General features: G+C 43.3%; 2 protein-coding genes across 3 annotated transcripts; both read right to left on the bottom strand.

Annotated features, from left to right (window-relative positions):
• Positions 1-328: 328 nt before the first annotated feature.
• On the bottom strand, positions 329-103,548 carry LOC147136227 (cyclic AMP receptor 1). Of its 2 annotated transcripts, none has more exons than XM_086052243.1 (13): positions 103,412-103,548; positions 98,355-98,407; positions 96,752-96,806; positions 94,936-94,992; positions 94,772-94,832; positions 83,877-83,964; positions 67,299-67,388; positions 66,817-66,855; positions 53,468-53,546; positions 44,651-44,698; positions 32,970-33,052; positions 12,679-12,826; positions 329-3,848 (listed from the first exon to the last, which is right to left on the bottom strand). In XM_086052243.1, exons 1-13 carry the CDS (start codon positions 103,415-103,417, stop codon positions 3,687-3,689), a joined length of 969 nt encoding a protein of 322 aa, XP_085908369.1. In that variant the 5' UTR covers positions 103,418-103,548; the 3' UTR covers positions 329-3,686. The 2 variants fall into 2 exon arrangements, with proteins under 2 accessions (XP_085908369.1, XP_085908368.1); XM_086052242.1 differs by lacking the exon at positions 103,412-103,548 and adding an exon at positions 103,194-103,384.
• Positions 103,549-108,371: 4,823 nt separating this feature from the next.
• On the bottom strand, positions 108,372-110,161 carry mid1ip1a (MID1 interacting protein 1a). Its single transcript, XM_086052412.1, has one exon. The coding sequence runs from the start codon at positions 109,654-109,656 to the stop codon at positions 109,162-109,164; it is 495 nt and encodes a 164-aa protein (XP_085908538.1). The 5' UTR covers positions 109,657-110,161; the 3' UTR covers positions 108,372-109,161.
• Between the last annotated feature and the right edge of the window lie 11,735 nt (positions 110,162-121,896).

Below are 121,896 nucleotides of genomic sequence, written 5' to 3'. Positions count from 1 at the left end.
TTTACAGTAATCAAACCGGTAAACAGTAAACGCTAATGTACTGCACTTAAACAGGCTTGCTTAGCTGAAAGCTTCATTCTAAAATGTCCCATTTTAGTTCATGTCTAAATTTCATACATTTTATTTGTATTTCATTCAGTGATCCTTTTGTGTACCACTAGAGGGAGCCCGCATACGACGAGTGGTACTCACGCTACACTTTTTCGAATCACTGGTATAATGAGTTACATTTATGCTCGCAAAATCGCACGGTTTGGCACACTTTGTACAGCCAGAGGCGTTGAGGAATGGCGGCGTGCGAATGAAAAAAAACACACTGAGGCGCACCTTTGTTATGAAACGTCTCTGCTGCTCGTTTATTTGACGGAGTGCAAGTCAAGTCAAGCCAGCGACGGTGCCAAAATAAAAAAAGGATACGAGTCAGTGTGTGTATTGGAGTAAGATGGTGGCCAAGCTGCGTTAAAGTGCAAACTCAGTCGCGCCGCAGTGTCACTGACACCCGGCGGGAAAGTTCAACAGCTCAAGGGGTTGAAAGGGGGTCAAGTGTCGGGTCATTAGTTCAACTCGTCAGGAAGAGGCGAGTGACAGCGGTCACTTCACGCCGGCAGCTGCCTTAAAAAAACAACAACAACAAAATGGAGGCTGAATTTAAATGATTATGCTGCCAATCACAGCTCGCCACCACTGACACAGGCCGTGAGATGATGGAATAGCAGAGGCTGTTGCTAGGCAGCGCTCACCACGTGCCATCATTTACCTTTTTGTTTGGACACGGACACCGTCGTGGGGGGAAGAAAAAAAAAAAAAAAGGATATTTCTGTTTTTTAAGTTGTTCATAAGGCTAAGCAGCAAGACGACCATCTTCTTCACAGGCAAATACAAAAATAGAATGTACATTTGACCATACAACGTGTTTATAAATACAGTATAACAAAGACAAATAGCATTTTCTTACAAGAAAAAATACGAAACATTTTCAAGAAATCTATCATCGTTGCCCAAAGGGTAAAACACATCTTCAAGTTGTGTTTGCTTTTTGAATTCATTCCAAAAAAAACCCTCGAACCTTGGGGAGCTGAGTTAAAAGAGTTTCATGTTTTACGGCGTGTCATCAGCTGATGAAGCGCCCACATGCAATGACGAAACCTCAACTTCCTTACAATCTAGCATCACTCATCTGTCTAGTATCTGTGGTTCAAATTTAGAAGAAATTGAAGAAAACGTTTAGGACGAGCTGGTTTTAAGGACCCTTGGGAAATGAACCTAGAATGTCTGCTTCAAATCAAAATGGCAGACTTCCTGTGTGTTTTTGGGCACGGTGTCTCGAGACTTTTTGTGTGGTTCTTCTAATCGTAACAGACATGACTACTTCATTTGATTTTGCTGAATGAAATTGTCCTCTAACCAAAACAGCACAATTAAAAATGGTGTTGACTCTGCAAGGGGGAAAAAATATAACATACTCAACTCAACTGTACAAATACACATTCGACTTTTGACCGAAACCCCCCCGCACAAACACTTTGGAGAGACACGGTTTCCACTGGACATCACATTGTTCTGTGTAAAAGTAAGCACAGGTTAAAAACACGTGTCCACTTTATGACATCTTAACTTCTCGTCTGTATAATAATGACAAGATGTTCATTCGCGTATGCTGACACCTCGGATAATGACTGTTATGTTTTCGACCAATCATCGTCAATAAATTTCGCCGGGCCGACATGACTGGAGGCTAAATTATCCATTAACCTTTGAATTATGCTGATGTCCACGTCCTTTGGCTTCTTTGACATTATAAGCTTCATAGAAATGTTAGCCATCGTTACGTTACGTTGATAAAGTGGCGTACACACATACCGATAATAGCGATATATTTGAGCGACTCCCTCCTCCTTCCCATTAAATTGACCAAAGGCCAGATTGGGGTGTGTCATTCAACCACATTAAAATGTTAACATAAATAAACATTTAGCCTAGCATCTTCTAGTACTTCTACTACAAGTGTTTTTCTTCTTGTTCTTTGTATTTTTTTTCCCCTCAGTGTGAATGCCCTGCAGCACCATGCTGCCTCTCCAGGTCAGTCTTGGTACTGCGACAAACTCGCCAATTTCTTTTCCACATCATGTGTTGGGGTCTGTCACTTTTTAAATCAATTGGTGAAGATAATACAAAATCAGTATGAAGAAACATTTGGAAAGACTAGTAAATCAGATCATAAAGGGAAAGACTTGGATGGAAGAAACACATTTATAGTGGCAGTCAACCCAAACATATTTTTGTCAAGAATATGTTCAATGCAAGCCCACTAGTTGAAACAAGGCAGTCTGATGAATATTGCATTTGTGGAATAAGAGTTAATCCACACGTTTTTAGCCATCTCTGCGGGCAGCCATTTTGTCATTTCTGTCAACTGAAAATGACATTACAACTGCACAGCTGACCTGTTCTCTGAATGTGAGCCGTGATTGGTCGTTACCTGAGCCCTGAGCAGTTGTGATGTCATTTTCAGTCGAAAGAAGTGACAAAATGGCCGCCCCCTGAGATGGCTAAAAAGGGTTGGATTTTGCTGCTTAACTCATATTCCACAAACGCAATATTAATCAGAATGCCGTGTTTCAACTAGTGGGCCTGCTGGGAACATATTCTTGAAAAAAATGCGTATGATTTGATTTGTCCCTTAAGAATATTTGGAGAAAGTGAAAACAGAACGGCAAAGAAGGAGGATGGGAAAAATCAGTTTGTGTGTACTCCGCTTGAGATAACTGAATGCGCTACTTAACTGCAACCAGCAGACGGGCAGTTTATTCACTTTAAAGTCGAGGTCAGAGTATTCAGAGGTTAAAAAAAAAGACTAACTGTTTGGGAATTTTCCTCATAGTTAATCAAAGACATTTAGTCAAATTGCTCATATCCACAGTGGTTGGAAAAAAAAAATACCTTCAACTTTTTTTTTTTTTTTTTTTTTAAATCAACATGAAATGGACATGCGTATTTTTGAAGACAAAAAGGCAGAAACAAATACTGTCCAAGGCAGGAGACGTGAATGCTTATTTCCCGCTGTGCACCAGGCTCATGTATAAATAAGCGAGCAAGTCATGGTGCTCCAGAATGTGTGAATTATGCGTGCCTGTGCCAGCGAGCGGCACGCGTCAACGTTTTAAAAAGACCTGCTTTTCCACCTCCTCTCCGGCAGAGAGGTGAAAAGGTAATTGCACCTTGTTATGATTGCCTTGCAAGGTTTTTTTCCTTCGCTTTTTTTCTTCCTCCCCCATCTTGGTGGTATGCCAAAAGTGCGGATTGAGGGAGTCCTGGGGGCAGTGATGAGGAATGTTTTAAGACCTCGGGGATGCGGCGGAAGCCTTTTTAACACCGCAAGGAGCTTTTTTTTTTTTTTTGTCCCGAGGTTGTGGTATTGGAGGCGGCCCTGCTCAGTATGTGTGTGCGCGCGTCTTTAGGATATTAAATAGTAAAGGATGGGGATTAATAATGGAACCTGACAGCTCATCTCCGGCTTCTATCTGCCTGACTTTCCCCCAATCTTGCCTTCCATTCTCTGCCTACCTCCTTTGCCTCCCTCTCCTTTCTAATCCACCGCATTTCTCTTTGTCAGGAAGCTGCCCTCCTCCTCCTCCTTTTCCTCCTCCTCCTCCTCCTGCCGCCGATCCTCGCCGCCTTTGTCTCCCTCAGGGCCCTCGGTCTTTCAGGGTCATGTTAGGCGCGTAGAAGATCGTGTTGGCGTCCTCGTCGTCGCTCAGCTCGGCCAAGTCGGCTTGGGTATAGCGCACGGTCCCGGCGTGGTACTCGCCGATCCGCGTCCTGTCGCACAGCCGCGACTGCAGAGCCAGCTGAGACACACACAAAATTCACAATCAGCGGAGACCGCGGGACCTGATATCTTCATATCTGACTGCGCTTTTTTACTGGCCTAAGGTGGTCGATTTTCCACTGAAAAAAAGTACAGCGTACAAAACCACGACGGAGTCGAAAGGAGATGCGCTAATGGACAACAAAGTTGACGAACGAGAGTCCCCTTAAGATCGAAAACCAAAAAAAAAACTACGGTAAGCAGAGAATAAGGGCACCGTGAAAAGCTCAGTTTTTTTCAGCAAAAGGGAGATTTCGGAGTCTCCAACTTGGCGCTCCGACAATTCAGAATCTACAAAACTGCATCGCTCCATAGACGATATGTCGTGCAAACTTTTTGTTTCTGGCATTTCAAAAATGTTGACATGAGCGGCTAAGTTCCCCTGCCATGCTGGGAGCGCTGCGCGTGCCATTTTTTGCCTGCCTTTCAGACGTGCAATCTAAAGACGCAAACTCAGCCATCATGTTTCGCCTGTGGCAATTTTGCTCCTTTGACAGACTCAATCGCAGGTGCGTGCGCCTAGTAGATCAGATTCCACATCTTTTTGCAGAGACCAATCTAGTTTTTGTCCATTTTTGGACGTGCAAACCTTTAATAAATCTATAATTAGCTATTTGGGGTTTTAGTAAATCAAGCCCAAGGGCGGTATTTTCACAAATTCTCCTCGACTCGCTGTCCTCATTTTACGATAGCGATGCATAACGGCGGGTTTGAAGTCAATTTGATGGCTTCCGATGTCTTATGAGGTGTAATGACGCCAGTGACCACAGTGTGACGGACACCCGAGAATACGTGTAGAATAAGTGTCCACACCGCTTGTGTTGAAAACATTTGTCACTGACGCATTGATGTCACCATACATCTAATTATTTTAATAGAGCAAGCTGCAATTGCTGTGTAAACGCGCCCTTCAAATGCAGTGTGAAAAGGGCTCTTGATATCTAACGGTTTGAATAGATCCACTTGAATGTTTCCCACAGTCATAGCCAGCCACAAGATCAAAATTTGGACACACACACACTCACACAGGTGCAGAGATACAAAAATTGTGCATTGATCCTAAGCGACTTAATTTTCATTAAAACGGTAGTAATAGATTTCTTTTTTAATTTTTTCCATCAACAGTAAAACGCCTTGTTAATGCTACTTCATTGTAAACATAGGCCCACAAATACTGTTGACGCCACGCGCCACCTAGTCGCTGGTTGCGTCACCCACTAAACTCCTCCCTTAAAATAGAAGCCCGCCCACCCCTCCCGTCCCCCATAAGAAAACGGGTAGCAACTGTAATTACAGCGACTGTTCACACGCGGACATTCAAGACTGACCTGGTGAGCTCATTTCAACACCGCTGCTAACCAAAACAGCAGGACCTATTGAGGACCACGTCTCTCTGATGAAATAAAGTGTGGAATATGAAACGTTCCCTGGCTCTTTACAATTAGCGTAACGGTAAACTCTGACATGCCTCCATGTTTGTACTCTGCCATCTATTTTGTTCCGCACGTCTTTCTCAGTTCTCGGCATTTCGCTCTTGCAATGAATGTGTTCATAAATTGTATTTTTGTCCCTGACACTAGGGTCTTCTATTCAATAGGCGAGGTAGTTTTTCAACAAGACTAGCTTTACACTCAGTGAATAAACCCTGATGGACATCTGTAAAAATCTTTTTAAATTCTATTTCATGGTATGTGTGTGTGCGTATGTACGTAGGTGTGTGTGTGGGTGTGTGTGTGTGTGTGTGTGTGTGTGTGTGTGAGAAAGGGCTGATTGTCAGTTACTCTTTGCCACAAATTTAACAACAGGACGTCATCCTATAGCTACACAGACAATTTGAGTCAGGCGCTTTCCTTAATGGCCCCAATTTGTGAAGTCCGCTAATGGGAGGCTATGTTTCAGTCAGCGTTGATTTGTTTGACTAAATGGAAAATGTGCTCTGAACTCAGTGGCAGGCCCTGTGAAATTAACAATGACAGCGGGTCTTATTTTAAATGCATTTTTTCATTTATCGTATTAAAAGAGAGTTTATGTTTTGTCCGCCATTTGTTGTTGTTTTTTTTTTTTTCCAACAATATCTTTTTTATTGATTTGTATTTTAACCCAGAACAAACTTCACTCTACTGATTGGAATAAAAACATACAACACAGAAAGAGCTGAAATTAAAAATAAAAGAAGATAATAATGACAATAGGTACCAAAATAAATAAAAATAGAAAGAAAATAAGTCACACTTCACAGTTTGTTATAAATCAACATTGTTTGAGGTACAGTGGTGCCTCTACTTACGAACGTCTCTTCATACGAAATTTTCAAGTTAAGAAACGCCTCAACAGGAAAATATTGCCTCTTGTTACAAAATAAATGTCGAGATACGAAAGGTAAAAATAGAGTATGGGCTGGCACTCGCAGCTCCGGAGTTTCCTGAACGCAACATACTCATAGCTGCTCTGCCATTGGCTAGCCTAGCATTTTCCTGGCATCCCATTGGCTAAGAGGGACCTCTACCGTATGTGTCTATGTGTGTAGATAGGTAGATAGAGAGATATGTCTATGCAGCGTCCTCGTCTTTCGCCCCTCGGGCCATGAGGTGTTCCGATAGTTTTACGTGAATTAGAAACGAGGAGAAGAAAAAAAGGAGAAAATCGTTTTTCAAAGAACATGACCGTAATGTATCGACAGTCGCCACGTTATTAAATCAGTTCTTTACAAAACGCCAGGCAAAAAACACTTCTGAGAGGGAACATCAACTAAAGAGGGCAAAAAGCGATGAGGACAGCAATTAAAGGGCAAACGACCATAATTTTTTTCATCTTTATTCTATGTTTTTTACATTATGCGCAACTCTCATTTATTGTGCAATAATCTAATGGTAACATGTATTTGTTACATGTTTTCATGAATTTCTATGCTTTATAAAACATTTATGTCTGAATATTGGGGGGCTTGGAACGGATTAAGGCATTTACATGGAAAACGCGTCTCTACTTACAAAATTTTCTACATAAGAAATTTGTTCCAGAACCAATTAATTTCGTAAATAGAGGTACCACTGCAATCCATAAACGGTGTCCATATGTCTTCATATTTGTTGTTTGTTTAGTGGTAAAGTTAGTCGAAGATATTAAAAATTCACTTTTGGTGCAGATCCAGGTAAAGTTACTCCACCAATTTCTTTGAGCCCATATGACAAAACAGAACAAGGACCATCCATGCCAACAACAGATGCTAACAAACAATAAGGATTCTCTCCATTTTTTCTTCCAACGCAAACATTTGGGCCTTGGCTCTGTGCTATTCTAGTTAGTCACTGTGGGACTACTCTGAGACGTGACGTACTGTTTTGTTCTTTCATCTTATTTAGGGGACTCCTGCCTGAAATGCTGTCCTATTATTAGAGCTTGAGCAAGCAGTGCCAAGCCCTCTTGAAATGACTCCTTGTTATTATTACACCAAAGAGATTGCCTGTTAAAGGCTTTTTCCCCATTCTCAAAACTGGTGGAAACTGAGATATTTCATAGGACGCAACACCCCCAGCCCAAATGTCACTCAGTACCGCCCCCCTCCAGCAAGTTGTAAAAAACAAAATCACCAGTTTCATTAATAGATATGAAACAACAGGGCCCATAAAAAAAAAACAACTAAATCCTGTGAAACCCACCTAAAGTCACCCATTTAGAGTTAAAGGGGACCGTTCACTACATATAGAGCATTTTGTTGAAAAAACTTAAATGTTGTTATTATATATAGAGCTATACACTAGTTGCCACAAAGTCAATATCTAATTAGACACTAAGATGACTTTGTAAGATGTTTATTGATTTAATGTTGTAGCTCCACAGTTGCTTCAAAGAATTCGAACGCACTTAACAATTCAGAACCACCTGCCCAGCACTTGTTTTATCAGAGCACCAGTTCTTGTTTAGATGACTGGTGCATTAACAAAACCATGACGCCGATGGGCGATGTAGTGAAGCTGAACTTTGTGAGCAAGTCACTTCTCTGCTCACTCAAACTAAACAAAAAGTTGTTGAAATAAGTAGCTGTTACGACTCCTTCGACGGAAAAGTGGAAAGGAGACATAAACGCGCCAATCAAAAGAGAGCGTGGACATGCAGTACCTCGGTTTGGAGGTCACGGTTTGGTTCACTTTGGGTACGGTCAGGGAACACGATGAAACCAGAAAACGGCTTATCTTTTGTGAAAACAGGAAGACGTTTAAATGAAACGAGAGTAAATGCTTGCAAAAAAAATCTCAATGCATAAATGACTCAAATAAAAAAATGAATAAATACATAATGAATCAAGTTATATAACAGCTTAAATATTTTCTTTTTAACAAAGCGTGACACCAGTAGTTGGCCTTGTTAGGAACTACAACGGTAACAGTCTGAATTATTACGCAATAAAAACACCTATGGCATGTGTTATTGCTTTGGCTCCATCTGAAGAGCCCGGGAGACGACGTTTAAATGCCACTGGAAGTTGCAAATGCGCTGTGCTAGTTTTTTTCATGTTGCATCACGATGTCCACATTCACATGATGCCATTTCAAATGAGTTAACGAGCTTGACGTACTGCCAAAAGCATATCGCTCGGCCTATCGTCCACTTGCCAGAGGCTGAGCTACCCTTTATTTGTGTCTGGGGTCCATGTGCGGCTAGTGCGCTAGGCAGTTACACTTCCTGTACCTTAGCTAGTTTGTTCTGCGTGGGAACTCGGTAGGTGACTTTACTTTATTGAAAAAAAAAAAAAAAAAAGACTCATTTAAGTGCCGTTACCTTGCTAGTAAGATTTGGGAGTTGTAGAAAGCAATAAAGAGACACAACAAAGCGCAGAGAAGGTTCCAGTTCAGTCCAGGTTTTTGCTTTGAAAACATCACATCAGACTCGTGCATTGTTTGGCTGACATTCACACCATCAGATAAGGGCCTAATTACAAATAACCCTCTGATCTCGCGCACATCAGTGACATTTTTTATTTTGGTGCTTCGTGACCAGAGAAAACAGAGAAGGCATTTTATTCCTTCCGGGAACAGTCATGGTCCGAACAGCCGCAAACACGTGGTCTACATTTGGAAGGCAACGACGGGGCCAAGAAGACGGCTTGTGGCTGACGGTGAACCCTCGAGTGTTTCGCAATGACGTTAGTCAGCCGTGAAATGACCCAAAAGGTTGTTGCAATCGGGGCTCCCACGCTGCTCATAAATGAAAGACACTTGAGTCGTCGTTTGGTGTGGACGAAAACAAAGAGGAAGCGCCCGCAGCCAAATGTTATAAGCGGAGGTGGTGGTTGTACAATCTGCTGTTAGAACAACAGCCCCAGAGAAATATTCTTCATTTGCATACTTTCCCACATCGTAATTATACCAATTGCTTACCACATTTTGAAATCTGCATTGATTAGAACCTGAGGGAGAAATGCTGTGGGGTTGTCAAATCAACGACTTTGCCGCTACCAAGGATAGGTCGCTTTCAGAAGACGTTACCACAAGGCCTTTGTTTCCATCAAGCAGCACAGTTTATTAAGTACCGTCGGCCATTGTCAAGCAAGCCAAATTATACGACCCTTATGGGTGAGTTGGTCAGAACTTGGGTGCTTCCTATCAGTTCACCTGTCAATGTCTTACTAACTCAAGGGGAGCTACACCATTTATATATATTTCATCCACAAGAAAACTCATATTTCAGACAATTAAAAGTAAATATAAAAATATTTACAAACGAAATCATTAAAGACATTTACAAAAAAAAAATTAAAGAAATCAAAATGATCTTGAGTAGTCAAGGTCTAATGTTTGCAGTTAGCCAGTTTGAAAGAATGTGAAGGTGTCTGGAAAGGCGCGTGAAGGCTGAATATAGGCGGCAGAGCAAGAGCGAGGAAGGCAGAAAGAGAGCTAGAGAGAGAGAGAGCCAGCGGCTGCTACGAGGGCTGAGAGTGTGCGGCGTGTGTGCGTGCATGTGTGTGTGGAGGGGGGGGAGGTTGAGCTGGCGATGAGGTGTCTGATGAAAGCGCAGATTCGTTGCGCCGAGGAAGGAATGTTTTGACGCTCTCAGAAGCACCCACCCCCGCCGTCACCACCTCCCTGTCGCCCGCATACCCCCCCAGCAGCCCCCCCCCCCTCCCGCTCGCCGCCGCCAATCTCGCACCTGATGTGAGGGGGGCTGCTGGGAGTCGCATGCCAAGATGAATAACAACCGGCTGTTAGTCACGAACGCACACGGAGCCTGTCTGACTGGCACTGGCGCGTGTGTGCGTGCGGGTCGGCGCGCCGTCGCCGATTTCCGTACCCTCGTTCCCTGACACAAACATAATTTTCTCCGTGATTTACGGAGGCGCCGTGATTCCATTTCACTTGTGTTGTCTTCTTTCCCTTGCGCCCCCGCTCGCCACGCCGAAACATTGACATTTGCGTTGAAGGTCATACCACACATTCCTCTCTTCCAGTTTGTGCTCATGGCCGCTTATCAGCCTGGCTGGCGATACTGACTGGGTGACAATGCGAGTGCGTGCGCGTGTGTGAGCGCGTGTTTGTGCGCGCTCAAAACGAAGACAAGAGACTACTTTATCCCCCGCCTCTCGTGGTTCGATATTAGCGCTGGCTCATATCCGCAAATACTGTCAATGTTGCTAGATTGAGACAAATCAGTGGGGAGCAGTATTGATCGCGGTGTTTATTGAAGTGCCGCAGACGACGGTTCAAATGCGCCAACATCCTCCGTCAAAACACGGTCGCCTAAAAAGTGGGAAAAAGTGAGGCCGGTGAATTTTTTTTTTTTTTTTTTTAATAACACAAACTCAGAGTGACAATACAATCTACAACCAAGTGGATAGTGTAGCTTTCTTTTGTTGCAGTGGAAAACTACTAAAATGGTACCGCTTCGGTAGCGGTGTGAAACTTCGAAAACCACGCCACATATTGATATTGATATTTTTTTTTTCCATGAAAATATATAACACTCTTCTGAATACTATTAATATTTTTTTTCGCAGAAAAAAAAAGACTTTTACAGGGGGGATCTGAATTTTTGCCAAAAAACAACTACCTAAAATTTCTCAAAAAAAGGTGACTTTCTTGAAGGAAAAAAAATTCAATTTTTTTCTCTTCAAACAAACAAACAAACAAACAAACAACAACAAAAAACGATCTCATAAACGTAGCAAAGTGGAGGCTGCAGAATCTGAGACTGCAGCAAGCATCCAGAGTCAACAGCAACAAGATAAGCTCATGTTAATGTGTGTTTCCATCCATCCATTTTCTATACTGCTGGACCGGACTTTTTCGCCAGTCAATCACAGAGCACATAGGGATAGCAAATGATTTACAGTCACATTCACACCATCCCTGAGTAGGAATTGAACCCACGCTGCTTGCACTGATGTCTGGTGCGTAACGGTGACTCATCACTGACCTAGCATGTGTGATTATTTTTGTCTTTTCCAGCCGTGCAACCGACAAATCTGCTCGTCCAATGAGAGTACAGCAGCTGTATATGTCACTAAGGGTGGTAATTGTAGAGATATTTTGCCAGCAATACTGATAATATCACGACAAAGCTATTGTGTGATAGTAACTAATAGAATTAACTCAAGCTAATACGTCCAATTACTGTACATATGTTTGCAAATACAACACCAACAACAGCAATATATTAGCCAAAAGAAAGAAGAAAATGTTTTGTTTTGTATCATCATATGCTTCTATGTTTATTGTCCAAGCAGAGTTAAACAGTGTGTAGTAAATACATAATAAAAGACAACTTCATTGGTCGTTTAGATGAGCCCGCAATGAGAGTTGATTGAGGACAATACAGGGGATTCTTGGTTTATAACCGCGCACACACACACACACCGCAATTTAAGGTAATGAATGGCGCTCGATGAACTAGTTTGTGCAATTGTATAAGTATAAGGCACCATGTGGCACAAGAGGGAACACTCAGTCACTGTCGTTCTTACTGTTTTTCCATCCCATCCATCCATCCATCATTCCATCCATCCATCCTCTTCTGCCTATCTGCAATCCATGCAAAGGTTATTAACAAAATTGGTGAAAAAAGCTTGGCCAACCCAAACTGGAAACAAATCCGACATACATCTAGGCAATGCGGACAAACTCTGAAACAGGTCATACAGGGACCCAAGGGCCTACATCAAGGGGTCCTATAACCCGTAATCTCAACTACAGGACTCCCTGAGATCTATGTCTGAATGCCCTTCCAAGTCCACAAAGCACATGCAAACTGACTGGGGAGAACTCCCACGCACCCGCCAGAAGCCTGCTGAGGGAATAGAACTAGTTTCCTGTTCCACAGCCAGGGCAAAAACCACACTGCTCCTCCTGAACCTGAAAGTCAACTTCCCAATTAACCCTCCTTTCCAGAGCCTCAGAATAGACCTTGCCAAGGATGCTGCGGAACGTGACGCCCTTAATAGACTCAACATACTTATTTGGGTTGCTTCAATGAAAACCAAGGACCCCCTGGACTGAGATTTGCGTCACATTAAAAGGAACAAATATGGCATGAAATGTGATTTGGAAGAAAATGTATATTTGAAACTTGGTATTGATACTGTAACACAAGAGAAAACAACACAATATCACAATATTGATATTTTGCCCAACCCCTACCACATCATCTTGGCCTACTTGGTAACCCCGATTTGGTAATCCCGGCTACAAAGGTACTTGGTAGTGGAGCAGGGGAACATAAATTGAGGACGAACAGCGCATTCTCGGATTGGTTCGTAGTGATGCATTTCGGCACGTTTTAATGGTTCTGTGCATCAAAACAAAATTGTTGACACATACCTGCATGCCAGTGGGGCTCAGTAGGCTCCACCAATCCCGATCCAGACCAAAGACAAAGGCATTGGCTAAGCCATGCAGTGGGGCAGACAGCACGTGCAACAGGGTGAGGGAGAACGATGGCTCCAGTGGGTAGAGAGCATTATGGAGCCTGGCGGAACAGAGCGGGGCAATGTTTTATTTAAAAGAAATCAAATTGGAGAAGAATTACCATTGCCATATACCCTAGGTTCACCACATTTTGACGTGCCTTGGTTGAGGCAAACTGAAAAAAATAGCACAGCAATAACGTAAGCTAACAATAGACTTTGGTCATTTTGAGACGTGTGCCGTAAATAAGAATTGCGGAGCAACTCAGCAGACAGATACCTCAGTTGTCGCAGGAAAAACAATCACAAAAGCCAAGACCGCTGCAGCAAAAACAAGACAGTGGAGTCTTATACTGAAGCGCCCAGCGCAACGGCCCGGCTACAGGCTGGGCTAACATTAGCATGTGTTTATTTTTGTCTTTTCCAACCATCCATCCTGAAATGTGAAGGTAAGGACGGAGCCCATGAAAACAGACGTGGGTAAAAAAAAAAGGATGGGAAAAGGCAGCGAGCGTGAGGTTGACAGATCAACTGGAAGGAAGCGCGAAGACGACGACAAGTGAGTGACAGAGCGAGAAGGAAGGGTGAAAACGAGAGGTAATGAGAGCGAGCGTCGCGGGCGGCAAAATAGGGGGAGGGAGGAGTGGAGAGCCGGAGGAAAACGGGGGAGGGCGAAAAGGAGCGAGGCGAGCTTTATATCAGCGTTTAAGAGCCCATTAGGCAGCGCGAGACGTCTGGGCTGACACATTCTTGGCTGCCGCTTCGACAGCACGCAGCACTTTAAAAGGGCGGCGAGAAGCCAAGAGGCGTAAAAGTGCCGGAGCGCTCCGTTCCTTCTCCTAGCCGCCGTTTCCCGCTCGTCCCGTCAACATTTTCATCGTCCTCTCCACATTTGGTGACATACGCATGCCCCATCGTCACGCTTCTATCGTCAATTTGGGAGTGTCCTCATTGACACGCGATTCGACCTGCTCAAGGTTGCGTTGCCTCGTTGGGAACAAAGTCGAAGGATGCCGGCCAGCAATTGACCCTGGATTAACCCCATATTAGTCCTCCTCGCAGGGTTCGTGTGTCCCTAATGTTTTTTTTATTGATCTATTAGCCGGGGAATCAATGTGCACAGCGCTCACGGTGATTTCGGTGTGAGCGGGGCGAAAATAAGTGGCCGCCGCAGTTGACCTCGACACTCGGAAAGTCATCCCGGGGCTACTTGTATGCCGCCCGGAAGGAACACACCAGCTTGGTCATCGGTGGGAAAACAACAGAAGTTGTAATTATGAGACGCTTCATCATTGACACTATTTATTCGTATTTGCGTTATGCTCTCAAGTGGTAACCAAAATACAGCGAACTCCCATTTATCGCCCAGAATACATTCCATACCCGCTCGCTATAGGTGGAAATCCACAATACAAAGACACCATATTCATCTTTTGTCTCATGGTTTTAGTATGTTCATCCACTTTAGATAGATTTATTAAATCATAGATTGTAAACATATTTGAACATACAATAAAATATCACGCATTAAATGCTTACATTGTGTTCCAAATTAGTATGCAAATTGTTTTTCTCAGATATTTATATGTCTATGTCATCACCTGTTAGTGGATAATTTAAATGTTTTTAAACAAACATCCCAATGATAGCATTTATTTCAATGATAAGAATGTGTATTACGGGGTAGAAATACTATCTGTATTGCAATGTCTGCGAACATGCATGACCCTTTAAAAAGTGGAGCTTGGTGTACTGGCGACGCTGTGTGAGTGTCTGAGCGTGAGCTGTGGGAGACAGCAGCTCATTTGTGAGTGTGCTGATTGTGTTTTATGTGTTTTACAGTTTGCTCTCCAGGCGCTCAAGAATTTGTCTGAAAAATACATCGGTGACTGTGGATCTCAATTCTGACCTGTTTTCTGAAGCTGAGCCGTGATTGGTCGTTTGTCGACAGAAGTGACAAATTGGTTTGAGATGGCTTAAAAGAGGTGGATTTTGCTGCTTAACTCCTATTCCACAAACGCAATATTAATCAGAATGCCGCGTTTCAACTAGTGGGCCTGCTGGGAACATATTCTTGAAAAATATGTTTGGGTTGATTTCCGCTTTAAAATGCAAAAAAAAAATGTAAATATCTCAAAAACCCGATGTGCTCGAAAAAAGTAAAGAAATCAACGTCAACAATACGGTCAGGGATACATAAAGCCGTCTCTGATGAAAAATTGCCGTTGATCAGTTTAATCAAGGAAAAGTTTCAGTATTTTAACCGGGGGACAGCGCGAGCAGCAAGGAAACTGCGGAATAAAACTTTGCAGCATCCAGAGCGACGGCAACTGAGGAGGATGAATCCATCAGATTAAAGACAAAGAACTTTTAATAGACAAGGAAAACTGCAAAAAGCGTAAACACAAATCGGAATGAGACATGCTAAAAAAACAACAACAACGGAGGAGAACGATTGTCTCTTGTATTTCATCCAAGAAAGTGGAAACTGCGGAGAATAATGCTGCAACCTCCTCCTGCGTTTATTTTCCTCATTTCCAGCTGTTTATCCGCACTTATTCCAATGACGAATCTGCTTGAATATCAAGCCATGAGCAGTGATTTGGTGAAACTGCAAAAACGATGCCGCTTTGAACATATCTGTCAAAAGAAGACGTCAAACAAAACAAGGGAGGGAAACGAGGACGTCCCGTAATTCTGCAAGAGGACACTGCAGCATCCAGAGATGAGCCATGTTAATGTGCATCCTCAAATGTTAACATTTTAAATCTGCTCAATCATTGAGTGACCAGGAGTGGCTTACGTCACCCGAGAAAGATCGGAACCCGGCTGACCACAGGATGCGGTCAAGAAATAGTAACAGGTAGTATGTGCTGCTGACATTTGAAACATGTCACCCCATGGGGTCCTCGCTTTACGACGAATGCGGGGCAATGAACCGGTAAATAAAAGAGCCTCTGAACAGGCCAATTGAGAATAAATGTCACCATTAGTCACATCTTTTATTCCGGGTTAGCGGTATTTGCTCATTGTTGAGTTTTGTCGTTTTTGACTAGAACCCCACACCCCTCCCAAAAAAAAAACTCGACAGAAGTGCAGGTGAACAGGCGCAGAAGATGATTATGTAGATTTCTTCGCAAATCTGCTTATAATCCCCTCTTATCCTCTTTTGCGGCAGAAGGTTGGAAGGTTTATTTTCTATTAATCTGTCGCCACTTACCTTCCAAAATACCTTTGGAAAAAGTTGTGACGGGGAGAAGAGAGAATACCTCCCGCCCACCGCAGGGTTGGCAACAGGTTGAGAATCGGCCTAGCGAGATGCGTCCGACCTGCCAACCCGAGGGCGGCCGTGTCAAGTCTTAAGGGTCTTAACGCGGCGGCTAATGAAAGCGGCGGCGGCCTGGCTGCGAGCGGAGCAGCGGCGCCGCGTGTTTTCTGGGTTAGCCTTAACCGCCGTATCTCAAGAGGAGCGGCGCAGCTGCTGCCCACATTCATTTCACTTCCCATTAAAGGTGAAATAAATCAGCAGTCCCCACACAACCTCTGCAGGACGAACACACACACACGCGCGCGCGCACACACACACACACAGAAAGGTCTCCGCGTGTGAGAGGGTCACATGCGTCGAGGATGTCAGGTGGAGAGCAAAAAGGCGGTGGATGTGCATTTATGTGTGCGCTTCTCTGAAGAGCACAGCGGTGAGAGAAAACTAGCGTGTGTGTGTGTGCGCGCGTGTGAGGCGGCTATTTCTGGCATCTCATTTTTTTCCCCCCTCCTGCTGCCGCAAAGAAACACGATCGGCGTCCGGGAAACGAGAGCTGGCAGCAAGCAATCATCTGCCTGCCACACACACACACGCACCCAAGGACACGCACGCACGTACATGCACACACACACAAACGAGCGCAGCGCCGAGCAACATGCACCATGGCAACGGAACAGCCGCAATTAGAGGCAAAGAGCCTTTCCCCTCCATCGAGGGAGAGCGAAATGAAAGGAAGAAAGAGCGGGCGAGCGAGATAGACGGAGAGAGAGCGAGAGGGGCGGGTGGCGGCGGCGGTGGGGGTTGTAAAGACGAGTGTCAGAGAAACGGCGCTGCACAGGAAGAAGGGGGGCGAAGTGGTGGTGGCGGTGGCGGTGGTGGGGGGGGGGGGTAGGTGGTGGAAGAGGAAGAACACGAGAGGTGAGAATGTGCAAGAGCGAGGCCGCGAAAGGGGAACGGGGGCCCTCGAGAGAGAGATGGCGCTGAGCGGCCCCTGGGGGGAGGTGAAAGCACGGAGCGAGGCCGAGGCGACAAGAAAAAGAAGGAGGCAGCGAGGGAGGAGCGATATCAAAAAAGACAGATTGCGAGACACGAGCGAGACAAACCGGGAGATTACGGGGCGAAACGCGATAGAGGGAGGGAGGCGCGTTTGTGTGTGACAGTGCGAGTGTGTGCGCTGGTTTCTCCCGTGAGCGCCGCGCTAATGAAAGATGAATGAGGGAGGCAGTGGTGGGAAGCGTGTCTGCGGGCGATGCCAGGCGAGGCTGATGCGTGCAGAAATGTGTGTCAAAGAGCGTGTGTGCGAGCGCGCAGCCAAGCGTGCCTCACACTTGGCTGGCAGGTGTCGGACAACGAGGACGGCGTCGCACGCGCCGGAGCTCGCTCGCTCGCTCGCTCGCCTGAGAGCCATCGCCACTTTTTAATCGCACGCCGGCGGACAGGAAGTCAAATTAACGGCGTCTCCAAGGCTGGTGAAGAAGTGCTTCATCGATCATGTTAGCCTCGAGCCCGCTCGCCCGATTCCGCGCAAAATCCTGACAAAGTTGTAAAGGGTACCGAAAAAAATGAGTCGTACGATAACGTCACATTGGGAATTGCCGGGAACAGAATCGGAACATAACAGCGTTACAATAGATTTGGATTTGTCTTTTGACTTCTGTTTTTGAATGTAATCAGTTTTAATACGTTTTTAGAGAAGGTTAGTTTGCATTAGTTTCAGTTTTAGTTTTAGTTTTATATATAAATAGAGTATTTGTTGAGTGCAAGATTTTTAAAAAATGTCACAGTAAGTATCAAGTGAGAAAGTAAACTACAATTGTGAAACAATCGCTTGACCTTCCTTCTTCGGTACGGCTGAACAGTAATAGCAAAATAAATACGTTTAAAATAAAGCGAGCTCATGCATGACACGGACAAAGACAAAAACTAAGGAAAAAAAAAAAATCACATTTTTAACTCATTCACTGCCAAATTTATTTGACTTATCACTGTCCAGCCATTCAACCCCAGGAATTAAAAAAAAAAAATTTCAAACCTTAGGGAAAAAGAGGGTCTGAAAATGTCTGGCAGTGAATGAGTTACATTTTATTTTGTTCATAATATTTTTTTTCAGTTTTTGTTTTAGTTATTTCATTAGTTTCCGTTACCTATAATAACCGTGGAACGTAAGCCTTACGACTACGACGTCCAACTTGTGATACAATTTTCCATGCGTTAGTACAATCACGCCAAATGTGAACCCAAGTCTACTTGGATTTTCAAAACCTGTCAATGGTACCAAAAATCAAATTTTCTGGAGTAAAATAACGTACGACTAGGGCAACCCATTCCCGACACTCTTTCAGAGCGAAGCAAATCTGAAGCTGGGTCTATTGGATTTTCTAACTTTTGTACAGACGCAGAGGGAAGTGAAAAGAACAAGTGTGTGTGTTTGCGTGTGCGTGTGTAGTCAAGCGTGCCTCGCACTTGGCTGGCAGGTTCCGGACAACAACGAGGACGTCGCTCGTTTGACAGCCATCGCCACTTGCAGGCTGGCTCACAGGAAGTCAAATGAAGCTACGGTGCCTCGAAGGCCGCTCAAGAAACGCCTCATCGATCATGTCAGTCTCTCGACTGCCCATCGTGCTAAATCCCGCCCACTCGTTGGCTTTCCTTCCAGCCCAAATTGACGCCATGCCAGTCCAACAAACAATCCATCCGCTGTCAAAGCTCACTCATCTATGCTTGTCCCCACTGCACGTTTCCACCAAAATATACATTTTGCTTCATTTTATCCTGCCTTTCCAGAAATAAAGGCTGCCCCACTTCTGACACCATTTTTCACACAGAAGTACCCTCAAACTGGGTTTGCAAACAGTGGAGAGACTGATGAAAAAACTGAGCTGTAAAACTATTAAACATTGGTTGAGAGAAAACTGTCCAGATGAGAATGTGAAGCGTACACCTTTTGATAAAGGAATCCTACTTCCGACACCATTTTTCATCGCAAATTCAAAGCAAATTTGAACCCGGGTCTATTGCGATTTCAAAAGCCGCAACGGCCCAGAAGGAAATGAAGCGGAGTTTGTGTGTGTGTGTGTGTGTGTGTGGGGGTAATCAAGCGTGCCTCGCACTTAGCTGGCAGGTGTCGGACAACGAGGACGGCGTCACACATATTGGAGGTCACTCGTCTGAGAGCGACCGCCGCCTTTTAAACGCACGCTGGCTCGCGGGAAGTCAAATCGACGGCGTCTCCGAGGCCACTCACGCTCGCTTATTGAAGAAGCGCTTCATCGATCATGTCAGCCCCTCGCCTGCCCATCAGATTCCGTGCAAAATCCCACCCCACTGGGCCGCTTCCCTCCTTCTCACAAAATATCAGTCCAACCATCTTTCAAGTCATTGCTTTGCGGATGCATCAAATGCTCCTTTTCCATCAAGTTTGCTTCATTTTCAGATGCATTTCCAGAGATGAATGCCGCCCAACTTTAGACACAATAGAACACAGGGAAATACCCTCAAGCTGAATTTGAAGCTGGGTCAATTGGGTTTTCGGAGGATGTAATTGCATTAAAAAAAAAAGTATGACATCACTATTATTATATCACTTATTGAAGAGGCGTTTCATCGATCATGTCCGTGTCTCATCTGCCTGTCATATTCCTTGCAAAATCTCAGCCTTCCGATGGCTTTTCCCATATTGCTCTGCCAGTCGGAACAGCTTTTCAGTCAACACTTTGCAGATTGCTTCCAATGGCCTATTTTCACCGAGCAGGGCAGTTTCCTCAAATGAAAGCCGCCAAATGCATCACGACTAAGACAATCCACTTCTGACACCATTTGTGTCAGAGTAGTACAAGAATTTCAACCCCGGTCCATTGGTTTTTCCAAAGTTGTAGAGGGTACAAGGAAAATTATCCATGCACTATTGATGACAGAGAATTGTCTTAAGTGTAAGTGACTAAGAATCCCACTATGGGGTTTTTAAGTTGTACAGGTTACTCAAAAAAATCTATCCACAGTATACCACTTCTGTTCAAGAACAGAAAGAACACAAAAATGCTCAATTTTCCCAAAATGTAGTCAAGTGCCAACATCGAACCTCACATTTGGCTGGAAGGTGTCAGACACTTTGGCTTGCCTGTCCATTAGATTCCGCACCAAATACCTCTAGGCTGTTTATCTCTTCCAATATCCCGCACTGCCAAGACCGACCGACCGACTGTCTTTCCAGTCATGGCTTTGCAGATGTATGGAATGTTCCGTTTCCACCATGCAGCAAAGAGTGCTTCATTATAATCTGCAGTTCAAAAACTGCATTCTTTATGACTAAGCCATCTCACTTCTGATACAATTTTCCAAAGTACACTCACACCAAAATTAAAACCAGGTGACCAGTGAACCTAGTTCATTACAGGTGATATTCAAGCCCCTTCCGACTATACATGAAAATTTGTGATTTATACCATATAATTAAAAAAATATATAGTTTTACCCCGACCACATGCTTAAAACACATCTAACGCTATTGAAACACATCTTTTTGAACCTATTGTAAACATATTTCAACATGGAAAAAAAAGCAAAAGTGAAAAACGTTTGAATTTTTGAAAACAAACTCAGGTAAGGTGTCAATAGCGAGTCAGAGACTCGGTAGACTGGTAGGTGTCGGACAACGAGGACGCCGTCTCGCTTTCTGGAGGTCGTTTGAGATCGATCGCTGCTTTTTAATTGCAGACAGAAAATCAAGCCGACGAGACCGCTGCAAACATTTTGAAGGATGCGCTCACTCGTTCAAGCGCTTCATAGATGTCAGATTCCTTGCAAAAGCCCACCCTTCTCCGAAATCCCTTCCAATATCCCACCCTGCCAGTCAGACCGTCTTTCCCGTTATCATTTTGTGGCTGCATCTAATGCATCATTTCCACCATGGAGTGCAATTCGCTTTGTATTATTCTGCATTTCCGGAAACGCACACCTCTAAGGATTCCCACTTCTGACCAGAAATGTCCGTGCTACAACAAAGCCATCTCATTTCTGACACCGTTCTTCAAGGAGTAGGTTCTCGAATGGAATTTGAATCTGGGTCTATTGGATTTTGTAGTTGTGAAGGGTACCAATGAATCCACTTCTTAGTTCAGCATTGGTTGACAGAGAATGGTCACTTCGGATCAGAAATGCATTCGGACCAAAACAAAAACCATGGCATGATAAAAACACAGTGGATTTCTAGTCATAGTGGATTCATTCATTTTTGGCCCAAGATCAGCTCTCAATTGCATTTCAAATAAGACCTTGACCTGTGTGCTCTGTGTGCTAAAAAAGGTAGCAAAAGAAAAACAATGAATCCTATAGAATAACCAGTCCCTAGCATACTTCTGTACACCTTTCCATGGGGTATGGTCATGAAAGATTGGAGAAAAAAAAAAGAAACACTGCAGTCAGTAGAGATACATCATTATGTTAAGGAAGAATTCAAAACATTTGAGCGGTTCTCAGTGGTTTCGTCTGACGCAGCTATTGCCATGCCGCTTGCTAGACACAGATCAGTCGAGATGCGGGTTTAGCGTTACAAATTGTACCGTGGCGAGCTGAAACAGGACAGCGTGTTTGTGGCGTCAAACATCCGCTGAGCCGCCAATGGGAGCCCACTCGCCTGAGAGCCTCCTTCCGGAGAGTTGAAAGCGGCCAAAACAGTCATCCTGACCCTGATTGCACTTCCTCTTCTCCTCGGCTGACTCGCTTCTCTTTTTTTCCCCCCTCTTTCACTCCAGACGAATCATACGGTTCAAAATGCCAAAAAAGGCCCTTGTGCTGGCCACAAGGCTGCTTTCACGAGACAATTCGAACCCTCTAAATGAAAGGGACTTTTCCGCTCCAACACATGACAACTCTTGACTCCTGGGTGAGGTCGGTGTGTGCGCTTTCCGGATTTCTGCAGCTCCCTCGAAACATGACCGCATTTACGGCTATTTACTGAACAGCATCAAGATGCTGTAATGTTCAGAGGGTAAAATGATTCACCGGTTTTCGATTAACGAGGCATAAAATGATCTGTGGTCAAGGTGAACAACAAGTGGAATCTTAAAGGTCGCACATTGTGCCATTGCTCCTAAGTAATGACCAGGAAATACGGTAAATTCTACAATTAGCGCAGGTACACCAAAATTGGGCAACAGATGATTGGAAAAACTGGGCCTGGTCTGATGAGTGTGGACCATGCCAGAACTACAATTGTGTGCCCTGAATTCATTATGAAATAGTAACTACAGTTTAAGTCTTTTTTTAAAATGGATTGTGCATAATGAATAACCGTTTTTTGTTCATTCATACGCAAGAAAATTAATAGACACCTACAGACAAAGAAAGACAAGAAAACTGTTCAGACTGCTGCAAAGAGGCCTGAAGCAACAGAATTTCTGGCCAATACCGGTTGTGTCCTACATGTACATAATAACAATCCCCCGCATTGTCTGGGAAGACTTTTCTTCCCAAGATAAACATCAAAGCCTGTCTAATTCTAAAAACATGAAAGAAATTCAGACTTTAGTGGCAAACGCGAAAGCCTTGTCGTTGAAAACTTGGCAATCATGATTGCGGGACAATATTAAAGACACAATAAAACGAGAGAGGAAAGACAGATTTTACAATATGATTTTAACAACTTTTAATGGCTAACAGTTCAGGGTCATTTTGGGGGGTTATCTTTGGCTCCTCGGTCCACGACAGCGACATAAGAATTTGTGCCTAAGTCTGAATACGCCGTGAGCATTAAGTCGTAAAGTGATAATTACAGTAAATATTTTCATGGAAAACACTTCAAGGCCATAAATATTAAATAGCAAGTAGGGTGGTAACTGAGCATTCCTTCTTGTACCGTGTAACAACATACTCTTATGCCACAAACTACTTCAATGTGTGCTGCTCGTAACCTCAAATCCCCATATGTTGGGGCCCATTGTACATCGAGGCCCCCCTGCACAGGTTTTTCAACCCAGCAGACCAATGGTAAAATCTAAATTGGGGATATGACGCATCAGAGTCAAAGATCCTAGGACTTGGCTTGCTAAGTGCATGTTTTCCAACCCATTAGAATCGAATTGAGGGGCCTCGGGGTTCCTTAGCTCGTGGTGTCAGAAGTGGGACGATTTAAATCAGGGCTATACAACTCCGGTCCTCGAGGGCAAGGTATCCTGGATGTTTTATATGTTTCCCTGCTCCAACACACCCAATTCAAATGATCAGAATCATTATCCAGCTTCTGCAGAGCTTGCTGATGAGCTGCCCATTTGAATCAGGTGTGTTGGAGCAGGGAGACATAAAACATGCCGGTTTCCGGCACTTCGGGACCGGAATCGCCCACCCGGGCTTTAAATGGTGGGCTTAAGAGTGTCAAAGACAGGTAACTAGCTCTCAACAAAGAGACACCCAGGTTCCTCCAACACCAATTGTCCGGTGAAACCCCAGCAAATTAGTTCATGGCATTCACGTAGCCACTTCAACGTGTGTCCAGTCGATAGCACGGGCTGGGCACTTGAGTGTTTGTGAGCGTGAGTTTAGCCTTGCGCACGTCGTGCCACAATATGTGTGCGAGCGAGAGAAAAAGAGCGAAAAAGAGAGAGAGAGGGAGGGAGGTAGAGCAGATGATAGAGTAGGCTTTAGCGATTCCCCGGAGTGTGAGGCAGCGTTTACGGCACTCTCAGAGCAGCCAGAGTGATGAATATTTAAAGACGCGCCTGAAAGCGCGGTGGGGTGGTGGTGCTAGTGGGGGTGGGGGGTATATAGCGGACAGTGTGTGTGCGTGTGTGCTTGCATCTCACACAAAAATAAAGTGGCCACGAGCATGTGACAGAGGCTATCTTGTCTCTGCTTGTGCCTGCATGCATACACCATGCGCATGTATAGAGCATACATATAGCATGTTTACGGCCTTCGCTGTATATGGTGCATTTGCGACGTACTAATTATCGTCACGTGTCGCCAAGTTCTTATATACTCGTTTTCGCATTCTGCAATGCATGTGCGGTTGTGCGTCCGGACTGGGCATGGACAACCCCCCCCACCCCCACCACCCCTCCCCTCCACCGCCTGCCCCAGCCGCCTCCCCCCAGGTCCCCCGCGTGCTCTTCGCTCAGCCCTGCAGGCCAGCTCGGTCTCGCTAAATGGGGATGAATAGCGGAGCGTTGCCGCCGCGCAACGGGAGACGAATGGCTACAGGGCTCTCGTCTCTGGTTACACACCAACCGCTACCCGGCGCGCTACAACAAACGCACACACTCCACACAGGCTGCCAATAAAAAGGAAATCTTTGTCATTATCTAGGAAATGTTTTATGTTGATTGTGTCAATTTAGGAACGTTTTTTTTTTGTTCTTCGTTCTTTAATTGTCTGAAAATTTGATAGAAACACATGGCCCATACTGTGATGATGTCAATATATCCCACAGAGCATCTTATAGCGATATACACTATAGGTACCAAAATGAAATCTTTCAGGTGTGAACATATTCAAGCCAGCTATCCAACCAACATCAAACTAAAAAATGAAGAAGTGAAAACCTAAAAGCCGTCATGCGCCATTTAGGCAAAAAGAGAGCCAAGCCTGCCAGCAGGCTACTTGGTAAAGCTCATCAAATGGAAGAGTTCAATTGCAGAAACTACCAGAGGTGGGCACTTGACCCTTTTTTGCCCGTCCGGCCGCGACCCTCCACCCTTAACCTGGGTACCCTTCCGGCCACGACCCCCCGGTCAAATTCATAAACATTGTCGGCCCCCGCCCCATTCCGACCTCCGCCCCCCCCAAAAAAACGTGCACGATGCCCCCGCTGGAGAGATGCTAACGGAAGAGGTTTATTTAAAGACAATTTGCTGGCTAACTTCCTCTTCAAACACGCTGTGAACACGCTTCAAACGACATGACTACTTTAAAACTCTAAAAAGAAGCCTTTCACCCGCCTCGCGAGCACGTCACATGCATGAGGGCCGATTAGTGGGCCGGACTAAAATCCACTTCCGGCCATGCTTAGTCCAGCCATTTTTTCAAATTTGTCACCCCCCACCCCTCCGCCCCAAAAATGGGCATCCGGCCGGGCCGGAGGGTCCGACCGGTCCGGCCCAGGGACGGACTGCCCAGCTCTGGAAACTACCATGCGCCATACACATTTTGGTGCAGTTACCATCTCCGTTCAATACGTATTAACGTCCTCACAAACTCGTCACTCGCCACGTAGGCACTCAAAAGTGGCTGCGCCCATTGTTACTTGTTAAGTCGCTGCTAAAGTAGCTTCAATTGTACTTGAAAGCGATTGGAAAATGTGATAATTGCGTGAAACAGTCCAAGAAAGATGATGTTATGAAACTAAGTGGTCGTGAACAAGCACATAGCAAACGCTCCCGTCGTCACTTCAAAGAGCGTGTTTGTTGGTATTCCTCTCTGCCAACGACAAAGTCACAAGTCAAGAGGGAATAAAAGTCTGGACCCTTTTTACGAAAATCACCGAAATAAATGATAATCAAACTTTGACAACAGGTTTAGGGGGGAAAAAGCTTTACAATGTAGCATTGCCTAACTGTCTAGGATATCTAATTCTGATTGGGGATATTTTGTTCAAATTTCCAAGTAGAAGTAGCTTGATGTTAAAAGACAACCACTTTGAGACAACTTTTCAAACATTTCTGACTAAACACCTTTGTGGTATAAATGAAAAACCAAAACAACTGTTTTTCGTATTCAACTGTCAGCCGCTCTATTGACACACAGTAAATCATTGATAATTACTATTTGGGAATAGTGCAGTTGAAGGCAAAACAAGAGAAGACAATTTTTTTTTCTGTTTATACTTTTCAATGCATAACCATTTTTGTTCATTCATACATAGTCAAACTATTAGAAACAATCAGACAAAGACAGAAAAGAAAACTCAGAGAGAGGGACTGAAAAGAGGGCCTGAAGCAACAGAAATGTGACAACAATCCCATGTTTGTCTGGGTAATTGTTACGAAACATGAAGAAAATTCGGATTTACTGGCATCCTCCACATCCTCAACGTTAAAAAGTAGAGCTTGCTAATTATGATGGTAGACCAAAGCGGCACGGCAAAGCGACATACGATGACAGATTTGACAAAACAATGATACTGACTTCTAATATTTTATTGCAAAAATCTTGACTTTAGTTAGACCCTAGCGTTTAGGAATCATAATTATCGATCAGCGTCATCAATGTCTGAAGGAAGATGGAATTGTTTTCTAACAAAGAAAACTGTCAAAGCCAAGCCTAATCTTTGCAAAACCTGCAGGAAATTCTAACTTTAGTAGCGCCTCCTCGAGCATTGTAGATGAAAATACTGCAGATTTTAACACACACACACTGAATACTGGGCTAAATTTGAGGATAACGATTTATGGGAGGGGACTCCTGCTTATTTGTTGAAATATCGTTGTGTGTGGTACGCGCGCTGGTCATCTACAGCAAGTATAGCGCAGACTATTAGAGAAAACAGATTTTTCCCCCCTTGCCATGTGGGATCTTTCACATTAAAAACAATTGTTAAGTTATAAAAAAATAAAAGATCGGTTGTGTGTAGGCAAATTGCGTCGCAGAAAATCTGCAACATACTTAAAAAAGTTCAATACATTTTTGTCGTTGTTCTATCACACACAGTCAAATGAAAATAAACACACAGAGAAAGAAAGATAAGTCGAGACATTTCTGCATCTGAGACGCTCGCTCGTTTCACCGACAACGTTATAGGGTGTAAAATATGAAACGCACGCCAAGCCGCACAAGTTATTCTGAGAGGCGGAAGGAAGGCAGCGTCGGAAAGGGGGAGCAGCGGGGAGGAAAGAGAGAAAGAACACATCCTGGGATGCAAAATACAGCGCGATAAGCGTTAATGTATCCCGACCACCGCTACCACCACCTCCCTCCCCCGCCAACACTCTTCCTCCACTTTCTCTCCTGTTAGGCTCTCTTCCTTTCTTCCTCCCTCCATCCTTCCTTCCACCCCTCCTCCTCCTCCTCCCCCTCTGCCGCCGCGGCGTTCTCTTTGAGGGATGAATAATAACTGCTGCTCTGAGATTTCCTTCCTCGTTTTTCAAAGCGCCGCGCGGAGATGGGGAAGGTCTGCCTGGCCCTGGCGTGTGCACACACACAAGGCGAAGCACACGCACACACACGGCAAAGCACAGACGCACGTACGCGCTGTCTTGTTCTCTCTGCTCGCCTGGAGCAGGGAAATCAGATCTCCTCCAAAGAGCGGCGGGGTGGTGAGGGGATGAAAGGGGGGTTCGGGCCTTGTAGGGAGCCCATACAAAATTCCCCTGCTAGCACATGTGGGCTGACACACACACACACACACACACACACACACATATATACATAAAGGGGGAAAAAAACACATACTTAACATAAAGGGACAACGAGGAGGGCGCCGGATGCGTCCCGCGGCAACAGGGTGAACTCAAGGTTATGCAGACACATCGGCAGTTCAAGCCCCCCCGCCGCCAGGACCAATCCGTCGGCTCGGAGGCGCCCCGCGGAAAGGAGCGTAACCTCAATCGCTCACAGGCAACTAGAGCGCTTGCCTCGTGCCTTGCCTTTTGCGGAAAAGTAAAGCGGGAGGGAAAAAAAAATTAAATAAAAAATTGGGGAAGCGTTTTCTTTCTGAGCACTAGCTGCCTTGCCAAAGTGCTTAACCTAGCTCACCACAGTATGGTTTTGAACAACAAACCCCAATCTGCCGTGCATTTCCATTGCGGGGATGTGGATAAATTACAGGCATGTGAATAGCGTGACATGAAAGGAGCGTAACCCGAGTCTGAACTCGACAAAGAAGAGGAATTGTGAACGGATAACAACTACAGTGGCACGTAGCAGACCTCCGCCAAGGCTCAACAATCCCAAACCAGACCATCCGGATAAAGTTAGTTTCAAGAAGAAGTCTACCCAAACATACTTTTTTCAAGAATATGTTCTATATATGAATATGAATATGTTGTCAGGCTCACTAGTTGGAACAAGGCGTTCTGATTAATATTGCGTTTGTGGAATATGAGTTAAGCAGCAAAATCCACCCATTTTTAGCCATCTCGGTAGGCGGCCATTTTGTCACTTTTGTCACCTGAAGATGACATCGAAGTCACTCATGGCTCAGATAACGAGCAATCATGGCTCAGCTTCACAAAACAGGTGACCGTGATTGGTCTTTACCTGACCCCTGAGCAACTTTGATGTCATTTTCAGTCGACAGAAGTGACAAAATGGCCGCATCCCCTACGGTGGATAAAAACGGGTGCATTTGCTATTTTCCATGAACACAATACTAAACAGAATGTCCTGTTTCAACTAGTGGGCCTGCATAGAATATATTCTTGAAAAAAAATATTTGGTTTGACTTCCCATTTAAACATACGGATGATTAGAATACTAGATTTGCGCAACACGCGGCAATGTGAGCTATTGCTTGGCACATCTGCCTCAAAGTTCAGAGGGTTCGAATTCCTGCTCTGGTTTTATGTGGCGTTTTCTCCAGCTGTTTGCGACACTAACATGGATGTTAGGTTAAGTGACTCGAAATTGTCCATTGGTGCAATTGTTATATGTGCCTTGCCACTGACTGGCAGCCAAAAACAAAATTGATCAAAACCAAGAAAAAAGGCACAAAGCACATTATCACTGCCACTGTCATCACTCTATAACAAAATATACTTTGTGTGTGTCAGGTTTTCGTGGAGGAGAACCCAAACACAGGAGGCAAAATGGTGTGCAATATAAAGTATTTAATTCAAAACAAAAAGGCAAACAAGGTGCTAGGATACTACCAAACCAAAAAATGTTGAAGTCCAAAAAACCCAACAAGGACCAAAACAAACTAAACTAGGACTAGGACTAGGACGGGACTTGACTTTGACAAGAAAAGACAAACGAACCAACAAATACCGAAAGAAAGCGGGCAACTAAATACAGACAAGTTGACGATACGAGGAACACCTGGACAAGACACAGAGGGTAGGAGGAAGCTGGTTGGCTAACGCAAGGGAGCAAGCACAGGTGGACTCAATAACTTAACGAGAGACAGACAAAGGAACACAAGGAAAAACATGAAACTACAGCCAAAAACCAAACTCAAAACACAGACCATAACAGTGAGTTGTTTTCCGTTTGTGTTTCAGAAAAATGTAAGAATAACCTCACAGAACTTGGAGATACAAGTTTTATCGTGAGACACCCGACCAACGATCAATCACAGCTCACCTGTTTTCTGGAGCTGAGCCTTGATTGGTCATTATCTGAACCCTGAGCAGTTGTGGTGTCTTTTCAGTCGACAGAAGTAGCAAAATGGCTGCCCCCTGAGATGGCTGAAAATGGGTGGATTTTGCTGCGTAACTCATATTCCACAAACACAATATTAATCAGAACGCCGTGTTTGGACAAGTGAGCCTGCATAGAACATATTCTTGACTTCCCCTTTAAAGGTTATAAGGTAAATAGTTAAGGATTTTTCAAGACCACTAGACTAGATCAATTCCTGCACTAAACAGCAGCGGGATCTCATCTCCACATTCAGAACTAAAACAAGAGCAAACTGTAGTAAGATGACCATTTTAAACCAATTATTTGAGATCAATAATGTGATATGTTTATAAATCGGACCTTAAGTGGAAGAAACCGCTGTCATCTTTGGTTTGCTTTGGTTTTGTGTTTTTTTTTTAGTTTCATGTTTTGCTCAGTGTTTCTGTGTCTGTCTCGTCAGGATTATTGTGTCCACCTGTGTGCCTTCCACTCCCTACTGTCAGCCAATCAGCTCCCTCCTACCTGGTGTGACTTGTCCAGGTGTGGCAACCACAGTGATTTGAAGAAAATTTGTTACTATTTTAGTCGTAAATGATTGGAATAATAATACTTTATTTTTATCTTTGCATTGGAGGAAAGCCTTTGAAAGACGTTGACCTTCTTGGCCGACATCGCCGTGGCGACGCAGAGCCGCAGCGTATCTACAAAAGTTCTACAGTATATAAAGCAATTAGTAGTAGTTTTACCTATTTTTCAACACCCTCCCTTGTCGCTCTGCCCTTCTCCGGCCTTTATTTTTTTTGTTTTAATTACATATTTGTGGGCCGTGTCAAATGTCATTTTTGGTGTATGCCATGGGCGGGCCACAATTTGGACATCCCTGTTCTATGCACTCACACTAGTCTGAATACGGCATTTTGATTAATATTGCATTTGTAGAATAGGAATTAAGCAGAAAAATCCACCGTTTTTATCCATCTCAAGGGGCTGCTAGTTTCCCCTTGTACTGCCAGTTGCTGTCAAATGAAGACGACATCGCGGTGCCTAAGGGCTCAGTGTGTGAACGTCATATGACCGAACCCAGAAAAGAGGTGAGCCGTGGCAGTCACAACCTGAGCCCTTAGGCACTGTGATGTCATTTTCAGTCAACAGCAAGTGGCCTTTAAAATAATTAGCTGTGTGATGATGCCAGTGTCCGGGCCAACGACAATCCCTTTCAACAAAACGGGGAATGCACAGAGGTGGTAAACACTCTGTGGTTGGCGATGTTCCGCCTATCTTAAACCTGCGTTACCACACCAAAAGCGGCCAAATTCACAGGCCGTGTTCAAACCCAACCCCCCACAAAAGACAGCGAGCCGGGAAAAAGCCGGCTTCGACAGAGTGCGAAAGGGGGCTCTTGTTATTTTTGTACCTCTTCGCAGCGCTTGACAATGGAAACCAAATATAAAAAGTGTACCCTGTCAAATGAAACCAAAGTGTGAAGCTTGGTGGAATAGGGCCTTTTGCGAGATGCGGTGAAATAACACGCGCCCCCTCGTCCGGGAGGAGCACTCACTCGTCAAGCGGCGACGTGCCACCGGAATCGGCGGCGAGGTTTCCGAGGAGAGGGCTTATTTATGCAAACAGGCGTACAGGCGCGCACAGTAGGAATCTAGACAAGCCTTGTAAACAAACACACACCCACACTAAAAAGCACACAGGGGAGGCGATGTGAGAAGCAGACTGTGAAAACTGGAGTCGGCATGCCCGGGCAGCACACACACAAACACAGGGAGAGAGAGAGAGAGAGAGCGAGGAAGAGAGAGAAAGGGAGAGCACGGCCGAGGAGGAAAAGTAGGAGCGCTTTCCCATTTCAATTCGCAACAGCTGGTGTCGAATTAACACATTTACCAGTGTGCATTTGGAACAGATTAAAATTGCTTGTGTGGCGTGTGACTGTCTGCACATTTTATGTGTGTGTGGCAGCAGATGAGGGCCAAAACAAGAGTGTGTTTGTGTGTGGGAGTGCCTGCGTATTAACAGGACGGATCAGGCCGAGAGAAATGGCAGAGAGAGGGGGAGAGAGGGAGCGCTCTAGCCGACAGCTTTAGCTGCTGCCCTGGGCCGTCTCTCTAAGCCCTGTTTAGGAGGCTTTGGAGCTCAGATAGAAATAATCCCCCACTCAGACACACACACATACACACACACACGCGGGATAGAAAAGCCGTGCGCGTTGGCGGGCGAGCACGCACGCACGCACGCACTCACGTCAAGCCAGACAAACAAGTGCGCACACATGGCAACAAGCGGCGACAGCACATTTGCCTTGACACGAAACCAAGCGGCCGCCTACGCACGCCAGCGGGGAGGAACAAAAAAAACCACACACACACACACACACACACACACACACACACACACACGCACACGCACACGCACACGCTGAGGCTGTCTCCCGTGCGTTCGCTTCCACGCGGCAGCATCGGCACGGCACCGTGACAAACACTTTACACACTCCAGCCCCTCAGCTGAAGGCAGGGAGGAGGATGGAGGGAGGATATGAGCCAGGGGGAGGCAAGTAAATAGGAGGGGGAAGAGGGGGGGGGGGCAGGAGGGGAGGCTAACAAATTAATAGGAGCTGGGGATATATACAGCCGGCGCAGCCGAGCGGCGGGAGGAGGCGGAAGACGACAACGAGAGAGCAATTCATTCCCGTTTTATCCCCCCGTGCGCTCTCGGGAGAAAGGCAGAGAGCGGAGCGTGTTTGCTCAAGACAGGCGGAGAGAGAACGAGAGGGAGGGAGGGAGGGAGGGAGGGAGGGTTGGGGGGGGGGGGTGAGAGCGGGAGAGGGGGTGGTGAGCCGCTTTGTGTGATGAAGGAGAGGGAAAAGAGGAGACGGAAAATCGCAAATTAGGGGAAGGAGCGGCGACAAAAGACGCTTGGAAACGAGGGAGAGCGGAAGGGAAAGTGACATTTACGGAGGAAAGGAGGGGGCGGGATCATCTCCGTTAGTTGACAGCCGGGGCATGACAGTTGGGGGCGGGGGGGTGGGATGGAGGAATGGACAGAGAGGTTAAGGAGGGGGGATGGGAAGGATGGGGTGGGGCTTTGGGGGGCGAGCGGCATTGGAGGAAAGCCTTTGAGAGACTTTGACCCTGTAATTGACCTGCGTCTCTGCCGACATTGCCGTGGCGACAAGCAGAGCCGCCGCAGCTAATCACTTAGTAACCCTGACCTGTCAATCACGCCAGCGGCTCTACGTGTGGAAAGAGGGCGGGTAGGAACGTGGGGAGGGGGGGGGGGCTGCTGGCGGAAAACATGGCGGACGTGAGGGGGGTGGGCAAAGAAGTAATAACAGGGCCGAGGTTATCATTTACCGGACCACCCGCCCCCTTAGGCCGACCCTCGCCTGACAAAGCTCCGACTTTAGAAAAAGCCAATAAAATGCTCCGTGTGGTCGACGCACACACACGCGCGCATACACACACGCACGCACACGCATATGCACGCACCAAATCTTGCTTGGCTGCTACACGGAGAGCGGGGCTTCTAAGAGCTGCTGATAAGCCAGAGCGAGAGAGGAGGCGGCGGAAAGATACGAGTGACGCCAATATGCAAATACAACAAGACTTGCGGGTGAAGGTCTACACGTGCTCGTATGTGTGTATGTGTGTGTGTGAATGCCTTACCTGTTGATGAGTGGGAAGATAGAAACCAGCAGGTAAACAGACGGATACCACTTTAGTGGCTTGATCTCCTCGGCCAGGGAAACCTGCAGGAAAGAGAATCATGTTTAGCACCCGTGAAACTGCTTTTTCCCAGCTTGTTGTTCCGTGTCGAAGGTTCCGACACAGAATGGGGGACTGAAGTCGACCAGCAGGGCCTCTTTCTCCTAGCTGGACATACCCACAACAGCTCACTGGGGAGGTGACAGGGAGTCTTTTTAACCAGATGCCCGACGCGCCTTATCGGGCTCCTCTCGATGCAGAGGAACAGCAGCTGTACTCGTAGCCCCTGTTGGATAACCGAGCAATGGACACCCTACGGAGGAAATACATTCCGGCTGCCCGTGTCTGTGATCTCGTTCTGTCACTCAGAACCCACAGGTCAGGCTCGTAGAGTAGATCGGCCGGTAAACCGAGAGCTTTGCCTTTCTCCTCAATTCCTTCTTCGCAAAGTTTGCATCACTGTGTTTGCTGCACCAATCCACAAGTCAATCTCCCACTCATTTCTTCTCTCCGTCATGAAGATACTTTTAACATTTCTATTTGGGGCAGGATTTAATTCCCAGAGTGGGATTCCCTTAAACAGGAACCCACCACTTCAGTCATCAATCCAGAGGCAGCGTGCCTGACGCCGATTAGATGTTGCAAAAGGTATGTCAGCCCAGACGGCCCCATAAGATCCAGAGCCCTTAGGAAATCCCGGCAGAGCTCATCTATCCCCATGATCCAGCCGCGAGGAGGATCTTCTTCACCATTTCAACTTCAGAGCTAGGACAGCCTACCTTAGACTCCCCATTGGAAGACGGATCTGTGGAAGTGAGGTCTATCAAGTATTGTACCCAACAACCCACAAAGTCCAGTCTTGGGGTCAGCAAGCCATTTTGTTACATCTTGATGGTACGCCTCTTCCTCATCCTGGGACGTTAAATGGCAGACCAGAATTTCCTGTAAGCCGTTGGAAAGTTGTTCTCTATGGCCTCATCGAAATCCTCCAACACTAAAGTTTTTTCCTAAGCAACTGCCAAAGCTACATACCACTTGGCCTGCTTCTGGGATACCCGAAGGCCTGATAAGGATTACTTCTTCACTTGGACGGCTGTCACTGACAGGCACCTAAGATCCAATACAGCTGTAGTAGGCCCCCTCAACAATTGAGGCACGGAACGTGACTATTGGGACTCAATTTTTCCCACCTCAGCATCGACTTTGCCAGACTTTTCCAGCAAATCTGCCAACACACCACCAGGTAGCGATCAGTGGACACCTCCGCCCGTCTCTTCACCCGAGTGTGAAAGACTTGCAGCCGCCAGTCCGATGACACGATCGCAAAGTCGATCGTCGAGCTGCGTCCTATGGTGTTCTCAAAGTGTGCAGACCCTTATGCTTACTGCTCTGATGCCATTTTGAAGCTTTTTCCTTGGCTGCTGTTTTGTGTGAAAGGTACTGACATTGAATGGCCTTGAAGTTGACCAACAACTTTGCATTCTTCAATGATAGTTACACTCCTTTGTTTTGAATATTTTTTTTTCCTGTGTTGGTATTCTACATGAAAGGTACCAACACGTAATGGGTGTGTAACTTGTGTGAAACGCAATCCGAGCATTCACATTTACTGATAGTCCCGGTGTCACTATTCTGGGTGAAAGGTACGGCCATGGAGATTAAAGTCAACCTGCAAATTTGTCATCCTCTGAGGTCATTTTAGAGGTGTTAACAGAGGTGGAATGACGGCTGTTTGTATGGTACCAGCGGAAAACCTGGATTAGGCTGTGAAGTTCTCACTGAATGAGAACAAACATTTTTTTCTGCGTTCTTGTTCCGTGTGAGAGGTAATAACCTTGAATGGGGAGTTAAAAATCGACCTGCAACATACCCGGGTTGCGAGGTAGTATCAGACGCGGAAAAGAGGTGAGAGATCACTAATGTGAAAGGGAGAACTGGGATTGGGGTAATAAGCAGAGGTTGGCGTCAATCCTTTAGTCCTTGTGAGTTTTCGTCTATATTTCAGGCCCGTCCGAGTCAACCAATCGGCGTCGAGAACGGACTTACCGATACTATGTCACTCGCAGGTGCCGCACTCCTGATGTGCAGCCAAATAAAGAAAAAAATTAAAAAGTGTTGTATTCCTTTTGATCCCACAGACGCAATGACATGTGCCCCATACTGTTTTTATTCCACTGATCTGCTCGCTATACTGTCTGTTGTTTTTATTTGATATTTTTTCTTTGTTTAGCGGCGTGTCTGCTTGTGCGGCGCCCGCGAGCGACGTGAGAACTCGTCGCCGAATGGCCGTCGCAGACGAGGGACGGACTGGGACCACGTGGATCGGCCGGAAATACGGACGGGAACTTAGTGACGGATAGACGATGCCCACCTCCGGTAATAAGTTTAACATCCAAGCTTTACTTCTACCGCCCGTTGGTGCTCGATTTTCCCATGTTTCTGTTCCGTGGATAAGGCACTGACAAAGACTGGGGGACTGAAGTCAACCCACCAATTTCCCGGCTTTCTGTCTGTAGCAGTTTGAAGTATTTGCGACGCTGAGGTGAACGCCATCTAATTATCTGATTACGAGATGCCGCTTTGGTGCATAAACGCACACGCAGACATGTCCTGCTTTGGTGGGTGCTGTGTGAAAGGCACAAGATGAGAAATGTGCTTTGCGCTTCTGTTGCGACCCTGATATGGCAGTTTTGCAGAACCTCTGTGAAAGGGGATATACTGACCAACAGAGGCGGAGAAGGAAAGCCATTGTTTGGTATTTTCCAAACACAAACACACAAAGGCACACAGGCGTCAGCGGCGGCGTGTTTCACAGGCGCAGTGGTGCGCTGAGGCAAACAACAAAGGCCAATTAAAATCTAATAAAATATTAACGTGCTGATAATATGCAATATCCACACAGTTATGGGGAGAAGCGGCGCGTCCAATTAAAGCCAATTGGAAAGGGATGAATTCAATATCTGGTGGACAAGCGGGCAGACGGGCAGGGAAAGGCGGGCAGGGGTGGGGGAGGTGCGACGGCAGCGGAATCGAGGAGGCGAGTGCAGCGCCTGGCGGTGGAGGGCTTTTACAAGCTGTTATCTAATTCCCGGGAGAGGAGGACTCGTGCGTCCGGAAAGAGGCTGAGAAGCGAGGCCCCCGGATCGATTTTCTGCGCTCTGCTCGTCAAAACCTCCCCCCCTCCCCCCCTGCGCTCCCTCCCTTCCCTCCTCCTCTTCCCCGCAGGCTGAGGTGCAGCAGTCAAGCCGGAGCAAAGCCTCCCTCCCTCCCTCCCTTCCTTCTTCTCCTCGCAAACACGCAGCCAGTGGCAGGAGGCAGGCCCACGAGCTCTGGCCTCTACCCCTGGATGCTGGAAATTAATTAGTCACCAGAAAGACTCTGGGGGGTAGGGGGTGGGGGGGCGTGCGAGCGCCGACGCAGGCCTTCCAAACAATCCAAATGAAAATCACAAGATCCCCACAGTGGCGTTTTATCTCTGCTTGGCGGCAAGTATTTAAAGCCAAGTTTCCATAGAGCAACGTATGTGTGTTTTCGGCAATGACTGGAAGACCCCCACTGGGGGCCAACGCGAAGCTTAGGCCTATTCGCGCTGAGATTTGACATCATCGCCAGGCATACACGCAAGCGCGCGCACGCTTCGGCAGGAATGTCTCATCTTCCGTCTGAAAGGGCAAACCACGAGGCTGACGGATTCGACGTGATGGAGGACATTGCGGGAATGTCAGCACCAGTGAGCCTCCACAGGACTTGGGGGAAGGAGGGGGGGGGGAGGGGAATCCAGAAACGGCTCTTAAAAAGACAGCGCAGCCAGAAGGGTGATATAAAATTTTAGGTGAGATGTAGTTACAAGCATTTGAGGAATTCTGGTGCGCTTACAGACAGGATGTAGAACAGTGAAATGGAGGAGGAGGAGAGGTAAGAGGGAGGCGAAGGAGTGCGGCTAAAGAGCCTCGTGTTTTTAATCAAAGTCCCTCCGTAGCGTGGACCGCCGCACGTTTGAAGAAGCGGAGGGGAACGAAAGAGCAATTATGCGAGGCGGGCACAGCGGTCCCGACATTAATGACACATGCAAGACTGCAGACGGGAACATGGGCGGCCCATCTGTTTTGCTAGCCTCCCGTGTCAGGGACGCAACATCAGGCTAGGTCAAATATTTTCCCAAACATTTTAAAATAAAATATTCACATTCAAATACGGACTTTCGGATGCTTTTGAAACATTAAAAAACATCCTATTGAAAATGCATTCGCAGTCAGTCATCTGCACACCAAAACAACAGGTGGCGTTAGTTAGAGATAGACCAATATACTTTTTTCAGGGCCGATACCGATTATTGGTTGTCAAGGATACCGATACCGATTATTGGAGCCGATATTCATTTTCAGTAAAAAGGAAAATATTGGCATCAAAATCTAAAGAAAAATGTGCTCTTAAATTTGTTGCAACGTCTTTAAGCATGTTTATTGAACAATGTTTTAGGTTTGCACAATGTTGATATTTTTTTTAATGATCATTTCAAGACATTTTTGACAATACATCTATGTTATAAAATTCTAACAAAATGTTCAGGGAGCACCCGGGGTTGTCAGCATGTCTTAAAAAGGATAAATGAAAACTTAAACAATAGCGCCATGTAATTTTCTACAATAAATGAAAATTTCAAAATTTCAAAATGACAGAAATGTTAAACTTTCACATAGCTTTGTTTTGATTTCCACAGATTTAAATGGATTTATTATCGGACAGCAGAGTTTTAAAAAAGGCCGATGCCGATATTCGTCAAAAAGCCAAATATCGGTGCCGATAATCGGCCCGGCCGATAATCGGTCTGGCCGATAATCGGTCTATCCCTAGCGCTAGTACCCTTCAACATGACGTTAGCCAGAATGCTGAAGAAAGCCATTTCTAGAAAAAGGCACAATAAACCCAGTGGAAAGCAATCACAGAATCAATTGCGTGGACCTTTGCCAAATACATGGTTCCCATTTATAAATTGCAAAGGCAGGAGTCTAATACATGTTGGAATGGAAACTTTGCACCCAAGCTAAGTGCTTCCAAGCTGCAACTATTTTGCCAAGGGTTGCCTTGCACCTGTGCAACTCTAAATGAGAAAAGACTGTGAGAATGCTTGTGGGTTTGCAGCACTTCAGTCATAGTTTGACTATTCATTTGAAGAACTTTTTTTTTTTTTTTAATTTAAAAGTTTCATTTGTTAAAAAAAAAAAAAAAAAAATCAATTATTTCTGTGGAAAATGGTGCGAGTTAATGTTACGCCCTAGCGACCCGCTAAAAATTCCAACATAATGTTGGGGGAAAAAGCTTTTAGAGCTTGGAATCAGGAGAAATAATATAAAGGGAAAAAATAAAACAAAAAGCAAAACTTGTTTCGAATGACGTCATTGTCATTTGCTTTCTCTGAAACCGTAGGGGATAAAAACTGTATAAAATCAGAAATCTGATTTTTGTGAAAAACATGACCACAGATTAATTGCAAATTGCTCCCTACAGACATCTGGACACATATAGTAACAATGTTTTGTAGATGTTTTTTTCCCCCTTATTAGTAATTGTAATAATTTGCCTGTGTTCTAATTTAGTTCAAAATATATTCCACCTCCTTGCAATCTGGCAGAAAGTTATGCAGACGCTCTAATTTCTTCTCTCAGACTATTTTCGCAGCTGCGCTTTCCAAGGTCGAGTTTCAATGTCAAACATGTCCGACAACAGGGACAAAAGGGACTCTGGCGGGAAAACGACAACAACAACGGCGAGAAAATGGAAATTGGCCAAGCGCAAGCGCGGAAACAATAAAGCGACACAGCTGAGCGAGCACTAATGCTGATTATATACTAGCTGCAGGGCTGATGCCCATAAAAGATGTGTGTTGTCAAAAGCACTCATCCTGTGCAAGCGGCCCGCAGAGACAAAGCGGGTCTGATTTTTAAACGGACCTGTTCAGACCAGACGTAACGCGCCTCACCAAGGAGCTCTTCACAAGCATGGTAGCACTCAGATATTGACATTGGCTTCCAGCTCTTTGTGATGCTAAAAATCTAACACATTGACCTAAGGCTGGCTCATTAATCAATTCTATAGGCTAATTTCAGTTTGTTTGTCAGGATGATTATTTTCTTTCAGCTTTTTTCAGGGAATTCCAAAGCAAAAAGCATCTCTTCGCTCACTTGCACTGCTTATACAAACAACAGGGCTGCAAAGAGAGGAGGAAAGGGGCTAGTTTCCAAAACAAAGTTAGCGTTGAAAGTTTTGCCATTTGGTCTCTATAGTTAGCCAATTTTCTGAGTCCTGTAGTTATTATTTAAAAAAAAAAAAAAAAAAAAAACTAGCAAAAAAGACTAGCGATTTTAATACCTGCTAAGAAGACAACAACATGCAATTTCACAACATGAAGGAACTCTGGGGAATTATATATTTCAATGGCCTGCTTAGATCACGTGTAGGTGCACTTGTAGTTAAGAGGACCGTCATTAGCACAGGCAGCTTGATTGGCTTATTGCACAATGAACTAGCGAGTTGTTGAAATGGGCTGTTGCTGGGCTATTGATATAAAAAGTTTCAAAAAGCGTATCGTTGGATACAGTGCGCGCCAAACCGTGACCAATGTATCCAAAAAAACGATACATATCAATATATTTTTGCACCATAGTACACAGGTAATATAAAAATACTCACATGCATATATTCTTTATCTTGTGTGAACAGGTATCAAGGATTTTATCAGCTGTACGGGAAACATTTGAAGAAAAAAAAAAAAAAATCACATAAATGAATGACGTTTCAAAATATTCATGCTGAGTTGAATTTCCAAGTATGGTGAAATGCAGTTTGCGTGTGGACGAAAGGCCACATTGCACAGAAAAACGTGTTCTTTAAAAGAACACATTTGACGGGCCGCAGAGCACGGCGTACGGGCGTGGTGACGTGGTTACATTTGCGTTGCCGCTCCGGGCCAAGACAGCGCGGATCACGGAGCAAACTCTCGGCGACGATAATGAGCGCAACAAACAAGAGCAAGGACGCCTGTTTGCTCAGCCAGCTTTTCCGCAACCCGACGGGACTATGCTGTTGTGTGTGTGTGTGTGTGTGTGTGTGTGTGTGTGTGTGACTTATATACTAAATGCTGGATAGCCCATCGCTGACCAGTTCTGCGGCATGTGTGTGTGGGTGTGTGTGTGGGTGTGTGTTCCTGTGCATTCAAGCGCGACCTCCAACAAATCAGTCAAGACACACACAGATGTGTCGCGGCCGCGTGACTGACGGCCCAGATAACTGCCGACACTTGTTATGTACGTCATCGCTCTCCCGACACGCACACACAAAAGAGAGGGAGGGGGACGGCAGCCAGGCTGACTCAGAGAAACAGAAAGACGGAGGAAGACGTGTTGACGTGAACGGAAATCGCCAGAGACAGAGGTGCGCCCAGCCGGAATCGCTTTCTGTCGTTTACACTTGCTGGTATACGCACACGCACTCGCGCGCGCTCACACACGAGAGGCCTGCCTGCCTGCCTGCCTGCCGCCTTGGCAAGTGCAATCGGCGAGGCTGTTGTTGTTGTTTTAAAGCGTCGCAGCGCGTGCATAAATTCTCATCAATATTCATGCGCATGAACCTGGCGCGCTGGTTTATTCATGCCGGGTTGCGCGTACAAGAGTGACAGAGGCGGAGGGAGAGAGCGAGGGGGGGAGGAAAAAAAAAAGAGAAAGCATTGGATGGGGGGGTTAGGTTGTATGTGTGTTTGGTGAAGGGGGGGGGGGCGGCTTAAGAGACAAAAACCACCATCGACTTATTTGCACTCTGCCCAGGCGTGTGTGCTGTTGACACACATTGACACACACACAAGCGCATCAACCCCCCCAACCCCCCACCCTGCCCCAACACCCACACAGCAGGGTTACGTCAGTTCAGCATGCAGTAATTACAACTGCCACTTAGGGGCAGCATTTACATAACCTTAACCCTAACCTGCCCTCCACACCTTAACCCCGCGGGCAGGCCGCGAGGGTGCAGCCATTCAAGAGAAATGAGGGAGGAGGCAGAGCGAGCGAGTGCGACAGGCATTTGTGTTGCGCTAACCATGCGAGGGAGCGTTGGCGTTAACATTTTAATAATGGGGCCTGATTACGTTGAGAGGCGAGAGGAGATGTGATGGTAATTAGCAAACACGGCAACGACCAACACATTCCAATGCGGGAGGTTTTTTTCCAAAAGGAAATAATGGAACGATGGAACCTTGATTCACGAACGCCCCCGTTCAAGAGCGTTGGTTTATGAACAAAAGACAAATAATGCTTCTGTTCGCAAACAGTCTTGGCATCCGTTCTGGCTCACATTGTGGAAGTCGCTTGGTCACATTTGGCATACGATGTACATTGATTCCTGGCGATATGAGTTTAATTTGTTCCTTGACCATGCTCTTTCCCAATTGAAATAAACGCAAACGCCATTATTCCGTTCTAGTCTTCCCCCCCAAAAATCGGTAACGTGTTTTTCAATGAGAAAAATCGCACCCTGTAATAGTTTATAAACAGCAATGCAATATAATACAGAAATGACATAAATAACTACAATTAAAAAGAATGAAACCAAGTTTGTCAAACTTTCTCCCTCACTGGGCTGCTCATTGTGGTATGCACGCCCTGGCCACCTAGGGGCAGTATACGACAGCCATAGAGATTTACTGTACCGGAGTCTCAGCTCCTCTCTCGGCTTCTCGGTGTGGCAGCAATAGTCGTCCTTCCTGGAGGATAAATGATATCTTCCTGTAATCATAGTTATATGGCCTGTGTACGTGTGTTGCTGCACCATTTGTGTTCCGATATCCATTGCTTAAAGGGTAAGAACACCACGACATGGATGCTAATTGTTAGCATATAGTTTCCCCGTTTTTTGTCAGCATTCAGGTAGTTGAGGCTATGTGGTTGTTTTATGTTTAGTGTGAGTGTGGCAAATTGCTGCTTGTTTTTAAGTGAGTTCAGTCACCTGCCACCATACAGAATTCTCATCTCAATTTTGCGGTTAAAAGTTAAGGCAAGGAAAAAATAATAATGGTCAATCAAGCTCTTGTATCTCAAAAACATTAAGTCGGGCCAGTCATATATCACTGTGTCTTTTTGTTTTCTTTGCTCTAAATCAGCGCTCAGTATGTCTCCCAAGAAAGTTAAAAGTGCAAGTGATTGTGCCGTTAGGCAGCCCTGGAAAGTGTCACGGTTCTGTCGGCGAGGTGAGCTCTCGCTGGCGGGGCTGGACGCGTGCCGCCAGGTACTGTTTTTACTGAATTGTTTCTTTTGAAGCTCTGTAAATGCTCTGCTTTGTGCCAGACTTGGTGGATAAAATAACGTTACCAATTATGTGTCACATGGGGCAGTACAAAAGCCTGCAATTTTTTCCACAACCCATTGACATCATCGCAGTCATACAAACGGCCTTGGCTTACTTAGGGACCGGGGAACTTATTTTAATTACGTTAAAGGGCTAAGTGATGCGTGCTATTCACAACTGTTAATGCGTTCAACTGGAGTGCAACATTGCATTTTATTCTATAAAAATAGCTATTCTAGATAATGATTGCTATTCTAGATAATGATTGCCTTGTTTCTCAATAGATTCCTGGAAAATGATTGAGTAACAGCTGTAATAACCAAACTCCACAATTTATCTGCTTTTTTTCTTAAAACAATGCCGGGAAGTGGGATGTTGCCAAAACTGTCTGTACTTCCTTACAAATGAACGGCATCAGCGTCAGTTGTGACATGCAACATGCTTGTTGTATAGTGACCATTGCATTCAACACAACAGGGCAGGAGAAATGAGTGTGCGGCAAAAAATGATCCAAAAAAATGATCCCTTCCGATGCTACCTTTGAAGGGGAACAATCATATTGGTTGACTTCACCCCCTCCATTCCATTTGGGTGTAGTTTATACAGAATGGCAACTAGAGCTGTCAAAATTAATCGATTTGAACTATTTTAATAATAGAGTAATCCTTTAGTGTATTTAATAACGTAAAATTGTCCAAATCCTGTGATTTCAGCCTCTCAACAGTAATTATTCATAGATTTTTGTAGTTCTTCATGAAAAGAGACTGATTATTTGGGGATATATTCAGAATAAGATATTTGCAAACATCTGCTTTTACTTTGGAAAACAATTTCCGAACAAGGAACTGAATCAGTTTCAAAAAGGTTGGTGAGTACAACATCAACCCCTCTCGTGTGATACTATTGTGTAGTTGTTGTTTTTTTTTTTTAATCACTAAAAAATACCAAACAAACAACAATACTTGTTTAATATAGAGTAGATGGGGAGAATGGTTTTGTAATACACTTTCACGCAAAATACAATTTTATCTAATTATACAATGGAATAATCGATAGAATAATCTATTCTAAAAATATTCTGTAGTGACAGCCCTTATGGCAACACAAACAAAAGGCAGAAAAATGTTGGCTTTTACAAGTAATGAGGAAGGTGCTTCTGTTAAAACTCTGATATCTCAGACAGAAAGAGAAAATTCATGGTCGACTTCGCTCCCCCATTACGCGTTGGTGCAGTTTATGCAGATAAGCCAAACAGAAAGAAGGGAAATGACCACTTTTACAAGCAGTGTAGAATGTGGTTTGGCTACAACTCTGATACTACCTCAGAACCTGAACATTTTGCTCTGACTTTTTCCCCTATTCCGTGTCAGTGCCGTCTATAGTGGCAGGGAAAATTGACAAATGCTGGCTTGCACAACCAAAGTGTGTCCAGAATGAATCCTTTACATGTAACTCGCCATGCTCCCCAGCCCTGTTGCTATTTCAGTAAGGTCAAAGAGATGCTTCTGACAACTTCTACCAGCTACCTGCAAAGCTGGAAAATTGCCAGCCTGATGTCGGCCTCCCATTTCGCTTCGGTTTTGATCGTACAAAGAGGAGCTTCTGTTCCAGCTCTGATACTATCTCCAAAGTGGAAAACCGGCAGTTTGAGTTCGTGCCCTCATTCGTTGTTGGTGCCGTTTAGACACAAAAGCGACCAAACTTTGACATTTCAGACGGAAAAACGAAATTCGGGGTTAACTATGTCCCCCCCTTTATGTGTTGGTGCATAAATTAGGAAAGAAATGAGAAATTAGGGATAATATCGGCTTTCACAGGCAGCGTGAAAAGTGGTTCTGTTACTTCTCACCTTTGTGGCTGAAAAATTGCAGAGATGACTTGGTCCACTCGTTCCGTGTCCGTACCAATTATAAATAATAGCGGCATGGAAAATTGACAGGCGAATGCTGGCTTTTACAGGCACAATAAAACGTTAAGAATTAATCCTTTACATGATGTTGCCTGCCATTCTCCCCCGCACCCTCTTGCTATTTCAGTAAGGTCAAAGCGAGGCCCCGACAACCTCCGATTTAAAGGCACGTTTATGTGCACATCCGCATTCATATACATGCAAAAGCACACGCGCAGTAGGCGAGTCAAGAGGTCAAATCACTCCCTGCTGCTTTTTGAAACCAGCTCAGCGTGACGGCAGGAACTAATCCCGCGCACGCTCTGATCCTCACGTTCGCTGTGTGTGTACGTGTGTGTGCGTGCGCGTGTGTGTGTGTGTGTCGGGGGAAGTGGCGGTCAGACGGGTCATTCATTACCTTTCGCCTCTCTCGCTCCGGGTTGAACGTTCCCAGCCACGACTGCATCTGTGCAGGGAGGACACAAAATGGAGGAGAGGTTTCATTTGGACGGTCACCCCCAAAAAACTGCGTGCTTCCGTTACGGCTCATTTGACGGCAGAAGATTCATGGATCAACTTCACCCGCCTTGCCCCCTCTCCCTCCAACCCCATATTAAGTATTGGTGTTTTTTATAAAGAACAGCGACATAGGGGGGGAAAAAAAAAATCTGAAAATGGTGGCTACACAGTGTGAAAAGGGCTTATGTTACGGCTCGGATACTTGCTGACTAGGCGAAAAGATTGGATACAAAATGGAGGAGAGGTTTCATTTGGGCATTCTAAAAACATTTCGCAACCCCAATTCCATGTTGGTTCCACTTCCACATAACAGAAACAAAATTGTCATTTTTAAAAGTAGTGTGAAAGGGACATCCATTATAGATCTTTTTGGACACTCCAAAACACTTAGTCGCCCAGTTCCATATGGGTGTCGTTTATACAGAAATACGACAGTGTATAAGGAGCTTCTGTTACAGCTAAAAAAAGTTTTTAAAAAAATAAAAAAATTGCTGGGTGACTTAATTCCCTTATTCCGTGTTGGTGCTGTTTATACAAGACCGTGACTTGAAACAGGAAAAAAAAAATGCTTTTGCAGGCTGTGTGAAAGGGACACAACGGTCCAAGGACAATAATTTTTTGGTTGGACTTCACCTCCACATTTGGTATCTGTTGTTTTTAGATAACACATACAGACAAAAGGCAGAGAAATGCCTACTTTCACATGTGAAAGGGGCTCCACGAAAATTCCCAAAATTGCAGGGTGGACTTTGTCCCTCCATTCTGTGTCGGTGCCATTGAATGCAGAACAGCGACATTTGGAAAAAGGTGGCCTTTAATGGCAGTGGGACCACTGCATTCATGCGGGAAGGACACATGATGGAGAACAGCTTTGATTTGGACATTCCTTTGTCCACGTGCTCCGTGTTAGTGAAGAAGTCATGCGAAAACCGTTGCATTGACAGTATCAGTGCCGCTTGCATAGAACGGCAACACGAAACAAAAGGAAAACTGTGTGAAAGGGGCTCCCGTGATATCACGTCCGAAGACAGATCATTTCTGGATTAACTCGAGAGACTTCCACTATGATAAAGGCGGAAAATTCTCAGGTTGAGGTTGTGTTGTGCTGTTTTTATAGAACAGCAACACAACTGGGCCTAAAATTGGTGTCAATGCAAAATCCTTCACTCATTAACTCATTCGTGAATAGGACGGATGGAAGCACTTCCCACTCTGCCAGCATCAAGACATGAAGTGGGAAATGATCAGCATCCGTGCACACGACGTGACACCAAGAAAAAGGGAATCTTTGAAGATGTATTAAAGAGAGCGAGAGGGGGGTGGGATTTGAAGTGAACACGGCAGACGGCTTCCTCCGGAGAGAATATGGGAATACTTTTCTTTTTGTCTCCTCTCTGGGGGGAATGCAGGGAAATGTCAACACACGCACGTGCACGCCCAAACACATGAGTGGGATTTGTAAGGGTAGGATGGAGGCGGCGGTGGGGGAGGAAAGTCAGAAGTTTTACGTAACACAAGACATCGGAGGCAAATCTTCGAGGGCGGGGTGGGGGTGGGGGGGGGTTAGTGTGACACACGTGCACAAACACACATAGCCACACACACATGCACAAAAGAAAGCAGGAACGATGCGCACGGCTCCTTCGTTCAGCTATTTATTAACTTCATGTTGCCATGGTTTCCGGGCGCCCTGACCGTCATTGCAAATGCGAGCGCGACCACGCCGTGTTTGCGCAGCGGCCCCCTCCGCCGTCCACGCCGAGCGCCGCTATCCATCAGAATCAACAAACGCCGCCGCCGCCAAGTCTCCAACGCGCCTGCCTGACCTTTGCCGCAATTTCTCTTAAGCCACGCCACGGCGAGGCGAGCACATCAGCAGATTAAGTGTCGAGATGTGATGGAGGGAAGGAACGGGCACGGACAAATCACATCCGTAAACACTTCAAATGCGCTATAGGACCACCCTGTCGGGCGTGATAATGGCTCCCTTCTGATAATGGCTCCCTTGCTTTTTTCTGTCCCAGTTTTTTTGCAGCTTTAAAATTGCATGGCAACCTAAGGCGCTAATTTGACAGAGACTTTTTTCTTTTAATTTTCACATAGCAACATCCCTTTTCATTAGAACCTGTAAAAAGGTCTGAAAATTGTGTAATAAAATTGTGTAAGTATATGTACGCCTGCCCAGTAATTGCCACATTAAGTTCACAGCATTAACACGACTTTAGTACACAACATTAGTTCACTACGTTAGTACACAGTATTCATATGCTACTCAGCTCTAGCTGTTATGAAATGTACTATATAAATAAAATTGTATTGTATTAAAGAGGATGTCAACCAAAACATAGTTTTTTCAAGAATATGTTCTATGCAAGCCTACTGGTTGAAACAAGGCATTCTGATAAATATTGCGTTTGTGGAATATGAGTTAGTCCACCCGCTTTTAGCCATCTCCGGGGGCGGCCATTTTGTCATTTCTGTCGACTGAAAATGACATCACAACTGCTCAGGGCTCAGGTAATGCCCCATCACGGCTGACCTGTTTTCTGAAGCTGAGCCGTGATTTGTCGTTACCTGAGTCCTGAGCAGTTGTGATGTCATTTTCAGTCGACAGAAGTGAGAAAATGGCCACCCTGTGAGATGGCAAAAAAGGGGTGGATTTTGCCGCGTAACTCATATTGCACAAACGCAATACTAATCAGAATGCCTTGTTTCAACATATTTTTGATTTGATTGATTTTTTAACGATGTAAAGAACTTTGGTTTACTTTTGCATACTATATACTTTTGTATAAAAGCACTATAAAGCACAATAAAATCCATGTCCAAAACATTAGTACACAATGTCAAAACAGCATTAGTACACAACATTAATATATGGCATTAGCCCAAGATATTAGTTCATGACGTCAGTTCACGTTAGTTCACGACATAAGTTCACATTGTTAGTTCACAAATGCAAAAATGTGTGGAGGTGTTATAATATGTATGCCCAGCCTTATAAAAGAAACAATTAGCACATGCATACTAATTGCTTATCCTCTCGTACAGAACCTTCTTTTGCATATCCTTAGTTGTGATTAAGTATGTAATAGATGAATAAAGATTTGAGTAAATAATACAACTCTGCTGGACGCAGTCTCATAAATGTGAAAAGTGCTCAAGAAGAAAAGGTTAAAAAACCATCACCGTTTTCAAATGTCCTATTTGGGCCAAAAACATCGTCATGTACACAAACAACAAAAACATTTTTTAATCAGTTAAAAAATATTTCTTCAAGCCACAGTGACTCAAACATTCAAAGGATGTCAGTGCCAAAGATTAATTTGTTGATCCTTGATCCACAAAAATAAATTGGGTAATCTTGAAAACTATCTAACCAATCAAGAAAATAATAAACAAAACCAACAATACAGGCGTGACATGATATTCTTAGCGCAATGTTACATAGACATTTTCCAGCTCATTTTTTGCCATGTTGGCTTTTGATTGTAAAAATAGAGAGGAAAATAGGAAAGGAAGGGATGAGCGACTAGAGTCGGCCCACTCTTAATAGTGATAGAGGCTCAGCCACCGTAACGGCCTGATAAAAAGTTAATTTCAAATGTAACCAGACAAACTCTTTCACGGTGTGTTAGTCAGAAATGTCTGCGACACAAACTGAGCAGAGAAGTGTGCAAAAAATAGAAATCAGATGCTACAATGCTTTATTTGTGTTTCAGTCAGTTGTTGTCGTGTTAAGGGCTGGATACTGTACATTAGGTCGAAGATTGATTGCGATCTGACCAGAAGGAAGCCAATCACACTAAAGTTAGACGGACTGCCGAGACATGCTGTTCCACTTATGCCGCTGTAATATCTGCTGCCGACTGTCACATTAAAAGATGTTTCATCTGTCTGCGGATTCGGAATGCGAAAGCTAAAAACAACCAAAACTTAAGAACAAAGCAACATGCTTCCCTTATCACGCGTTACCAATTAATCACGAATCCGATCATCGTACAACTGATCACAAGCTGCTAACCTCGCCTTGTTTTCTACTGCACACAATTGCGCGACACTGTACAATGCTTCACAACAATAGTTTGCGATATTTCCCAGGACGCAATGCGAGGACACCAAGTTCATGAGGTTAGTTCACGACTTGGTTCAAGAAGGTAGCTCGCAACATTAGTCGGTTTTATAATGTTCGCTCATACGCTAGTGCATGACATTAGCAAGCTCACCAATGCTAATCACGACATTAGTTCACAATGTTAGTCAGTTCACGAGATTAGTTCACAACATTCGTTCAGGACGTTGGTTCTCAATGTAAGCAAATATGAGTACAGTGTGCGCTTAACTTACATGAGATAGGACATACCCGCCATACCCCTGAATGGATCAAACGTTCAGAAAATGGTTGGATGAATGGATGTGTGACTCAGATGAGTGGTTGCGCAAAGTGGGGGTCAAACGAGATAAATTAACACCCCAAAAACAAATCTCAAAGGCTTTTAGTTTGGACATGGCCGAGGAACACACAGACGGAGGAATCATAAATTACATTCAATTTAGTTCTCAAGCTGCACACAGCCCTTGAGTGTTTATTTCTTTAAAGCCACGGCGTCGACACGGGCTTGGAAGACTAATGAGCAACGCGGTAATTATCTCCCGCAATCTCGCTCCCTCGCTATGTGAAAACGTCTCCGTCCAGCCTGCGCCGTCGCCGCCTCCCCTCCTCCCGCCCTCCCCCGCTCGCTCCTTGTCTCTCCGTCGAGCGAGGCGCCACCTACCTTCCCCGCTTTCAAAGCTTTTTGAGATTCTTTCAAGTGAGACAGCCTGCAGCGGAGGGGGAGATAAAGGCGCAGCTCTTCATAAATGTGATAGAGGATGCAAAACGGCAGAGTGAAGGGCGAGACAGGTGGAGCGAGACGGGAAAAGCGCAGTGGGGGAAATGACGGGGTAGAGAGACGCGGGAGGGCAAGACAGGTGAATAATGTGAAATGGTGGCGTTTTTTTTTTTTATGTGCCATGTGGCTATATTGAGGTATTCTCTTTGACACGCTGGTGACAAAGAGGGTGCAAGTGTCCTGCAAAATACGTATATCGCAATCACTCGGTCAACTCAGTCTACGACATCGCACACAATGTTAGCTCACGAGATCAACTCACAGTGTGAGCTCACAACGTTAACACTGGACGATACTTCTGAATGTTAGTTCATGGCTTGAGTTCACGACTGTATCATTATTGTAGCATTATTACACGTTAGTTCAAGTTGGCAGAGGTGGGCATTTTACTGAAGTTTGCTGGTCCGTCATTCGTCATCCGTCACCCATCAGCGGCCAGGATACCCCTCCGTGATTTTTTTTGTGATGAGCTGAATTGTAATCGTCTATCCGCCAGTCCGTCCGCCAGCTTGTCCGTCAGAAGTCCGTTGGTCTGTCAGTCAACACCTTCCGTCTTTCATCAGTCCGTCATTTTTAAAAGGTATGCCGTCATTCGTCAATTGTCAGCAAAACGGGCATCCGTCAGTGACGGACCGGAATACCCACCTCTCCATGTCAATCAATCTTAGTTCATGCAATTTCAGTACGTAATTATGTTAGCTCATGAGGGTAGTAGTATGCAATGTGAAGGTTAATATGCAACAGCAAAATGCAATGGAAATACACATCAGAAGTTGTTGGCGCATACTCTACATTAGTCCATGTTAGTAGTATGCAACGTTAGTACGCAATATAAATACACGATTAAAAATAAACAATATTAGTATGGGACGCTATTGTGCTGAATGTACTCGGTATCTGAGTACACACTTCTAAGACATAACTTGAATACTACAACTAACGACGTGAGAGAATTGAAATCGATACAGGTTAAAAAAATGTTTAATGGGCAAAAAAAAAATTTTTGATTCACACTCACACCGAGTGCTCACCGAACGCTCAACATTCAAGACAGCTTTTTGTTGCTTGAACCTAGCTTTCAATTCTCAATAAAAGAAATCGAAAACATTCAAAACTGAAGTGCACCACTGGGCTTTGTGCACAGTGCTGTCATATCGTGGGAATGTCAGCTATGCAGACCTTGTGGAATGCCGCCTCCGGGCTTTTCGACTGCGCCCTCACAATGGAAAACAACACGGCCTCTCTGTGAGCCAGAGGGGAGAGCGATCAAATCAAACAGCCTGCTTCGCCCAAAGAGCAATACTATTTATCGAATAAAGACAATAGGCAAAACGTCACATTAGAGGAGTGCGTGAGTGAACAATAGGATGGAATAAAGGGATTTGGATTGTTCACTCTCAACTGCGCATCAATGAATGAAGAAAATCTAAAGGAATCTCAAAGACTTTCAGCGTGCATTCGTGCTGCCAATCCATACCTGTCAACCCCGGGCTGTGCTGAATCTTACAAAAGTTGTCATTTGCCCGTACATTTCTCTATATAATCTTACACAGTATCTATATTTAATCTTACGCAGTATTTATCGCTCAGCGTGAGGGATGGGGGAAACGGAACAGATATTTCTATATTGAATGTTACAGTGTTTATCGCTCAACGGGGGGGCTGAGCGGGGGACTGTACTCGTGAAAGTACTCGGCCGAAGATTGCAGTCGGAATCGCTAACGGACGCTCCGGATTAGAGCCGAAATGGGCAAGACGAGATCGGTCTAACAAAAACCGAGTTTTTAATTATTTTTTTTCCCCGTACAAAAATTGTTATACGGCGTACACAATTTGAAATGATCAAAAAAACGTATAAAATACGGGGAAAACGTACAAGTTGACAGGTATGCCAATCATTTACAGCTCTAGCTGTATATGTCAATCTCACGTGTGTTTTACTGTTGAAACGTCATAGTCAAATGCCACAAGATGTACAATTTCTTCTGGAAAAATATGCCTCAAAAGTCAAACAAATTTTGGAGGTCAACCCACTGCCACATGAAATTTCAACAAAACTCTTGAGACTGGCTCAACTAGCATTAAAAGTCATCTACTAATGTTTTCTCATGACTCATGTCATCTCCTAATGTCTTCAACCAATGTCTAATATTGCAAACATGAAGTTGTGAACCAACGTCATGAACTAACGTTGGGAAAAACAGTACGGCGAGCCATCGTTGCATGCCAACGTCACCTACTCACATCACGTACTTATTACATTACAAACTAATGCTGTGGATTAATGTCGCCAACCAAAATCCTGAACCAGCATTGTGAACAAACACTGTGAAAGCGCCTATATGCGATAAATATGAGCAGTACAATACTTAAAAACTGTGTTTACCTTGGGCCGCCAAATGACTACAGCGTTGGGCTGAGCCTGCAAGGTCACACAGCCAAAGTGTGCAGTTATGAACAAGGCGGCTAGTAGCTGCAAAATCCAGTGTGAATTGCAGGACACATTGACCATCCACACATCAAACAAATGTTGCAATAATATGTGTCAAATCGGCGCCAAGCGAGACTGTCGGTGCTTGCAGCTCAGAGACACTCAGCATCGGGGCGCTCTTGCCCGATAAAGCCTGGGAAAGCTCGTGAGTCCCCAATTCGATGCCGAATTCAATTCATTTTGTGAAGCGGAGGGAAATCTAAACCTCTCGGAAACAGTGACCATTCTATGAACAAAAACAAACTGTGAGAGAACGCTATTCACACACACACCAGAATGAGCGAGGACAGGCAGGGCTTTTGACGTGGGTGATTTTGATTAGCCAAATTGGCACTTCGCCAGCATGGCTAATGTGGGAAATATTCATATTGACACACCCTGTTTCAATTTGCCACTGGCGAGATGGCGAGCTGTCGTGCGAACAATGAACAATGCCGCATCTGCAACTGGCGTGTTGTCACACATCGCAATAATCTACCAACAATTTTTGCTGGTTTTCATGTTTTTTTAAAATATCCATAACAATCAGTGTTACAAGTGTAACACGTTAGCATTCAGTGATTTCTGTAACAAAAATATGGACGATCTATGATATTTGACAGCTTTGGTTTTATCATACAGTTGTTAACTACTTTATCTTTTTACACTGGCGGTTAAAGAGGAAGTCAACCCAAAAATGCTGTGCCTCCGCCGCGCCTGCGCGGCTGCTATGTGTGACATTAATTACATTCTCAACACAGATTGGCTGTCGGCAACGCAATGCCATAAAAAGTTCACATCAGCAAACCAAGGCGAAATGGGCACAAAATTTTCGTTACAAACGCTTCATCTGCGCTACACGGCACGCAACCACAACCGTGCCAACTGCTTGGACTCTATATGGAAACGTTTTGCCGGAAAAGCTGCGCTTGCCTTCGGTCTGACTGCAGCATTGGACTAAAAGAAATGTAAAAATTGGCTCATTTCCATTCAAGCTTGCATGGAAGTGCATAAAAACCAAGGTCATGAAAAAAAATGGAATTTAAAAATAAGACTGTGTGGCTAAGGTTCATTGCCAAGTTCTGCGAAGGCTGCAAGCTTCGACAGAGTCGGGTGTTGAAAGCCTGCGGGCAGGTCAGACAAACCTGTTGGAGGAGGCAACAAAGGCAAATTATCCAAAATGTCAGTTATTTATAGACGCACTTCCGGACGTCGACCCGGCTGAGCCCTCGCATTTGCACCTGTTCAGTCAGACATACTTCCAGTCACGTGGTCTCATCTTCACCGTTGATTTGCTGCCTCTTCAAAAGGTCACAAAGCATACGGATGCGGCCTAATGACCGCACACACTCACCCGGTTATTGGCCACACAGATGATCCTGGCGTAGCAGCAGGTCATCAGCAGGATGAGCATGAACAGAGGTACGTACCATCTGCAATGTGACATCAGAGAGGAAAAACATGAGAGAGCAATTCTAAGCACAAATAAAACTCCATTTAACCCGCAAAATTTGCTGGATTGTTACATCACATTTTTTTCATCAAATAGCCCTCTGAGGACAAATAAACCCTGATGGGTCCCGACCCCTGCTGTAATCCACAACATCCATCGAGCCACGTATTTGAAATAAGCGCATGAATGCGTGTGGTCTCTGCATAATGTTTTCCTGGGTTAAGCAGCACCCTGCCTGAGTCTTCTCAGCTGTCTCGGTGCAGAGAAAAATGCTTGCTTGGTCTGAACTTTCCATCCTCCAATCGTTCACTGCGGTTCACTGTGTCCCAGCGCCTCTTCCAAGGTCAAATTAAACACTTTTCAAGATTGTTCTTAGCTCTGCACGTCTGAGGTAAATCACATATTTGGATAAATAAATGAAAACTACATTCTTACTTTTAACAAAATATAGACTTATAGTGGAAATCAACCCAAACATATATATTTTTTGAGAATATGTTCCCAGCAGGCCCACTAGTTGAAACACGGCATTCTGATTAATACTGCGCTTGTGGAATATGAGTTGCATAGCAAAATCCCCCCCTTTTTAGCCATCTCGGGGGGTGGCCATTTTCTCACTTCTGTCGACTGAATATGACATCACAACTGCTCAGGACTCAGGTAACGACCAATCATGGCTCGGCTTCAGAAAACGGGTGAGCTGTGATTGGTTGTTACCTGAGCAACTGTGATGTCATTTTCAGTCGACAGAAATGACAAAATGGACGCCCCCAGAGATGGCTAAAAACGGGTGGATTAATAACTCTTATTGCACAAATGCAAAATTTGTCAGGATTTCAACTAGTGGGCTTGCATAGAACATATTCATTGCAAAAAATATATGTTTGGGTTGACTTTCCGCTTTAAGTCCAAATTTATTCAGAAACTTGGTCAAAGTTTGAGTTGATATGACTATGTATCCATTAAACAGGCATCTTTTGGCTGCAATAAGTTGTGTTATACTGTAGTAAAGATATAAATGAAAAATATTCTCACTTGCATAAAGGTTGACAATTTAGAAGAAACTCAATTTTTACTATTATGGAGAAATGGCAATAAAATAGGCAGACTGGATGGACCTTCTCAAAACATAAACTGGTACACACACAACATTGTGGAGCCTCTGCATGTCAAAAATCTACTGAGATGTTAATTGTCGTGAGATCATATTTAATTATGTGCATCGACAATATGCGGAGGACTCAACACTTTAATTCGTCATAGAACAAATATGTGCTTCTGTACCTTAAACATGGACACAGACAATATTGTGGAGCGACCACATGTCAAGGTCGCCAAAAGATCATCTTTAACACTGAGTAGGGAACTCGTTTACAACATGAGGTAAGACTCCACGTCAACTCATTCAATAGTAAGTGTGGCAGTTACGGAACGTGACTTCTCGTGCCGCATGACGTAATCTTACACTGCAAAACAAACTTGCTCATTGCGTGCCATTCATTACTTTGAAACATTGTCTGTCAGTACTATTGTAAACTGAGGACTCCCTTTTCAGGAATATGAAAAAATATCAACCAATAAGTTTCCTGGTTCAATTGGAGTGAATCATTCAAACTAGGGCTGCTCGATTCAGCGATATTGAACCGAAACCGAAATTTCTGGATAAAACAATGTTAAAAACGTTCAAATCGGCACGTTTGATTTTTTTATTTTTGGTGTATCTTAGCCACCGTCGTTTCCTCTGCATTTCCGCTTCCTCCCACGAGCGCGCAGTCCGGAGAAACTACAACAACACCGGCGCACCGGCGATCCTGCTATTTGCTCAGGCAAGTGAGCGTTTAGTTAATAAATCGGGCAAATATAGATCTGTAGTGTAGTGTGTGCCCCGCATGTACAATACAACCCGCGAGCAAGTAACTCAACGTCTCAAAGGCGTCCCTTTTTTTCTCCTCTACAACGGACCTATGGCCAGCCGGACTATGCATCTGTACTTAAGCGTGACAGTTTTAAACTAATCATTGATTTATGTTTAAGTAAGACCAGGGAGAAAGGTGAGCGGCTAGTCACTAGCTGGTTGGCAAAATGACTTGAAAAATGACTGTTTGGTTTACAGACTTGACTGTCTACCTTCTCTCATGTTGATGATTTCATTTCCGATGGTATATGCACTTTCTTCTTTCATTATTGGTTTAATTAAGAACAGATCTGAAATCTATTGCGTGAGTAAAATGCTGCTAATCCCAATGGATTGTTCTGCGTGTATTAAGTTAAATTGAAAAAAAAAAAGATTAAATAGAAGACATTCAAAATACTTCATTTTTCATTCTTTTTTATTTTCCAAAGAAATCGTAATCGTAATCGTAAAATCGGGTTCGAGAGAAAATAATCGGGATTTTCTTGTTAGGCAAAATCGAACAGCCCTAATTCAAACAGTCTTCTTCATCATACTGTTCATACTTTACCATCATGAGACCGAGCTGACAATGACACTACAACTGACCAACAGTACCTCGCCATTGCAAGGCTTCAAACAGGATGTTCTCAGAGGGAAGTAGCCACCGAGCAACAAAGATACAGACGTGTCGCAGAACGGCATAGAAGCGGACACCCTTAGCATTTTTTTGGTCCAGCCATTGATCAAATACCTGCTGTGAATGTTGCCATTTAACTCCTTCTTAGAAAACAAATTCCAACAGTTGGATGTGCATTCAAAAATTTAGAGCAGGTCAACTGTACAGATTATCGTACATTTTAGGTTCAGTCTGAAAAGTTCAACATGAAGCCGGATAACCTCTTGTAAGCACTTTTCAAACCTGAAAATGTATCATTACAAATGAAGCACTTGGAAGAATTTCAAGCACTCGTGGGAACCCTGCAAACCTCTTCTTTTGACTGACCACTCGCGCCGCACTTATCCTCCGTGACACGTAGGCCATCCTAACTGGTTAATTAAGGTCGCCGTGCGACGCGGTTTCAGTGAGGCAAAATGTGAGCCGCAGAGAGACAAAGGCAGCAAAGTCACCGGAAATACACAGCATTCCTGTGGGATGAAGCGCTGACAATCAAGGGGAGGTGCTGTGCAGTGAAAAACATGTCAGGTATTTCTGACCGGATGAAAGAAAGTGAGGCAGGCGAGAGAAACGAGGCGAAGGGAGGGGAGGGTGGCGGAGGGGTGATGGCTTTGTTGGAATGGCAGCTTTGTGTTATGCAACCTCTCGGGAGGTGATGTAAGCTCGGAGGTGTTTCAACCTCTCCCTGTAATCACAAAACGGGGCCTTTGTCTCGCTTTGATAGGCAGGTTCACGGACGCCGCTCGTCTGTTCTGCACAAGTGCGGTGCCCAAAAAAATGCAGGCTTAGCCGAGCAAGTGAGAACATCCGGCACGAGCTGAGCGAAGCTCAGCGGCGAACATTTCCACCAAACAACAAATTACGGCATAAATTTAAAAGCTTAGGATACATTTGTAGACGTTCAAGTTCAACGCAGTGGAACCTCTGAAAGCAATGTTGATGAAGGACGCTTGCCCACCTCCAGTTTGGAAAGAATTTTTCCAATTGGAAATAAATCAGACCCAGGGTCAAACTGTTGCCATCATAAAACTTTTATTAACATCACGGCCAATCTTTAATGTAATGTTTTCATATTCAACAAAACAACAGACTATGTGAACTCAAAGTCCCTATAATGTGAGAATATAGTCTTCTAAATTTTACACACCACAGAGAAGACTACTGTGGACAACTCAAATTTGTATTCGCTGAATGCAGAGAAATCACACCCCCACTCTACTGTCATTCAAATACCACTATGACAACCTGGATGAATGTAGACTACTTTGTCTAGCCTCTTTCTTAGCTCGACAAAATATATCTGCTTAAAGCCTCGGGTGGCTGGAACAGAGGCGGTCTAAAGCGGCCACGCCAGCCCGAAGCACCGGTCCACACGCTGGCTGACAAGCAAGACTAAAAAACATTCAAATAAATTCCCCCGTGCTCACACTCCCGCCCTTTCCTGCGTTACGTATATACACTCAATGGCCAATAATGAGGCACTCGAAAGAAGATGCATTTTCGGGGTGTAGGCACAGCTAGCTGGCGAACAACATGTTGCAATTGCGTGAGGTAACTGCTCATATAATGGGGGCGTGGAGACTCATGAATGACTCCAATTTGCGTCACGCAGCGCCATTTTAGCAATGCACAAAAAGCAAGAAAAAAAGAAATGGTGGGAAAAAACGTTGATTGATGAATCTTCAAAACTGACGACAACATAGTTCTCAGTCTTTGCTCGTTGTCAGCAATAATCTTCAAACCTGTCTAATTTATTGTGAAGCACATTTCTGAATTTAGTAAACAGGGTGTTGATGAGTGATGACATGTACGATAACATCTGTGTTGGTAACATTTTTGTTTATTTTACCAACTCAATTTCTGCAAGGCTCAGAGAGTGTGTTTCTCTTTTAAATACCATCCATGTCCATTCTCTCATATGACCATTAAAATGCAATTTCTGTAATTTTGTGTATGTTTTATAAAGTTTTATATTACTACTTTGACTGCAATATTAGCATGTGGTTTCCAACATTTTTACATTTGCTAACTCAATTTCTGTATGACTGACAGTGTTTTTCTCTGAACTGCATCCTTGTCCATCCTCTCACATGTCCATTAAAGCGTAAGTCAACCCAAACATTTTTTTTTCAAGAATTTGTTCTATGCAAGCCCACTATTTGAAACAGGGCATTCTGATAAATATTGCGTTTGTGGAATAAGTGTTAATCCTCTAGTTTTTAGCCATCTCTGGGGGCGGCAATTTTGTCTTCTGTGGACTGAAAATGACATCACAACTGCTCACAATGATCAATCACGGCTCAGTTTCAGAATACAGGTCAGCCCTGATTGGTCGTTGTGAGCAAATATGATGTAATTTTCAGTCGACACAAGACAAAATGGCCGCCCTCAGAGATGGCTAAAAACGAGTGCATTTTGCTGCTTAATTTATATTCTACAAACGCAAAATTAATCAGAATGCCATGTTTCAACTAGTGGGCCTGCTGGGAACATATTCTTGAAAAAAAAATGTTTGGGTTGACTTCCGCTTCAAGATGCCATATCTATAAGTATATATTTGTTTATAAGATTTAAATTAATGCTTAAAGTGCATTATTAATGTGTTGCTACCGGAATATTTGCTAACTCAGTTTGGGTCGTATTACTTTCTCCATTACAGTATTTCATGCATATACTTTACACATTTATCTGCTTTCGTGGACTCAGCAAAATATAAAGTTGTTATTATTCTGGGCATTAATAAGGCCTATTTTTTTCTGCTGAATGCAGTACAGGCATCATTTTTCCTTTGGATGATTGTATTTTACCTTCAATCCATTTAATATATCTTTTTATTTTGAATAGTTAAAAAAAAATCAATATTTATTCATATCGGCTGATATGAAATACTTATATTGTGATCAAATTGTCATCTGTATCAACAAGCCCTATTTTCCAAATTTGTTGTGTCATTCTAAACACTTATCAGCTAAACCTGTACAGTATTATTTTGCAATTTATTTTGAACAAAGACTAAGAGTCAAGGAGTTTTGTTTTAGTTTGCACTTTTGTTAATTTATCACGAATCGAAAAGTGCTGGGATAGGCTCCAGTACGCCCGCGACCCTCACGGGGGATAAGCGGTTTGGATAATGGATGGATTGATGAATCAGAGGGAGTTGTTTGTGTTTTATTCTGAACTGAAATTCTCTATTGCAGTGACTGCTCTGCCTTTTGTTTGAAATAAATGAAAGGTCTTTCTTTAAAATTATCTGTCATTGCTTTAATAAAAATGTTATTTATTAAAAGCACTTGTGCTATCGCTTACTTGGCATCGGTAATGGTGATTATTCAAGAGTTGAGTTCTCGTACTGGTATCTATCTGGAAAAAAGTGGTATCAAATATCTTTGACACATTGCCATACATTTCTCAAAGCAAAAACATCCTTGTGTGAGGTGTGTTTAGGCATTGCTAGCCAGTCCAAGCACAGACACGCATTGTTAGCCAGTTAGTCGCGGTTTTGCCTCCTTGACAAGATTCCATTTGCTATGCCGGACTTCCGTGTCATATCTTAATGCTCCAAAACTGATCCATCATCCATCCATTTTTCACAGCCTACCACTTATCCTGTTCAGAGTCACGGTAAGCTAGCGCCTACCCCTACCGACTTCAGGCAAAAGGTGAACTCCACCCTAGTCTGGTCACCAGTCAATTACAGGGAAAAAGAGTACCGGTATCTTTTCAGAGAAAATCCACACAAGCACGGGGAGACAAACTCCACATACAAAGGGCGCAACCTGGATTTTAACCCCTAACCTCAGAATTGTGAGACACACATGCTAACCACAAGGTCAACCAGCTGTCTATGGCAAAAACATGCACATTAAATACGTTGAGATGGTCATGTGAGGTACGTAGAAGTCTCGCAAGGTATGCTACCATTAGGGGACATCATTCACAACAGCTTTCGGAATAATCCCCAAAACGTGTTCATACGTTGATCCTCGCTGATCTGAGGTCTGGTGAGAAACGCATACATTAATGGCGGCTTTTTCCGCCATTGTAAAGTGGTCAATTTTAGGCGAGCTCGAGTCAGAGATTCCACTCTCTGGTTAAAGCTAAAACTGGCATTTAAAGCAACATCTACAAAAGGTAAATACCACCCCCCCTTGGCATTAAAATGAAAAAAATGAAATTCAAACAAAACTTTTCATTGGCGGTGGGAATCCAGGATGGTCGACGGCGCTATTTTCGCAGCGGGAAACGCGCTGCGGAGAAGCCACGCTGTTTTAGATGCGTTCCCTCAAGTCTGGTAGGAAACATCAATAAACAAAGAGGAGCCTCTTTGAACATGCGCGTGTGCGTGTGTGCGCACGTGGGTTCAATAATGGCATGGGACAATGATGAAAGCATTTCAAGGGAGGGGGGGTGTTAGGGGACCGAGGCGAGCGTCACCTCGTGTGATTTAATAACCCGCTCTCCGGAATAAACAGCGTCCAATTACGGCAGTGTGCGTCCCATTAATGACGGAGGGATGGGGTGGGCGGATGGCGGGGAGCGGAATGGGAGGAGGTGGCATTTTTAACGATAGCGAGCGAGAGAAGGCGGGGGGTGGGAGGGGGGTTGTGGGGCTTGGCGGCGAGGGGGAGAGAATGACGGGCGGCAGCTACAAAGTGCTCTAATTAGCATGATAATGATCTGCCATTAGAGCCCTGCTCTACAGCTGTGCGCTACCCGGAGCCGGAGCGAGGCGGTAAGGAAAAGAAGCAGCGAGGCAAATAGAGGCAGGGAGAAAGGAGATTCCGAGTGGGTCGGGGATGACAGAGATGAGGACAGGAATAAAGGTGAAGATGGTGGGGGGGAAAGGGGTGACAAGAGGATAGTAGGTCGGGAACAGAGAGAAGAGAAATTAGAAAGCGGCGCAGGGTGATTAAAAATAGAGCAAGCGTGGCGTAAAGGGTCTGACGGGAGATGAATGTCTAAAAAAAGATGGATAACAGCGGCGGCGAGTTGGCGGGTAGGACTGCGGCGAGCAAGCGGTGGAGAGAGAGAGAGCGAGCGAGCGAGCGAGAGAGAGAGAGGCTTGAAACTTATGGTAAGATCTTCAGAGGCACGCGCGTAGATTGAATCCCTCCGCCTCAGCCAACCGTTTCTCCCCCCCATCCCTCCATCCTGTCTCTGAAGTGAAGGACGCGGCGCGGATGAAAGGAGCCTTAATGGAGGCGCTCAGCGGAAGATGAGAGTGCAGCAGGGATCCGTCGTTCCTGGTTAGCGCTCGACTGCGGCGACTCAACTTTGACCCACTGCACCGCCAGAGATCACAATCTACCTGTTCAACCACTTGCACAAAGGCCGGGACAAACAGAGACAAAAAAAAAAAAAAAAAAAGGAGCGTGTATAGTCCAAAGATTGCATCTCACCAGGATCACACGTACAAGTGTATTTTTTAAAATACATTTTTCTCCACGCAAAATTGTGTTTTAAAAAAGATCTCCGTCCACACCTGCCGGCTACTAAGTACGGAATCAAAGCTACATACGGTGCTATAATTCCTAATCGAAATCCAGATCCTATGCCCGTAGAAAGATGCTAACGGGATTCCAAAATATAAAACCCGGACACAATATTTCAGCACACACAAGTTGCTAAATGCATGCCCATCTCATAGAGCCATTTTGGCTAATCAAATCCCTGCAGACAGTTTATTCATGGGAAAGGCACAACAGTGAAAATGAAAAGTTCAGTACTGCGTGCTCACAATATTCAAGAATGAAATCACCTTTCCATCGTAACTCATCATATTATTTGAAGCAGCATGGTTCGGTTCATTTCGGTAAGGTACACATTTTTTTATTATTTCTATTGCAGGCATGTACAGCTCCAATCCTCAAGGGCCACTCTAATGCCTGCCGTCCATCTCTCCCTGCTGCAACACACCTGATTCAAATGATCAGGATCGTTACCAAGCTTCTTCAGAGCGTGCTGATGATCTGATCATTCGAATCAGGTGTGTTGCAGCAGGGAATGATGGAAAGCAAGCAGGACAGCGGCCCTTGAGGATCCAGTTTGGACACCCGTGTTCTATTGCAAATTGTGCAAAATATTAAACCTGAACAACACAACTTTTTAGCACATGCGGGCTGTCGAACGCCTGCCAAAGAAACAGATGGTTCTGTAATCTCTAACACTAAAGCAATTTCAGACAATCGGAAGCCTCAAGAAAGCTGTTCCCGGAACAAAAGACAGCGGAAAGTCTTTAACGAAAAAGGTAGAAGAATGAACACTACTACATACTAACATTAGCCGCCAATAATATATTAAAATACATTTACTGATGTCCAAATCTGATTATTTAAGAGTGGGTGTTTAGCATCATTTCTACCGAACAGTATGATTTGGATCAACTCAGCACAGTGTGTATTTTTTGCTGTTTTTATTGTATTGCTTGTAGTTTTCTTGTTATTATTTAAAATGGGTCCCGAAATACTTAACCTGAACCAATCAACTTTTCAGCTCTCACAGACAGCAACAGCGTGCCAAAATTACAAGTAGAGGTGTAATCGCTAACCCCAAATCTATTTCAGCCAATGAGAAGAAAGTCCATCCAACCATCGAAACTGTTCTGCTGGCGCTTATCTTGAGCAGAATCACAGATAGCTGCCGCTATCCCAGCTGATTCTGGGTGAAATGTCGACTACACCCTGCACCGGTCACTAGTCAATCACATGTCCCGCAAAAAGTAATTTGCTGAAAAGGCAGAATGGGAAGAATGAGGACATTCAGCCTCGTTTTAACCGAGTAATTTTCATTTGAAATGATCCAATGTGGTATGGGAAGCGGTAAGATAAGCTTTGTTCTTGAAACAGTTCCAGTTCCATACGCATTTTTCAGTGTTCCCATTGTAAGGGTTCCCAAAATATTCAATCTGAATGGCTTCACTTTTCAGCATCCTTTTCTCGATAGAACTCTAGCAAGAGTATGGTACAGTTCCCTGGTATGGGGAAAAGCTGGACCACACTGCCGTCCAGTGATTGGCCAACATATATTCTCTCAATATCACCTAAAAAAAAAGAAAGTAAGAATTGATTGGATTATGATTACTCATTGGTAAGGTAAATCCTTTGACCCTGCAGTGGAAACACAAAACGTTAACTGGTGATGGGAATCAAAAACCGGACCTTGTTGAGAGTTGGTTCCCACTAATTCGATTCAAAGACATTGTTTACTTCCCAGTAATTTGATTCAAAGGAATTGTTTACTTGTCCGAAGATTCTACGTATCAATTCCTCTTATGTGATAAATGAGAGATGTCATCTGTGCAATCCAGTTTATTTTAGTACGATATAAAACGTCTACCGTAAAACATAACCAGAGCTGCCAACCTATAGCAATTCACTGCTAAAACAATTTCTTCCAGGACCCATGAATGCTTCATGTCAATAGGTCCAACAACTAAAATCCTCCCCCTGGTCATTACCGTTCATTTGCGTCGCACGGGGTCAACCGCATGCCGCCGACGGGGACATGGGAGCGCTGACTCTGCACAACTGCGGCGCGCTGAGTCAACCCCCTTGAAATCCAGCACCTCCGTCTCATGAGGCCCTGTCCTCTGCGCCTCTCTCCTGCCGAGCGTAGCCTGTCGCGTCGGCGTGCTCGGATGAGTGCTGATGAAGACACACGGCGCGGCGCGGCCAGAGACGAGGGGCCATCCATTTCTCTTAGGCTCATCTCCATTCCCGCTACGCCGCCGCCAACCTCCCACCCTCCCTTTTTCCCTCCCTCTCCCGCTGAGTTATGCCCGCTCTCTCCCTCTCACGCTTTCCATCTTTCTAATTTTCACCTTTAATGCGGCAACCTTTCGCCCGGCTGCCAGCGGTGGCGTGCGCGTTTTAACGCGTGCGCTTCCTCCTTGACGGGCGCTGCCTTGGCCTCTAATCTCTCATCTGGTTTGATGTAATTAGAGCTAATGATGATTCCCTGATCCTCTGAGCGGCTCGTCCCTCTGGGCCACAACAGCGAGGAAAACTAGAAAGAGCCGGGGAGCAGAGGAGCGCTGATAAAAGAGACACAGGCTCGTTTAGCACAGCTGATAGCATGTTGTGTGTGTGCGTGTGTGCGTGCGTGTATGCGCGTGTGTATGCGCCTGCCTTGTGTGTGCTTATTTGTTTAGAAAGATTGATTCCCCGCTGATGCCGCGAGCAGCAACGCAATTACCTTGCCTCGCAGCGAAGCGCTGTTTTGTGTGTGTGTGTGTGTGTGTGTGCGTGTGTGTGTGAGTGCTCAAGAGTTGGGGGTTGATTGGCGGCGTGCTCGCAGACTTAGGACCAGCTGCGGAAGGCGTCGAGAAGGAATAATCCTTCATAGCCGTCCTGAGCGTTAAATACACAAGCAGCGACTGCCCTGACCTGACGCAGGTGAGGGGGAAACACTTTTCAGCCAATCGCAGCAAGCGAAATAACCCGCAGCCTCCCCCGACACGGTTCTTACAAATTCAGCCAATCAGAATCCTAAGGAAGTTATTTCCGGAAAAGGCAAAACGATAAGAAATGTAACATACATTGGTACCGTGAACCCCCGTATACAACGGGGGATACGGTCCATATCCAACTGCAATATTTTTGATCGTTTCACCGCACCCATATGCTTTCAACATATTTACACTTTTTAACACATTGTGAACATATGTTAACACACAAAAATATCGCAAGTATAATATATATAAAAAAAAATACAGAACGCATTGTAGTGTCTGGGTGTTAGGTACATGTATGTGGCTTTAAGAGGCGGGGCCTGTGGGCTCATTGTCTTGAAATGTTTTACTGTTCTCGTTGCATTCAGTAAATAACTGAAGTGCATCTGGGACTATGTCTCTCCTTTCCCACATGAGAGGGCAATCAGTAAAGTGTAAAATCCAATAAAGTCCGATCGCTAAAAAAAAATAATCTACGAACCACGATATACAGTAGTGTACACTTACACATTGTACACTCCTGTGTGCTAACATTATCAGTAATCTTGAAACACAAACGTCTAAGAATTTTATTTTCTACAATAATTAGTTTAGCCTTCCAGATTCCCAAGAACTATCATTCGCTTCATACACATTTTTTAGTCTTTGTATATTGTATGGTCAAAAAATATTAAAACTAGAACCACTCTTTATTCAGGCAAAAGTCTAAAGAGAGTCATCTCAGGAAAAGGAAAAAAGATAAGCAGAACATTGCACTGCTTTGTGCTAACATTTGTCTTATGTATGTTTTTTTTTTTCATTGTACCTGGCATCCATCAAGCATTTTTATGCATTTTTCAATGTTTCCAGCATTACCCACTGTTTTAGCACAATACCGGTCCATCTGTACTATGGTATGATTCGCTTGTGTAGGCTGAATATGCCTTTGTTGATTGTTTTTGGGATTGATTTTGATAATTGAGTTTTGGGGACCCGCGACCCTTGTGAGGATAAGCGGTATCGACAATGGATGGATGGATTTTTGAGGATTTTCACTTTACAGTGTACACCGGTGGGAGTACCGTGAGCCTGTAGTACGGTTCGATTCACTTGTGTAGGGTGAAGCTAAATATGTTTCTATCTGTTAATTGGTTGACAGATAATTGTATTATTTGTTTAGCACAATTTCCACCAAACAGTATGGTTGAGCTCAGTTTGATCATCTTTTTTTTTATGTTGCCAATGTAATGTGTCCCAAAATACCAAGCCACCCCACTAGCTTTAGTTGGTTGTGGTTTGCTTGTGTTGGGTGGAACTAGAATGCTTAATTTCTGCACAGCGTCCATTTTTCATTGTTCCCACTGTAAAAGAGTTCCAAAATATAGTATATGTTGAACCCCACTGTATAGCTTTAACATGGTATGGTTAACTTGTGTAAGGTGAAGTGAAATACGCTGTTGTTTGTTGGCTGGTGGACAGAAAACTGCATTATTTGAATTAATTGTTCAGCCCCACTTGCATGAACCAGTACAGTACAATAGTACAATGCACATTTTACATTGTTTCCTTCCATTGTAAAGGGTCCCAAGTTCCGAAACCATTCACTTTTTTAGCACCCGCTCGTTGTGTTACAGGGGAGCAGTAGTACAGTATGGTTATGGTCTACTTGTGTACGGTAAAACCAGACTCACTGTTGTCCCAATGGTTCTGATCGTTACGTTATATATTTTTTCCAGGGCAAATGGTTTCAAAATATCTGAACCATTCAGCTTTTCAGTTGTAGTATGGTATGGTTTGCCGGTGTAAAGTGAAGCCAAATACGCTGTTGTCCAAAGACTGATCGAAAGAAAATTGCTAAAACCCTAAACCATCCTCCATTTTCCAACCCTAGGAATAAACAATGGTTCATGTAGTACGGCGCACATTATTCAATGTTTCCATTGTAAAAAGGTCCCAAAATATTCAAACCGTTTGACTGTTCGCTTGTGTAGGGTGAAGCTGAATATGCTAGACAGTGAATTTCCACTTCCGTTCTAAAATGGAATGTAGGGGTGGAACAGGAAGGAAAAAAACAAAACAAAAAGCACAACCCCAAAAAAAAAAAAAAAAAAAAAAACACTTTTAGCGTCATGCTGAGGGGAGGGAAAAATAACCCGCAGGCTCCCCTCGATACGCAACCCTTCACATTTCCCCGCAGAGACCATCCACCCCTACAGCAGGCTTTGATGGCGGGGCTGAAAGGGTCTACTTACATCCCAAATCTCCAGGCTACGTGATCGTCTGTGATCCAGCTGGAAGAAGAGAGAAGGAGAGCGCGGGGTTACAGAGGAGAGGGAGAGCGGAAGGGAGGCTTGTGACTGCGTATGAGGTGGGGGGGGGGGGGGGGGAGTTGGGCGCGCAGCGCAGCTGTAGCTATTAATAAGCCAAGAGTGGAAAAAGAGAGCGCCGGGCCTGGAGATTAAGGCTCCGTCCCAATTTTCATTCCACGTCCGGCTCTCCTTGGGCCCCACGTCGTCTTTTCCCTCAGCCCCTTAACGACTCTCCAAACAAACAATGATGCCTCTCGTGCTCGCCGAAGGAGCAGGCGTTTCCAAATGTTTAAAGATGAGCTGATAATTGTCCGTTTTTAAAACGTTGGGTCTTATGAGGGAGAAAGGAGCCCGCCGGGAGCTGGAAGGAGGCCAAAGCTGCTTGCCGACAAAAAGGCGCCAGCGCTACGTCGGTTGCGACTCACCACCAGGCTCCTGCTGGGCCGTAGTAACCTTTGAGCAGCGGCAAGGATGACATGACCAGGGGCACCCCCCACGCAATCAGATGGTAGAACCTGACAAAAATAAATAAATAGATCAAGACAACAGTTTCATTGTGGAAGACCAGCCCGGGAAACGGAAAGGAAGTTTATCAGCAACATTTTCCAAAACAATTTCCACACAGCTGAGCATTATCTCTTCCATCAATTAAGTTTTCTTTTCATTGATGATTTCTTGTTAAGGCCTAGATAGACTAATCCGACTTTGGCCAACTGTGACCAATGCTTACCCCCTGTGGCGCTGGGCCGACTGTCAGCACGTCACGCTGGAAAAATACACCGCAACGACAAGACAGCGACGCTGACCTTTAAAGTACGTTCTGCGCATGCGTGAGATGTAATACCCCTCTATACCATTAGCGGTGGTAGTCACTATTCCTCATTCTTAGAAAAAGCTAGTAGGAAAGCTGTTGGCCGGGGGCGGATTATGAAAACGTAAACAATGCATTCAGCTATATTTTTCGCTCACGATGAACTCCCATGCGAAGTAAACCCTCACGTTCGTGACACAGAAATCCTTATATTCTCAACACTCGCTATTGTACTTGTAAGAAAATTAAGGCAGCACAGGTATGCTCACTGTTTATCCACATTTGTCATTTCCCATTCGTGGTCCGTGCGCTGATTCGCTAGCTAACAGCCAAGCCAATCAGAGTGACCAAATGTCAGGACTCGCGATGCCGATACAACATGCTGAAACGCCCACCAGACGCTTCCTGACGAGGTCCGATGTTACGACGGAGTTCGCTACATCAATCAGACAGCGCAATCAGACGCCCCGACGCTTACCGACGTCGGATTGGTCTATCCAGGCCTTTAGTAGGATCACATAAGATTGTTGTTTGAAAAAAAAAAAAGAGCATCATTACTTCCATTTAAGAGATTATTTACTGCGATTTGGATATTTTGAATTTGGAAATATTTCCTAAACAATTTTTACAAAAAAATAAATTATTTCTGCTACTTAAGGTCTAATTGTCTACTTATAAGTAGGATAGGCAAAAATTGCTGAACCACTTTTTCCGGAAAATGAGTGTCATTACGTCAGGTCAATTCTTTTAACAGGTTTAAACCAAAATTTAAACGTCTACGATACTCGGGTCATTATGTATTTATAAAAGGTTATGCTTTCCTTGCTGTTTGTTTGTTAGTACAATTAGTTAATAGTTAAGATAGTTAATATTGGCTACGTTTACATAGCCAAAATTTACTTTATCCGATCAGAGTTCGGAATAAAATAATGATCGCATTCGCAATTTTCTTGGACACTAAAAATAGTGATCCAATTATGATTTACGTGTTCATGCATCCCACTTTCGACTGGAACAAATTATTTTGACAAGGTCAAATAAACCGGATATAGTAGTAGAAGAAGAAGAAGCCGCTATGACTTCCGTGTCAACAAAACATCCCTCTATCCATTTCTACTTTAAACGTTAGAGTAATTTCGTGTACTTTTCCCGTTTGCGCCGTGACGTCAAGTTAACACTTCCGAATGGAGCTGCAAATGTACCAGTTCAGTCTTGCGCCCACCATGCCTTTCGCTCACTCTGCTTCTACTGTCTTCCAGGAATAACAGAAATGCCACGCGTATACTGACGTCACAGACGTGCGCGGTAAAGAAGGTTTATTCTAAAATTTCCGAATAAGTGTTTTCATACACGCTAATCGGATTATCAAATCGACATAAACCAACCCTCGTGATGAGAATGAAATAGTGACCGGAATGGTCTTAATCGGATCAGAATATATAATAATATGTGTACATGAAGCAATTTTACTCCGACCAGGTTTTTAATCTGAATAAATGTGCACATTTAACGTAGCCATTGAGTCTGCTATGAAGTTAAGATTTAACTGTATGTTTTTAAAGAAAGCATCACAAGTTCTGTTCATGAAGTCATGTTTTCAATGCATTTTGGAAACATTTGACAACAAATTTCCACAAAAACTGAGCACTTCCAAAGCTAAAGCTGTTTTCATAGTTTGCTTGTGCGTACAGGAAATTTCTGATCCAATTTTGACGCAAGTTACGCAAAAATGTGATATCAAATTTCTAAAGTACTGATCATTATTACTTTCACTTATAAAATTATGTTTTCATTCATTCTTTTTGGGATAGGGTAAGATTTTCACTACCGGTAAGGATCTATCAAATAATATTACTGTTTTTAAGCTAAATTTTCGCAACCAATTTTCAAAAAACTGAGCATAGATCCTGTTACCTATAAAGATGGCTCAATTTTCATTTTGGATTTGTATTTGCAGGGTTCTGCAAAAATCATAACTAATTACCAGATGGAAAAAAAAAAAAAACAAGAAAAAAAAAACCTTTGTGGAAACACTGAAACACATTTTCATGTGACCAGGGCCCCTGGGCATCATTATTTCTGTCAATACGGAGATGTTTTCATTGCGGTTTGTTTGTTATCAGGATTATACAAACTTTCATAATTTCCATGAACCTGTGCACTATTACCTCTTGTAGTGAGGTTAAAATTGAATTGCCGTTAGCAATCATGCAAAATTTTACACAATTTCAGTGAAAGTTTGCAGAAAATCAAATTGAGGGTTACTGCTTTGCAAATGAAATAAAAACTTTGCAGTGATTTTTTTTTTCTGCACCTATGTATGGAGCAAGGAACACTGGACGAAGAGCAGAGGACAAATGGATGAATTTGTTGCCAAAATTCAGGCGTATGCAGGAGATGAGGATGGAAAATTTGGTGCCAAATAGTGATTGTTTGGCCTTGGCGTACATTTGCACTGTAAAGAGTGCACTAGTTAATCAACTATTGTCTTCCTCGGTTCACTCCTTCTCGCTTGCGCGTGCAAGCATCCGAACGAGGTAATATCAGCTATAATTACCCCCACTGCAGTGCAAGGGTTAATTTCTAAGATGGGAGGTCTGCACCAGAACCACAAACAGGAATTCGGGTCTCCCCTTAGCATGTGTTGCCATAATTAAATCTGAGCGCTCAGCTGGGTAAATGATGAGGGAAGAATCTAGGCAAGGCAAGGGCAGAATCTAGTGTATTTTTCTTTTTCTGTGCATTAATCATCTTACCTTCATTGAAACACTTGAAGAAAGCTGAAAATGCTAAAAGTACTTAGGGAGTGGAAAAAAAAAATCGCTGATTGCTATTAAAGAAAAAAAACTTAAGCGCCATATGTGCGTGCGTGTGTTAGATGTGAAGATTGTGTGTCTTTTGGGCTTGTCCATCAATACTTTATACAGCGAACAGCATCAGCCGGTCAATAGAGTGGAAGTCCTACCCTGACATCTTCCGAGCGTGGTCAATCGAGCAGATGCGACAGGGTTGACACACACTCAATTCGATTCGCCATGTGTGCGCTACTCCCAATCAACACACACACAAGCACACACACACACACAAGCTCCCTTTTTCCATTTCGCTGCATTTCCCGCCTCTGCAGCCGTCTGATGGACACCAGTGTGAATATGTGGGAGGCGATGGCGGAAAAAAATAAAATAAAAAATTGCCGGCTGGTGGTTTAAATAGAACCGGGCGGAGAGTGTAGGAGAGGGACACACAGATTTGGATCCAGCGAGGGAGCGTGAGAGAAAGCTGAAAATCAGACAAAAGAGAGGGGAAACAACAAAGACGGCTTTCTAACAAGCGCTTTGTTTTTGTTTGTGACTGCTTTGTTGAAAGTTTACAGAAACTAGGACTGCATTGTCAATAGCCTCTATTACACAGGGAGCCTGCAAAATGGTATCAGTGCAGCGACAGCAAATCCGGAATATGTTGCCTTTTTCCTTTTAAAATGTAATTTAACTTTAAAATTGATCAGATTTGAAATACTGATCACGTGCATTAGCTGCACACTCTCAATTCACATAATTCCACACGGCAGCATGTTTGTTTGGTTTGCCGTGTTAAGAAAACGAAGCAGGGACGGCACAGTGCACACAGGCTGGTCTCTAGTTGCTGCAGGCTGCAAAGTACGAGCTGTGGATGTTCGTTTTTTTGTGAACGTCAATGGGAGGCCTTGATCGACATATGCCGATCACTTTTCCAAAAAAATCACCTGAACGCGATTGGTTGCCCATCGAGAAGAGCACAACTAAAAATCATACATATTTCCTCTTGATAAAATTAAATCAAAAATTGACACAGCAGCTTAAAATACCAAAGCTACATCACAGGAGAAAGATTTTTGTCACAAAACCTATATGTGCGAAAACCAGCTCACATTTCCCATTTTTACTCTCTCATATATTGTCTGGACAATTCATGATCGTCCCAGTTGCAAAAGTTAAAAAAAAAAAAAGAAAACTTCTCTGTCGAGTACAGAGCTGACAAAGATGCACTTCAGTCATTTGAGTCATTTGTATGAAGGTCTACGTGTGTTTAAATATTACTGCAGCACTGAGCAAGTTCTGCCAGACTAAGTTTGGATCATCTGCTATTTTCATGCCGTTATACAGTATATTGCTTATATATGCTGTCGAAACACTGAATTAGCACATTCGTAGTATTAGTCATTTGTTATTTCTTTAATTTCAATCAATTATTTCATATAAGAGTTTTAACATAGTATGCATTAGTATTTCTACAGTTTTGTGAATTAGATAATGCTCCACACGATGTATGCAGCTAAGTTTGCACCCTCTCACCCCGTAATGTGCTGAGGCGTGAATCTGTTAGATGTTGAGGAGCGCTACATGCTGGCGTGCAACAGTTTCACGTCTCCTGTGACCTCATTAATAGTTACATATACTTATAAGTACTGTATAAGAATTACAGCTGCTCCATTTGTGTTGCAGTCTTACACTGTATTTACCATTACAGGGACATTAGCATTGAGCGAGAGAACTTGTTGTTTGTCTTTGTATTATGTGTCAAGGTTTACAGTAGCCTTAAACTTGGAGTAAAAATTAAACAGTTTGAAGCCAGCACATTTTGCCTCTTACTTGAAGAATTATCTGCTGCCGAACTGCACAGAACATATTTAGGGAGGTTAGAAAACCTCAGTTGTAAAAACATGTGGTAAAATATACATTTTTTTTTACGCTAGGCAGTACATTTTTAGTACCAGAAGTGTGTGAGTGTGACTTTCAGCTTAAAGGGACGGTGGGGCCGGGATGGCCATGTTTTCACTAACAAGTTCATTTTATATATTTTTGGATCAGGAAAATGGAAAGAGTTGTCATTTTCTATTTTATCAATACATTTGGGAGAAATTAGGAAATAAGTGACTCCATGAATAACGGCCCTTGTTAATGAGGAGAATGGCCGCGCCCCCTAGCGTTCTATCCCTGTTCGGCCGGAGTCACGGGAGTAACCGATCCCAAACTCTCCACTGGAAATCATTGTACTTCCATCGCTTAGAACGTCCAAAAACGGCGATCAATTGGCACCCAGATTTATGTGGACAACTCTACTTATGCCCACTTCAACTTATCAAAAGGATTAACCTCTCCGTGGCTGATTTATATGAGAGTGAGTAAATGTGGAAGTCAGCTGAGCTACATAGATTTAGACTGGGACGAGCGCACACTGCTTCTTTGCTGATCACGGTTAAGACGGGCGAGGCATTAAACACCAGTCAGGATATTTACAAAGACTGACTTGGAAATGAGACGTGCACATTTATTTGGATGAGGAATGGCCACAGTTTTTCGACTGACAACACGCCCTCCAATTTGGAATGTAAACAGCCGAAAAGGTACGTTCCAATGCGGCCACACTCAGTTGTGGAGTCAGCCTCGCTGGAACTTTTTGTTCGCTGAACATTGAGGCTTGTTTGATGAGGGCTTAACTCACTCTCTGTCTGACAACGCACGCGACTGCTTGGGAGGCAACCCCGCGACTTGAAGATTGACGCAGGCTGGACGCAGAGTAAGGAGCTAATGTTGTTGTGCTAACACCTTTTGTTTTAACGACCTGAAGCTAGTTGTTGCTATTAGCCATCCTATTATCCTACCTTGAGCCGGGGAGGGAATAGGGGGGCGTAAAGCTCCAATCTGCCTGCTGCTGTTGCAAGCCGCCGTCTCTCTCCCTCCTGAGACACGAGTTTAGCGGCGCTAAATGTCCGAAATATAACCAGTCGGGGTTCGTGTGCGCATTCATGCTCTTGTCCGCTTCAGCTTGTGAAAGTGGAGGATTAATCGCCACAGTATTTTTGATTTTGTGGAGGTGATCATGATGGGATCATGTTTTATGTCAATAAATCCAAACTATTGTGCAGAACACTTTTATACTTTCGCAGGTTGAAGTGGACAAGAGTAGTAATGTCCATCTGCATTTTGGTGGCGATCGGTCACCGTTTTAGACAACAGAACTGACAAAGCGAGCAATATTACCACGCTTGGCTCCCTCCCGTAACGTCGACCGCTGAGACCGAAAAAATAAGAAGCCCAGCCCCAAAAAGGGGCGGGGCAATTTGTCATAAATCTAATCACAAAAAAAGCCCTTAAATCACTACAGAGACTTTTGGTGGGAGCATTTTAGTACTGATGTCATTTTCATCTGCAAACCTTTTATAAAAGTGCCAATGTTAAGCTCACCCAAGTGTTTCTTTAAGTACACCTCATGAAACCATTACTTCATTCTTTGTTATTAGATTCAATTATATTTTAAATTTATACATTACAATGCAGTGCTATTTTATTCATTAAAAACACGTTACTAAAAAAAGTGTTTTTTTTTTAGGGCCTGGAACGGATTTATGGCATTTCAATTCATTTCAACTGGAAAAATGGATTTGAGACACGAATAAATCGTGTTATGAGCTTGGTCACGAAATGAACATGAATATGTTCCATAAAAACTCTGCAGCAAGGAACATTGGAAAGGAAAAAGCAAATGACTGAACACAATTAGCATAGTTGCTCTACCTAGTGGCTAAATTGGGAAATTACTGAATAATTTGAATAATGTTCCAAGTAAAACCAATGCTTTGGGCACAAAAGATGTCGGCGGTGGACAAAAGACTTTAAATCCAACGGGAAAGGGACGACGAAGTACGGTGAGAATGCGCTCGCTGGCAGGAGGAGCGATACAAATGGTGAAATCAGCGCTGCCGTTCCCTGGTGAGACGCCAGCCGGAGGAAGGGGAGGTGAGGGAAGGAAGACGGGAGGGAGGGCGCCTTGTCAGGAAATCAATGTCGAGAGCTCGCAGACACACCGGCTGCGGCGCGCGCACACACGCGCCGCTCGCTCGCAGCACAGCGAGAGGGAGCTGACGAGGTCCAGAGCGCGGCGCAACATGGGCTTAATGAGGCACAGCAGGGCCACGACGCGTTCCGTATTACGCACACACCTGCGCGAGCGGTCGCACGTGCACATGCACACGCACGCACACACCCACACCCACACACACACAGACGTGCATGGCTTGCCTAGAAACCCCCCAGCTTCGGCCCCTGACCCCCCCCCCCCCTCCCTCCACGTCACCCACCCGACCGGCACCCTCCACCTCCTCCTGCTGACATCTCTCTGCCCTCAGCCTGAATCCGCCCTTCAAACGCGCATTAGCATACAGGCGCTTGCGCTTTCTCTGTCTCTCTCTCCCTCTCGCTCTCTCCCTCTCGCTCTTTCTCTCTCGCTCTCTCTCTCCCTCTTTCTCTCTCTCTCCCTCTCTCTCTCTCTCTTTCTCTCTCTCTCTCTCTCTCTCTCTCGCTCTCTCTTCCCCGACCCCACCACCTCGCTTTCTTGCATGCACTTCAATCAGTCTTGGCTCATCCCGCCTCAGCTCCCCCTCTCCTCTGGCAATTTGTTCATTCATAAACCATCACAATGAGCCATCAGTGTGTACGCGTGTGTGCGTGCGTGCGTGCGTGCGTGCGCGGGAGGGAGAAAGAAGGGAGGGAGAAGAGGGAGAGTTTGGGTTTGGGGGCTGAAGGGTAATTGTGCATGCATGCAAAGGCACATCCCTGCCCGACTAAACACACACAGCTTACGTATGTGCAGTCAATTCACGAAAAGCCCCTCAACGCTTGCTGATAACACACGAGCCGATTAGTGGAGCGCCGTTCTTATTTTTTTCCCCCATTCTTCTTCACAGCAAGCACAAAAACAAAGACGCATCCTCCCCCGCCTCTCACTTTCATCCTTAGCCCATTTTACACTCGCTGAAAAAGCCGTGAACTTTCCAAAAATTTCCTGTTGTGTTCTGTATGAATAGCATGCGGAATGTGTGGTCAGAGTGGGCATGCAAATTTACCAGTTTTCAGAGGTAGTATCACCCTGGCACTAGCCCGTTTAAGCCTGCCTAGTAAAGGCGGGAATTTTCCAGCTTTTTCCAGTGTTGTTAACACGGATTGGGGGTTGGAGTCGACCTGTACATTTTCTGCATTCGGAGGTGGCATCAGCGGTGTAATACTGCCTATGTATAAGGGGAGTGAAGTTCTAACAGTCTTACGCGAGTCACTTTTAGGCTGTCTATTAACGGCTGAGATAGTTCACCTTAATGAGAGGTTGGAGCCAACCTGCAAAAATTGCCACCTTCTGAGGTAGTATCAGAGATGTAACAGAGGTGGCATGATGCCTGTGTGTACGAGGTGTGAAGACTAACACCCTGACTATAGTCCATTTCAGTCTAATAAAGCCAGGAATTTTCAGCCTTTTCCTGCGTCGCTTACATGACCCACAAATTTGCCATCACTGCAAGGTAGTATCAGAGGTGCAACAGAGGCACGACATTGCCTTTGCTTGTCCTTGTTCGCTTGAACTTGTTCATGCTTTCATTTTCAATAGGCTAGACTACCGAAATGGTGTCTTTACAGGTCTTAGTAAAAAAAAAAAAAAAAATGAATCTGCAAGCTGCAGTTGATCAAAAATGCTGCTGCCGGAGTCCTTACAAACACCAGGAAACTGGGCCATCTCACCTGTCCTCAAATCACAACACTGGCCTCCAGTGAGTCAAAGGCTAGGTTCACACCGCAGGTAAACGCAACCCAGGTCGGATTTTTTTGCTCATTTGCAACCTGTATCTCATTTTTTTCATGACAGTCTGAACGGCTCAATTCCGATTTTTTCAAATCTGACCTGGGTCGCTTTCATATGTGGACCTAGATCGGATACGTATCCGATCTTTTCCGACGCGACGGCGGTCTGAACGGCCAGGTCACATATATCCGATATTGACGTCATCCGGAGCCCAAAATGTGCTCCGCGGCGGCAGAGGGAAAGTGCTGGCAGAAGGGGATCAAATCTGCAAAGTTGTTTTGAGTAACACTATTGACTTTAAATTTTACTTTAATTTAATCCCACTTGAAACATGAAGCATAAAGTGGACATTTACGGCGATCGTAGTAAACCACGGCTCAGATCGATTCATTTTTTACGCACGGCTATGACGCGACGTCATCGTTAGTGATGTCTCCATGAAATGAGATATTAAAGCGTCGCCTCGTGATTTTCCCCAAATACTGAATTTATTTCTGCCTCCTACCTAATCGCTTGACTGTATAAATACCCTGACACGCTGGACCACATTTACGTCCGCAAACACAACGTCGGGAGTGACGTCGTCTCTTTTTCTGCACATGCGGGTCACTTTGGTGACGCATGCGTTCATAGAGCAGACAATACCGAGGTCACATTTATAATGTAATATCAACGCTTACACAAAAAAATCGGATTTAAAAAAAAAAATCCGAATTGTGCATTAAGACCTGCGGTGTGAACCTAGCCTAAGAATAGATTTCAAAATCTAGCTGCTAGTCTATAAATCTCGAAACGGTCTTGGAACAAAATAAATGCAAGATATACTAGTACCCTACGAAGCATCCAGATCCCTCAGGTTGTCTGTGACAGGCCTCTTGTGTGTTCCCAGAACCAGAACCAAACAAAGTGAAGCAGCATCTAGTTACTATGCTCCTCACCTGTGGAACAGGCTTGCTGCTTAAACTGTCAGTTCTTTCTTTTAATTTATCTAGACTGATACTTGGTTTTAATCATTTTAATCTAATTATTTGAGATGATTTTATCGTAATTTCTGTAATGTCTTAATATTCTGGTTCTCTTTCTGTAATGCTTTTAATGTTATATGAAAAGTACTTTGAATTGTCTTGTACATGAAAGGTAAGCTCGCCTTGCCTTTGCGTAAGGGGGGTGAGGTTTAGCACCCTGACTCTAGCCTATTTTCAGAGTGTCTTTTAAGGCCAGAAAATTCAAGCTGCAAATTTGCTGGCTTCTGAGGTAGTGTCGGATCCGTAACAGGGGCAGGACACTGCCTGCGTGTAACGGTGTGAAGTTTAACACTCTGTCACTGGTCTCTTTTACACCTTTCAATATATCTGTCTATCAAAGCCAGGAATACTCCGGCTGTGTGATACCCTTTCATACCATTTAAAAAAAAAAAAAAAAAAGGGTGACCAGAAGCTCTACAACAGCCTAGTGTCAAAAGCATGAACAAAACTTCAACTTCATTTGCACTCTCGCAACCATCAATACAAGATGTCTATTAAGAATTTGCAGCGTTGTCAGCACTTCTCGTCTTTCATTTGCGGAAGAAGAATTCTTGATGCTGCTTGTGTATGAGAGGTGTGAAGTTTAATGCCCAACCATTAGCCCCGAACGCACCTGACTAAATCTGGACATTTTCTCTTTTTCAAATGTCAACTTGCGAATTAGACCTTACCTTTGGAGGTAGGAACAGAGGCATTACACATTGTCACATTCACATTGTTTATTAAAGCCATACATTTTTTTCCCCCTATGTTGCTGACACAAACACCCAAGTTTAACAACCTAGACTCACTTCTCTAGCCCGGTTGTGCTGAAATCTTCACGTGTGTGGGAAAAGACGACTACTCTCAGGGCATCTGATTCCATGGACCGTGACGTGAATGGCATGTAGCCAATCAAAGAAGCGCCCTGACAGATGAACAAGGAAGTGGTGGTAAATTTAAAAAAAAAGTATATCTGACCTAATCTCTCTCTTTTTTTTCTAAACATTTAGAAAAATGGGTTCCAAAGCCGGCAAAAAGTACTTTCCAAAGCAGGTCCTTTCTTTACGGTTCCACCATTTTTCAACTCTCCTAATTCTGATCCTCTTCGTAACCGCTCAGAACATTTCTGCCTCTGAGGACTTCGTTTCAAGATCGACGGTGAGACAGAATCTTAAAGTGTGTGGTGCTCTGTGCTGAGATTATTGAAGCACACCACGCACAATACGAGCAGAACCGATTTTCTATCTGTACGTGCGGGGTCTTCACAGACAAAAAAAATCTTTCAAGATCTGAATAATCCTTACATGTGTACCAGGCCATACATTTAGTCGTGTCACGCTTCTTTTGCAGAAACAGAAAATTGCATTATTGACTTTGTCCCCCCCCCCCCCCATTTACGTCAGTGCCATTTAGACAGAGCAGCAAATTTTCTGTTTTTTACAGGCAGTAAGTCTCTTTCACACAACAAAATTAGCACATCACAGCTTCAACTCTGGCATTGATCTGGCTGTGCTTTTTATACCCTGTGAAGCGGGTTAACTGCCGCAACGGTACAAGCTTTCAAACAGTGGCACGGCACCCCACAATCAGATAATTAGATGACCTAAGTGCCACTGTGTGGGGTGACACACAGTGACAATTGCTTTCAACAAAACAGGGCAGGAGATGCAAAGTCAAAAGGTGGAAAATTCTGTGCTGAAGCCTGACTAAAAGATCCAGCAAAGCAATTGCGTTACAGATCTGGCATTGACAGTATCTGCTGGTACCTTTCATGCAGAACACAGCGAAGTGGGATACTGCTGCACGAGGCAAGAATGACACAAAATACGTTAAAGGGTGCCTCTGCTTTCGGGTATGACGCTGCGTCAGAAGGAGGAAATTGCCAGGTCAACTTTGTCCCCCCATTTCATGTCAATGAGTTAGGGTTTTGGCATTTACAAGCAGAAGCCTCCTTCACAGCGAGACCCATCACAATTAGCGCATCACAGCCTTAATAGAAGCTCTGGCATTTATCCGCCTGTGCCTTTTATACAAAACCAAGTGACTGTGTGAACTTTCACATCAGGTGCTATCAGGTAATTAGTTGCCATCAGTGCCAGCGTCTGGTGTGACAGACAGTGAAAACTGCTTGCGACACAACAACGGGAGAAGTGAATATCAAGTGTTAAACTTTGCTTCCCGATACTGGCATTGCAGAACAACCGTTTTGAACTGTTTTATGGCTCTGTTATTATCTTCAAAAGCAGAAAATTGCCAGGTAGATGCGGTAGTTCCATTCTGTCTCTGTGCTGTTTATAAAGATGAATGACATGGAAAAAGGTGGAAACATTTCAGAATTTATGGGCAGTAGCCCCTTTCCGAAAGAGACCCAGCAAAATTAGCACATTTTAACACCCTGCGAAAATCACAACTGCGCCCCCGCCTAGCGTGACATAAAATACTTTCGTAGAGCGACGACTGCTTTCAACACAACAGGGCAGGAGAAGTGAAAGTTCACGTGAAACATCACATGTCCTACAGGCATTGCGGAGCGGCGTTGACACTGCCTCAGGAGATGGAAAGTTGTCAAGTCAACATTGTCCCCCAAACATTCCGTGTCGGTGACGTTTGCACAGAAAAGCCAAATCGGGGAAAAAGCTGAATTGTTGTGCATATAATCAGGCAAAATCCACGTTCACAGAATTAGCGCATCACAGCCTTAATATAATTTTTTTTTTCTATAGGATCAAGCAAAACAGGATATCAATGCAATTATACAACCGCTTGCTTATACTAAACCAAAATGTGGGAAAGAAGTGCGAAAATGCCAGCAATTACAGGCAGTGTGAAAGGGGCTCTTGATAAGGATCGGTAGTGAGCCCGTTCTAGACCCCCAAGCAGGCATCATCCCTGCGCTCATAAACCCGTCTCTTTCTGAGTTATACCGCCATTATATCCTCCGGCTTATTACTAATCAATGCAGGGGAACTCCCAAGGGGAGGGCTGGCGGGCCCAACCCAACACCCACTACCCCCCCCTCACACACACACAAACACAGGAGTGTAGGACAAGTGTGCACACCTAAGCACATCTACAGAATAGGAGCAGGAACAATCGACTTGGCTGGGCGAACAGAGTGGCTGCTAATTTGTTAAAGCTGCTTGTTCTTCCACCCACGGTGCGCATTCATTTTTTAAAACGTCCTACACACACGCGCGCGCGCAAATAAATTCACACTTGCTCCGCGGAAAGCGCTCAGGGGAGTTTGAGCGACAGGGACGCCGAGCCACAAAGCGTGAAGATGTGTGCGCACACACACACGTAGCCACACAAGCTCGCACTTAGCGGCTGACACTCACTCCCTTTTCAATTAGAGTGGCGGCTGGCTGGAACGGAAAAGGAGGGAGGGATGGGGGATGGGGGGGGGGGGGGGCGGACGGGAGATGGCTGTCAGGGCGCTGCGGGGAAACACATGCTCTGGCAGGCCGAACGCGCACACGTGCGCGAGCACACGCGCACTCCTGGGGAAGCGGCCATCACAAAATAAGACACATAAGTCTCTTCTTTCACGGCGAAAAACGAGTCCGGCCGCTATTCCGCCTCGCTTGTTTATGCGGAACTTATCAACGCCAGCAATATGGCGCCCCAGCGGGTGAATTTGAATAGCGCCTTCGCATCAGCGTTTTTAATGAGCTGCTACGCCGTTCAAGGCTGTCCCAATTACACAGACATCAGTGCCGGTGCCGTTCTTACATCGGCAGCCCCACTTCGCGTCTCTGTACGGAGCTGTGAGGCGGAAAAAAAGCAACGCGGCGATTCCGGCCTGAACAGGGAGGGGAAAAAAAAAAAAAAAAAAAAAAAAGCACCGTGGAGAGTAGACCTCCTCCAAGGTCGAACTGTATATGTGAAATTATAAATATATATATATCATTTTGGGACCGAAATCGCGATGTCAGACAACGCGATTTCAAGATAATCAAACCTGCGTCTTTTTCCAAAGGGCTGTTATCCACCTCGCTCACCAATCAGTGCCATGCTACTATGGACCGGTCACACTAATCCACTTTGCCACTTTGGCGCTGGCGTAAAAAGATAAAAATAAGCATTGCGTCCACATCACGTTTCCACTGTCACCCATACTCCCAAAAATCATGTCTTTCGCGGCTGCTTGGCAGTGCTAGGCGCTAAGCTACCTTGATTGCTCCACAGCAGCGCGGACTTTGAACATTGCGATTGCGATGTGCGCATGTGCGATAGTCACCTCGTAGGACGTGCGATGTTTTAACTTCCTTTTTTTCTTAGAACACGCAAACTTTTGTTTTGCTTCATAAAAGCAGCAAGCTACTCCGTGCTCTTACACAGCCTGTCTCGCTCACCCCCTCCCTCCTGCCAATCAGTCACCGGCCCCTCCCCCTCCACTCTCACAAACCACTGCTGTCTGCTCTGAAATAACTAACAGGCGACATGGAGGAGGAGACGACGGCAGAAGCGGCAGTGGATTTATTCCCCAAAAGAAAGGCAACATCCGAAATATGAAAGCATTCTTTGCCAACAGTGTCTCACCGTTGTTGCTGCAATCGCCGTCACAAGCCCCTGTATGACCAGTTCAAACTAAGAAGTGGGACCCGAGGTGAAACTTCATCTACTCAAAAAACAATTACAGACGCCTTCGCCAGCATAACTCCTTATGATAAGAAGTCAAAACAGCACCGAAAAATCACGGATGCAATATATTTTACAGACCGTTTTAGTTATTGTTATATTTTTGTGAACAACTCAGGGGACTAATGCACCTGCTCTTTAAGTTTGAATATTTTTGTTGTAATTTGTTTACAACTTTGCTGCAGTTTCACAAAGTTTATTTTGTTTTTTTTATCTTAATGTTATATTTTTGTAAACAACTCAGGCATTAGTACATGTGCTTTTTAATTTCTTAATATTTTATAGTTTAGTTTAAAGGTGTTTATAACTGCTGCTGCTTTAGAGGTTTTTTATTTTGTTCTATTTTTTTAAATGACTCAAGGGTCTAGTGCACCTGCTCTTTTTATTTTTTGGTTTAAAATATGTTTAATATTTTGCTGCTGTTTACATTGAAGTGTGAAATACAATGTTAAATAATCTATTATGTTACAGAGACATGGCCTCCGTGATCCCTTTTTTTTTTTTTTTTACAGCAATCCTTAGTCTGGATTAAACGATATTATATGAATACAATGATGTCATGGCGAGTTAACCAAATTATTCCCAAACAAATCTATTCAAGTCATTTGCTGAAAATTCTTCTATTTCTAATATCGCAATATATATCGCAACCCCCCCCAAAAGTCGCAATGTCATTTTTTCCCAATATCGTGCAGCCCTAATATATACCAAACAAACAAAAAGAAAACAACAAAAAAAACCTTCGCTACATCCGCACACACTTGCAAAAACCCTTACCGCTCAGTAAAATACGGGCTTAACGAAACATCGAATAGAGAAAAATCATCTACCAAAAATTCAAGCTGGTGGCGCTCCATATTTGTGTTTGTTTGGCCGACCAGATTGTGACAAAGTACCGTTTCTGTACATAGCAGCATGTGCTTTGATTTACGACGATGAATGGCTTTTATTTGAAAGCCACAAAAAAGTCCTCTTTGTGGTCATGTGTGAGCTAGTGCCTTTAACAGCTGACATTTGGGTGGGAGGCGGGGTGATCTTTGGACTAGTCAACAGTCAATCACAGGGCACATATAGAAAAACAACCACTCACACTCATATCCACACCCATGGACAATAGGGTCTTTGATGATCTTAACATGCATGTGTGTAGAATGCGTGAGGAAGCCCGAGTAACCACAGAAAACCAACACAAGCATGGGAACATGCAAACTTCAGAGAGGAAAGCCAAAGTCAAGATTCAAACACAGGACATCTCCACTGTGAGGCAGACGTGCTAAACTTGAGTCCGGTCCGCCACGTTGCCATGGTTTAAGCAATGGATAATTAATTAAATAAAGTTGAAAAGTCGTGGATTAATACCTATATTTTGTTCGTTTTTTAGTGCCCATACTTGTTCGCAGGTTACTCGACGCTTGCACACTGGTTGAAGTCTACCCGCAAATTTGCTGTCTTCAGACATAAAAGTAGTTCAAAAAGTCATGCGCACTTAAATTTTTATTAACAGACCTGTTTCGACAGAAAATTCATATGCACCTCCTGTATTCTATGTTGACACGGGTCAGTTCAGTCTGAAAGGGAAAGGAGACTAAATCCCGGCTCTACCGTTTCGCCAATTTACAGGGAAGCCAGTGTGAAAGCAGCTTAGAGGTGATGTAAGGCTTTCGGATTAGGTGGACGGGACTCTACCATTAGCATTCCGAAGCGGGGGAAATGATTCCCTCCAACTCAAACTGCAAAAAGAGAAGATAAATTCTCCAACATGCATTTTTTTTGAGGGCTCGTGGAAATCGGTCACGCGTCGGTTTGGCGTATTCCTGCTCTCCATCTAACAAACAATGAACAAAACAAAATTCTCCCTGAAAAAAAGTGGGGCAAGTTGACGCGAAGGCGCAGAGGAATAATGTTTGTGAAGAGCAGACAATGTGACCCTTACTCACGTTTCATATGTGTTCGTGCTCATCTCCCTGACCAGGTTAACGTACAGGTTGAGCGTGATGAGGCAAACCCAGGCTAAGGCACTCCAGTCTGCAGAAGGGGGAAAAAAAAAAAAGCAACAAGGTCAGAAATGCAACACAGTTCCCAACCACGCACACACACACACACACACACTCATATGTATATGTGACATTTTTTGATGAATGGAAGCCCATTCTGCAGTAATATGAGGGAAACCTGTGGCTTATGGTGATATATGAGAGGGGGGAGCTCAGAGAGAGATAATGATGAACTATGAAAAAGCGGAGCGAGATAACGGCGGCGTGGGTGCACGGGGAGGGTGGTGGGGGACAGGGGGCTTGCACAGAGACTATGGTGGGATTCTAACATGGTAAATGTAAAGAGGCTGACACAAAAGGGAGAACGTGAAACAAAGCGCTCGCGTCTTTTGTTGTACTTCGGTTTCCAGCCTTGCTTTTTTTTTTGTTTTTTTTGGTGTGTGTCCTTGTGTGCGTGCGCGTGTGTGTTTTTCTTGACAGGACAGGCAAGGCCGCTCGTCACAATGATGAATTCCCGGAGCTGCGTGCTCAGCTTACTCGCTTTCACACAACACAACCTCGCGTACAAAAACGAAGCGGGAGCAGCGTGTGGTGACTAAGAAAGTAGGCCGGCCGGCTGTCTCTGTCATCTTTCGCAATAAATCACCGTCTCTGGGACAAGCGAAATGCATTTTACGCAACCGGAACGCGACCGGATCTGTGCTTTCATTCAGGGGTGGGCAACCTATGGCCCGTGGGCCATAAACAACTGGCCGACATATACTGCAGGTCTTCAGCTTATGATGCTCTCAACAATGCAACGATTTGAGGTTACAAACTGCGTGCAGTGATCAAGTTTGAGCAGCAGCGTAAGAATACGTCATTAGCATCGTACTTACTTTATAGTCATGCCCAGGAAGTGATTTTCATAAAAATATTTACTGTAACCGTGGCTTGACAACTGCGTTAGTGAAGGTTTGTGATAGACTACAGCATGTTCACACTTCAGATGTGTAAATTTGGTTTACATCGCCACTGTCAGAACAGAACTCTTTCGTAAACTGAGCCACCCACCCTATATACGACATACAGTATGCAAGTATACCCGCCTCATATTTGGTAAAGATTGGATAGATTCCCTCGGAGGAGTTTGTTCAAGTACAACCCTTGAAAATGGCTGAATAACCCCTAAAAATGGTGGATTCAAAACAAAACATCCAACTATATCTACCGTCATTATCTTAATGCAGCTACACATTAATACTAGTAATAGTACATTATTCTTCAAACCGGAAATTACAATTTCATCATATTATAACTTTTTTCATATTAGACAACTTGTTTCTACTAACACCTTTTTCTCATTAATTGTACTTTTTTCATTTTTATTATTAAAACGTTATCGTACTACGCTGAATACTCTTGAAAATTACAACTTCTTTCTGCTAATAGTGTTTTCATAACATGACAGTTTTTTTTCATAATTTCAATAACCTATGATTTTCAGAAAATTAGAACCTCTCTGTAATACAACACCTTTATTCATTCAGAATAGTGAAAATTGTTTACTGTAATATTACAAACGTAAGTGCTTTTTATCCTGTAAAACTAGTCTTGGGGACCTTTTTTTTTTTGCTGCTTTCCATTTGACTAGCTAGTCAATCCTGGGGGGGTTCCATCGCGTTTAAAAAAACAAGAATACATTTTCAATGGGAGACGGTTGTATGCAAAATTTGGTGAGTTTGTGAGTTAGTTTAAAGAAAAGAGGAAAAGAAAAAGCCGTTGTATTCGCATGCGTGAAGGTAGTAAAACCACAGAGGAATGTTGAAAAAGTCCAACAAACATTTAACCTACAAATACTCATAATATATAAATCTTTTTTTTTTTTTCATAAATTTTGTATGGCCCTCGACTTTATGAAAACTGAAATAGCCCCTATAGGAAAAAGGTTCCCGCACCCGTTTTAACGTGCACCTGCCCCGTCTCCCAACACATTTCATAACATTTTATTGGTGTGAATTTAAAAGCAGCGCTACGCCGTGCAGCTCCCACCAGGCTCGACGCCACACAGAACAAAGTGCCTGTTCAGGTTTATGTACAGCCGTTTGTCCCCAGCGTGAGGATGCTCGTGATAAAGCGAGCTGACACGCAGCAACCCTGCAGCACTAACTCACTGCCCATTACGCCGCGGCCGCCTCAGTGTGTGTGTTTGCCTGTGAGAGCAATAAAAAAGAGCAGCGTCGAAGAGGCGTATTAGCACCGAGCCCTAACTAAGAATCCGAATGCTAATCGGCGGGGCTAAAGTGGCCGTATAATTGCCATCGAAATGGCCAGCTTTAGTGTAAAAACAAGACCCTCACACATCTAAATGCAATAGAAATAGGTTCCTGAATAACACGATTGGAATCAAGCGAAAGGCATCAAAACTCGATTCCGATTTTTTTTTCTGGTAAATCTTCATGACAATATAGAGGGGAACGATTTTAACACAAAATGCTAATAAGCACGCCACCTCATTTGTAACTAAAGTGTGGTGCACACATACTGATAATCATGTCAATTTTGAGCACCTTACTAATAAAAGTCAGTAAGATACTGAACCCCCAGTTTCTCCTGATGCTACGTCAATCAGTAGGTGAATAAGCAGACAGTGTTAAAAGCACCGTCCGAACCTCAAAGGTAGAAAAGTGATACATACAAGTGAAAGCCCAAAGTCAGCATAGGTCAGTTTGTCCACTGTCTATTGAAGATTATCCTGACTAATGAGACTGTTGGATGGTGTGTTAAAAACACACGCTCTCCATGATCTGCTTGCAAAATGGTCGTTCCTGACAATCAATATTCAATAGTTATGATTGCAAATCCTTACGAGTGTGATCAACGACAGTTCGGTCAAGCAACGAACTGCTTGATTTTTGATATGGAACGGAACACGATATTCAATTAGGAAGCGACCTGAAGCTTGTGCTGTTTCCATACACAAACAGAGGAGCAACTTGATTGTGTTTCTAAAACATGTTCCCAAGCCATTCACCACAACTAAAACGACAAGGACGTGTATGCAGTTACCTGATTAGGTAACAGTCAGCCTAGCATTTTCTCTGTTTCTATTACTGCTCTTTTTTCTTCTTCCATAATCTCATGCACGATGGCTCCTCGCTGCCTCTTAGAGGTCAATTTTGGTACTATGACAGAAATCTGGTAAAGTGGAGGAGACGCATGATAATCAGTGAAGATGTCGTTGGGTGTGTGGGGTGCTGTGTTTATCATCTTAAACACATCAAACACTAAGCGCAGTAAAATACCTTCATCTCATCTCGATCGGTATTTAAAGTGTGCCACTTTGACAAGACATCTTTAAAATTTGGGGAAATCACAGGGTAAATTGCAAAACAAAAAAAAATCTTTACTTACAATTGAAAAAAAACCCACCTGCTTTACTTCACTGTAGTTCTTCTGTCTAAATAAAAAGAATAATGGTGGTGACTATCTCAGCGACAAAATAAGTATAAAACAGACTACTTCCATTATTGGAAGGGTTGGTATCTGAATAAACCACTTAATAAATAAACACATTGTTCAGCTTTTCGTTAGTTACCAAACACTGAAAAACACATCCACACCTAAACGCTCAGGATAAGCACTCACAATGTTTTTGAGACACCCCACAATGGGGCCTTTGCCGATTTTCATCAAACAGGAGGTAAAATGTTCAAATTCAGCCCTTTTATCCGTACGTATGCCACCTTAGTTGATCACATCACTAGTTATGCTGAATTTTCTCCTCCCGGGAAATTCCGGAGTGTTAAAATCCATGACCTGAACAGTGAGTAAATCTTGTCATTAAGCGCACAACTAGCGATAGTAGCTCCGATGTTGATGTATAAATACAGTACTGTGACAGTTAATACGATATACCAGCGGTAGTCAAATACAAATCTTATAGGGACACAAGTTTTTGTTTTTTTAATGACTCAAAAGGTCAATTTATTGAAGTCAGTCAGGCCGCAATAATACTGAATAATGGTAAAATGATAATGATATAATAATGATAATACTGAAAGGTTCAAAACAAAATATATTATTCATCCAAAACAACAACACGAACTAAATTAAATGTAATTTCCATTTTGATATTAATAAAACCAAACAACTGAAGATAACATAGCATGACGTAGGTCTTGAACACAAAACAGATATAAGAAGAGCGTTAAGAAAAAGAACCACAAGAAAAAAGGAAACATGTATTTGGGCTTCACACTTTGAGTGCGTGTGTTCGTGCGGTTTTCGAAGAGAAAAGGGATAACCAAATACAGATTGGTAATTGAACACAAATGCAATAATAGTCAAATAAGCCCACTTATAAATGATGTCATGGCCCTTGCTGTATTATGATCTTAATCTGAAAGATGAGGTGTACCACTTCCGGTAGCGCAAGTAGCCAATTTAGCGGCTGATATGCAATAACTTTTACTCATAAACATGACGTAAATACACTAATAACTAGGGATGTAATACGTACGTATTAATACGTTTCGGTATGGCATGTTCGGTTCGGTCCACTTATTAGCGCGAGCTTACGCACGGGCGCTATTGACTGTTGCATGCGGGAGAGGAGAGTGGCAGCACAACAGTGAGAGCCAGAGAAGAGCCAGAGCTCGAAGGTCCCCCCCGTACATTGCGGTCTCCTGTTTGAGAACATTTTGGCTGTCCTGTTAAAATCGCCGATGGGGAAAGCTACGTGGTTATGTCCGAAAGTTGCGTGCCGACATTTCTCCGCTGCTCCACTCGCTTGCCGTACGATGCATTCATGAACCTCAGAAACATCACAACTCAGCAACACACCAATCCGACCACAACACAGATAACCCAATTCGTTACAATATGTTGTTGAACATTCAAAAATTTCAATGCCTAAAAAGTGTATACAATTTCCTAAAGACTTTTTAAAGTTACTGTATTTTTTTAATTATAAAAATAGTTTTAATATAGTTAGCAATAATTGTAACTGTTATTGTATGTATTTTTTTCATCACAAAAAGTGTATATATGTATTGTAATGACAACTTGGCTTCAACTTGAATACCTAGATGTGTCATAGGCTGTTGCTGCTGAGTGTTTAAAGATTTCAGTGTCTTAATAATTTACAAAATTAAGAGACCTTTATTGTTAGTGTATTTTTTATTCAGGTGTAATTTCTTAGACTATCACCCGAATGGTTCGCTTTTATTTATTTATTTTTTCGAAAAAAAAAAAAAAGGACAGTTTTTTTTGGACCAAAAACATACCGAACCGAAGTTTCCAAAAAACTGAACCGAACTGAAATGTAATTTAGCGTACCATTACACCCCTACTAATAAGGCATTCTGGGGCATCAAGTAATGGGTAATGCTAACAAGGCACTTGAAGTATACTTGTGTGTCACTACCCAATTTGTCATTGACGCACACAGCCAAACGCAACCTACAATCCGCTCGCTACACATGCTACTGATTGAGTTGCACATTCTACTTCCAGCAACCGTGACCTCACTGCCCATGCACTGGCCACGTGAAGTGGACAGCTGGTATTGGGGGAAAAAAACAAATAACCCTAAAAGCAAGCAATACCAAAGGAATCATACATATTCTTAACAATGAATGACTTTTGGGGACACTTTTACAGGCTGTATCTGTATCATTGCCATGGAAACAAGTCCTAATCTACACATGCCAACACAACCAAAACATAGTGAAGCAAAAGCGTTTTCAACTCAGCTGTGCCAGTCGCCCACCTAGCCGCCAACCTCACATACACAATGAATGAGATGGCTGACAGCTCACTGCGCTGTGCGAAGTGAAGCATGGCAAACGACCGGACGGCTACTCTGAGAACGCCTCATCTCATCAGATCTTGGAAAGGGTAACAGTTCGGGGGTCACAAACAGGCCGCCGGGGTGCCCCAGTGATATACTGTATCAATATTTGGTCCCACCATTAGTCTGCAATGTTGAGAAAACTCACATGATATAGTCATGTTACAGTTTTGTAGCGTTTCCCATTTTTGTGGATGCTATGATACGGCACAGCCCTCGGTGTCTGCTTTTGTGAGTGTAGGGAAATTATCTCTTCATAAAGGAGCGCATACTGTTCACTCCCATGTGTTACACCATCCCCACGGGCGTGGCATTCCTGGCGAGGGTGTGTGAAAACTGCTGAATAGTCGAGTGCCGCATCACCACCCTAATGGCTGCTTTATAGGCTTCCTATGCAAATGTGGAGCACATATGTGCTCCTTTAGCTTGAGAACGTCAGGATATAATGCGCCACTTGTGTGGGAAAGAAACCGACTGGGAGTAAGCAGGAGCAGATATCTTTTGATACAGTGGATCATCCAAAAGTGAGCAAGTTAGAGTTCAACCAAATTTATGTGAAAAAAAAAAATCTGCCTCAAAAGCCAAGCAAAACATCGCATGAGGACGTCAGCAAATTTTAGGAAGATTAAAGCCACACATTTCTGTTTCTTTGGCTTTTTGTGATGCAACCATAGAAGGTTAACAGTGATGATAACCATAAAACAGGAAATGGAACTTATACAACATAGGAACGAGTTTGATTGCTCCATGTATTATGTGCAATAAAGTTCTTTCAATATTTATTATACACACAAATTAATTTCACCTGCTAATCCCAATAGCATGTCGCCGAAAGCATTATGGCTAACGACTAGCATAACCACAGAAGAGAATTGAATTTCCACTATGTCCAAAGTGTCTGTTAGGCATATTCAAAGGGTGTCCATAAAGTCTATTCACAGTGTGACAAAAACCGATGCTAATAAAACTTAAGAACAACTGCTTCAGTTCAAACGAGACACAGTTCAAACTTTCCACTTGTGGAAATTTGAAAGTTAAGAATCTTAAAATGTTAAAACATTACTGTATAGCTGATAATGGTTTTTAAAGGAGACATATTATGGAAAACTGCCTTTTAAATGACTTGGATACAAACAGTATCTCTGGAGTGACTGCTCACCCATCAAGCGTCAATTTACACAACCAAGTAAATCTTTTGTGAGGTATCTTTCCGAAAACGTGTCTGTGCGTGAGCAATTCTGAACTATCAGGCGACAGCTGTAGTCCAGCCCCTATCCTGTCGGATCATCCAAAAGGTAAGCAGAGCTGCTGTGAGTTTTGTTAGCGTCATCCAACATCTGATAAGCAGCGTATATTTGTTTGGTCAGTAAAAATGTTGCTGCGTTGGCAGGTATTTGTCTATGCGCCGCATACACACAGAGTAGTGTTTGAACTTCCTCCACAAGTGTCTAAACAGGCGCTCGCCTTTTTCCCCACACTCTTGATCCCACAAGTCTGCCTGGATTGCAAAACCCAGGCTCCACCTATAGTTGTCACGGTAACAACAGCGGGACTTGCTATTGGCCGAGCAGTATGGCGCGGTCAATCGTCGCTCACTTAAAGCGCAAGTCAACCCAAACATATTTTTTTCAAGAATATGTTCCCAGCAGCCCAACTAGTTGAAACACGACATTCTGATTAATTTTGCGTTTGTGGAATATAAATTAAGCAGAAAAATGGCGAAAAACGAGTGGATTAACACTTGTTCCACAAACGCCATATTTATCAGAATGCCCTGTTTCAACAATTATTCTTGAAAATTATTCTTGAAACAAAAAGTTTGCGTTGACTTCCCCTTTAAGGGCCACCCCTTGAAAATGGGCTAATTAAAACAACAGCCCCAAAATTGTGTGTGTAAAGTTTACTATAATTCTTGATCTTGGATGTAGTTTGACAAAAGCATCTCACAAACATTTTATCAAGACACCTGGAAAACATTTAAAATTGTGAAAAAGAAAAAAATAAATCAGATGGGACAATGTGAGCCTATAACAAACTTACTTTTCAACATTTCCAATGACATTTTTTTTCCAAATTAGATAACCAGATTCCCAGATTGTGCTCGACTGAGCCAAGTTGAGGTTTGCGCTCTAAAAATGAAAGTCGGCAATTAGATTTAAAAAAAACAAAAAAACAAAACAACTGGTCTTGCCAGTGCCAGAGTGATGTCAACACGTGGTGGCAAGCCCCTTGTTCATGGGAATTTTTCCCACTTTGCTTAAAGTGTGATTAGTGAGACAAGTACACTATATTGACATTTAATGCTTCCAATTTTGTGTGGGAACAATTTGGGGAAGGCCCTTTTCAGTTCCAGCATTGCTGTGGCGTGACATTGACGTTGCAGAAATTCCCAAACATGCACGCCAAAGGTTTTCTCAGTAGAGTTAAAGCTATAATAAGTGCACAACGGAGACCTAATGCATGTTTTCACAGGTCCTGTAGGAGTAATTATCAGGTGTCACATTAGTTTTTTTCTACTGACAATTACAGTAGGGCGGTAAATTGAGTGGTATCCAATCAGGACAGGATCTCTGCTTGATCATTCCAAACCATCAAGAAGTCCTGTTATATGAAATTCTGTATTTTCTGACAAGCCTGGATGCTTTTTATCAGAGATGGGCATCAAGTTCAAATGTCATCCGTCCGGGATGGGACCAAGGACAGAGGGAGGAGAAGTTTTTTAAAAAAAAAAAAAGACGGACAAAGCAAGGACGGAAGTGGGATTTCATCCGTCCCGGGTTCTTTTAAATCATTCACTGCCATTGACAAATGTACTTGTCTTTTCACAGTCCACTAATACAATCCCAGGATTTTATTAATATTTTTTTCAAATGTTTTCAAACGCTAGGGTAAAAGAGGGTCTGAAAATGTCTGGCAGTGAATGAGTTAAGAAGCAAGACCACTGTTCTCTTCTGCGATACCACGAAACCGCCTTTATTGACTGCCTGCCACAGCTCTCCAATGTGCGTTCCCTGCAGTAATATTGTACTCAAGGATTAGTCTGCCCTTTAGTGGTTCAACACATATAATACCATGTCTTACCCCACAGGACGCCACTGACGACTGACAGAAGCACGCCCCAGTCTGTCTTGCGTGTGTAATCCGGGATAAGGTATGTATGGGGCGTAGGGAAAAAGGTGGAAAGAAATTTTATTTTGTTAACTAAGTGTTAACATTTAGTACACACCTTTTCCCTTCGCATGCGAAGTTGCGAAGTATGTCCTTGTCTGGGACATCTCTAGAGCGTAAAAATCTCCTGCCAGCGCCGCGGTAGACTTAAAGCTACGACCCGGAAGTGGAAGTCTTTCGTTCTTCCCCTAAAATAACATTGTGTTATTTTGCAATAATTATTTTATTGCAAATAAATGTATGAAGAAATAAATAACATAAATAAATAAATAATACATTTACTGCGGACTGACGGAATGTAAGGACAGAAGCGCTTTAAAAGGACGAGGACGATTATTTTTATGAATAAGAAGAGGGACAATGATGGAAGGGTGCCTAGGTCGCGGACGGAGGACGGACCAGCAAAGCAGGCTAAAGTGCCCATCTCTGCCTATTACGTTGTGTTAGTGTATGAGATAATGCAACGGTGTGCCATCAGAGTCAGGAAGGCCTTTTCTGCTGGCCTAAACACTATCAGAAGCACTGACCTACATTACGACCTTGTTCCATGAAAAAAATCATAATTATAAAATGGACAGATGGATATTCCCAGCAGTCTATTCTCTTTATTTCATAGCATTTCTCTTGGCTGCATTGCTTCCAGAATAATGTTAAACTGTTTGTTCAATTAGATATCAGCCAGGACCTTATCTACCGTGAGCCTTCAGAATCAGTAGTGCAGCCGATGTAATTTTAACTATATTAGTAAGGGGACGGTTTCCTTAAATCAAACCAGAATTTGAATTCGTCCTCACAGGGCATGACGTCGGCATTTTTCCGTCCTCTGAGGCTGGTGAGAGCGAACACATCTATACACATTTCCAGAAATGAATACATTTAATAATCAGTATCTCTACTGATTATGATGTATTTTTTCATGTTTTTGTCATATGATTAGATAAATATTGATGCTGAACTGTGCCGGATGATAGATGTAGCACTGTTGTATCCTGATACATATGTGGTATCAAGACGTAGATTAAGTCGTTAAAGTCCCCACTATAGACCAGGTACCAAATGCAAGACCCGCCACTGAGACAATGGTTACATCAGACATGACACTTTACCACGAATGGTTTCTGTTAACATTTAAAGGGGACATTCAGGTACATGCACATGCACATTTACAGCGCAATTTTTTCTTTTTTTTTGGGCTTCTTTACTTTGCCTTTTAGCAGTGCCACGGCAGCAGAGTACCAGTGACGATAGAGGGGAAATTTGATGATTAAAATAGAAACAGAAATGGAACTTGTTTTTTTTTTTTTTAACATCAGCAGTGGCATAGCGATGAGTACAACATGCCTACAAGAAAAACTGAAATGTATGAAAAATAAAATACCCACACAGTTGGTCATTTGGTACACAAATCTCTGTCCTGGCTGCTCAATACAATATGGTGAATGATACGAAGAATACAACGCAAACTGATCTTGTACTCTCCCTCCTTCATCAAAGGTTGAGTTTGCATTTTATTGTGCATCCACCCATCCATTTTCTAGGACGCTAATCCTCATTAGTGCCACGGGGTGAGCTGAAGCCAATTCAGCCGACTTTGGGCGAGGGGCGGTGTACACCCTGAACTCGTCGTCAGCCAATGATTGTTTTACATATCATTATCAGCGGTTCATGTCTTTTTCCACTTGTGCAACAGCTGTGAATGCTACTTGTGCCAGTCCAATTAGTCTTTTTTTTTTTTTAATGCAATCAGTATGACTCTGGAACATATGTCTATTTCTGTTACTTCCTGTGGGAAAAAGACAAAATGGAAGTCTACCGGCATCCTGGAGCTTTATCTTACCAAAGTATGTTAGCCACCAGGCCTGGAAGTCACAGAGAGATCCCTCGGGGTGGGATTCACCCTATAAAGAGTGGGGAAAAAAACATTAAAGTGCGCATAGAGGGGGGGATTCATGAACAACTGTGTGTGTGTGTGTGTTTATTATAAATAGCTGAGAAACTGACCATGACATATGCTAGGCTGTCAAAAAAGGCGGCGACAGTCAGGCTGAGAATCATCTTCTGTGACAAAATAAACGACAAAATGAGTCTCATGTGCACGTCGGTCGTAAGAAGCACTGTCAACACTGCTTTCCAAAGACCAATCAGAGTGAAGCTAATTACAACACAATGCTCGGGGAGCCGCTTGCGTTATCTGGCCCTCAAAATAGTTGCACCAAATTGGCAGAGGTAGAAAGGGGCTTCAGTCCCCAAGAATTTGGCAACGGACAAAAGGGCGACGCGGGAAATGATGGCAGACAAAAGCAAAACAGGATATTCGGTCATTCCGAGCCACGTCGGAGGAGAGTCTCCTCATTTTCCCTCCGCCGCACGCTGAAATCATTTGGTTGCGTGATTACAATAATCGACAGCTTTAAGCAGGCTTCGCACGCACGGCTGGCGGGGGCCCAGCGGAGAGTCAGGCACGCAAATAAACACGAGCTTTCATCAATACGCGTCCAACGGCGACCTTCGCCAAGGCTGCCGGATGGGAACGGGGGGAGGAAACAAGCTCAGCAGGGCCAGAGAGCACTAAAGACTATTGACTGACGGATAACCTTTGCAAGGAGATGGAAGCGGGGGAGGAGGGGGAGGAGGAGGAGGAGGAGGAGAAGGAGAAGGAGGAGGAGGAGGAGGAGGAGGAGGAGGCTACTTGGTGACCTAGTCCGGAGGTAAGAGGATCTACCCTGAGCGCATGTTAAGCTGTCATTTTACCTCAGATTACCAGGATGACTTTGGAGAGCGGCTCAACCTGACAAACCTTCCCGCAGCGCCGCACACAAAAACATGGCAACCGCAAAACTATGGCGGGTAAAACTCACTACATTTCCATAAATATAGGCTTTGTCTTATGTAATCTTTTATACAAATAAACACCTTCTCTTCCATAGGGGCCTCCTCTTTTCTGTCATTTCAATCGTAGATGGGCAGTACAGAGAAAAAAAAAGCAAGCTAACATAAGATGAGCATAATGCAACAGCACACAGTTATTCAATGAACTCAAATTAAGTTAAACTGTCCATGTTAAGTTTAAGTTACCATATTAACATTGGCAGACCTGTATGTAATTAGCATACAAACACATCTATTTACGTAACAAGTCAAAGACGTAAATGAAATTCACGTCAAGTTTAAATCTCATTTTACCGCAGTTGGCAATGAAAAAAAAAAAAAACAGCAAGCTAACGTGAGCAAAACGTTGCATAATTAGCACACGACTGCGCGTCGGATAAGTCACAATAGTTCTTATCAAGTTGATTTTCATGCAAGGTTACAGACAGCATGAGAAAAAAATGTTAATTGGCACACTAATACAATGGTACCTTGACTTACGAGTTTATTTCATTCCGTGACGAAACCATGATACACAAACTGCTTAATTCTTTACATTCTATTTAGTTGTTCCTGCTTGATTTTCTAATGAAGCACGATAATATGGATTGCCATTATTTAAAATCTTTTTTTTTTTTTTATTGTGGGGCTGTAATAGCAGCACTGTATGAGGACACGCAATCAACAGAATTTAATATACACGCACTCAAGACAAATGGAAAGCATTGCATTGAGGAGAGAGCGGGTGGTATGCGGATGGGGGGGGGGGGAGAAGGGCTACAGGTCGTTATCGCGGAACAACCACCAGTCAATTAACCCCGCGCGTGTGATTAATCTCCTCATTTAACTGGGCTCAATCACGCCCAAGGATTTGTCAGGACTAATTGAGCACATCTGCTGTGGCAATGACGCCAAACACAAACGTAAATAAGAAGACAGGCCACTTCACCTGTGCCAAGGAGTGGTAGCGGCGCAGCAGCCAGATGACAAAGAGCATGAACATGCTGTGGAGAAAGGGGCGGAAACAAAGGGACAATGAATACATCGCAGTAATAAACAAAATGTGTTGGACAGAAGCGCCATGGTAACGTGTTAAAAGAATGTTTTATGTAACACCTTTGTTAAACTGAGACACTCCCCGGGCACAATATTAGGTACACCATCACAATATAAGGAGCTGTATGACAAATTGCAAGCGTTATTGATTAGGTTACGTAGTTATCAAATTTATTGATTTTTTTTTATTCTGATTATTTTTCAAGAATTAAAATGTGGATAACAAATATCAAAGTAAAACAAGTACTGTAAAATATCGTGAATAATAATTTTTTGGAAAAAAAAAAAAAAGAAAAAAAAAGAGACCCCAAATCAAGGGGGTATTATACAGGGGGCTTAATACGAAAAAAATAAAATAAAAAATAGAATTACTGATTTATCGCACATTTCATACACAACGCAAGTTCTGCTTCAAATACTGTAATTAGAAGTACAAAGACAAGACTAAAATTATTAAAAGAACGTACAGTGCAAGAACAAGATTTTCAAAAACATGATTTTGAAAATACTTTGAAAGCCCTTAATCATAGGTATGGAATAAGAGCATAATTTTTTAACGTATATTTAAAAGCATTTACCCATTTTCTATTCATTCATATTATTCACTCTGACAATAAAGCATACCGGCAAATCGGGGCATCGTATTATATATAAGTACAGAGGGGAAAAAATGCTTTTTAAGGGTGATCTTTTTGGGAGGGGTTATAATACACAGACGGGTGGGTGTTATTCACGGGATTTTATGGTATAAAAAATGCCAATGGAAAGCATGTACCACCAAATTGGGTTTCTTAATCTTTGATTTGGACTTTTTGTTAAATTTCGGATAAAACAAAGCTTGTGTAAAAATGTATACATGATTTCACTGGACAACATCTAAAGCAAAGCAAAATGTTTTCTTTGTATTCAAATTAATAAGCTTTGGATGCATGAAATGTATACATATACAGAGACCCCTGCTGTTCTCAGGGGATAGAGACCAGGCCGGCACCAAAAAACCACAAAGTCTGTGTATAATTGACAGCCCATACAATTTAAAGTATCTATTTATTTTAACCCAATCCCACCAATAAGCGTTCTCTACAAAGAATGGAGTTGGCTAAAATAAATAAATACAAAATTAAAGAAGAGTAACGTTTCAGTACAGAAATTGAAAAACTAAGAAATAGTTCTAACTATGAAGCGGTATAGTTACAGTTACACCACAATATTAATAAAACATATTGTTAAAAGAATACCTCATAAACTGAATGTTATTATTTTTGTAAAGGCACATCACGTGAAACAGAAATGTATTGGATCACATTAGATTGTGGAGGTGTACCTCATGTTGTGGCCTGTGGATGGATGATATATATATTTTTAAAAAGGGGATTTTTCTTTTCATGAATTTATCTGTTAACCATGCTCGGCTATGAAGAGTTCCGCTGTAACTACCACACCAAATAAAGGTCACCGAGAGGAATCATTGAGAGGTAATTTAAAGTAATATTCACCATCCCACCAATGAGAACGTTCCCGTGGCTCTTTTCACAGTTAATATCACCGCCTGGAAATGAGAAGCAATTAGTTATTATGAGACTCTGACTATAAATAAAGTGTGCAAGCTTGCGCTTAAGTGATCATAACCTCAGAGGTTGCAAATGAGAACATTTGTCCAAAACAATAACAAAAGAATGTGCAAAATGATTTTAAGTTAGCAGAATGTTTTCAGTAAAAACCAAACACAAACTGTGTCCGCGAGCATTTCCGTCACAGTCCTACAACTCAAGAAAGCTCCTGCTGAAACCAATTTAAACATTTTCGAATGTTGTTCATAATAACGAGAGAACTGTTACTGGTTATGCACATTCGTCACTTCCTGTTCTGGCCCTGTGTGCCGATTCGCTAGCTAACAGCCAATCAGAGTGACCAAGTGTCATGACTTACAACGCCGATTCAACAAGCTGAAATGCCCATCAGGCGCTTCCAAAGAGGATGAGATGTTACGACGGTCAATCGGACGGCAAAATCCGACCCCCCGACGCTTATCGGCATCAGATTGGTCTATCTAGGCCTATACAAATACAAAATCAAATCTTTCCCACACAGATTCCGTTCGCTTGACTTTTCACATTCAGTTTTGCAAATAAAAATTCAAATCTTCTCAATACAAATTCAGTTTGTGAGACAAACATCCGGGTACTTGAGGAAGACCAATCGATTGCAAAACACAGAGCTCCTCTTTGACCAATCGGCACCTTCGTTTTGAGCATGTGACAAATGTCATCTCCGAAGCGGCTCTTAACCGTGACAATTTTTTTTGTCTTTGTTGTACAAACCATTGGGTCTGGGAGGGATGCAAAGGTGTTTCCTTTCAAATTTAGGAAAGCACAGTGTATATTTTGCAAAGTATCAAAACAAAGCCCCGTAGTCAGTACGTTTCGATTTCGGTTTTGTTTTTTTTTGTTTTTTAAAACAATAACATCGGGATGTGACAACGGACTCGTTTCCGCTATTTTTCATCAGGTGATTTTTGTGTGATCACGTCACGCAAGTGTGTTCTAAACGCCTCTCCGAAAAATTTGCTCTGCTTTGTTAAAAATGAGCATTCTCCTTCTATATTTAGATACGACGTACAGCGGAATCTCCTGTCACCTCATTTTCAATTTGATGATTTTCATGTAGTATTCGATGTTTATCGCACGCAGGGCAGGATAACTCATCGTTGACTGTACAAAACGTGTTGAAAGCTAGCTGCAACATTTATATCGAACACACTAAATAATTTTGAGGTATCTGGGAACATGCAGATGACGTGTCATCAAATTTGAGAAGAAGAAAATTGTATACAGAAGAAAATTCTACACTACAGTAAATGTTGTGTCGCCTAACTTTGAATGGGGCGGGGGGGTGCAGGGGAGCCGTCTACCGGGATAAGCTAGCCGTCTGTTGCCAGGATGGTGTGGGATTCTCCAGTAGTCAAACAAACAACAGGCAGACGGGGTTCGCACTGCAGAAATGGCTTTTATGGCACACATTCCCTATGCTTATCAAGACTCAAAATGCTTCTCTTTGCTATTACTTGTCCCTAAACAGACACTCAGTCACAGGCCTTTCTATTCATGAATTAAGTTACCGACATCGTTGCCCGATTTTTGAAGCCTTTAAAATGTCATAACTTCCTTAACACTTAATCTATTGAAAAAATTACGTTTTGTTTCTTTATTCCAGCTCTTTTCGGCGACGTTGGTCTTGCTGGGAAAAAAATTCGATTTTGATTTTCTTGTCACGTCACGAAATAACTTCACGGCCGTATTGAGCTCGATGCCTTATGCATTACTGACACCTCGGGGTTGAAACACGCACAGCACGTAACGATAGCCAGTGGGGGCTCATCCCAGGTCTTTTAATTTCACACAGGATTTCAAAATTAACAGCTAATCTTCTCTTTCATATTGACAAGTAAATTTGTCAATGTCAGTGAATGAGTTAAATATAAGACACTACAGCAAAACAGGAAAGGGGAAATATCTCCCAATACTTGATAAACAATTTACTTATAGGTGCACCAAATGCATTTTTGTCAATAGCAGCATAATTACTGCAACCCCTTTATTAATGAAAAAAAACCAGCTCTTGTAAGTGTATTAAATTTGCTATATGAATAAAGCTGCCTTAGCATGGCATAAAACTCAAGAAGGCCGTGACATGTTACCAGCCTGGAATTGAACTGACCAATTAAGACGAGTGTTTGTGCATAACAACTAGAAAATACACAATAAAATAAACCACTGGATTCACACACATTTACAACAAACACTAAACAACAAATTGAGACAATGAGGTCATTTTTTTATAACATAAAGCCCAAGAAGGCTGTGCGACTACATGCGTGAAAGTGATCTGATCAACTGATAACGTTGTTTGTCCATAGCAACGAGAGAGTTCACAATAAAGGTCATTGCATTAAAGGAGAGCATGTTTTAGCCACATTTACATGCTTAGGTGACCTATTTCAAACACTCATAAAATTGAAGAGGGCTAGCTTGTGACATGCTATCAGCCCGCCAACTGTTCTAACCAATTAAGAAGAGTGTTTGTGCATAACAACTAGAGAATGCATGATAAAAGGATTCCTTCAATTCAGGCAAATATGTTTACAGCAAACACTAAACAAACGCAGTCTAACCTTTACTTTACATGCCTACGTAGCTTATTTTGACAGGTCATTAGAATCAGCCTGAAACTGATCTGATAACAACCACGAGAGACAGACAAGCATGTTTGACATGCGAACGCAGGAATGACGAGAATGAGAATGTGCGCGCTTGGCCGGAAATGAAAGGCGCCAGCAGCAGTCTTGCATTTTAAAAAACGCAAATATCTGCATGATCACGTGTGCTACGTTGCTGCTTTGGCCTTTTCCACAGAGCCATTATCATTCAATCTAACAACACCATGGCAGGCAAAGGAGAAAATAAGAAAGCTATTGGCCCAAAATGACCATATTTCTACCTCTTATACAGTAGATGCCATGTGCTAATTAGTCGCTGTTATCCACTTCAGGACAAATAAATGACTGTCAAATAGACACCCCAAATGGGTAGTAAGTGTACTTACTGTATCTCAGTTCATGGATGCTATCATTCACACACAGACGAGAGTTAACTGTTGAGCCCATTTGAATTCTGTTGCTAACCAAAACAGCAGCAACTAAAGAATGTAAACAGTCTCTCAGATTGTCCCTGCATCTTTCATCTTTCATGAAGATTCAAGCAGCTTGACAGGAGGTTGCTCCAAACCTAACAATTTTAACAGTTTATACGGTATCCCGTATATCATTTATTTTGCCCGCTTTTGTTGGCATTTAACTGCACTTTATCACAACACAGTAGTCATTTTAATTTTCTTTTAAATCCTAACATGACTCTAACAGCAACATTGTTTCTTTAATCTAAAATGACCCCAAACTGTAACAAATAAAAACCCCTCCCACCTGTCACTGTTTGCAAAAAGGCCATCCATCCATTTGCCATACCTATTGTAATGATTAGCATTGATGATAACTGGAGCCAATCCCAGCGGACTTGGGCAAGAGGAGAGGTGCACCCTGAACATTCTCAGCATTTAGATTGATCAACAATTTGGAAAAATAACAATCACACATGCGGACTGCCCAATAGCATGGATTTGAAATTTCCCAAACTATGAGGGGATAAGATGAAAGGATAACAACATGGAGGAACAAATTATAGGAGGTTTCGGCCCGACACAACGATAGACAAAAGCAACCATTCAGATACAGGCAATTGCGAGCAGTGGATCAACCTAACATGCATTTTTGGAAGCCGGAGTTCCAAGAGAAAACTCATGCAAGCACGGCGAGAGCATGCAAATTCCACACAAGAAGGCCAAAGCCGAGATTCGAAAGCTGCACCTTAGAACTGTAAGGCAGAGGTGCTTACCATTAGTCCGCTGTGCTACATCTGACAGAATATTAATCAACTTTATTTAAAAAATAAAATAAAATAAACAAATTTAAAAAAAACTATGGCAAGCAAATACAGTACTGTACTGCTGAGTAAACCAACATCTAAGGATAATGTATAAGTAAGTACAGTTTTTGTGATGTTTTTAAATAGTGAAACAATTCTCTCTTAAAAAAACATAATTTTCATTATTAAAAATGCAGACAAGGCGTTTTGAGGTAGCAACCAGCTTGACCAATTCATTCACCTGACATGAGTCAACATGAGGCTCGACAGACTGAATGATTTGTTTACCCTCTTTGAGTGGATATGCTGGTAAATCATTAGTCTGCGGGAAACTAAAAAGGAGTGTATTGGTGAATCTCTGCACTTCAAACCAACTGTAATAAGCAAGTCTTGATAATAAAGGGTCATCCTGTACTCACGTTGCCCTCCTCTCCACTCTACTGAGTTCACGTTATCGTTTAGAGCAGATAAGGTGTTATTAGCTCTTACCACAATCTTGCCAAAACAAATAAGTTGCTTCCAGCAAGCATGGCTGGAGTTCACGTCAGGGGAGAGAAAACGTGTTGCCCGAGTAAAAGTTGAGCATGTAAAGCAATAAATAAGCTACTAATAAAGGAAGGTAATGTGTGTTTTAATTAACAAGCGTGCAAGTGTGTTAACAACCTACTTGCATGGCCGTGTCTAATTGTATTGCTGTTTGTGTTTGTGCTGTTTATCAACCTACTCAAACAACCTCCATATTAATAACTGCTGTTATTAAACTGTTGTCAGTGTTGCCATTGCTGGCGAAGGCACCGAATTAGCGGCATGATGCTAACGAGCTAACTGTCAGAGACTGAACCAACATACGCTACTTACGCATCGGTAGTCCTCTGAATGCGTGTTAAACAACACGCAGCGAGAGTCATTAATGGCGGATTTTATATTCGGACTGTCCATTTCGCCTCGCTTGCGTTTATTGACAAAAAAAGAAAGAGCTTAGATTTGTTTGGGTTTTGGCTGCTCATCGCACACCATTTCCTGGTCTACGGCACGCGCGAAGGTTAAAAAATAAATAAATAAATAAAAATGCACACCATCATTATCTACGTTTTCAATCGGTGATGTTATTCTCTGTTACCCAGCACGTATTTGCTCTTTGTTGCATCAAGTGCATGAACACGAGGAACCTGTCTATAAATAGGAGTACTTCCAATAATGACATGATGCTTTCAAGTGCCAGGTAGTTAAGAGTTGGCCGGCCCCTGCAACCTCTCTCTGGTATTCCCCCTTCCAGTCACGATGGCGCTATCTCCAGATGCCGAGGAATCATAAACAAGCCAGCTCATTCACAGTCAAATGTAGCAATGCATGTGACCTTTGTCCCAAACGGTGGCATCTGTGAGTGAAAAACATTGAGAATAAGAGAAGAGGATGAAATGTCACACACAGGGTGTGTCCGCTGGAAGTGTCTAAAGGCCATTTGCCCTCTTCGGGTGGAGGAATAATAACTACTGATGTTTTTGTTGTTTTATGTTTTGTTTTTTTGTTTTTTTTGGGGGGGCGGGGGAATGCATGCTTTGCTATTTGATGTGTTGCACAAGAATGAGTATGACAATGTTGCAGGATGATTAAATAGCAACACAATGGATGTGGGGATCATGTCAAAAGAAATACATTCGACCAAAAATAGCAAATGCCGTTGAACACATTTTCTTCCCATAGGAAATAATACAAAAATTCTTTATAAACTGCACTTTTTTAAACTAACTCAAACTTCTAACAGTCGTACATTTTTTAAGTGTAAAAATAAGTTAATTACAGTCTGATTAAATCAAAATACAGTAAAACTGCTCATCCTTTGAGGACACTTGATGAAGGTGAAGCATTAAGGCAGTAAATGAATCACACTTTTTAGTTGTAATAACTCATACAAGTGGAGGGGAAAATGAGTTCATCGCTGTCAAGTAAAACTAACTCACCCTTCTTCCATGTTATTCAGAGTACATAAAACTAAAACTAAATTATAGATTGAAGACTCACCGCTAAAGGATGGAGACAAGTACCTAGGAGGTGAGTATCTTCACATTAACACTAAACAGACTTAGCGGTGTGCCTTGCTTTCATCTTTTATTATAAATGTTGACGTAGAGTCACTTCAGCCATATGGTGCTGAGTAGGCAGGACAGAGACATGTGCACACGTGAAAACAGTTGGATAAAAAATAATTCACACTGGATCAAAAAGGAACCAACCCACTAGTTTGGTCAATGTTACTCAACTTTCACTTACAGTAACATTTTTGGAGTTTTTTTGTGCAAACAACTCAGAATGTTGGGTCACATTGACCCAAATAGTGGGTGGGTCCCTTTTTGACCCAAATAGGCTTATGTTTGACTGTTTTTGGACTCTAGGGTGCGATAAATCACATTTCCCGTTCTAGGGTTATCATCACTCTTGTCCAAACACATTTGTAGCATTAATAGTTGAGGCGCTCGCTTAGCCGAATTTGACGCTATTTTTTTTTTTTTTAGAATTTGGTGTTGGATTAGGAATTGTACTACCTCGGGTAATGGTTGTCCCAATTTACAGGCAAAGCTAAGGGGCTGACAAGCCTTATTTCAATACAAAAACACACACCGCACAAGAAACAAGGTATCAAAGAAGCTGCCTCGGATAAAAAGCGTCCAGAGCTTAGCATTAGACAACGGCGATGTGCACAACGGAACTCACAGGATGAACAAAAGGATCTGACACAGATTGAAAGAAACCAATTAACTAGGTACAACAACACTAATGGCACACAACAAAGACACAGGTTGAGAGAACACAAGGGATGGCAGGGAGTCGATTGGACAGGAGACAAGAAGGCCAACAGGCCTGATTAGACTGATGAGGAACGAGGTAAAATGCAGACGTATGGGAAAATGGTCAGAGCTTGGTAGAGTAGCCAAAATTTTACTCTAGTGTGACTCAAGTAAAAAATAAGTATTCAATTACTTGAGTAAGCATTCAGCAAAAAAAAAAACAAAAAACTAATCAAGTAACTTCTGATTTAATTTTCAAATAGCACATTAACGTCAACCAGACACAAATGTAAAATACTAATGTTCAAATCCAATTACCCAACAATATCACTTTAAAACATTTTATTTTTACAAAAAAAGAATTAGGCCAAATTCAGCCACAAGAAATTATCTACAATTCATTTCCTTTGCTAAAACAGTGGCTTTACCAGGCAGAGATGATTTATTTCCGTTTTATATCATTTGATTACATTGAACTTCAACAAGTAGATTCAACCGCATTTATTAGCAATGCTGACGCCTGTTTCATTATTCAAAAATGTTAGTTCTGCCACCTTACATTATCTTCATTTTTAGTCCTCTGCATACAATGCAGGATTGCTTTTTCGCTCTGCTCCTTTTGAATGCGCACAACACTTTTTACAGCTAAAACACCAACGGGTTTGGCTGGGTTTGTATTTACATGCAGTGAATGGCACACTGGTTTTATTTTGCAAAAGCATACCAAGACCGCCTCTTGTATGTTTCTGAAGTTCCAATAAGTGTGTTTGAATACTGAAGTGTCGACCAAAATCTTTTTTCATAGTCCATACATTCATCCATCCATTATCTATACCGCTTATCCTCACAAGGGTCGCAGGCGCGCTGGAGCCTATCCCAGCTGTCAACGGGCAGTAGGCGGGGGACACCCTGAATTGGTTGCCAGCCAATCGCAGGGTACACAGAGACAAACAAACATCCGCACTCACAATCACACCTAGGGGCAATTTAGAGTGTCCAATCAACTTACCATGCATGTTTTTGGAATGTGGGAGGAAACCGGAGTACCCGAAGGAAACCCACGCAGGCACGGGGAGAACATGCAAACTCCACACAGGGAGGCCGAAGCCGGGATCGAACCCACGACCTCTGAACTGTGAGGTGGACGTGCTAACCAGTCACCCACCGTGCCACCCTAGTCCGAGTGGCCCCTTGATTAATTTAAATACAAAACAAACAAAACACTGGCTGGCGACCAGTTCGGGGTGTAGTCTGCCTTCGCCCATTGACGGCTGGGATAGGCTCCAGCAACTCCCCGCGACCCTGTATAGGATAAGCGGTTTGGAAGATGACATGACATGACATGACAAACAAAACACCCATTTTCCACGAATAACGTGGTGAAATAGAGAAAAAAGTCCCGGGAAAAATGGAAAAAAATTAATAATATTGAAAAGAAAAGAAAAAAAATCTGTGAATATGCGAATCAGTTGTAATATCACTAGATGGCCTACATGTATTAGTTGCACTTACACTGGGTCTTATACTGGCCAATACAACTTGAGTAGGCCTAATTTTTGTTGTTGTTGATTTGGAATGATATCCAGGACATAGATGGTAGCTCAATAATATCACAATTTTGAGTGTTGTTGATTTTTGTGGGAAAAAAAATATACAAAATAAGATGGTTTCCTGTTCAGCTGTTTTGTGCCGTCCTTGAATAGTAATTTTTAATCAAAGAGAGTCCTTCACACTGGAAAAAAAAACAAGTACAGGATGTCTTTATTTTGTTTTTGCAACAGACGCTTTGTAGTTGGGTTAGGATAGTGGATCTTTATACATGCATTGAGAAATGTATCCTCAAAAATGAAATATATTAAGAGCACATACTCTGTCCATATTTAAAATAGCTTTTTTTGTCATACATCTGGTTCGGAGGTCTGTGGTCGTAAGTGCCCCCCCCCCCCCCCCCACCCGAGTAGCACTGATGAAAATGTGTAGCCTCCTCCAGTATAAGTTGCCCATCCCTGGTTTAGGTGGTTCGAGATGTTGCCGTGTGAAGTGGAAAATGACTGTTAACATTCCATATTGTGCACACGTTTTAGAAGGAACTCGTCCGGTCGGGCAGGCTTTTCATGGGTATAATTATGACATGAAAATGAGTGAGGTAATGATCCAGAGTCGTTTCAGCCTGTCGGCGTGTTAACAATGAGTGCGATAAAAACACATACTCTGCCACTACTGTAGAAAGACGACAGAAATGGAACGACAAAGTGGCTAACGACGTGGATAAGACGTCGTTGAATGGCTGTCATTTCAACTGATTAATAATTCAAAGCAGTAGGGACGTAACCGACGCAGTGCTCCCAAAAACAAAAACATGTTTTTATTTTGTCTGTTTAGTCTCGTGCTTAACTGAAATATGACATCCCATAAGACTTCTCTACTGCTTTCTGATTTATTCTGAACAATTTTTCCCACAGGAAATAAATCGGAACTAGAACTAATCAGTTCCTGGTTCAAACTTTCCCCATCCTAAAAAAAACAAACTAGCTGCACACACAATGCTTTAAATAACATTTTAAAAATTACTAGTGTACTTCAAAGCAAGTTTAAACACTGTCCAACAACAATGATTAGTTCAAGGAAAGATAGAAGTGCAATGCGAGTTGTAGTACAGATGCAAGTGTAAAACGTTAACCTCTGTAATAATGCCAAATCGACAAAACTGTGTACCTTAGGTTTGACAAGCAGTGACCCATATTGTGACTCTGCAGTCAATATTTTCCTTTCCTCCCTCCTGCAGAAGCTACTCTTTTGTAGTAATTGTTGCCCCAAAAAAAATCATTTGATGCTCACTGAATTGAGGTCTCATAGAAGTAGACTGAATTCTGGTGCAATAACCTTTCATGTGACATCATTCATGACAGTGGTGTTCAGTTAACGCCCTCTTTGTACTAAGCTAAATTATCCAAAACGCAAAGTGTCAACATCATGTCTTCTGCTTATTTCCACTCTAAACTAAAATGATTTCACATGCTAATAAATCCAAACTGCAATATACTTTGTGCTATTAGCCAAATACAAGTTCTAACATGCAATCCTTGGCATACTTTGTGCTGTTAGCTGAGCGCACATACTGTATGTCCAATTTTTTGACACTGTGCTAAGGTAACCGATTGCTAGTGCTAATATACAATCTGCTGTGTAATATCTGTATGTGGGGTAGTAAGTTCCTTACATGAAATGAACAGTCAAAATGCACCACAAATTGAATTAGTTCATACAAAACTTTATTTTACATATCAAATATCAGTAGAAAAGCTGTGCAAAGAATACATCTTTTAGGCACATTTGCAGTTAGATTGTTGACAAAGTGATCTCATGGAATTCGTCATCGTTCACAAAGCAGAACTATCAGTTGATTCCAATACATTGACCAAAGTTTGAAATGAGGAAGTCACAGGCACTTTTTTTGCTACGCACATGCCTCCTTCCGTATTTTTAAGTTTTAAGACATCAGTGCGGAAGTTGCATGATCATACGCACATATTAATCATCTTGAAATGGGCGATTCATACCACACACAGCCTCTCTGGCTCTTTGAACTAAACATTCACATGTACACATGTCCTGAGGTAATAAATTACACATTAAATAAGTTTTAAATATGTTTCACCTGCGAATCAAAGAAAAAAACTCAATGCCCGTGAGTGCAAAAAGAATTGTTAAAGCATTGAGTCACATTCACTTTCAACACATTCTACAATCCAGTAGGCCACCACCCAATGTACTTGTAAAAGTAGGGAGGCTGTCAACTTTTCTTCCATCGTCCCTTCGTGGGTTAGTCATTTTAAACTTCACTTCAGCCAGTTTCAAGGTTAAAATGTAACAATACGGATGGGCCTTTAAGTGTTGCATGTTTAAAACCCTCAGAGGAAAGCCCCACAAAATATTTAACCCACAAACGCTCATGATTAGTAACAAAAATCTGTTCCATCATAACTTTAGTGGCCCTCAAAGGACTTGAAATGGCCCCTGATAATAGAAACAGTCTGCTTTTAGAGTCCAATCGACTGCTTGTAGCGCTTGGTGAGGGAGTCAGCCTGCGTGGTCAGCTTGCCCAGAACCCCTTGGAGCCCGGCGAGGTGGTACTGGAACTGCTTTTGCAGGTCCTCCTCCTCCTCCTCCTCATACTCGTCGTCTTCTGACGAAGCTGAGGACAGTGACGAGGCGAAGGAGGACGACGAGGCCGTGGAGTTCATGCGGGTGAGTAGTAGAGGCGTCTCCTTGACGACCGGGGAAACCCTCAAACCCCACTCGATATCCCGCCGGATGGACTTGAGCAGCTGGTAGTAGCTGTACATGTCCACGTCACCCTCGTCCACGTCCGACTTGTGGCCGCACAGCTCGGCGTCGTCACCCAACGGCACGTCCCGCAGCAGGCTTGGCACCATGACCGTCTGGTCCATGTTGTTCACCGCTCCGAGGAAGCGGTTCATGGCGTTGAAAAGGGAGTTTTTCTGGGCGGGCGTCTCGGGGAGCTGTCGCATCATTTTCGCTGCTGAGTTTTCGCTTTTACTTCCGACAGGAGTTGGAGTGGCGGTTAATTTCCGGGTTGTGAATCCGATGAAGGCTCGCTGTTGGCCGGGCACGGTTGATTGGTTTCCCGCCTGGTGGTTGTTTGGCGTCTAGCTTTATGTTCCCTTCTTAAAGAGAGAATGTTCAGTGGCTTTAAATAGAGACGAGTAAGCGCTTATTGGCTCGACCTGTTTGTCCGGTTCTTCGGCTTCAAACGTAACAGGACCCGGGCGACCGTGAAGATCAGAACGTAGTGAGGAGGGGCTCCGAAGTGACAGCCGAGCGGTAAAAAAGTACGGGGATATCCAATAGTAAGGAAAAAAAATAACACCCGCGCACGTCGCTTATTTCTTTCTATCTTGCAAAGTTACCTTACCTCGAAATGTTCCGACACAATTTGCGGTAAGTCATTAATTGCGTCAACTCTGCCGACCTTCTCCAAACATGACACAAGCTTGCATGGGAGACGTGCCAAACGATATATGAATATTCATGAGCTAGCCATCAGGCCACCTGCTTTGCGAATCCTCAGCGGCCAATCAGACCCCACGACCCTCCTTGCCCAATAGAAAGGCGGGATAAATAAGTGGCGGACCAATGAGGAGGCAGCAGGGACTCTCGTATGCAAAACAAACAGCACGTGTGTTGAAGTTTTACACAGGAGTGTACTAGAAACATCTTTTTGCATGCTAAAACAAAACTTCACACCCCCACACAGACACACACACAAAAAACTTTCTAAAACAAGATGCTGATTCATGTAATGTAGACACTTCCCAAAGAGCCTATGGCGAAATTTGCTGTTATGATTTCATTTAAAATTCGTCCCACATGAAGGGTGTGTGGGGCATGACGAGGCAAGAAAGAACGCTTCCATTTTGGTGAGGGTGCAGTTTTTCTTTGTGCATTGTCAATATGATATCAAAAGTGACTATGTATAAATCCTACAGTGGAGTCGTGACTAGTCCAGGCTGTACCCCATATCTTACCTAAAGTTAGCTGAGATAGGGTCCAACTCACACATCCCAAACAGAAATATAGAAATAGATGGCTGGATAAAAATGTATATGAATCCAATAATAAAATCCGCCAAATGAAAGTAGTTTTTTGTCCAGCCTTACTAAGGCTTTTCATGGGTATATCAGAGGTCTGCAATTGGTAGACTAGATTGGAGGGTTTGTTTTTGCCTTGGGGAGGTCTGCGCTCTACTGAGTGGCATTCAGGTCATAACAGCCAACATGTTGTATATTTGATTATATTCTGTATGTATGTGTGTCACTAGCATAGCTAAAAAATAAAACAAAATTGTCACAAAACTATGCAAAGTGGTGGCATGGGACCTGTGAAATTTTGGTCAGGGTCCATATAAACGTGCAGATGTTTTTCGATTGCGAGCGATGCAATTTTCTGACATTTTCGATTCCTTTTTAGCGAATAATGAATCGTAACAGCAAAATTGATAAATAAACAGAACAAAGTGGGTATGTCCATAAAGGTATTTGGCCTTGGAGGAGTTATCACGACACTTTGCCAACAGCATTGACAACATCATGACGGAGTGATTTCACAGTAATGGATATATTGGAATTTGGAAGAATGTGGGATATTATCAAATGCTGGTGTAATGACACTTTACCCTGAAAAATAACGACACTACACAATCTGATGTATCAATAAACTGCCCAGCCTTGGATCCCTGCCATTATTGTCAGCCTTGGTAGAGGTCTGTGCTCTTCTCTGAGCCATTTGAATTCATTTAATCTAGCGTACACATCTTGTAGGAATTAGGGTGGTTTTAAGCAACACTACAACCGGCCTGTCTTATTACCACATGAATAGTGGCTCTTTCTATTGCACAATGAAGAATGGAAGTTGTGGTATCACTTTGGGGTCGGCTGGGCCCATGACGGGTGGGCAACCTACGGTCTGTGGCCCAATGCTCGAGAGTATTTGAAATGAAAATTTCCCAGCGTTGCACTCTCACATGTAGGACTCGCTTCCACAGCACTGCCAATGGGTATTGGCAATGCCGCTAACTAATTGGCAGGAACATAATCTCATATTTTGAGTGATGAATGAGCCACATACCTTAGCTGCGTTGATGACAGTATTTGTGCACCAGCATACTGTGTACTCACATGGCCCTATCTATGGCAGCTCAAATGTTCAGATTGAACACTCACACAGTTTTAGTATTTTCAAAAACAAATAATGAAAAACTATGTGTGAACCGGATTCCAGCAATATATGGAAAACCTGCGTCGCAAACTCTTTTGGAAGGCAGAGCAGATCAACAACAGTGTTTTAAATAGTAACTGTCTGCCATATTTTGTTGTTGTTTAAATCCATATAAAAACAGATTCGACATGTGTCAGTTCTCCTTTTCCAGCATTATGTTGCTGGATAAGCATTTTCGGGCTTTAAAATGAGGTTGCCGTTTCAAGCAACAGCCAAAACAGCAGATACTACTTCTTTTTGGTGTTGTGTAAATAGCTCTTATCACGGCAGTTGGAGCTTTTGCATCTGTGAAAGTGAAACAATGTAACAACGTTGTACAATGAAACCGAGTTGTAAGCATCAATTTTAAAAAGACTGTATAATGACTGACGATCTTTTAATATTTGTTGTCAAATAAATTAATTAAACATATACATTTTTAAAATACGTATTTAATTCATTATAAATAAATTTTAAAGTCATTATATTGAGAAATGCAAACGTCAGGCATGTACAACTTTGTCCTTTTTCACAAACATTTTAGAGTTTATGAAGATAAGTGGTACAGGAGATTGATGGATGGATGTAAATGCTGATGGTGTTGTTTTAAAAAACGTGCACATTTTAAAATATTTTTATGCTTGAATTACTGTTGTTGTGTACTGTAAATAAATGACCAAAATGGAAGTTTTTACCCATTGTCTATGTGATGTAAACAGCCTCTCTTGCGCTCTCTGTGAAATAAAATAAATACATCTGACAAAATTGCCGTGATGAATGAAAACTTGTCGTTATCTTGAGCCACAGAAAGCGTAAATGTTCGTGCAGGCTCATCATCCATCCCCTGTTAAACATTCACGTTGAAACACTAACAGTGTAATTTCCAAAAACCTGCACTTTGAGACACGTTTTCAAATGTTTGAATTTGCATTGCTGTCGCCAAAAATGCCCCGCTGTTGCCCTGAAGCAGCCTCTTACAGCAGCTGAGAAAGCAAAGCAACATTTGGAGGGAAAAAAAGATGAGACTCCGACATTGTATGAAAAATCTTTTGGAAAATATATCGTTTTTGACAATATCCCCCACTACCCTTGACATTACCATCGTACTTTAAAATGTGACAGACCACACAAGGCAAGGGAAAAACCAATGCCGAAGTGTGTTCTTGCTGCTTTTATAGTGACACACATCACACCACACACAATCGCGAATCCTCCTTCCCCAAACCAGATGTGAAACAACAACACAGCCAGCTGCTCTTCTCTTTGTGTCGAGCTTCAAGTCGCTTCCTAATTGGCTGTTGTTCGGCTTCGCGTCACAATCACAGGCTCTGTGGCTGGACCATACTTGGTGTTGACGACGCACGAAAGGATTTTTGATCAGAAATGTCAAACAAGTATAACATTAACGATCGGTGGCCAGGACTGGTTTCAAAGCAGACAGTAAAAATCAGTCATAACGCACCCCCACATTAGGATAATCAGTGTGGATAATCTTTCAGAGTTATTTGATAATCAGGCCTTTTCTGACTATGATCAGAAGGGAGGAATCTTGTTTAAATTAGGCCCAATTTTCAGTGCGTGTGTACCCAGGGATACACATTTGGTACCTGGGCCTTCAGTGAGGACTTACCCGAGTTAATCCACCTCTTAATACCAATGCTGTCACATTTCTAATTATACAAAAACGCAATATAACAGCATGCCACTGTGCCACGAACAGTATCTGGAGCAGTTTAGAATCAATATGTATCGAATAATGTGCCAAAATACATCATATTCACCAGAGATGCTGATAATTAAATGTAATTAATGAGTACAGATCGCCACAGGTTTGTTTTTCAAGCCGAAATAAGATGTAACAGCTGTTGCTCTGACCAACCAATCAGAGGATGAAAAAATATGGACGTCAAACTGGGACTGTTCACTGGCCCCGTGAGGACAAATTGAAATCTGATTGGTAAAGTACCGGTAACAGTCTTATTGCTAATATTGTTTAAGTTATATCGGCCAGCACTACTGATTCGGAAGGCCTTGCGCAGATTCCATTGACGTACATGGCAACACACAGAGGCTGAAATCTACCGTACAAAGAGAAACGCTATAGCTAGCCTGGTGAGAAGAAATGAATATGATTTCGTAGAGCAAATATTAGAATTTAGGTTGTAAATGTAGGTCAGAGCTCCCAATGAGTAATGACCTTGCTGGCCTTGGCCCGTAGGCTACACTGTGTGTACCCCACTGTAGCTAAAGTAGCTTCTGGTAAACAAGAGGATGTTTTACTAGAAGCACTCCACAATTAGCAAAAGCACAAAGTACATGTTTGAAATTTGAGCTCTTGTCCACAACATGAAAACATGTTTTGCACTGTATGTGTGTCTGTAGGGGGGTGTGTGGGGGACATCTGCTTGTGAATGAAGTTTAAAATAGCGCTGTATGGCGGCTGTTACATAAACGCAGAGCGGGGAGGGCACGACCGGCATAGCGCAGACGGCGCGGTCGATACAACAATCCACAGCAGAAAGATGGGCACAGCGTGTTCCAGATACTCGCGAGTGAATCAGCTCCGCAAAATTGTTGCTGAGCAAGAAAAGGGAGAATGTCAATAGAACTTGCTGGGTGAGTTTCTGTTCCGAGTACATTTTCTCAGAAGTCTTTTCTCAGCATTTTTCATTTATCTCAAGTACAATCAGATGACCTAATTATTGGAGGTCAAAGAGGTCCCAAGGATGATCATCGAATAATTTGGTTAGATTTTTTTTTGGATAACTCGAGACATTAGTTTCAACTGCTGGCTAATGAGCTTGCAACTACTAGTCAACAGTTAGGAATGGAATGTATTTTTATGATTTTTATTGTTTCGTGTGTATTATTAATAGCCGTAAAGGTTCTTACTACCTGGCAGGCATGACGTAAATGGCTCGTGTCTAAATAATTTTGTTATGAGCCATAATTGAAATCTATATTATCTCTTGAATGTAAAAAAATACACATGTGCAGGTGAACATTTCCATCTGATGAAAAAAATACCGTCAAACATTTGCTAAATTCCCCTTAGGAATTTTTTATTCTAACAATAGTGCTGCTTGAGAAGTGTAATCTGTTCCGTGATCATGCTTGTAACGCAAAAAAAAATCTAAAATCATCCGCCCCATTCAGTGAAGGTGTTTTTTAATGAGGAAAATAGTGCTCTATAATATTGTTCTTAAACAAGCACACAGTAACGCCACAATTCAACGAAATGTAAAAAATTAAACAACTGTTGCCACATGTCAACATTCCAGGGGGCACTATTGAGTGAGTTTTGGGGAGTCAAGTTCCATCCATCCATCCATCCATTATCCAAACCAATTATCCTCACGAGGGTCCTGACCCCTATTTTTTTTTTTTTTTTTTTTAACCCACGACACTTGGCTTGCTAAAATGTGTGAGTTTCCGGCCATGTTGACAGCACCAAAAAGGCTATTCATTCAAAAGAATCATTAAAAAAGAAAAACACCAATTCGCCAAAGTTGGGATATAGGACTGAATTCAATATCTGAAGGTACTGCTTCTTTACAATTCTGCCAGTAGTAGCTGCCAATGAATCTCTTCATCACACACAAGACATTTGGACTAGATATGGCCTTGCGGTATTGATTTATTGAGAACTTAGTGGCAACACTTGGCTGCCACACTTTGCCCACATTGCATATACAGTATGTCTGCTATAGGTGGTTGAAATTTGGTAGCAATCAGAGAAAATGTCCCGGACTTGCTCGTTTTTCAATGACCGCAGAGAAATGGCCAAAATAACTCTGTAATGGCCACTTCAAACCAAAATGGCAGACTTCTTGTGTCTTTTTCAGGCATGACTTCTGAGACTTTTTGTGGGTCTCTTCATGCTTACCAAATGTCATGTTGCTAAGGAAACTGGCTTTCGGTGGCTGAGTTTTTTCAAAGATTACTGGGGAATGGCATTACGCTAATTTATTTCACACACCCAACTGATGGTAAAGAATTCCGTCGATTGTGGGGAATTGATTGTTGATTAACTCATCTTGAAGCAATAGAGGCCATATAACTGCATTACTTGGCTTCTACCAGCAGAGGCGCTGTTGAGTCCCTCTAAACAAGATAAAAAAATATGTTCAAGGACAACACAATGTCATCTACAAGAGGGATGCATTATTCTATCTGCACTATACAACATTGGCATGGACAAGGGAGTTCAGAACATTCACTTGTATAGCACTTATCTACCTATGGTATTCAAAGCGCTTCACACACTGTACCTCATTTACCTACTGATGATGCAGCATCAGGAGCAAGGGATATTCCTCTCATTGATACAATAACAATAGACTAATTGATCGTTCATTTTTCCCATAGTGATACATTTAGTCAGCTGGCCATCTCTAATAAAAATGTACTATCTGGTGGCTACTGTGCTTTATAAATAGGCCGCAAAAAACAGTTTTACTTGTTTCCTGTGTCAACTTCCCTGAAGCAGTGAAACAATTTTTTAATTGAATTTGTCGCAAATTACAAACACGTACACATCTCTAATCCATATGTAGGTTTTGTCATACCTTCTTCAGCACAAAATCAAAAATGGACCAACTTAGCAATGGTGGCGATGCTGAAAATACCCTGTAAAAAAATGTATGGTGTGAACTCAGAATTTCAGGGCAACAAACTGATGGAATTTTCAACTGAATACTTTTTTTTGCTATTGTGAAAATTGTCTTTTCCACATTTCACAACAAAGAAATAAGAATTTACATAATTGTTGTCCTTTGTATTGTCCCTCCAACTTAAAGCTATAAGGGAAAACAACTCAGCAAATTGCAAACAACTTGCTTGCTTTTTTGTACAAACTAACATTTTTAGCCCAAAATGTCAAAAGATGTGTTTTTACAGTTCCCTTTAAATGATAAACCTGTTCAAAACCTATTCGATATTTACAATAGCAAATCTGCAAATGCAAATAGCAAATGTGTGGTCATCACTGAGATCAGCCAGTCCATAGACTCGTGATTGTGACGTGAAAACAAAATTGGTCAAGATGTAAAAAATCGGTATGTGGGTACCGCACAGCATTATTTTGACCAGTGTACAGTTTGGCTGAACAATTAATCAAATTCAATTTGACATCGCACTGTAGTGCAATGCACTTTTCAAATCTCTGCTTCATTTCGGCCTCGGCTAATGAGCCACATGCTGCTTCACCAAGACATCATTGTCAGATCACATGTAACAGCCCGCTGTGTTAAATTTCCATTACAGCCGGGAAACGTCGTCTGTATGCCCCTCATTCAGTCTCGAGGTCTTGAACTGCACCTGAGCCGAGATCCCATCAACACACGAGCCGTGCTCTCCTGTCAACAGGGCTGTCAATCTAAACCCCCTCTCCCCTGAGCCTTTGCACTTGTCACAGGGGGATGCGAGGCGGTGGTGTCGAAGGCAGCCGCCAAACCCGGAACGTGCGTTTCGAAGGCTTTCTTACTAGCGTGTCGCGTCGTGCCGCGATTACGCCGGGTGTCATCATCATCATCCCGCAGGCTTCAAAGAGGCGGGTGGGAGGGAGGAAGCGGCAGAGGTGGCGCAGACGAGGAGCCGCGTTCGGTGAAAAGTGTCTCGTGAAGCGGCGAGGCTGGAGGCGCGAGCGTCAATTAGAGGCAACGACAACAACACGAACACAAAGAGACGCCGCTACATCACTTTGGACGCCGCTAAACGACACCTAATGGTGGCGTTAAATAATAAAGACGTCGTCTGCACAACAACAGCCTCTTAAAGCTGTCACACACTTAGGACAAATGGAATCAAATGATCCTTTCAGGTTTTTTTGCCACCATTTTTGCATTAAGGGGAAAGTTGAGCAGTGCCCCATCAAATTCAGCAAATGGTACTGTGGTGAAAAAACCCGTAACATTTTCTTACAGAGCAGTGATTCTCAACCATTGTGCTGTGAGAGATCAACAAGTGTGGAGTGGCAAATTATACAGTTTCACTTAAATGGTCCCAAAATTTGGCATTCATGATTTTTTTTTTTTCCATTTTGAACCTATCCGCCATTATTTCCTGAATAACTCGCCCATTTATTGTTTTTGTGAATTAGTATGGAAGTGTGGAACTGCCAATGTGGAGTAAACATTTTTGACTGAAAAATATATTGGTATATATTTGTAAATACATTCTAATGTTCCTGTAGGCTAAATGCTAAAAACATGGCATTTTCCCATAATGACTTACGCATGTAATCTTTTTATTATTATTATTATTTAGCATTTGGCCTACGTTATACCAATACGCTTGAAAATTAAGTGCGTAAAAAACATTGTTTATTCATATATATATATATATATATATATATATATATATATATATATATATATTTTTTTTTTTATTGTTTCATATTATGTCTCTAATGTAGGATTTCCGGTCGGCATTTTTCCTCCATAATGCTACGGGGTATGCGCATGCCCAAGTCAATTGCCTTTGTTATTATGGGGAAAAAACAGGAAGCATGCATTGCAGTGATAATAAAACTATAAAAATTACTAATAAACAAAATAGAGAGTAATAATGAAATACTTAAAATGTTAATAATTCCATTGCTGCAATCAAATTCATGACACTGCTCCTTCGGGTGTGCCTGCCTTGGCTAGCGGGTTCCAGTTTGATACAATCATGCAGACACAAATGAAAAATAGTTTCACAAATACTGTAAATAGCTGGCATAGGCTCCAGCACGCCCGTGACCCTCATGAGGATAAGCGGTTTGGATAATGGATGGATGGATGGACTCAGGAAGCCGCAGCAAAATCAGTCAACCATGACCACTAATGCTAATTGTTAGCATATCAATGGAGCTTTCCATTGCATAGCTAGCTAGCGGGCCTCTTTTTGTCAGTTGTTTGGTTGTTTTGAAATACAATGTGTAACGGTTCACTGTTTGCCAAACTGCTGCTTATTGTGAAGTGAGTTTTTCAGGAAGTAACAGGATAGGTAAACAAAATCTGCAAATAGGTGAATAACTACATGAGGAGGGAACACTGTAGTCGTTAGCCTAAATAGTGTTCCTCGCTAATTAGACATCAGAGTAAGCAATGCCATCACCATTTTTTCTCCATAAATGCACACGACAGCATATACTGAAATTAAACGTACATTTTTGTTTCATTGTTATGCTGCTGCTGATTATGACTGGCCGCTGCGCTGGCGTGTGCGCGCGTGAGAGACATTAAAAGACAGACTAATAGCGCTTCCCCGGTGAATGTCTCCCTCTGGCCTCTATCAGGCAGGAGGGGGGGGGGGGGGGGCAGAAGAGAAGGGAAAGACGGGGGCGGTGGTTGGGGGGCTGGGGGGCGGAAGCCAGCGGCACTCACGCTCCATTAGCGGACCCACTGCCGCGCCGCTCCGCCGGTAATTTGTGTAACGAGGTTGCAGCGAACCCGAGCAGCCCGGGCTTCGCCGAGTAATAGCCTCTCCTTCCCATCATCTCGCCGCTTTGCCGACCTTATTACGGATGCAGGCCGCGCCGCGCAGCGTCACCCTCGCTCGCTCTCTTCCTCTCTCCCGCTCTCTCTCACTCGGACGTTACGTTTTCCCCTGAAGCCGCAGCGCCTCCAAGCGAACGGTTGCGGTACTACATGTGACCGGCTGCTTTACTTTGACTCCCAAGGACCTGTGTCCAACTGGAGGCCCGGGGGCCTACATCAGGCCTGCCACATAGTTGTGTGTGTGTGTGTGTGTATACAGTGCTAAAGGGGCACTGCTGGGAATAGCGAAATCCCTAAGTAAATGACACCAGGGGCGAAGCCAGATATTCTTCAGTGGCTGGCCAGGGTGACACAACCAGAGCTGGGCACTTGGCCCTTTTTTGCCGCTCCGTCCTCCGTCCACCGTCCACGACCTGGGTACCCTACCGTCCTCGTTCCTCCGTCCTTATTCATAAAAATGATCATCCTCCGACCCCGTCCGTTCTAGTCCTTTTAAAGCGGTCCGCCCCCTCCCACCAAAAAAAAACGAAAACGCAAAAACGTCCGTGCATGATGCCCTCGGAGGGATGCGAACGGCAGAGGTTTATTTAAAGCTCATTAGCTGGCTAATTTACTATTCAAATCCGCTTACCTCATGGGCACCCACTTCTGGGTTAACGGTTTGTCGAACCGTTTGCTACCACACATTATTTGTGGGAGAAGTGAGCGAGTCGAGAGTTGTAATGTAACTGCTTTATTTAACAGCAGTCATTGTTTATATGCAGCGGACGTCAGAGAGGTTAGTCTCTGAACGGATGGGCGGAGACGCCTGGTCCAGGGAGCACTTCCATTGGTCAGCCCTTCAGGTTGCTGATTGGCTCACTGGTTTCCCCTCCGCTTCCAGAGCGCCGACTGGAAGACCATCAGTCCGTGTGTGGAGAAACAAATCGCGCAGGAGCACTTTCGGTGCTGCTACATGTGAATGTTTAATTGAATCTGGCGGCACGATTCAATTGAAGTCAATGGAATTCGCGCGGGCGGGCGCGGTTGCGTGCGGGGTGGCGCAGATGATGCATTTGGAGCGGTGGGACGCGGAGCGAAGCACAGAAAATGCGCCCATTCGGCACGGCTAAAACAAATGAACCTTTTTCCCTCTTCGCCTCGCGGCAGCCAATCAACTTCGGGGAGTACAACGTCACACACAGCGTCCTGAACACTCGGCGGCTCTTGTGTGGAGAGCGCAAAATGAAGGAAAAGATTATCGTTGTGGTTTGTGGACATCCCGAGCTATATGACACGCCCAGTTTCCACTACCGGGACTAGAAAAAAAAGAGACCAGACTTGGAGAACCATAAGTGAGGAACTTGTTATACCTGTTATGTTTTTACTTTCTTTATTTTACAGCTGTTAATTTTACCAACACGGCAATATTGTTTGCATTAGTTTTAGCACAGTGTTGGCCACTTAATTGCGATGTCAAAACTTTTTGTTTTGTTTTGCCAGTCGTTGTCTACTACCAAGCAAAGCCCCTCCCCTCTCCGATGTGCGCGAATGAAGCGACTGCGGCATTCAGGTTTCAAATTTCCCGCGGTCCAAGTGCTCCTTCTCCTTTTTTTCATCTCAGTTATCCTCTCCTTCTTCCTTCTCTTCTCCCCGCTGTGCAGACCGAACGTGTGCAGTGCACAACTTTCCCACCGGGGCATTCCCAATGCAAGCAAGTACGCTCAGTTGTGTAGCTAGTAGCGCGTTTGAAGCGTTCGGAGACAATTTTGGTCGTTTGCCCATTTCGCTGAATAGGTTGAGATGAACATTGGCTGCCTCGCGACCACGTCACACGCATGAGGGACGATTAGTGGGCCGGACTAAAATCCACCTCTGCCCTTCCCTTTTTTAAAACTTGTCGCCCCCCGTCCCAAAAATGGGCCAGCTCTGGACGCAACACCTAAGTGATGGGTGGCCGTGAATGTGTGTGTCATTGTTTATCATACTATCCACAGTCAGGGTCATGGCCACCAAGTAGCTGCGCCCCCCCAATGACACGCCCCCTCGCTAAAGGTTTTTAATTGCTTATACAGTATGTGTTGCAAGATGGTGCTGCGTGACTCCCCTCACTTCAATTAAATTTCTTGGCCCCAAGCTGCCACACAATGGCACTAATGCAATATTTTTGTAATAGACATGGACTGACCTTATTTCAATCACATTTAGTTAACTTACATTTACAATTATATGGCTGCCAAGAATGTTAAAAAGTCACTTGACATTACCCGTGCAGGTTTTCTAATGTATACAATACATATCCACATATTTGAATACATCTTTTGTTTTATTAACTATATATGCATTTTATATATTATATGATGGAAAAATAAACAAGACAATGCATGTATTTTTCAAATATGGGGAAATAGTTTTATTTAATGTTGAAATCCTCTCTTCCTAGGACATACCAACAACCTGACATATTACCGTTTTAAAAATGAAATTATATGTAATAACTGTTCTTTCATTTAGCTAAAAAGGTCAAACATAATC

The sequence above is a fragment of the Filicampus tigris genome, chromosome 14 (genome assembly GCF_054856515.1).
Source record: "Filicampus tigris isolate MCC_2025a chromosome 14, RoL_Ftig_1.0, whole genome shotgun sequence".
Classification (NCBI taxonomy): domain Eukaryota; kingdom Metazoa; phylum Chordata; class Actinopteri; order Syngnathiformes; family Syngnathidae; genus Filicampus; species Filicampus tigris.
Note: the sequence above shows the minus strand (reverse complement) of the source record. Positions and strands in the feature narration are given on the sequence as shown.

Excerpts from the sequence above, each read along its gene's own strand:
- LOC147136227 (XM_086052242.1), bottom strand. The coding sequence starts at position 103,274 with ATGGACAGTCCGAATATAAAATCCGCCATTAATGACTCTCGCTGCGTG. Across the intron at positions 53,547-66,816 it reads GTAGCCTGGAGATTTGGGAT|ATGGTACGTACCTCTGTTCA; the intron begins GTAAGTAGACCC and ends GTCACATTGCAG. Across the intron at positions 3,849-12,678 it reads TGAGCCCCACTGGCATGCAG|CTGGCTCTGCAGTCGCGGCT; the intron begins GTATGTGTCAAC and ends TGTGTGTCTCAG.
- mid1ip1a (XM_086052412.1), bottom strand. The coding sequence starts at position 109,656 with ATGATGCGACAGCTCCCCGAGACGCCCGCCCAGAAAAACTCCCTTTTC.